The 143,362-nt window shown below is 45.2% G+C and overlaps 1 protein-coding gene across 2 annotated transcripts; it reads left to right on the top strand.

Annotated features, from left to right (window-relative positions):
- Window positions 1-44,715: 44,715 nt before the first annotated feature.
- TMEM260 (transmembrane protein 260) lies at window positions 44,716-79,852 on the top strand. 2 transcript variants are annotated; one of them, XR_012628999.1, is made up of 16 exons: window positions 44,716-44,919; window positions 50,542-50,573; window positions 51,304-51,455; window positions 64,657-64,834; window positions 67,186-67,299; window positions 69,632-69,811; window positions 72,272-72,312; window positions 72,685-72,768; window positions 73,135-73,252; window positions 73,420-73,592; window positions 74,744-74,915; window positions 75,902-76,039; window positions 76,969-77,122; window positions 77,684-77,737; window positions 78,161-78,251; window positions 79,328-79,375. XR_012628999.1 is itself a non-coding variant. In XM_074869119.1 (16 exons), the coding sequence occupies exons 1-16, from the start codon at window positions 44,808-44,810 to the stop codon at window positions 79,598-79,600; spliced, it is 2,100 nt and encodes a 699-aa protein (XP_074725220.1). In that variant the 5' UTR covers window positions 44,716-44,807; the 3' UTR covers window positions 79,601-79,852. The 2 variants fall into 2 exon arrangements, 1 of the variants encoding a protein (XP_074725220.1); XM_074869119.1 differs by having other exon boundaries at window positions 75,902-76,050; window positions 76,946-77,122; window positions 79,328-79,852.
- Window positions 79,853-143,362: the final 63,510 nt, after the last annotated feature.

The following is a 143,362-nucleotide window of genomic DNA, read 5'->3' as shown; positions in this document are numbered from 1 at the left end:
CCTTTCCCCTTCTCCCCCTTCTCCCCCTTCTCCCCCTTCTCCCCCTTCTCCCCCTTCTCCCCCTTCTCCCCCTTCTCCCCCTTCTCCCCCTTCTCCCCCTTCTCCCCTTCTCCTTTTCCTTTTTTCCCTTTCACTTCTCATTTTTCTTTTGTCCTTTCCTTTTTTACTTTTTCCTTTTCACTTTTCCTTTTCTCCTTTTCATTTTTCCTTTTCCTTTTTCCCCTTTCTTTTTTCCTTTTCCTTTTTCCCCTTTCTTTTTTCCTTTTCCTTTTTCCCCTTTCTTTTTTCCTTTTCCTTTTTCCCCTTTCTTTTTTCCTTTTCCTTTTTCCCCTTTCTTTTTTCCTTTTCCTTTTTCCCCTTTCTTTTTTCCTTTTTTTTCTTTCTCTTTTTTCCCCTTCATCCCTTTCCCTTGCTTTGCTGGGGCTCCACTTGAGCAGCTCCCAGCTCCACTGTAAACACCCTGCCCTGCCACACCAGGCAAGCAGAGAGGTCTTTTGGACTCAAAGGATGAACATTTTTTTGAAAGCACTGCCAAATTCCTCCTTTTAGGTCAAAATTTTCATTTTTAAAAACTTCCCAACATGAAAGTGCATGTTTAAAAAATTCAGAAGTGCAGTCACATCACCCTGGGATCGGCGTCTGTAATGACCTTTAAAAAGATTTACTTTTTATATTTTACTTTTTCTCCTCCAAAAACATAAGTGTGAGCCCGGCTGCCAGGGCTGTTGTCCTGGGGTCTGTGTAAGCTGTACCCGCTTCGATTTGAGCAGAGGATGCACCGAGGATGTTTCAGGGGTTCCCCCTAAGGGGACCCAGCGGTGGGGAGGGGGCACAGGGGTCAACTGGGGCTTTCCCCCCTCAAACCCCTTTGCACAGCCCCGATGTCTCGCACCTACGTGGGGCTTCACCTCGGAGGCTTGTGATGTGCAAACCCCGTTTGGCTCCAGGTACAACCCTCTTGGTTGTTCACAGCCAAGGTTTGGGTTTGACATATAAACCCTGTGATGCTCCCACAGCTCTTCCAGGCTTGTCTGAAATCACTTTGAGCTTTCCTTTTCAGAAGGAGGAGGGATTTTGTGCCATGGCGATGGCAGAGCGTGTCTCCCTGCCCGTCAGGTCCGGGGGTTTCATGGCAGAGCTGTGGAAGGGAAAGGGAAAACTAGTGAACCACATAATTAGTTTTTGCTTCAGTGATTAATATCACTTGCAAACAGGTAATCGCAGCCCGAGCAGGCTCCTTCGCGACGTTTTTCCTAATGAATGAATGTAGCTGACTGATCCTTTGCCTTTTAATATGAATGCAAACGGAGGCAGCTGCCACCAGAATAAATAGAGCATCTTGCAACGAGAGCAGACCTCTTCATCCAGGATCAGAAGCTCCCTGATATTCCCCAGCAGCTCTTCGCTGCCGCCTGATTTTAAACCATCCCCTTGCAAAGCCCCAGCCCAGCATCTTCCCGTCACCATCCGACAGCGATATTGGCCCTTCCAGCCTTCCCTGCAAATTGATAATTCCAGTTTGCTTTCAACATGCAACAATCAGCCTGGAGAATCGTATTTGCTGGTAGGAGCAGGGGTAGCAATTGAGCGCGGGAGTGAGCGGGCTGGCTCGCTCGGCATGCGGGAGAGGCATTTGTACTTAAGTAATTGGATAGCGACGGTGTATAAAATCATAATGGCTCTGTAATCTTGTCGGACAATAATCCTGCACGTGGCTGCGGAGAGCGGCTCCCCCCGACCCCCGAGCAGAGCGCTGCCCTCGTTTAAATGTGATTTAACGAGTCTGGAAGAGCCAGCTCTGATTGCTCTGGTTTTTGCAGGCAGGTGGTGCGGCTGCTGCTGCGGAATCGCAATCATTTAGGGGAACGTTGCTCCGGGACTGAGCAGAGGAGCTTGGTGTCAGGATGAGCCCCAGGGTCAGCCCCGGTGTGTCCCCAGATGGGATGGAGGGTGATGCAGCTTGGTGGTTCTCTTTTTCTCTCCCCCCCCCTTTTTTTTTTTTTTTACAGCCTCGGCAGTTGTCCAGGCCAGTTGTCCTCAGGGACTGAAGAACTACCTCTTCCCATTGATATTTTGGGTGCTAAATTTCCAGGTATAGGCTGTTCCTCTCTTTACGAACCCCGGTCAATAGTAACACGAGTCACAACTCAGTGAAGCCGGGGACACAGATGACCGTATTGCTATAATATCCAGGCACTTCTTGTGTATTTAAAAATAGAAACACCAATAACGATCTGTCCCTCTATCAAGCCTGGAGGGGAAGTAGCTTGATTAGCTTATAGATCTCCTCGTTTATGTGCAAGAGGCAGCGGTGTCCGGGGAAGGGGATGGAGGAGGTGGGGATTCAGGGAGAGATTGGGCAGCATCCGGGAGGGGACACCCCCTGGCCACATCCGTGGGCCGTGCTGTGGGTGTCGGGGTGGTGCTGGCATCTCCATGTTTGTGTCCCCAAAACGCCCTCAGAGGCTGGTTTTCGGCAGGATGGCTGGCACGGAGCTGATAGATGAGCGGGAGCCTTTGGGGCACCGCACCGTGCTGTGTCACTGTGATCGATAGTGGGGAGACAGGGAAATATGAATAGGGAGGAGGATGAAAAATGCAGGAGTTTGTGAGTTGTAGCTGTTTAGTGTCAGCCTGTGATGTGCAATATGTGGCGTGGGTCCACCAGCAATGCTTTCACCCTCGTGTCCCTGCACCCAAGGTCCCCAGGAAAACCCTGTGGGGTAAGGCCAGGGCTGCTCCCATCTCTCTGCTTTTTTATGTGACCAGGGAAAAGTTGCTTTATCTCCCTTCCCAAAATCCAAGCTGATAACATAAAGCAGATTTTTTTTTTTTTGCAGCCTCTGGTCGCTGCCCTCTTCAATGCAAATAAAACCCCAAATCAGTGCAAGTGGGAAAAGAAGAGGGGAAGGTGCTTTGTGCCATCCAGTTGGTGAGCGGGTTGGTGTGGAGGTCGCAGGCATTTGCTAGTGTGGACTGAACATATGGGTTAGCTGGGGCTTGGTGTGTTCAGCTGGTGGGAGTCAGCCCTATAGAAAGTGGGAGCAGAATGGGGCAGCGGCGTTGTCCGCTGCACCAGCCGGCAGCTGCTGGGAAACGCGTGGGATACAGCAAACATGTCTCCCGATGGTCGGGGAGGGACCGGCTACATTTTAAAAAAGTGATTTATGCTCTAATCGGTCTTGAAGCTTCATTATTCCGAGCATTAGTGTGTCTGAGCCAGTGGCCTTATTTGTTAATGCACTGAAAGCGGCAGCAGATGTGCTATTTTTCATCTGTGACCCGATCAGCTCGCTGATTCATCTACTTCCATTTTCATTTCCCTGTCATTGATTTATTAATGATGTCTTACTTATCTGGGACTCTTTCGGAGGGCTCCTATGGCCCAGCCCCCAGAGAGTTGCTGGAGGAGCCCTCTCCCCTCCCCAAATATCCCGTTTCTCAAACCATATTCATCCTCATCGCTTCAGAGATTAGATGCTTTAATCATTTAGTAACTGAAACAACCTCTGCGGCTTGTACAATTTGTAGATAATCTCTCTGCTGAGAGTGCAACCTCCCTTGTTTTCACTGCTGATAGGGTACCCCATCCTTCAGGGATGTATTTGGGCATGGGGGGACATGGCGGGGGGGGTCCATCCAGGAGCTCCATAGGATGCAGAGTGGGGAAGTCCAAGCTGAAAAAATTGACTGCTTTTCTTGCTTTTCTATCCTCTCTGGGTTGGTCCAGCCTGGAGTAATCCCAAGGGCAGAATTTGTGCAAGAAGGTCAATTTCCCTCTTACTTTGAAAAGCTGGTGAGGAGTTTGATCAAACTGTGGGGAGCTTATGTGGATTTTCTTGAACAAGCAAGTCCTTTCTGCACTGCCTATTTGACCTGGGCCATACTAGAGTCACAAGAAATTATTTATTTTCTGCATGCTATTTCAAAAAAATGTCTTTATTCCCACGTATCTCCTAATAGTGAGCCTGGAGCAGGTTATTGGTTTGCCTTTGCCGTGTAAGAGGATTTTCCTCCTGCCTCTGTCCCACTGATGAATCTCATCTGGACAAGCCACCAAGCAGAGGGAGCTGCAGGGACCTGGGGAAAAGCTCTGGCCAGCCCTGTCCTGTGCTGTCCCCAGGGATGTCTGTCTGTGGCCACTGCCAGGCTTTTGGCATCCAGCATCTCTCGACTTTTTTTCCTCCTGAAACCTTTTTTCACTTGACATCATGCCAAGCCACTCAGAATAAACCCGTGCCCAAAAAGCACTTTTTACTTAAAAGTATCTTTTTGCTGAGCAACTCTGACCTAACGCCTTCGGGGCTTTTCAGAAACCAACTTCTGCCATTAAACACACACATAAAACCGCTGGATTTGAGGAAGGTCCTTCCAAGTTTATTCACAGATCCTACATGCTTTTATTCAGCCAGCCTGAAAGCATCACCCCTTGCCCCTATAAATTGCTCCTTGCTCCCACCTTTCCTGCTGGGAACGCCTGGGAAATATTATCTGTTTCCAGCTGCTCGGCTGAGTCCCTGGGGGAACTGGTTTTTGCTTCTGGGGATATTTGAGGGATTTACGGTGTTGTTCAAGTAACTGATCCCTGAGCCTCAGATGTGCCAGTGATCTCGCTGCTCCATCTGATAGTTGCTTTGATTTCTAGCTTAGTTAACTCCTCGGCTCTTTGCAGAATAGTTGGCTCATTATACAGTATCTTGGCCTTTACTGGAAACACGGCTTAGCCTCATGGGTTTTTTTCAGGAAAAATAAGATTTCCTGGTTTTTTTTCCCTTTGTGTCCTTCTCACATGATGAATTTTATATGTTGATAAGGGACTTGAAGGATTAGAGCTAGCAGGTCTGTGTTACATTATTGGCACTATAGACAAGCCCTTGCTGCTTTTATAAATGTAAGTACCTTTCCAAATCAATAAATCATCATTAACATTGCTTTAAATTGGTACAACATGTCGAGGGAATTTGCTGGGTAATTCTTTGTCTTCCTGATTAATTTACTTTGTCCGTGTAAAATTCAGACACTTCAGGGGCAGACCCTCATCTCGATGTCCTGGATTTTCACCAACGCCATCTCCAAACGCTCGCTTGGACGTAGCCCAGCTTCAGCTGGGCACTGCGAGAGGAAAAAGTAATCTTGTGGTTTTGTTCTCTTTCAGAAAGGAAAATATCCAATGCCACAAACGGGGATAAAACCCTTCCCCAAACCCTCTGGGAGCAATAGCTTGGGAGGTGCTATTCTCTTCCCCTGAGCCACACATGCCTGCTTTCTAAGACTGCCCAAATCTGTATTGAAAGGGAAGAAAGGAGCTCAGTGTTTCTGTCGGGGCTGGGAATAATGCACATTTTGAATCGCCTGGGGAGTGCGATGCACCCCACCTGCTTCCCCCTCACAATTAGGGCCGCTGAGCTAAAGCTACTTGCTTGGAAAAGGCCCGAAGACCATGTTTGCACATTGACACAGTCCATTACCCTATCTCCGCCGGTTTTATTGTCACTATTTATTAAAGGCTTTGGAAATGTGCAAAGCTGCCACTCTCTGCAAGGAAAGGGCCTGTTATGGGCTCGGGGGGTGACCAAAAGCCCAGCCACCCGCATGAAAAATCACTGTCCCCGCTCTGAGGGGCGAGGTAGCCGAGAGCTGCTCCCATGGGCACGTGAACCCGATTTATGCCCCGGGTAGGAAACTTTCCCAGCTTCTTTTTTTCCTAAAAATATGTTGAAAACAAAGCATCCGAGCCCCTCAACCCCTGGGCCTTTGGCTCATCTTCCCTCTCACTGGGTGAAACGCAGCTGTTGCATTGGGGTACCTCGCTTCAGCCCATGCCCCGCCTCGTGGTCCCTTATTAGTGAGGTATGGATTAACCTCACATCTTTTAAAATTTTCAGTTTGCAACCTTATGGATTCAGCAGCTCCATCCCTCCAAAGTTGGGGGCTGTTTCTGGCTTCCCCCTGTATTTTCCCTCTCAGCATTTTTGCATCTGACATTTAGACTGGAAATGTCTTTTATTTTTTTCCTCCTTGGTTTTTTTTTTTTTTTAATTTTTCTCTTTCTTCTGCTTGCTCACAGCATCTTAACAGCTTGGCATACAGTTTTGGGAAAAGCCAGGCGGTGATGTGGTGGCTTGGGCTGCCCTCTCTTGGTATTGCTGCATGTTGCACAGAGCAAAATCCCCAGCCAGAAAAAAAATCCGCGTTTCAAGACAGCATCTTCCCCACTAAAGCTGCCTCCCTTGCAATGCTTGATGAGAAGGGCTGGTTTAAAGCTCTTCCATCCTCTGCTTTCATTACATGGTGTTCAGGTTCCCTGTTTTAAGGTCAGGGACCATATTGCAACTCCGTGATTCGGGCACATCTGTCTGCCAACTTCCTTAATGAACCTTTTCAATCTCGCTTTTGGCCCTACAGTAGCTCCGAAACAGCCCTTGGGGGAGTAATTAAGGATTTTTTCACAACATTTGTGAATGTGACCTCCTGCTTCCCCCCCCCCGACGGTGGAAATCACTGCAGTGCACATGTGATAAGGCACGAAATCCCCCTGAGTCATGAGGGCACGCTGCTCGATAGCGCTTGGCAAGTCCTGCGACTCCTTCTTGGCAGGCAGGCTGCTGAATCTCATCAGCGAGACCGAGAAAGGTTACAGCCGAAGGTTACAGGCAATCTCTTTCTTTTTTTCCTTTTTTTTTTTTAAATATAAATTTTGATAATATTGATCTGTTTAACTTACTTATCTGCAGCTTGCTGGTTTTTCACTCTGCAAGGTACAGCACTGGGTGGGGGCACACGATGCTAAACCCTGACCTGGCCCAGGAAAGGGCTATTTCCCAGGTTTGGCAACTGTGTTCAGCTCATCTGCAGTTTCCTCTGTAGTATCTGCAGTCTGTTGTGGGTTTTGTGCTATGAGGGCTTTGCATTTGCAGAGATTTGGGGGGATGCTGCTCACAGGGGGCATCTGGGCCGCTCCATGTGCTGCCGTGCCAATAATATGGTATGCAGTGAGGATCAGCATCTTTCCTTGGGCTCTGGAGCAAAACCAACAGAGGCTTCAGCCAAAAAAAAAGCCTTTTTTTTTCTGAAGCAAAGACTTTCTAGAGTCACTCCATGGTCAAGCACCCTCTGGTTACCAGGGCTTGAACCTGCTGCCTCCCGCAGGGTGTGGGTGAGGGTGTGCCGGGCGTTTGCAGAAGTGGTACCAGGAAAAAAAAAAAAAGCCACCCCAAAGTCACGTCATCTTTCTGACCTGGTTTGTAAACAGCCCTTTGGTTTCCAGGCACCCCTATCTCCAAGGGGCCAAAGGACACACTGCTCTCTGTCCCCATGTTTGTCACACAGACCTGATAAAATAGCTCTTGATTGCTAACTTCTCTGCTGGGTTTTTCTCTGGGGCTCTTATCGGGATGGTAGATAAGACAAGGTGAGACTGAGCAAGTGGATACGTCAGATAAAAAAATAAATACTGTGCCTTACAAGCCCCCTCGTGTGTCCACGGGTTTGCTGCAGCAACACTTCCCTTCTCCAATTTTTTTACAAAGTAATGGTCTATTCCTGATGAGAACAAAACCAGAAATCGGGGGCTGAAAACAGGGTTGTTTATGAAGATACCCATTAAAAGGCTGCTCTCCGACTCCCTCTCAGCAGGGCCGGGCGCGGGGCTGAAGGCGCTGCTTGGCAGAGAACTGCATTGCAGTTTATAGCTGGCTCCCAGCAGTGGGGCCACGCTCCAGCGCTTCGGACGGAGCAGCGGCTGCACATCGCCCCAGTGACACCCCGGGCTGGTGGCCGTGTCCCCTCTGCCACAGGCTGCGCACCCAGCCCTGGGGAAAAGGACCCCCAGCATCTCCTGAACACCATCCGTGAAGCTGAAAAGCTGTGGGGGGTTTCTTAACTCACGCCTGAGACTCCGCAGAGCATCCCTCTTTGGCCGGTTGGTTTAAGGGAATTACCCAGTTTGCTGCCATCGTGTCTCTGGGGATGAGGGTACTTGTGGTGTGTTGGTGCCGGTGACACCAGAACACTGTGGGATCCAGACCAGTTAGTCCAGAATCATGTCTGGAGGTGGAGCATCGCTTTTCCTCCTGCAAATTGCTTCCAAAAATCAGGCTTACAGTGGGGTATTACAATGCCCCCACATCATGCCCCACCACCCCAAAGTGGTTGTTGGTCCTAATCCGTATTATAAAAAGCAACATTTTTCTTGTGTTTTTTTTGCAGCAGATGACTTCTCTGGGTGGAGCAAGGAGGTGACCTTGCATCTTTTTTGGAGCAACAACCTGCGGGAGCTGTGCCCAGCTCTCTGCCCCCACCACCAGCACGCTCAGCACCATCCGGTGCTCCTGGGGAGCCCCTTCTCTTCCAGCCTCAGCCTGGGACGGGAGTAGAGCTGCTTTGGGATCAATCCCAAAGATGCTCTGGAGGCCACAGTCAGCAACGCGTCCGGGATAACGCTGACAACCCAAAGCTGCTTTCCGAAATCCCTTCGTATTCTCTGCCAATGTCAGATATTCGCTGCCGCCCTGTAATGCACAACACGAGCAAAACCCTCTGGTCTGCAGAAATGCCCTAAAGCCGGTCATTAGGCCCTTGGCTGGTGCAGGGAAAGGGGCGGGGGGGCTGCGGCTGCCCGGGCCCCTCCATCCCTGAGCGTTGCTGCCATCTAATGCTCACGCCCGGATGGCGCAGAAAGGTTCGGGCACGGTATAGCCAGACCCTGCCGCCCAGGAGAGACAGCACCACCCGGGAAAAAAACGTATGACACCTTTTGGGTCCTAAGTGAGAAAAAAAAAATAACCCCCTTTCTTTAAGGGACATTGTTTCTGTAGGTAAATCGTGCTCCTTTCCCAAGCGCCTTACTACTGCGAGTAGTGTGAGCATCCGAGCAGGGCTGCAGGGTAGCCCGGGGTGGGTTTTAGTTACAGGTTGGTCCCTTTGGCTGAGCAGACCCAAAACCTGCAGGAAAACCACCTTCCAGCTCACCACGGCCAGAACTTTGGTCCTGCCAAAACTGCTCCCGCTCAGCCTTTCTCTGCCAGGGAGGTAAGAGTTGGCTTCCCGGGATGATGGGCTGGCCAGGAGGTCTGTAGAAGGACGGGGGACTTCCTTCAACTCAAATATTACGGGTTCGTTAATCTCTGTGTTGAAGTTGGTCTGTAATGACCTTTTATTTATTTAGTAGTCTTCAAAGTACTCAGCAGCAGGTTTCTTAGTCTGTATCACTCTGCAGAGGGTTATTTTTTCCATATGGCTTTATATTCACAGTTATCGCTCACCCAAATGTGTGTGAGTACATGTGAAATGGATTAAAAACTGGCTTTTGTCCTGCCCAAAGAGTAACTCCAGTTCTGAGAACAGGAGGAATGGCGAGATCCTCGAAGCGGTGTCTATTTAATCTCCTGAGGATCTTCCAAGGGATTTTGATGATTTCACCAGCGGTGACTTTATGTTTCCTTCCTGTTGTTGGCAAGGGATGCGGGGAGCAGGAGGTCTACATGGCTGAACACAAGTAAACACAGCGTTTGGAGGTCACAACATTTGGGGTTACCTCTTTCTTTTGGAAAGGTGCTGCTCAGCACCAGGGTGGGGATCCTGGGGTGTAGGGAGGGCAGAGATGACGGGTGCCGGTGTGTCCGAGGCTGATGGCCCATGTATTCATGGGACCCAACCAAGGAGCTTCATAATGACTATGCTAAAAATCAAGGCTTGATTTTACTTAGTTACCACAAAGAAGTTTACCTCTGTGCAGGTCGCAATGATGCCCATGGGAGCTCCTGGGCCTCCTGCCAGTCAGAGTGACCCCATTTTGATGGCAAAGCTCATGGAATGGGGCATGGAACCGGTGTGTGGCCTCCAGGCTTTGTGTCAGGTAGGAGAAAAGCTTTTTTCCTTTATTTTTCCTTTACTACTAGAAAGCCCCCATCTGCACACACACGTTTCGGTGGTCACAGGGCACCCATCCAGTGTCCCTGGCACTTCTTTTGTTGCAGTTACCTCCTGCCAGGAAACCATGTCTTGCTGATTTTTAGCTTTGGCCTTTGTTTTGGATCAGCCCAACATTAAAGGTTTTCTCCAAAGTTTGAAGAGCAGGTGCTGGATGCTTATGATTTGGGGATGAAGTCTCATTGCAAAGGCATGGTCAGCTGGAGACCTCAGTCCTCTGCAAGGACACGGTCACACCGTGGTCTCCAGCAAAGGGGACCTTTGAGAGGGGGCAGCTGTGTTTGCAAAGACCAGTAGGGATCAAATTGGGAAACTTTATGCCTTGGTGCTCAAACTGGTCTGGCCAAGGCCCTCTGGTACCTTGTCCTCTCCCACCGTGCCAGCAGGCACCTGGCCAAAGCCATTGCTGTGTGCAAAGAGATTAGGTAATACCAGCTCTGTGTTTGGGGTCTGAGTGCTTCTTTCAATTTAGCTTAACTTGGTGAGGAATTGACTTAAACTAGATTGATATAAGCCACTCTTAAAAGATTTAAGCTCCATCGTAAGAGGATGTGCTCATGGTTTTACACTGTATTAACCCAGGCATTTGAATAACAGCTCCAGGCTAGGTCTATACTTGGGTTTTATATCAAATTATTGTAGTTCAGGCCTGCCTGTTTTTTTAATGTTTATTCACTTACACTGATGGGAAATTATCTCACAGGGGGGTTAACTTTGGGAGTCATCTAGCTTTCCCAAGAGTGGGGACAAGGAGGGTTGCATGCTCAAAGGGAAGAAGGTTTGTAAACTCAGGTAGCATGTAATGTATTTTAATCAGTGGGGAGAAGACAGGAACCAAAATTTCAATTAAAAAAAAAAGAAATTAAACCCCTTCACTTTTTCCTGTGGCCAGCAGGCTCCAAAAAGGAGGCAGGGCAGAGATGGCCCTGGTCGTGGGGCAGAACCAGGACACGTGGCTGGGCTGGAGCAGCAAATCCTGGGCTGGTGGTTTCCCTGTGGTTTCCCACTCTAAACCCAGTGATTTTGGCTAACACTTTAGTGTTTAACAACGTGCCCATCACTATGCCAGCACCTTGCCCTGCTCACAGCTCCAACTGACGGGAGATGTTGGTCCCGCATAGGGCTGGACACCCGTGAAAGCAGCGCTCAGCTGCAAAGCAGCAAGTTTTGGCTAATCCCTCTCCTAGCACAGTATATCCCTTGCACGTATACGCCACTGCTCTCTAATAGTATTAATAATTCTCCCTTTATTTCTCACTCAAACACTCTTGGAAAAATCATCCAATTTAAATCACAGCTTCTCTAGTTAGCGTGTGTCACCACGAGAGGGCAATAAATCATCTAATTACAATGATGGAGCTGGTGTCCTTTCACAAAGCCACCCATGATGAACTTAAATGGATTTTAAACATTAATATAATAGGCATTTAGTAAAGAATGGGAAGGAAAAAGAACATTTTAAACAAGCCAGCAGGTTCCCCTGAATGTATTTGGGATGCGGGGCTTGGATTGGCCACCAAAACCATCCTGATGTGCAGCAAGACGCTGGAATTAAAACCGGGGAAGGGAGTCCTGCCTCTTTGAGATGCTAATTCAGGTAAAAGCTCATTTTGAGGAGTGCAGGCGTACTGACCCTAATGATTCAGAGCTATTTGGAGAGCTAATGGAGGGTTACTAATTTCAAAGCATATCAATCTCATAAAAAGTGAAAGAAGATGGTTCCTTACTCGACTGTCCTGAGGGATGTCTGGGGGCTACCCGGCCCCTTCCGGAGCTGGCCGCTGGCTTCACATGCTGAAATGCTCTGCCACCTCCATCGCTGAGGCTTGGCCCTACAAAAGCCAAGGAAAAGCCACTTTATCCCCCAGGCTGATGCTGTCAGGAATGGGGATGGAAAGTCTTGTGCTCTAACCCATGACCACTCTAACCCAGGGGGATATTTTTGCTGCAAAATGGTTCTACTCTTTGTTTTTCCCCCAGGGTGATGCGGCAGGGTCCTAGTGGGTGTTTTGTGACTCCTGTTGGCAAGCCTCCAAATGGGACCACCAGTGGCATAAGCAGATGGTTCCCACCTCTTGTAGGATGGGTGCTTGGGGTTACCTTGGCTGGTTACTGGTGGTGAGCTGCTGGAGGAGTGAACGTGGAAGATGTCCCCGAGTCACCCAACTTGGGCAAAATCTTGTCTTGGCATTCATTGGTCTCTGACGGAAGTCCCAGATCCTCAATGTCCTCATGTTCCCAGTCTTCCCAGCTCCTAAAAAGGGTCTGCTTAGTGACACAGAGTCTGGTTGCAACTCACTACCTAGCGGGGATCCCAGGAGGTAGACAAGTCTCCCTTTTAGCCCCACTCATGCAGAAGTCCCAGATTCTGTCTTGGCCTCGTCTCAGCCATAACCTGGGGCAATAGGGCATCTGCCCATGGGGCAGGATTGTCTGTTCAAGAGGTTTGGGGGTTTTTAAGGGCTGCAATACAAGATGTCCCTGGCACATTCAGGTCATTGCTCTTCCAATGGCCTTCTTGTGCTTGGTTGGATGAGAGATTGAGCTGGTATGCCTACCTCCTGTGGAGCTTAGAGATGGAGAGAGATCAAAGCTTTTGTACAGGAATTCAAAATGACCCTGAAGAACCAAGGTCAGAAATGAGCAGATATAAGTCCTCGAGGCACAGGGCTTCTGGGTACAGTTAGGAGAGAAAAATTAGACACACAAGTGTAAAATGGAGGCGAGACAGGGAAAGCAGTGGCATTGGGGACTGGGTTGTGAAAGCAGAGCAAATCGCAGCCTAAGGCCAATGTGGCACGAAAAAAAAAATTAATTTGGGGATTTATTATGAAGAGAGTCACATGTGAGCCCTGGCAGGGAGCTGTCCTTCTTTGTGTGCTCCTACCAGGCATGAGGGGAAGCACCGTGTCCAGACTGGGGCTTCAAAACATTGTAAGCAACTTGGAGAGAGTCCAGAGGGGAGGAACAGAAGTGATCCTGGGCCATGGTTGGTGGGGGGAGGTGGGCTATGAGACTCCTGGAGCAGGATTTGGCCTTCTGTTCCTTGGGGAAAGGTCAAAGCAGCAGCCACTGCACTTGAGGCAAAACTGGCTTGAGTTGCAAGAGCAATGACATGATGAAGGGACCATGTGGAGCCTCCATCTTGGAGCTTTCCAGCACAGGCTGCTCCTGGGGAGGGACTGGGTTATTCAGACCTTCCCCAGCACCGACTTTCTGGCCACCAGAAGCAAGGCAAGGCTGACGGGAGCATTATTATTGCCATCGTGGTGCTGGAGCTGGGGAGGACTGGGAAATGCTTCTTGCCATCACCTTTGGAGGTCCCCTGGAGCCCTGCACCTGCCTGAGGCCCGTTGCCTTGTATCCCTTCAAGAACAAGGCTGGCAATTAGACTTAAACCACAAGAAAAAGCAAGGAAGCCAATGTTAATCTGCCAACGAGACCTACAGCACAGCTGATGCTTCAATGCTATCAAGAAGACAGATGCTGCAAGCAGAAGAAGGCTTCAGGACAGGACATACCTGCTATAAGTAGTTATTAGAGAGCAAAGGAAGCCCATGCTACAGGTTCTTTTGCAAAATAAGGGCCTGGCAAGAGTTGAGGTCACCTCTTTTTACTGCAAGTCCTAAAATAAGTTTTAATGAGATGTTATGGGTTCATTAGAGTTATCCTATGTGCAGCATCGTGCATGTCTGGGTCATCAAGGAGGGCACCTGGGTCCTCCTGGTAGCAGTTTTCAGCGTCTTCCACTTGCATGAGCAATGGAATGGAGGAGGACAGCGCAGTGATGTGGGTGCTGGACACCCTGACAATTTGTTTGCAGCAGTCCTGGACTGATATTTCCCAGGCTTTCCCCTAGATCGGCATTGGAAAGGCTGTGAGGGTGAGCGAGTTCAGTCCTGAATGGAGCATGAAACGGAGGAGGAAGACATGGGGACACAGAGCCCAGACAAGTTCTGCACTGATTTTCATAACTAATAAAGATCCAGTATGAATATGAGCTTGAAAGACCTCAAAGCTGATTAAATCTGTTTGATATTTGAGGTTTCCCTCCCCCTCCCTCCCCTTTGTTAAAGGACAGTCTCCTCCTTCAAAGTGAGTGATGGTCTAAAGTTGTAATGCTGATTATTGCTGAGATTCTCACACCAATGCGGCGGGGAGGAGGGGGGGAAATAAAAATCCCTGTAGGGTAGTTTAAAGTCGGCGTGAGTAGTGTGTAATCTACCCAACAGGATTGATCCAGGTCAGGCATTAAAGGCTAAAATGGATTAAACAAAAGACATTCCCCTTGTAACAAGAAGGAAAAACTTCAAAGGTGGGATTTGTTCTTGTTATGACAAAGGAAGTGGATTTACCAAGTGCCTGGGGGCACACCCCTCCGCGGCTTTCAATTTGCTCGAGTTGCTATGAAGAAACAGGACAAAATGCGTGGGGGTTTTTGCCATGCGCTTCGGCGCTGCCGGAGCCCTCCCCGGGGTAAGAGCGTTGGGTTAAGAGGATCGGCTTGGCACTGCTTTTTCTTGTTTTGTTTTGTTCGCTCTTTAAGGGGAAAAAAAGAAGAAAAAAGAAAGGGGGGGGAAAAAAGCGACAAAAGGCGGGGAGAAAGGGAGGGTTGGTGGCACGTCAGAGGGAAACATGATGGTTGAGGGTGGTAGGAACAGGTAGGACAAGTGCAGGCAGACGTGAGATGGGATGGGGAATGGGCCCTTCAAAGCAAAGAAAGACCAGATTGTCCCAGCCTGGGGTGAATGCTGGTGTGAGGGCCGAAACGGGGCTGATCCTGCCTTACATTTTACCAGCCACGGTCTGCATGGAGATGCCTTTTCCTCCTGCGCCTCACCAGTCACGCCATGGCCAACATTAGCACAGATCGTCCCTGGCCAGTGGAAATGCAGCTGTGGGGTGGCACGTCCCCCGTTCTGCGCCTACAGGGAGGAAAGCGGACCTTCAGGAAAAAACTCTTGCCAGGTCTCCAGGTGAGTGTTACATACTCTCACTTTTATGAGAATTGCACCCTGCTGTGGAGGGATTATTGGTTTCTTCTTGTTCTTGAACCCACTCCAGAGCAAAGCTAATTCTCCTCCCTGGCTGAGAAAAAGGCACAGTGGCAGTAGGGTATGGTGGCAACAAGTCATGGCAGCAGTGAGCCTTGCTGCCTACAACACTGCTCCTTCCATCTTCTCCAGGTCCTGCTACCACCACAGAGGACCTGCTATGAATCTGGCACCAAACACCCATGTGACTCGCCAAGGAAGCCCATAACATCCCAAACTTTTCCCAGCACTGTGCCTCCACGAAATCTAAAATGCACCTTTGAGGCTGGTTTATCCAAATCTGGAGCACCTCGAGCTGGGCTGGACTGAGCTCTTGGTCAATCCTGCAAAGGTGCTGCAAGGTGGGAGCATGGTGGCTCCATGGTCTCTGATACCTCTACTTGCTGGGATACAAACTACAGCACAAAAGAGGCTTTCTGGAACCAAATTTGTATCATTTTGAACTATTTCTTTAAAGGAAGAAGGCCCTGGGTCTAATCTGATTACAGCTGGGTTAAGTTGTACATCTCTGTTTGCCCGTGTGTGTGTGTACAAGTTTTCCACATTAAAGCCAGGCTCATTGTTAGGTGAATCCTCACTGCCGTGCAGCACAGGGCTACTATATTTCTATCTAATTACCCAGGTAATGCAATTAGGCAATCAGGTGTAAGCTGACATCAAGAGAGGTCCCCAGGTTTGCACAGCGACAGGCCTGTGGCAATTAAATGTGACACACTCAATTATTGAAATGTGAAAGCGTCTTTGGGAAACTCCATCTCCATCCACGCACGTTCTCTGTATTAACCTACAGATCTGAGCCACAACTCATTTATCTGTGGACAGAGAAGAAGGACTTCTTATCTGTCAATTCCTGATGCCCATAATTAGGCTTGTTATCATACACAGGCCTTGGAAGCACATTGCAAAAAGTCTGTCTCTGAACATGAGCTTCTTTCCACCACGTCCCAAGCTGAGGAGCTGGGAGCGAGCTGACTTGTCTCTGCAGGGCCTTCTGCTGGGGCTCAGCATCCTCCTTCCTGGGCAGAGAGCAGGATGAACCATCTCACCTCTAGCTAGGAAGGACACTGGAGGACTGATTAGGACTAATAAAAGGCAAATAAGGATGCTCACAGTTACCACAGAGCATCTTTCCCTTTTTTGTGGTGCAGTTATTTTCACAGAGCATGCCCAAATCTCTTTAATCACAGGCATAAATGGTTTCTGTTGAGATCCCATCCCAGCGAGAGCCCCATCAGAAAACCGTCAGTAGAAGAGGGGAGGTGGCAGAAGTCTGCAGAGCCTTGAGCAGTGGGGATGGCAGAGGAGGGTACAGTGTTTCATTTTGTCTCATAAAGCCAAGACTAGCAGGGTCCTCAGGCAGGCTAGCGCATAATTTCCAGGCAGCCAAAGGAAGGCCGTCCTCGCAGGACACATGATGGAGCTGTGGACATATTCTCCACAGGAACCTCGTGCAGGTCCGTAGGACAACTCCTGGCTGGAAGCAGTTGCATGGCAGTCCCATGGAGGTGAGGCAAAGATGTGGAGATACCACTCCACGCTGAACTTCTTCTGACTGAGGCAGCAGCGACTGCCAGCGCTGCAGAGGGGCTGCGGGGTGAGGTGGGCTTTGGGGCAGCACAGTGTGGCCGGTCCTGTCCTCCTCTGACACCACTGCCCGGACAGTTTTGGCTTATTGCACTTGTAGTTAATAACAGAAACATCTAGGTTGGAAAAGACCTTGAAGATCATCTAGTTCAACGTCTGTGCAAAGCTTTAAAGGCAGTCCTATTTAATGGTAAATAATTTATTTCTATTCTAATGAGTTGTTGAGTGATTCCTGCTGTGGTTCATCGAGTTCTGTCCCACTCCTCCCTTTTTATCGCTTCCTGCGAGCACTTCAACACGTGCTTACACACCCGAGCAGTCAGGAGGCTTTGCTGGGGGTGTCAGCTTGGGCATCCTTCAGTGGTTGGCTGAGGTGAGAGGGACATGGAGTGGGTCTCCCCACCAGGGGTGTGACTACAAGATCCCTGACACAATGACCCAGGCTGACATCCAGAGATAGGCTGTTCCAGGCTGCTCCATGCCTCAGCTTCCCCTCTCTAAAGCGGGGATGCTGCTGCACAGTCCTTCTCCCTGTCTCCTCTGAGCACAGGGGCAAGGACTGACACTCTATGGCCCATTAACATCCTCCCATACCTTCTCTCTGCAACACTTTATATTTTTGGAGTCTTTTTAGGGGGACTTAATTTTATGCTAAGGTCCTGGAAGTGGTTTGGATCTCATGGCAGGGCAGTGGGTGTGTGGACAACCACATCAGCCCCATACATGTTCCACGTGGTTCCTCCTCATTTCCAGCCTGCTTGGTGCATTGAAAATGTCCTCCACCTAAACCACACATTGCACAAACTCTTTCTTTGCTTTATCTCAACACCCATTGACACAGCAGGGCCACAGCATGGCATCCTAGAGGATGTCCCCAAGGGCTGGCAACTCCTCCATTCTCTGTGACTTTCCCACCTCCTGCTCCCTCTTGGGCTTTGAAATCCTGCTGGGTTTTGTTTGGGTTTTAGCAAGTACCTTCTCACCTTGATTTGTTTCTTTTTCGCCTTCCTATTTTCTGCTCCCTTAAATGGGCTTTTGTGCCCTGCGAACTTGGCACACTTTGAAAAAGCAAGCGTGAGTTTGCCGGCTCTGCAGGTGAGCTTTCTGCACCGGGTTCAGCAAGGAGCCCTTGCATGCAGGGAAAACATTCGCCTGATTATGCTCTACCACCACCGAAGCTCTTGTTTGCACCAGGTATTCAGAGCAGTCAACTTTAAAAAGGGGGAAAAAAATATAAAAATCGAGCAAAGCGAAGGAGGCATGGAGTTCATACGGTATGGGGCAATGGGGGAAGCACGGTGGTGGTGGTAAAGGAGGAGTAGAACAGGAATGCTGGGCACCATGGCGCAAAGGGTGGGGAGATAATTCCCCGTGGCAGGAATACACCATCTGTAGAAACCCATTTGGACTGCTTTTATAGGAACCGAGGTGGTATAACTACATTCGCTAGCAAATAATTTAAATATTGCCAGTCACGTCACATTGTGGTTGTTTGGAAATAATTATATCCATATCACAGACAGTAAATAATAGATGTGCTTTCACTAACATTTTATTCATGTTCTGTTTTAATATGGCAAACTTAGAAGTAATTTAATCTCCCAGTAAATTGAACTGGTAGGGGGTTCTTCACACAGAAGATTGCAAGTTATTAATTCCAGGCAGTCTTCATCTTGTACAATTAGTCACTGTTTGCAGCTGGAAATGTTTTATTAATTTTCCATAGCAGTTGATTTTCCACAGTTTTCTCAGTTTAAATTAAGCAGTAAGAGCCGCTGTTTCTTCTTAAATAAATTTCCTTTCCACAAAAATACATGCCTCTGGCTATGTCAATTTTCCCGTTTGATTAAAGTGCCAGCAGGCAATTAATAACTTAATGCATTTTAAAGTACTTTTGGAAAAGTAATTTGAATAGCCAAACTTGTATATTTGAATTGATTGTTGCAGAAGATTTAACACACGTTCTTAAATCACAGAACCTTGTAAAGGACAAATGAAGAGTTGCAGAAGTAGGCACCGTCCGACGCCATCTCCTAAATACAGAGAGATACTCTAAGGCTCGTCCTCTGCTGGGACTGTCACCCTGGTCCTGGGAGAGGGGTTCAGCCTCGGTTCGTCTGGAGTCCAGGCGCAGGGTTGCAAGAGGAGAAGAGATTTGCTGCGTTGGCTGAACTCTCTGGAGATGAGGTCCCTGGGAAGCCCTGAGGAAGGGAGTTGTTCTGGTGAATAGTTGTCACTTCATCACTGCATGGGCTGGGCCATTCCCAGCCCCAGCATGGGCTCCCACCACCACCAGGCACCTGCTATCAGGTGGGCCTCAGAGGGCACTTATGGTGATTCAGACCTAATTTCATGGCTCGTGTCCATGTTCATCCCCATGCCTATGTCCCTCCCCATGCCCATTCCATGCTCATATCCACACCCAGTCACATGTCTATCCATGGTCAGTGCAGCATAGAGGTAAGGCTCAGAAGGACCAGCTCAGGATGGCCACCTCCTCTGAATCCAACTCTTCCCTTGCACAGAAACCAAAACTAAGGCTAGCAGGGATCGCAAAAGGCCACCTAATGTGCCTGGCCCTCAGGTGGGATCAGCAATCTCTAAACCAGACAGATATTAGTCTAACTGGCTCATAAAGACCTCCTATGAGACCCCACCACCTCCCCTGGCCATCTATTGAGGCTTTGTTGTCCTTAACCATCACAGCCATACCTTCTGTTGGGTGCATCTCCCCGTGAAGCTTGTGAGCAGCTCACACCAGCGTGGTCGTGCGTGCCAAGGTCATTGCAGGCCGGCAAACAGGATGTTTTTCTTCTCACACCTGACACCGTGCTCCAGCAAAGCACTTAAGCACCCTCATAAATATAACCAGATAAACAACCCCTTTGAGTCCATGGCATTATTCCTCTGCTTGCCTTAAAGCATGTGCTTAAGGACTTTGTTGGATTGGATTTGAAATGCTTTAGCCCTCATCTTTATCTGCCTTAAAATCAGTCTTGGAATAGGACGGTCTTTTATTAATTTGTTATTTCTTTTAAGACATCAGCAATTCTATCACATTTCTTCTTTTTGCAGAACTTAACGAACGTCCGGTTTTGTGGAGCCATGCGCACCACAAAAGATCACCACAAATTTCATCTGATAGATCCACGGTCTGGAAAGAGATTATTTTTCTTGATGCTGAGCTGACTTTTCTGACCATCTCAAACTAGACTTGGAGTCAACTGTGGGGTCCCAGGAGGGAAAAGGAGGGGTGAGTCATGTTGTGGCTATCAGCATTTCACACATTGGAGAGCATGGCGTGCCCCAGCTGAGAACTTCAATTCACTTAGTGCAAGATGAAATGGCAGCTGCGTAGGATTGATAAAAAAATAATAATCGTGATGAAATAATAGGATTAATGCCAGCTATTGCTGTTTAACCAAAAGGTCATTTTGACAGATGTAACTTTCATCAGAAGTATCAAAATACCAGATTTGTTTTTGATTTTTTGAGGAGAGGGCACTAAGAAGACAAAGTGGAGACGTTGAACACACCAGGACTTTTCTGGGCTCTGGCATTTGGCTAAAAGCAGCTCTCAGTCTGCAAACGGCAGGTCCTCGGCTCCGGGGACATCATGGCCACAGCTCCCCTGTGACCAGCACCAGGCTCTGCTTCCCCAGCTGAGAAACTCACCCACAAACCACATCCTTTCGGCTGAGCTCTTACGGTTTTTATTTTTCTCTCGCCTCCTGAAACTGTGGGCAGGTTTCTGATTTCTGCACCAGAGAACACCTTCCTGCTTTGTCTTGAAAACCTGATGCAGCATTGTTTCAGTTCCCACCTGCCCTCAGCAGCCTGTCTGGTCCCTGCGTGCAGCCTCAGCTCTCCTGGGACCGCACAAGTTATGCCAACACTGCCTGCTCTGCCTTTTCTCCCTGGACTGGCTTAGTGCCCAACCTAAGGATGATGGGGCTCAACTATATATACTTAAAAAAAAGTTGTATCACTCTGCTTCTTGCCCAGGGATGTGTCAGAAGGAGAAAAGTTGATTGGGAAGACTGAGTCTTTAATTGTGTGTCTTCCTTCTGCCGGTGGCTTTGCTGGATCTCCACCTCTCTGTCTTCCCACCAGAGCCTGTCCTTGCCCTCCACTGCAACCCTGGATTTGCCCAGCAGGTCTCACATCCCTCCCAGAGGAGGGACCCTGCTTCACACGGCTGCTGGGCTCTCCATCCTTCCTCACTGCCCCGTGGGCTGTGCTTTCTCCCTCCTCTGAAGGTGAGAGTGGTGTCCTTGACCCTGCTGTGCACGTGTATCCTCACCACCATGGGTGCTGTGTCCAGGGATGTCACTGCTGGCTTCCCCACATCATGACAGCTTGCACCCAGACACGCTCATCAGCCTCAGGCTCCACATTTTGGAAGCTCTCGTGGTCTCCTGGCATCCCAGGGCCAGAATTGGGGGGGTCCCCCCTCCTGTCCACTCAAGCTCATACCTCTCTGCAGCTGCGGGTAGTTTCTAGCTTGCTGGGTGTACATCTGCAAGCAGGGCCCAGTTAAAACCAGTGCATCCCAGTTCAGCAAGGGAAGCAGCGGAATTGCTTTATTTTTTGTTTTGCAAGCAAGAGGCGCTTTCTAGCAAAAGCCAAAAGCGGATCTTCTCTTGGCTTTGGCGGCTGAAGTACAGGACTGCGCTATTTGCAGCCGAGAAGCTGCTCTCTCACCGCTCCCAGATCAAATGCAAACAGGAGCTGTGGGAGGCCAGCCCATCTCTAACCGTGCGAATCAATCTGAAGGAAAGAGACAAAATCCCCAAATCTCAAAATAATGAAAACAAAGATATCCAAGTAATAAAATCTGCAAGAAGCACAAAGACAACATAACTCAGATCTCAGCTGGCTCAAAGAAAGTGTCCATTAACAAGGGATTAGCGGGAGGGAAGTACACAACCAGTCAATAGGAAGTGAAAACACACCGCACAGCCGCCTAATATCACAGCCCAACGCAGGGTTAGGATGAAGGCTGTGTTGGCCAAATTAGAATAAGAGCTACTCCAGAAATCTATCAAATAAAAAACCAAGCGCTGCAAAGCCTGCCTTTGCTGTGACACCTGGTTTTTAAGAAACCTTGAAGACCTGTAGCTTTCAGTTGAAGAAAAAGCATCTTGCTCTTTCGCTGTGCGCACTCATGCACATCCCTTGTGTGCTGCACTTCACCGTTACATCTCAGAAACAGAGCTTTTTTTTTTCTTGTCTTGGGGGTTGTGTATCTCCTCGCACAGCTGAGTCTGGTCTGGACCTTTCGGATGCCCTTGTAACACAAATAGGAATAAAAAATTAGTGAGATTGATTATGTTCTCCCCACTGCTGTTTTCCAGCTAGTCTGAATGGGTCCAAAACTGTTATTTCCCTAAATTTCATTGAAATCAGTTATTCTTTGAAAGGCACTGATGGATTGTGGAGTATTTCTTAAAAAGCAGGGCAGGAGAAAGCGCTGTGTAATTAAATATGCAGAGAGTGTAGCATGTGTGGGTGATACATTCATTTGGAGTAATACACACACTTGCACTTCCATCGTTATTTAGAGATTAAACCAGCGCAGTTCCTTAGTGCTCACGTCTGCCCAAAGCCCCCGTGGACTGCAGAAGGCTTTGGGGTCCCTCTTGAAGCCATGAAGCATTAAACCCCATCCCAAAAGCCACGTGTGCCTCTAGTCTTAAATGACTTTTCACAAGCCAAGCCTTATTTTAGTAACTCAGTGTTTTAACTGGCCTGTGTTAAGAGGATGGGGGGAGAGGCTGGGTGGTACCCAACACCCAACCACAGTGATTCACAGCCCTTTGGTGGGGGGGGTTAGCCCAGCTGTATCGGAAACAGGGCCAGGTTCTAAATAGGGGCTTAATCTGGGTTAAAATTAAATGGGCTTAATCTGGGCTTAATCAGAAATAATACCTCCGGTGTTTTGGATGTATGGTTGCTGCCTTGAAGGGTCGGCAGTACCAGTGGCCGTCCTTCACAAGCCCTGGGTAGTGCTGCCGGGTGAGCCGGTGGTGCAAGCAGCATCCTGCTGACTCTTGCAAACATCTCTGGGTCTCTGTGGCCACCAGCAGTAGTGGGTGATCTTGCTCTCAACCTGGCCATGATCTGTAGACCGGTGACCTCTGAGTGAAATATACAGGAATTTGTGAATTTGCAAGTTCGTGAATGCCCTCCCAGGCCTGCCCACAACTCTGTTACTTCCAAGTGGAGTCTGTGAAAGTCCTAGACCAGTGCAGACGGTTGTAGGCAGCACACGGCTGTGGGTTCAGTACCTGGAGGTGTGCTGGACATGGCACATTGCTGACTGACAGGGTCCCCCTCCGGGCAGTGGTCCCTGTTGCTGTCACAGGCAAATGCAGCCCTGGTGCAAAGGCTGTGGTCTAGTAGCCCATCCTGCTGGATGTGAGTAGAAACTCTCTGCCTGAGGCTGCAATGTGATGGGTATAACAAAGACAAGAGAAGTGTACAGGGAAGGGATCTTACTCCTGTACTTGGCACTGGTGAGGCCCCACCTCAATTACTGGGTTCAGTTTTGGGCCCCTCACTCCAAAAACGCCATTGAATGACTCGAGCGTGTCCAGAGAAGGGCAACGGAGCTGGTGCAGGGTCTGGAGCACAGGTCTGATGGGGAGCGGCTGAGGGAACTGGGGGGGTTTAGTCTGGAGAAGAGGAGGCTGAGGGGAGACCTCATGGCCCTCTACAACTCCCTGAAAGGAGGGTGCAGAGAGGGGGGATGAGTCTCTTGAGCCAAGGAACCAGCGCCAGGACAAGAGGGAATGGCCTCAAGCTGTGCCAGGGCAGGGTCAGACTGGCTCTTAGGAAGTATTTCTTTGCAGAAGGGGTTGTTGGGCGTTGGAATGGGCTGCCCAGGGCAGGGGGGGAGTCCCCATCCCTGGAGGGGTTGAAGAGTCGGGTTGACCCAGCGCTGAGGGATCTGGTGGAGTTGAGAATGGTCAGTGTGAGGTTCATGGTTGGACTGGATGATCTTCAAAGGCTTTTCCAACCAAGATGATTCTGTGATTCTGTGAAAGCTGTGTGACAAACCTCAGTGACAGGTTCACACTGGTGACCCAAGTTAAATAGGACCCTGGTGATGCTCAGCCCGGCACTGGGATCAGATACACACACTTGAAATATGAGGAGTGAAAGTAGCAAAAGGATGTTTCAAGAGCAGGTGAGGGGCTCTCCCATCACCAAAGTCCATGTTAAGCCCTTCCCTTGTCAGCACTTCCCTTGACAAGCACAAAGGGACATCTCCACCAAGGAGTAAGCAAAGGAGGGAGAAAGGGAGAGGCAGGACACAGCAGCTGGCTGGGGAGCACACTCATTCCTCCATGCCTCTGGGGACGGGATGAGACAGAGCACACGACATGGAAACTGAGCAGATAGATGCAAATCCTGGTGCTAGCTCTGACCTTGAGTACAGGAGCTGAACTCTCAGATTTCCATTTGCTTTGAGATGGAGGAGTTGTGCTAACCTTATTTAATATTTCTCACCCAGCACCACCTAAGCCTGCTCTTAGCGTGTGCCACTTTGCAATCCACTGCCAGGCCGATGGCCCAAACCCACTGAAATCAAAAGGAAAGCTTTTAGCTGACTTAAAGATGCCTTTGGATGCAGCCCCCGGGAGAAAGCAATGTATAGTTGAGCCCTTATTCACCCTAACACCATCTCAGCACCCATCAGAGGCATCAGCAGGTTCTGCTAAGGACCTTTTCCAGCTCTCCAAATATCCACCAGCGAGGGTAGGGGGTGTACCCAAAGTTGTGTACCCATTGTGACAAGATCAGGGCACCTCCAGCTCTGAGTTATGCTTTGTTTCTGCTAGCTGGGTTTGCAATTTTAAAATAAACGTGGTTCCCAGGACATGTGCCCTAAATCCTACTCTGGCCTGACAGATTTAGGTAAGCATTGGTCTGAGTGGCATCATGCTTCTCTGACAACAACTCCTGTGGTGGGAGAGAAGTTATATGGCTTTGCTTTCCTTTTTGCCTGGCAATTGGTGTACAGACACCCACTCCCTGGAAAATAATGTATATTGTCTTGAGGATTTATGTATTGCCAGCTGCAATTTGTGAGATTCTGCAAGCTCTGCTGGTAGCTTTGTATACTGGAGGTTTCATTTTAGTGTCATCAGCCACAGATTATGACTGCAAGGGGTGCCTGTCTTTAATCTCATTTTTGAAGGAATTAATGTTATTAGTTTTGATGAATTAATGGTATTTAGGTGTGCAAGGTTAGCATGAATTAAGGTCCACCTAGTTCTGTTGTGTGGCTGACTATTGTAAAAGGACTCTGGTAAGCAATCTTTACACAGTCTCTTTTTTCTTCCTCTTCATTCTTTTGTAATGTTCTTTTAGGAGCTTAAAAATAATGTTTGGGATTTTTTTCTTTCTTTTTAAGTAAAAAGAAATATTGAAGATTTTCCCCTGGGTAGAGCTGACATTAACTTAGCCACTGCTGAGTCACAGAAGGCTAACAAGCGTTTGGGAGCCCAACCAAAAGGCTCTGCTTTATGGATGCTGCAGGTGTAGGAATAATTTGTGGCACAGCTCAGCTTTCTGAGGAGGTCTCGCATTGCTGAGAATTGCAGCTCTAATGGCTGATGGACAAACATCAAGCAAGAGAGGAACTGCAGGGCCCTTACCACCTCTAAAGTGTGTTGCAGGGCTGTGGGGCCATGTGGGACCTGCTGCCACATGAAGCCAGGGACCGTAACCCCCTTTATTAGCTACTCACATTCTGTGTAAACCACCTGGTTTTCCTCCCACTGCTCTGACCAGAATCAGCCAGCCCTGACAATTATAAAACTTCATTTCTCCAGGCTGTTCCTGATCAGTTGAACCTGGTGTGTTTGGGGTCCACGCTGTCCACCAGATCAAGGACGTTTATCTGGGTTTAGATGCAATCGTAGACCCTTGATGCTTTTTTTCCGGGTCTAAGTCCAGCTCCCTTCATCTCTTCTCACAGGTAAGATCTCCAAACCTGATGTTGCTCCCTCTGCCTTGTGCTCTTGGAGTGGGTTATGCACGCACTTGAGGTCCCCCGCAAGGGAAAGTGTGCTCCGGGAAGATGCGCGCAGGCTACGAAGGAAAAATGTACATCTCATAGTGCCCCACCACCGTTCACCTCAACACCCATCTCTGCACCCAGGGAAGGGCACCCATGAGAGGTGTGTATGAGAAAACCCAGGATGTTGTTTGCTGTAGGCTGAGGCTGAGCATGGACAGCTGGTCCTTCTGAAGCGTGGGGAGGATTCATCTTGGTCAGCTTAAGCTGGCCTGGCTTCCCCATGATGCCGGTGAGGAAAGACAGGCTCTTCAAGAAGATGATACATCCCAGCCACCTTAAGCCCCACTCAGCATGGCAGGAGATGCTCTCCAGAGGTGGTTCTCTCTTTCCAGGAGAGAAAATCCATCCTTTTAACAAAAACTGGACACGTCATTCTCATATAGCTCAAATTAAGTGACATTTATCCTGTATGTCTGCCTGAATGGAATCAGTAGAAAGCCTGGCAAAGGCTGATACCAGCAATAGATTTTATATTCATGAATGGCTCCCTGGATAGCTAGTGTGTTTCTTCCACTTGTTTGAGGTGATTCTCCAGATTAGCACCACTTTTGTGGCTGGGGAAAACAATTCAGCACAAATATTGCATACTTCATGTCCAAATGGTTGTGACGGGTCATGTTTTGAATTTCTGTGCGTGGGCTGAGAAGGCTTAACTTTGAAATGGGTGAACAATCTGTTGAAGGTCTTCTTTGCCACTCCAGCCCCAGCATCCTTCAAAAGTAAGGACAGATGGATATGTCTGCCTCTTTCTCTGCCCATCCTGCAGAGAGCTTGGCATGGGCATTTTACAAGGTTGCTGGGAAAAGATTAGACTGGTCTAGTAAGTCTGACCTCTTAGAAGGTGGCTCAGCACAGAGGTTTCTGGTACCAGCTCTGTACTTGTGAGTACAAACACCCTTTTCTGAAAACAAGCAGCAATATTCACTTCTAATTCTTGAGGAATAATTCTACCAGCAAAATCGCCTTCTAGAATAAAATAAGCACAGAATTGAGTTCTGAATAGGTGTGCCCTGAACACCAAGACCAGATATTTAACATTATTTTAAACATGACACTGGTATTTACAAAAATACTCCTGAGTGCTCTAGCCTTGCATTTCTTCTAATTTCAGTGTCTTACACAAGGTAAAGCAGGAGTCTGCTGTAGCTCCCACTGAAAATATGTTGAGTAACTGATTTAGCTCTTGCGGCCACCAGCAATGTTCCTGCAACAGGACCCAGGGCAGCCGGTGAAGCACCCCAATAGCCTGTGCTTGTAGGTGCTGTAAGTACTGACACCCCATGGGAGGTGAAGATGCTGCACAGAGCGAAGCGGGAAGCAGGTGGGCTGAGAGATGGTAACAGCAGTAGGTCAGGTTTCATGGAGATGCTCTTGGTGAGCTCTAAGGCCATCATGTTTTATTTGTAGTGTCTCCAACCCTCCAAGTTAAAATAAATTCTTGAGTCAGATTCCACCACTCTCCAAACACAAGATCAGCTTCAGAGTCACCTGGTGGTTTTTTTAACTTCTCTTCACTTGTCTCAGTTTTTGGAGTATGCTTCCATCAAGCTTTCAAGCTATTGCCAACAATCTTGACGACTAAAACCACTGATCATTAAAAACCCTGAGACTCCTCTGCCTTCCCTTGTCCCATCACCAGGGACTTGCTCTGTCATGAGATACTTGATAAGAACTAAGAGCTGGCAGCATTATCTGGGTGGAAGGAGCTTTTCATTGAGGATTTTATTTCTTTCCTAGTGAGGAATCTTCAAGAAGAGGTAGGGAACAACTGTACTGCTGGAGAGATCCAGGTTTTATTGTGCTTGCCTGTATGAAATGACATGTTGTCTGGTGACAACTACAGAGCCTTACCCAAAATTGGGTTTGGTACAGTGTTCTGGCTGAAAAAAAAAAAAAAAAAAAGAACACAAAATATCTGAAATGCTTTACTTGCACCTGTATTATGTGATAGACTTCTTTCTCCCATATAGGTATATTTAGGAATAACTAAAAGTCTGTGTAAAACTGCCTTGAGCTGTTCTTTAAGTTAATTATCACTTCTTTTGGTACTATGAATGGCTGTTCAATGACACTGTCAGCAAGTGGAATGAACCAAATTACTTTAATTATAGAGTAATTGCACAGAGTGATGGTAATTAAATCTTGATCAGTTTAAGTGAGTGAATTAATTGCTCCAACTTGGAATGCACACCGCAGCAAGAGGAGTTGTTTTGTAGTTTAATTAACACCAACCACTAAATTCTTATCATATCTAAAATGCAGACAATTAATGAGTTTGATTCTGCTCTCACCTTAATAGGAACTAGGACAGAATGCATGCTGAGAAAGGTAGCTGTGGTAGCAAAATGACAGAGAACTTAATATTCCTGTCAGTTGTGGAGATATATTAGTTATACTCTCCGCTTTGCCTTCCAGTGAAATGAGCAAATAGAAATATTTCCATGTAATTAGCTTCTGGCCCCATTTTGTTTCAATACTCACTGATCTCCTAAACAGGAGACACTGCCAAATTTGTTAATGTTTTAAACTTCAGATGCCTGTGTTTTCAGGTGATTTTTAGCCTCTTCTCCTCATATTGTCCAGCATCCTTCTCCCATGCTTGATAAATGAGCTGCCTCCTTCCCTAGGCCATGTGCAAATGAGTTGCCATAATTTAGATGTGTAATGGTCACAAAGACCACTCCTTAATGCAACGTCCACTTTCTGCCCCACCTGACAGCCTTCCAAAATTGCCTCCTCTCATGGGTAGTGTCTTTGCTTCTCTTCTTTTCACTCCTACCATGGTAGGGGCAGATGGGGAAGACCTTCCAAGCAGGAAAGATGTTAGGGAGTTGGGTCATGAAAGCTGGTAGGATCTAGTTGTCTGCTGGAGGAGGCCATGGTCATGGAAGGGGAGAGACATGGTGAGGACACTTCTGAAGGACCACAAGCAAAGGGTGAATTGGCCCTGGGGACAATGCAGAGGCTGGGGCCACTGCCACACTCCTGGGAGGTACAGTGGAGACACAGGGCTGCCTCTGGGGTAGGTCCCAGTGGTGCCACCTCAGAGACCTCCAGGCTGGTGAATGTACTGTCCAGAGAGCCCAATGCAAGTCTTGCCTCCTAAATACCAGACTCAAGCTTAGCGGGATGGCAGCAATATAGCCAGCCTCCCTGCTTACAGGACCTGGTCCTGACACGCTACTGATCCACAGGACAGGGTGTTAACATGTCTGCTCCTGCACAAGGACACGCAGACCCTGCTGGGTCAGTAGAAGGCTTGCACAGTTCCTGACTCTCCTTTCATATGGAGGTCACAACAAAGATGAATTATCTTCCACCCACCTCCTTGCACAGGGCATGGGCTCACCCTGCCCTCTGCAGAGGGATCTCCCTTCTTCCCCATCCCTTTCGGCCATTTGTGGGGCAGTTTGTCCTGTGCCACTACCTTGGCCTCCTGTAGGCCATCCATCAGTCACAGTTTCCATCAGGCTACTCTGATAAATACTTCTGCCAAATTTTTACAGGATTATACACATTAATCAATGCAACAGCCAGGAAGCCAAACCGAACCAGGGGTAAGCAAAAAAAGGCTAAACACAAACTAAATGAGGAATTCAAGAGCTGGTCCTTGAATAAGAGTGCAATATTTCAATGCACTTACCTACAGTGCAATGAAAACATATTTTAATCAGTTCCTCTCTATGGCCTGTAAATTAAAATGGTGAGGATTAAAGGGGTCAAACATGGCCAAGCTTTTGCTGGTCTTCCCAGGAGGGCCAAGTGCTGAGTTTTCACTTCTGCACACCCACTCCTGTGCCCTTGGCTGCCCAGGAGCCAGGCATGGTTTTAGCCATCATTATTTAACCCCTTACTTTCCCTTCAAATGGGCAATATGTTCCCACAGGGCATCTCACCACCAGCCTAGCCCCGCTCTGCCTGCCTAGGGATGGGATGCTCTATGGTGAGGATGACAAGTCCCCCCATGGCCCCACTTCATGCCTTTGCTGTGAAGCTCTTGCTGAAATAAATATGAGACATAAAGCCGTTGTCTGCCCTTATCCTGCTCTCCTAAGGGAAATCCTCACTCCCTTTGGGCTGTGTGGGAATAGGGGAAACCTTGCCAAAGGATCAGGGGGACAGAGGTTGTGACGTTGTCTCTGTTGACGGGAATCCAAAAAGAGAGGCAAGGTGAAAATGAAACCCACAGTTGCTTGCCACACTGGTGATGCTGCTTAAGAGACACTTAAATGTAAAGAAGAAGGGTGTTTCCAGCAGATGATGCAACTACAGGTTCAGAGCAGTAAATTTTAGCCTATGTCATGGAGGAGATAAGAGGACAGGGGAAGGTCCCTGGAATGATACCAAATGAGCACTTAAAGGTGCTTTTAAGTGGTAAAATATCTGTCATGAACACCTGCCTGACCCACATACACAGGCAGAGCTACATCTTTCACTAACAGCGTGAGGAGGTGCTAATTTACTCCACAGAGGAGCAGGTGGAGGTGTGACCCTGAGCTGGAGCTGCCATCTGTGAGTTCATACCCACCACCATCTCACCAGAGCACTGCTGACACCAACCGACGTCGCGGAGGGCAGCAGCCACAGCGGGAATGCCATCGCTTCAGTGGCACCAAGGTACAAGGGTTTCAAGTATTTAACTGGAAATTGCACCCATGAAGTCTCTGAATTTGGCCAAATGTGACAAATTTTCAAATACAGAAAAGCACACACTGGTGTGACCAGTGACACTGCCCAGCTGGCAGTGTCAGACCGGCCACTGCTCCTTCGTGGGCTCCGATTTCTGTTTTCTCTTTAATTGGTGCTAAGAGCCAGCACCATCACTGATCTATTGCCGAAATGTTGCTCTACCCGAGGCAAGCTCTTGCTCAAATTTTCCACATCTCATTCTGACCTTGGTCACGTTCCCCCATTCCTTCCACATCCCCACTCGGCTGCATGTCTTGGACACAGGCACAGCTACAAGAGCTAATTCCTTGCTGAGTGATATCTCCTCTGATTTGAATTGCCATCAGCTCATGGCACGACACCATCTTTTGGAAACAAAAGAAAGAGTCTGCTGAATTAGAGGTATTTCTCCATCCATTTGTAAGATTTCATGGAGTTAATTCAAATTCATGGCTCCTGTGGCTGCCATGACAAAATCATAGCCTTATAACGGCCAAGGAATTCCCATTTGTAGGGATTTTGATGCCCCGAAGTGTGCTCAGCTTCTGCTAAGGACACAAGCCACATAAGGGCTTTAGATAGCAGCTTCCTCCTGCTCTGTGCCACCACCAGACTCACAAACCAATTTTCATTTGCTTCAAAGTGCTGTCTTACTGTTTTACCAAATGACATGGCCACACGATGGCTGGGGCTCACTATCCAGCATCCCAGCTTTTTCTTTTACTTTTTTTTCTTCCTTCTTTAGTGACTTTGCTCATGAACTGGTGCATGATGTTTGACAGGGTTAACAGTCATGTCCTGAGGATATCTGAAGGTAAAAGGGTTTTTTCTGGAAACTGAACCCCTTGAGTCAAAGGTCCTGCTGTTTGATTTTGGTGGTACCAGACTAGTTGGCCAAAGGACTTGTAGCAGCCCAAGGTTTCTGGGTTGAAAGCATCATCAGCAACTTATTTCCATACTGGCAAGTGTTGCCTAAATTGTATGACAGGGTGGGAAATGCCAAATCACTTTGTTCCACATTTCCTTGGAACTGAACAAAACCCAAACTTTTGACAAATATTCTTATCTATCTGTCCCTCCCTCCAATACTCTGCTATTTCTTCTCTAGGCTTTACGGAGCATATTTAAGCCCTGAATGAAGCAGGCTTCATTCTGGGTGGACCTTCATCCCCTTTGCTCCAACTATGCACCTTCTGGCCCCATCCACATGCATGGAAAGCCACCTCCCCATGCTTTTGCATGATGGGACAGTGGGATCCTAAGAGCAAGCAAGCCAGGGAGACACCTTGAATCCCCTGAGTACCAGCACAGCTTGCAGCCACACGAGCAACCACTCTGCTTTTCCTCACAAGGCAACACCTTTATTTTGGCAATGGAGAAGGGGACACATGGCCATGCATGTAGCACCACATAGCCCCCATGCTGCCAGTATCCCTGTGCTGCAGTCAGGGACCTGGACCAGGTACCAGCTACCTTTGGGCACCTGCCTGAAAGACTGGTCACAAGATGTGTCGCTGGAAAGACAGAGAAGGAAGGGAAGTGCTTGTCTCCATTATAGGGAGGATCTGGACCCACTTGGACCTGAATTCCCTTCAGGTCCCCATCCCTATTGCTTTCCTGGGGCTGGCCCCAGACATGCAATGCCCTCCCTACGCCTCCTGCCTGGCTCTCGGAGGGCATCAGCCCTCTCCAATGCCATCAGGATAAGTATGACCTTAAGTGATTTGTAGTGATGGTGCAAAGATTTGAATGCACGCGTCTCAGCGGTGCAACCCTCTTCCAGGACCCTTGCTATAAGGAACAGCACATAAATTCTGCTAATCCCATGCAGCTGTAGAGAGCTTTTCTTTCATGTGCTGAATGTATGAAATCCATATGTCATGAATCTCTTTCTGGTGGCTGGAGCCTGTTTATGAAGCTTAAATCTCTGGCATGTGGCTGGGAGCACAGGGGCCAAGTCCCGGTGCCTGCCAGCACAAGCTTCCACCTCCTGCTTCTCCCACTGCCCTCTTGTCTCCCTCCCCTGGCGGCTGGCACCCACTGCAGCGACTCTTAGTTCCATTTTAGGGGAACCAAATAGTTCCTGTTTTAAACAGGGTGGTGCTGGAGCCACCCAGATGTGCTGTTGGAGCAAGAAGGAGGCAGAGCTGGGCAGCTGGCTACGTGCCTTCCACCCGGGAGGACCATCACCCTGGCTTTGTGCTCCAAAGTCTGCTTTCTGAATCGCCTGCCAGCCCCAAAAAACCTCCCAGATAAACCATTAAATGAGCTGCAGCAGGGTCAGCTGCCTGGCCTCCACCAACATCGGAGATCTGAGGCTGCTTAAAAATCATGGTTTCACCAAATTTGTGGGTCCTGTGCAAAAATCAGCCCTTTTTGGATATTGTCTTTGCTTCAGTGCCCAGTTTGGACTTTCTAAATTGCTCTCTAGAGGTTGGGCAAATGAAATGGGCAAAGGGGGCTAGTTTGGGAAACAACCCAGCCTGCCACAGTGGGAATGTGTGGCTGAGGAGGTCCTGCACTTGGCAAGGAGGAGGCTGGCAGAGGCTGAGCACGATGGAGAGGTGACAGACCTGCTGGTTGGGACCAGGGTGCCAAGAATGTTGCCCCACCACTGCCAAACTGTCCCCGAGCCCCGGCACTGGCTGGTCATGAAGCAGGTGTGTGTGGGAGCCTGGGGAATGCCACCACGGAGAGGTACGCAAGAAGGGGGAACGGGAATGAAGTCCAGTGGTCGGGATGAGGGGAGAATTCACACAGGGTCAGAGCCCTTTCTCCCTTTATCTTTGAGAGATTTGGGTAGCTTACTTTATTTTAGTCCCTTACGGCACATTTACATAAAGCTGCTTTGGGCTGAGTGCTTCTTAGCGCTCGTCTCTGTTCTATTTAAACATAAATGTTTTAAAGTGCACAAATAGGTTTTTAACAGGAAAAAAATTGCATGTGAATTACATTTATTTCTTGTTTACCCACACAGCTCCAGCCGACACTTATCGACAGATTAACTTTCACTAAACTTTCTATGTAATATGTTTTAAAAACCCACTTGAAGTACAGATTCTATTAGTTCCTGACCTTATGTTTTAAGAGGAAAAAAGTGGCTTTACACTCCATGAAATGTGTTAATGCATGGATAGAAGCCCTCTTATCCTCCTGCTTACATTAGGTCCAATCAGGAGAATGGATTATGTTTTTAATAATCTGACATTAGTATTAAAAGTAATATTTAAGGCATTAGTCTCCGTAACTAGCGCAGCGCGTTCAGAGCTTTCTCTTTGTATGTGTGTGCGCACGGCTGCGTTAAAACATATGTTTATGAAACAATGCATTAGTCCAAACTGCCCAAATATATGGGGATAAATTGGGGCAGCAGATTACTGCTGACATCACTTTTTCGATTGGAGGCAGAGGGAAGATTTGATGGCCATTTTAAAAGTGATTATGGAGGGCAGGGATTAGCGGCTGTTAAAAACAGGAGGTCTTATTCTCCTCCCAGCCTTGGCCTCCTGGAGCTCCATGGACTTCAGGAGTGGATGCTGCTTTATGGGGTGGAATAAGGCTAGTGTTCACAGAATTGTCTAGGTTGGAAAAGACTTTGAAGATCATCCAGTCCAACCATCAACCCAACATTAACAGTTCCCAAATACACCAGATTCCTCAGCGCTAAGTCGACCCTACTCTTCAACCCCTCCAGGGATGGGGACTCCACCACCTCCCTGGGCAGCCCATTCCAACGCCCAACAACCCCTTCTGGAAAGAAATACTTCCTAATATCTAGTCTAAACCTTCCCTGGCGCAACTCGAGGCCATTCCCTCTTGTTCTATCACTTATTACTTGGTTAAAGAGACTCATTCCCAGTTCTCTGCACCCTCCTTTCAGGGAGTTGTTGAGGGCCATGAGGTCTCCCCTCAGCCTCCTCTTCTCCAGACTAAACCCCCCCAGTTCCCTCAGCCGCTCCCCATCAGACCTGTGCTCCAGACCCTGCACCAGCTCCGTTGCCCTTCTCTGGACACGCTCGAGTCATTCAATGGCCTTTTTGGAGTGAGGGGCCCAAAACTGAACCCAGGAATCGAGGTGCAGCCTCACCAGTGCCAAGTACAGGGGTAAGATCCCTTCCCTGTCCCTCCTGGCCATGCTATTGCTGATACAAGCCAGGATGCCATTGGCCTTCTCGGCCACCTGGGCACACTGCTGGCTCATGTTCAGCCAGCTGTCAATCAACCCCCCCAGGTCCCTCTCTGACTGGCAGCTCTTCAGCCACTCCTCCCCAAGCCTGTAGCGCTGCTGGGGGTTGTTGTGGCCCAAGTGCAGCACCCGCCATTTGGCCTTATTGAAGCTCATACAGTTGGCCTTAGCCCATCGCTCCAGCCTGTCCAGATCCCTCTGCAGAGCCTCCCTACCCTCGAGCCGATCAATACTCCCACCCAACCAGTGTTGCTGGTGGCATTGGTCATATGGATGGATCACCTGTTATATACAGGGCTGGACCGCTCTCCCTGTCTTAGTCCCTTGGAAACATTGCATGGGACAGGGGAAGAAATCTGGAGTCTCCATCCCTGAAGCAAATGCTTTAGTGGAAAGCCAAGTCTTCCCAGATGGTCTGGGAATTGGGGTATCCTGATGGGTAGACTCTGAACCCCACTGGCCTGGACCTTCTGTTGGGCTCTTTGTTATTGTCTCTGTCTCCACACGTGGTTTGAGGGACATTTAAGTCACCTCAAGCCCTAATGTCCCCTGCATCCCCTGGAAAAGACAAAAGGGAGCTAGAAAAGAAACATCAAGAGGAGAAAGTGTGTGGCCATCACCACACAGAGGAGTGAATTAGGATCTGCCATCCCAGGCAAATATCTCCAGCATTTAATTCCCTTCACTCAGGACCACTCACCTTACTTCTAGGTGTAGTTTATCTAACTGCAGCTTTTAGCACTTCAGGCTCACTTCATCTTTGTCCGCTCAATTAATCAGCCTTCCAGTGTCAGAAATCTTCTCCTCATGGGGTACTTATAGACCACGGTCAAGTTACCGCCTACCCTCCTCTCCGCTAAGATGTAGATTGCTAAATGGAACTGTGAAGGGGTTTTTTGCACCCCTACTGATGCTTACAGCCATTTTTAGACCTCTCCTATGTTTTAACAAGTCTCCTTGGGAAGCCTAACCTGAGCCTAACACTGCAGAAATCCTCCCGTCGGTGCTGGACACAGATGTAGCTCTGCACCTGCTATCTCCAGTGCAGATGCACTCCCTGTTTGCAAGAAGCTGAAGACACAATGTCTTTTATTCCTCAGCTGCTGAGAGAGCATCCCCCCTTATTTTCACATGCACCTTTCACGTTCACATCTCTTTGACAGCAAGATTCCCAAATTGCCGCAAGCCTCTGGCTTTTCCTCTACCGATGGCAAACAATGCTTATCTTTGCAACATATGTGCAGTAACTGTTGTTTCGAGGCAGAAGGGAAAACCACAAGCTATCCAGCCACTGCACCTGCCTGCTTGGACCGAATTCCCCTACTTGTGTTTGCTCACTGGAGTTAAGTAGGTCCTGGGCTGGGACACCAGCTGGGAAATCCAGTTATTACAGGCACAAACAAATGAGCGAGGGGCGGAGATGGGCAGCCGTTCCTATTTGACCACAACTGAGGGAATTTGGCAGCGCGGTCCTGACTCTTTATTTTAATTCCAGCCGGCCCATGACAGGAGAAATTCAAGCAAGCCAAAGGAGGTGGGAGACAGGATATCCCCCACCCTCCAGTCTGGACTTCTGACACATCTTGTCTGGAGTGCAGGACTAAAGCGGCAGTTCAAGGTGGCCACCCTGGAGTCCGCAGACTGTCCTGCCTTCCTCCTGCTCTGCTACAGCCTTTTTAAAACCGAGGGGCTGTCTGAACAGTGCCTCTTTGTCTCCAGCCTCTAGGCAGAATGGCTGTTTCAGGGGGCCCTACTGGCAGCCTCTCAGAGGTGTGATTTTGGCCAGGGCAGGGGAAGGAAGTGCCAGGTGATGGGATGGGTTATGCAAGGCTTACGGCATTTAGCAGACAGCTTCCTTCCCCAGAACTGCTGCGGAGCTGGGTTCTTTCTGGGAAGATGAAAGATGAGACCCCACGGATGTCTCCATCCTGCCCTTGGTGTCTTCCAGAAAATAACAGGAGCAACTCCCTGAACCTGATGGGTTTTAATCCATGTATACAAAAATTAAATTAATTTTAAAGGTTTTTCTTGCAGTTTTCCTGGTGTTCTTTCCAGTCAGTCCGCTGCAGGGGACAAAAAAACCCAGCCTAGATAAGCCGATAGTTATATTCATGAACAACCAGTGGATATTACACTGCTTTCTGCAAAAGCTTTGCTTGGGAAGGTCAAGTTGTACGGCATTATCTCATATTTATGAGTGAAAAAATCCACAAGGTTCCTAAAAATCAGAAAAAAGGGTGTAATTATCTCATATATTGCAGAAGAATAATCTGTGCTGATTAAGCTGTCGCTCATTAGCTCATCATGCTTATCAAGTCACCAACCAGCAATGCCTTTGACCCCAGCAGTAATGATAGCGCACAACATTTGGACCACCTTGGGTCACAATGCACCCATTTTGTCTTTTTTCCTGCTAATATCATGTGTAAATATATGCACAGCTGACCCTGCTAGAGAGTCCCCCGTTCCCTGCAAGAGGCTTCAGTTCCTCTGTGTTTCCTTTCACAGTGTAAGTTCAGACAGATTTGTGGAAAGCAGGAGATTTTGTTTGCGCCCAAATCTTTTTGTAGGATTTTCTTTAAAGGCCTTAATGCCATCGAAAAACAGCAAGAGGCAAATTCTGCTTTCGGTTACACCAAATGGGGAGTAAATCAGCTGAAGGCAGTGAGGGATGCTGAATTTATCCCAATGAAGGCAGAAGCACAGCTCAGTCCCTAGCACTTAGCTATTTTCTGCACCAGCAGTTCTGGCCTTTGAAAAATGAGATGCATTTTTCTCATTCTGACTTGTGAGGAGCCTGAAAATACCAGGCCACAGAAAGCAGAGGAGGAGAAGTCTGAGGCTTCTAAATTATAAGCAGTGGCAACATCAGGTGCATTAACATAAAAGCAGACTTTGTAGAGACTACTGACCATGTAATGCTGTAGCCACCTGTCCTGGGCTCTTAGATGTAAGAAAGGGGAGGAGGAGGAGGCTGTAGAAGCTGCTTGCCTTCAGTTAATGTAACATGAAGGTTTTGAAGGTGTCAAGAACTGCCCTACGTACATATTGTTTTGTTTTATCCACCCTTGAAATAACAATTCTAGGTAACATCATTACACTGCAAAGACCTTGGCCTCTTGCTTTATATTAAATGATGTCTTTGTGTGATTGTCAACACCTATTTGGTGTTAAAAAGATGGTCAGGGCAAGATCACTCTACCTCAAACTCAAGATTAAGCAGTGCCAGGTTGGAAGTTTTCTGTCTTAATGGGACCAGTCCAACTCTCCCACTTCCCTCCCTGGAAAGCCTTATTCACATGACAATTTACTGGGACTCTCTGGCCTCCCTTTCATTTGTACAGTCTGCAGTGCCTTGTCTCAGCTATCTTAGAGCCTCCAGCATCTTCATGAGCTCTTTTTGATTACGAAAACGTTCCCTGATTTATTTCCAAATCACCGTCCACCCTAGGCATCAAGTGAGGCATGACCTGTGGAAAAAAAAAAAAACACCCAACGAAAATCCAGCCATAGGCATTTGGGTAAAGGCAGCTGTAACACTCATGGCCTAGAAAGGCATACTGAAGTTTTGTGCTCTCAGGAGTTTGACGTACAGAAACTGGTGCGTCCCTCTGCTTCAGCCTCAGCAGGAAAAGCTCTGACATCACCTGTGATCTAGCTTGTATTTGAACCTGGGCCTATACCCCCAGATCACCTTAAGGCCATCTAAGGTTACCAGTTGATGTTCAGATGCAAGCATGAAGCAAACTTTGGGGCACGCCAGGAGAGACCCGGGTTTGGGCTGTGTTTTAACATATGCTCAGTTGGACCCTTGCTTGTGATGTAGACATCTTGGGCAGAGTGTGCTTCCCTCACCTGGTCTTTTGCTGCTGGCCCTGTCTCCTTGTGGTGACATCCCACAGCTGCAGTCCAGCAGAGAAATTGAATTTGGGGTCCTTCCTACAACATCTTCCATGAGGCAGCTAGCTTGAACATGAGCTGCTCATGCAATGCTCTGGCCTCATGGGCACTGAGCAACTGGTGATGTGAATGGGCAAGTGAGGTCTGGGTATATGCCAGGATTTAATCTGGATTTAATGTAATCCATTTAATCTGTTTCCTAGTTTGGCCTTCTACAGGAAATGGAGATGGAGCCAAAATACGTTGATTCTGTTTTCATGCTTCCTGACCTCTAAGGAGAAGAGCTGCAGAACCTGTACAGACCTTGAAACAAGTGGATGGACCATGTTCAGGAGCTTTGCTTGGAAGACCACGTGCAGAGGGTAGAGGTCCATCTGAGCTCTGGGGATGCTGCTGCCACCCACAGATATGTATCTGCTGAGCTCAGACATACTCCTCTCAGCCACCAGCATGCTGAAGGAAACTTGGGTGAGGTTTGGCAAAGGCTTGGTTTTTGAAGGTATGGAGAATCTCATTGTCTCAGCCTGAATTTTATGGCAGACATGCTGAAATGGTTCAGCCATTACTGAAAATGTAAGAGAAAAATTATTGTGTTTTGGTCCTGTGTAATAAAAATACCATCTCTAGGACTGCCACACACTGGAGCAAGGACTAAGAAGGCTGAGCCAGAGATCTGCCCCTAGTTGGCCTAGGAAAAGCAAATCAGTCCACTCATCTTAACAAACTCAAAATCCTGCCCATGGGCTAACCCTCCAGCCCTCTCTTCTCCAAAATTTGGATTTATTACATTAAAGCTCTCCAGGTAACACAAACTATCCCAGAAATGGCATGTTCTGCATCCTGACACACCTCTAACAGACCTCGGATCAGCAGGGCTGATTGTATATGGGGAAAATGGGAGTCCCTTGCGAGTCCCTTGCAAGTCTTTTCTCCTGAGTTTAGCAGCATTGTTTCCCCAGGGTTCAATGTTGCAGCAGCTCTAACTTGCAACTGCAGGAGCAGGCAGGCTATGTGCCTCCAGAGACTGGTTATAAACTCAGTCCTAGCTCTGCTTATATATAAGGCTTCTCACTGCCTTCCTCCTAGGAGGCACATTCCTGGTGATGGGACACAAGCCTCCTCTTTGTGGAGCAGTTTATTGATGAAAAGAAGGGAGTCCTTGGCTGAAGTGCATCTTACATCACCTTCTCTCCTGCTGGTCTACACCACCTGCTGTTGTTCAGCATCTTCACAGGTTAATTTTGGCCGTATATCAACACATCACAGTCCTGGACAGTAATCTCATCTCTGCAGAATAGCTTGGAGGAGAAAAGGTTCCTACTATAACCTCACCATAATGAGACTAATACAATGACTTTTTGGGAGAACACAGATTTTTGAATCGACTCTGGAGCTCCGTCAGTTTCCAACTAGATTAAAAGCCAACCTGTGGTAGCTTAACCACCAGTAGCAGCACTGGGGATTTTTGTTCAACACAAGAACACAACGAAGATATGGTAAAGCCAGGTAGGACGACACCAGTAAACCCAGGTAAGGAGAGTGATTATGGAGGGTGCAATTCTTGTCCTCCTTGACACTCATCTGACTTTGCTCAAATTCCCTGAGCACGACCCTCAGCTGATACAACGTGATCACAGCTTAATAAATAGGAATGAACATGAAAAATTCTTACCTAAATGAGTTAACCGATGATTTTTACTGGAACTCCGAACACAGGTGAAGAAAGGAGAGTTTGAACCACTGAAGACCCCTGAAGCACCGTCTGCTGTTGCAGGTCTTCAGCTACATGCTGTGTTTGGGCATTTCTTGGGCCAGGCTGTGAGTCTGTCCACCAAGGCCCAAGATGGCAATTGACGTCCTACACATGTAAATAAAAGAAGGATGAAAGCATTTAATTGTGTTTTGAGGTGCTAAAAGGTGTTCCCTTCTTGCAAATAGTAATCACAGAGTAATTCAGCGGTCAGGGATGAAGGGAATGGGGCCCTCATGTGGTGCATCAGCCACACTCATGAGAAGATGGTCTCTAACGTGCTTGTGGAGTCACTGTGCAGATCAGACACCAGACCTGAGTCTGCCAGCAAGGCATGCGGATAAATAAATAATATTAGTTTAAGGAAATCAGGTGTGAAAACATAGAGCTGATTGTCAGAGTTCTGAGAAAACCAGCTGAGACAAATGGGATCTGTGACCACTCAGTGCATCAGAAAATCAGCTGGAAGGCCACTAAGACTAGTGGAGGCAAGCACTGGTGTTCTGCAAGACAATAAAGCCTGTCTTACAAAGTTGAAAAACCGTGAGAAACAAGATCTGCACAGGGAAATTAGTTCAGTCTTTTTATTTGGGGAAGAAAATGAAACTGACTTTTGAAGTAAGCAACGAGCTGTCCTGTGAGTGGTGGAACCAAGTCTGTTTTCCCATGGATCTGAGCCCCCACAATCTCCCAGCCCTCCAACCACAACCAGCCCTGGGTCCCCTTCCCCACCGCAGACGACAGTGGATTGCCTGGCCAGCAGCCCCAGTTACAGCCACGTTCCTCCTTCCTTCCACCCCACACACCAGTTTGGGTTTGTCACCTCTGCCCAGCTTTGCATGAAATGGCCGTGACCATAATAACATCTGGGAGACCTTTACCTTTTTTCTGAATTTTGATGGTTCACAAGGCACTGAGGGTATCACAGCTGAGGTACAGTGCCATCGCATGAAGCTCGGTCCCTGAGGTGGCCAGGGCGAGTACAAGAAGCCACCTCTGTGGCGCATCCTGCTTCGGGTGACCAGTCACATCCAAACCTGTCCTTGGTGGCCCATCCCATCCCGGGCCAAGCCCACAGCCCGGCTGGGTGCAGCCAGAGGCCACAGTGAACACATACACTTGCAGGATGGGGCAGTGAGAGTCCCATGATCAGGGCCAGAGGGGTGCTCACTGGACCAAGTGTGCTTTTATTCCACTTTATTCCACTTGGAAGTTCCCTCTGCACCATGTTTAGCTACTGCAGTCGTGTTGCTGTAAATGTGAGATACGAGCCTGGCTTTCCCCCCCACAAAAAAAGCCAAGGAGTCATAAAACGCAGCACATTCAAGCCACTTAAGAATAAATAAAAGTAGCATAATCTTCCTTTTCGTGCTTTGCAGGCAGGCATATCTCATCAGTGGTAACACTGCCAAACTTCTTGTTTAAATATAGAAGCCTTGCTTATTTGTATTGTTAATGGTCCCCATGAGGACCTGCTTTCCTTACACAGGGATATTGTTTACGATGAAGACCGGGCTGGCTACTTTACCATTAAAATTCTGCACCAGCCCAGTGCTGACAATATTGAAGCTTTGCTAAATGTGTATACACATAAGTTCATTAAATGGATGCTGACTGTTGTTACACAAGTACAGCAGTTGAGTGCTTTCTGTATTAACCTTATCACCTGATGGGCAAAAGAAAAGGTTTAACTAAAGCTTAGGACTAATTGAACGGTATTTCAGTATTTTCTTATGTAAAACTGGTTCTGGTCTATTGTTTTTATTTATTTGCAATAACTGTGCTCATTCAAGTTTGTAATGACACTGCCATGGGTGAACAGAATTTGCTTTAAGTATTATTCTCCTTTTTCCTATCTCCTGCCTCCTCTAAACTGTGTCTCCCAGGAGAAAATCTGCAATAGAGCCTGGTAGAAAGACAACTCTCTAAGTACACAGTCGTTTTGGGGAGATATGTTCTCAAGTTGTGTTTTTAAAATTACTTTAGAAGTTCCTGTTTATTTTCTTTGCCTGCCTTGGGTATTTCCTGTCGGGCTGAGTGCAGAGCATGGAGCTGGAGGAGATAGGAGAGAATAAGCTTCCCGTTGAAAGGTGGGAGGCATCTCACCATCAAGACACTGCACAAACCATGAGCACTTTCTTTGCTCAGTTGCCACTAGAGTATGCTCTCGTGCTACAAGTTCCAGAGATTTTTTTTTTAAATAAATCAATATGTGTGGCACAAGGCCATCTTTCAAATGCTCTCCACTTGCCCTAGTGTGGGTTTTTTTCTAAGCAATACTTTTTTTTTTATTGCTGTTGAGCTCATCCTCAAGGCTTTGAGAAAGCCCGGAGGGTCACTGTGCGTTGCTCTGCGGCGAGGTGAATCTAACTTGGGTTTGGACAGTTGTCCAAACTCTCAACTTCCAGAGCATGAATGAAAACAGTCAAAAAATATCTGCCTGGCTCTGTCAAAACCAAAAAAACAAGGTCCGCATGTCCTTCTTGTCTTGGTCAGACCCCTGGGTCATGCCTGGAGAAGAAGGGGGAGTCAAATCTCCTGAATTAATAGATTTCTGCTTGCAGAAGAAAAATGTAAATGCACTCTCCAGAGCGTTTGTGCCGACATAAAGTGTGTCTGTAATCCTGGCCTTTGAAACGGGGGTAGTTATTCAATAAGATAAAGGCTGTTGTGAGCCTGCCCTACCATATTACAGCAAAGTACTTTGTCACTGGCACCCTAAAAGTTCCAGTTTCTGCATGACAAAGATATAAAACAACTTGCAGGACAATTAAAGAATAGTTTGTCCTTACCATATTATTACCAGCCATTCTTTCACATTTTGATATTCGCCTTTAAATTGCTACCTCCCCCATCAATATAATTGTAATCAGTCATGGTTAACATTTGTCTTTGGATGCCTTTTCCAAGTTAAATACAAAGAAAGAAAAATACCGCAAAGAAAAAAGCCACGCTTTGGATAAAGAGCCTCGCCACCAGCCTGCTTTCACACACAGACTGCGCACTTTGCTGCTAAAATTACATTTTAGCAGCCCCAATGGGTGCAGGAACAATGACCCCTCTCATTACCATAGTGACAATGGCTGGCGGAGGATTGCAACATATCTTTTTCCTCTCCCCAATGAACCTCAGCCAATAACGGCAGAAACCTGCCAACAAGTTGAGTATATTGAAGCTCACTTGGTCACCACAGAGCCAAGCGGTTGCCTCTGGATGGAAGGCAGCCACGTGGGCCCAGCCGTTATTCAGCCGGCGTTTATACCCTCAAATACCAGTTCCTTCAAGCAACCCAATTAACTTCTGAGCGGGTCGCAACTTCAGCTTCTTTTCCCGTTTTTGTACATACCGGCTCAAGTGTGTAAAAAGACCTTCCCTAAATTCCCTTCTTAGTTTTGGCTTGTGCTCTTTCGGGGTTTTTGTGCCGGCTGTTTCGAAAGGGTCCTTCGGCACCAGCTTCTCCAGTCCCCAGAACATGACGTGCGGTTTTTCAGTCGTCTCAACACTTAATCCTGGTCTTTTTTTTTTTTTTTTAATAAATGCAAACCTAATTTTCTAACATCTCCACTTAGATCTAATCCATAAGGCTGTTTATTATCCTAGTTACCCTCTTCTATACCTTTTTCATTTGTATTCAAAAGCCTCTCTTTAATCTGTCTCAATTCTCCAGGTATGGCCTCGCCGTTCTTCTGTGCAATCCCATAATGATTTCCATGGATGTGTTTTAGTCTTCTATCGATAGGTCTCAGGATGCTATTTGCCTTCCTTAACTACTCCCGCAGCGGGAATCGCTGCATTTAATATTCTATACGCTGACACCTTCAATCTTTTTCTTCACCAGCCTCTCGCGTAACCCTGTTCAGGGCATCAATCTTTATTTCTGCGTCCTGCCACGCTTGTACCGTGGGCCTCGCACCCCACGCAGGCACCAGCTCCAGCGGCAGAAGAGGAGCCGCTCGCCTGGGCCTGTGGTGGCTGAGGGCGGGCAGGAGGTGCTGAGCCAGGCTGGGAGCGGGGTGCTTAAAATACATTTAAAAGTTGGTGTTTCAGGAGGCCTCGGGCCCGGCCCAGGCCCAGCCCGCGGCCCGTGGGCACCGGGGCACCCTCACCTGCCTCACGGCAAACTCCGCCGTGGCCCCTCCTCAGCGCGGCCGGCCCGGGACAGAGCCGCGGTCCCTCTCGGCCACGGGACACCCCGCGCCCCGGGAGGCCGCGGGGGCTGGGCCCGCTGAGGGGACGCCCCCGGGGCAGGCCGCGGCCCGGGCCCCGTCCCCCCCCGCCCGGCCGCGCCGCGGTGGTTCCGCCGCGCCCCCAGTCCCGCGCGGTGGTCCCGCCCTGGCTCCCGCAGGGGCGCGCTCCTCCGCCCCGCCCTCTCCGGCTGTACCAACTCCTCTCGCCGCGGGGGGGAGGGGGGGGGTGGAGGAAATGAGGAGTGTGGAAGAGGGCGGGAGGCCGCGCTGAATCGCCCCACCGGGCCAGCGGCCCTATGGCTTCCTTATCCGAGTGCCGTTGCTGACGAGCGCTCCCGGGAAGCGGCCCCGGGGTGGGGGGGAGCGGGGAGGCGGGCGAGGCGGGGCCGTTCCCCCCGCGGGCCGGTGGAGTGGCACGGCCCGGCCGAACCCGGAAGGCGCGGGCGCGGCGGCCCACATGGGCGCGGGGGCCGGGGCCGGGGCTGGCACCGGGGCCGGGGCGCTGGGCGCTGCTGTGGCGGCTCTCTACATGGCCACGCTGCCGCCAGCCCTGCCCGGCGGGGATGCGGGTAACGTACCCAGCGCCGCCAGCCCGCCCGCCAGCGGGGGAAGGGCGGCGGGACACACCGTGGGGCCGGGGCGTGGGGTCAGCCCACCGGGGAGGTGGCACCACAGGGACCCTCGGCCCGTAGGGGCTGGTGCATCGCGGTCACCCTTCGCGGGGCGGGGCTGAGCCCTTAGGGGCTGGTACATCGCAGTCACCCCATGGGGATGCTCATCCTATAGGGGCCGGTGCATCACTGTCACCCCATAGGGTTTCTTCCCCATAGGGGCTGGTGCCTTGCTGTCACCCCATAGGGTTGCTCTCACCCCATAGGGTTTCTCCCCCATAGGGGCTAATGCGTCGCTGTCACCCCATAGGGTTTCTGGCTCCATAGGGGCTGGTGCCTTGCTCTCACCCCACAGGGTTGCTCTCACCCCACAGGGTTGCTCTCACCCCATAGGGTTGCTGTCACCCCATAAGGTTTCTCCCCCATAGGATCTAGTGTGTCCCTGTCACCCCATAGGGTTGCTGTCACCCCATAGGGTTTCTCCCCTGTAGGATCTAGTGTGTCCTTGTCACCCCCTAGGGTTGCTGACTCCATAGGGGCTGGTACATTGCTGTCACCTATAGGGTTGCTCACCCCATAAGTTTGCACCCCCCCCCACAGGCACCAGTGCATTGCAGTCACTCTGGGGTTCTCACCCCATTGGGGCTGGTGCATTTGAACCTCCCCATAGGGGCATTTCCTCTCCAGGCTGGTCCATCACAGACTCCCTATAGTGGAGTTCACGCCCCTCAGGGTTGGGACATCACCACCCCCCCATGGGGTGCTCACCCCACTGAGCCTGGTGTCTCATGGTCGTGCCTCGGGGGGCTCATCCCCGTGGGGTCAGCACAGCAGGGTCACCCCTTGGGATGGAGCCCTCTGGCCACCCTAGTTGACCTGATCCTCCCCCCCCCCACACCCCGCCCCTTTTTGCTTTGCAGCAAATAGTTTTCCTCTATCTGAGCCTTTCGGGAGAGGATTTAGTCAGAGGCCCTGGGGATGGCTGGTGGCGTCAGAAGGCAGATGTGCTGTCCTGCCAGATGTGGGATCATCATAAAGGTCTTTTCCAACCTAAATGATTCTGTGATTGGGCTGTCGCTTCCTCTGGCCTGTGCAGCCGCAGCCAGTGCAGCAGTGAAATCTCTCTGCATCTACCTGTCTGAAAGTGCAACTTGCCGACAGTGACAAACGATCTGATGTTTTGGTTTTTTGTGCTGCTGATCCCACCAGATGGGACAAAATTCTCCTGTTTGGTCCTTCTGCGGTTTTGCAGGTTTAATCTGGTCTTGTTTAAAAACCCGCCTTCCTTCTGTAGCATGTGTGCAGCTGTGATTTGGGGATAGGAGGGCTTGTATTTTCTAGGGGATGCTTTGATTTCTTTTTGATGGAGTAGGTACCCAACATACTTTCTTTTGTATCCCAGAAGAGCGTTGAGTGTGTCTGTTTAACTGTGTGCCTCTTGGCCATTGCTGGTTTCGGATCCAAGCTGTGCATAAAATTCCTTATAAATAAATGGGCTTTTAACAGATGCATATATTTTACAGCTTCAGTATGTGTGGAGAGAGATACATGTCTTAACTACAACTCTTTAAAATTTGCTGTTAGTTTTTGTTTGGAGTTACATGCAAAACAGTGCTATTCAGTAAAAGTGGGATGGTTTTGTCTAGCTGGGTTTAAGGCAGCATGTGGCCAGCGTAGCTCTTCACACACAAATGTAAAGTTGAGCAGTGATTCAAGTGAGGGTTATTTGATTTAAAGATAACAGGACAGAGCTGTGTTTTCATTACACCAAGCTCCTCCTGGTTAGTTGGCTCTCAGAGGTGCAACCTTGTGTTGTCCCATTTTCCCTGTTTCTGTGGTTGGATCAGAGGGACCCTGTTGTCAGAGCTGTATTAAAAGAATTTGATTTTAAATCCCTTCTCCATAGAGCTCACATCCCACACTCCGGACAGGCCTGCAAGTGCATCCTTGCTAGGCTGGCCAGTGTGCGCCCTGATGGCTTTTGCTTCTGCTCCCAAGTTTGTAAAAGGGTTGGATTTGCTCCTTCTGGCTCTATCAGTTAATATGGGATGATCGATATATTTAGTTATCACCATTTTGTCTTTTAAAATACTCCCTGATAGGAAATGCGGGTCCGTGAACACACAGGGTGCCTGTGCTCTGAGCTGTTAGTGCTGTGCAAAGCCTTGAGAACCTGGTTTTTAACTGTACTTGAGCTTGGGTTTTGCCCCCAGGATGCAGATAACCATTAGCACCCTTTACAAAGTGGGAAGCGGGGTTCTCCTGAAGAGGTGATGCTGGGATTTGTTCCTTTCTTGGTATGAATTATCCCAATAGATCCAGCGAGTGGCCAAGCAGCACAGGCATGGGTTCGCCCCACTTTTTGTGGCTTATTGTTATTTTATCCCATTTTGGAGGCAGGAGGGGGATTGCTCTTTCCCTAATTTCTGAAGGCATGCTGGTTCTTCCTAGCACAGCTGCTGTGTGTGTAGAAATGCACGTATATATGTGTAGTGTGCATCACTCCTCTGCTAATAACTTTTGTCAGAGGTACCAAGGACACTAACTAGGTGTGTGCTGCAAACAGGGCTGCAGCAGAGAGATGCCCCAGGAGTGGCCAGACTTGGGGCTGGATGCTTTAACAGGCTTCCAGCAACCTACGTTAGAGGGAATAATATTAGAGGAAGCCTCTTGGCATGGTGTCCCTCAGCTAGCCCATGACCTCGCTCCCTGTGTCCCCTTTTTTTTTTTTTTTTTTTTTTTTTTTTTTTGCATTTTCTTCTAAATCTGCTGCCCGAGTTGCATGAGTTTACTGGAGCTGAGCAGAGATGGGCTCGTTCCTGCTGTCCTCTCGTGCCTGTCCCAGCCAGCAGCCACCCCAGCATGTTGTGTTAAGGCTTTTTGGGTTATTCCCCTGGTTTCTCATGGCCTGAGCAGCCCGTGGGATGCTTCAGTGGTGCTGCCTGGCCCGAGTCCCCAGGAAGGTCTCTGCATGGCCCCGCTCAAGGTGATTAACTTGCCCGTGCCTGAGCACGGAGCTCAAACTTGTGCCATGAAAAGCACTGAGGCTACTTGTGTGAGTAAAGAGCTGCTTAAGGATTTGCTGTATCTGCTTTCAGGCAGGGAGCCTATTATTTTATTTTATTTTTGTTAAGCTATCTGTATATTTTTAATTGTTCCTGAAGTTTTCAGTAATCCAAAAATGTAAAAGGCAATAGATATTTTCATTGGCAGCTTTCTCATGTTACTTAGCGTTATAATAAAGAAATGAGAGAATGAATTCTAATTCGGAAACATCCACAGATGTTAAAATAGCTTAAAAAGGGATCAAATAAACTCAAGCTAAGAAAAAAAAATCCCAAACCTTTTCTCTGATGTTTCAGACATCAGCTCCCAACCTTGCTGGGGATAAATCAATTTTCAGGCAGCGTTGGGCCCATTGCCTGAACACCTTTATTGGGGAATCAAGCAGATGGTCAGAAACATACTTACACCAAGATTATGCAGGAATAAACTCTTCAATTTGAGCCAGCATCTGAAGATGCTGCAGGTCTTTTTCTGTCACGAGAAATATATTTAAATCGAGTTTGTGGATGCTGTAGTCTTCCTCTGTGCGTTTTGCTATTTAATAATAGTGCTCTGCACTTACATAGCCCATATCTTCACTTATATAGCCCGTAGAGGCTGTAAGTGATGCCCAGGTACATGGGTCAGAGATGGAGAATTAACCTTACCTGAAGTGTTAGGTGTTACGCATGCCTTTTGGTTTTCCCAGTGGAATTCAACAGGCCTGCAGCCTGGGAGCTTATTTTTGCAGTTTTTCTTTTTTTTTCCCCTTAATTCTTATGAGGCAAAGTTGTGCTGTTGGCTTTCAAAGCTTGGCAACGACATCCACCAGTATTTTTATTTTTATTCTTTTTTGCAGGTTTCTGGTCGGTTTGTGTCTGTATTGCTTTGGGGTTATTCTTGCCTACAATATCACAGCAACATGCATGAACTTAAGATTAACCTTTAGCCATTTTAGATGCACATATTGGTGTATCCCAGAAGGACTTTAATGAAGGTGAAGCCATGCTTGGCTCAGGAGCATCATCCCTGCGATGCGATGGGCATCCACCGTTAGCCGCTGAGCAGAGCAGCACATGCCAGCATGCTGGGGTACCCCTGTGACGCTGAATTTAGGGTTTTCTTTATTAGCATCGTCTTTTGCTCTGCGCAGGGGGATCGACTGCTTCCCGGCCTCACCATACCCTGGAAACATCAGAGCTGCTGAACACTAAAGGGCTCAGCTTGGGATGGACGGTTTTCCCATAGCATCCGCTTTTTCGGGGCCGTCTCGCAATAGGTTGAAACTTTCCTAAAATAGAGTAGCAATAAAAATAGCCGGCGTTTGCAAGCGTAGTAAAATCCACATCTGAGAGGCTTTTGTGCAGAAAGCTGCAGGGCTGTCCCCTGGGCATCGCGCAGGGTGATAGCTGTAATTTTATGACAGTTGCCAACAGCTATAGTGAGTTGACTTGAATCTTCCTTTTAAAATATATTGTTTACTGTAATGTCAAGATTCAGAGGTGCTATTTGTACAATCCTCCTACTTTGCGTTGGAGGGTAAGGATGTAATAATGTGCAGAAATTTAAAATATTGTTAATTTAGCATTTAAAGCCAACAGCACTGTTCATTTTGTGTCTTTACCATCTAATGACGGGACAAAGCTACCACCACCTTGGCACTTGCAAAAAACTAGCAGGACCAGTAAGACCAAGCTCTGCAAAATCAGATCACAAAATTTGAGGGAAAGAAGGAAAACCAGCCGTAATTTTTAATTTTGTCACCCCTTGGTTCGTCCCTGAATGTGCCTAATGAATACATTTAATATATGCCATTCAGGAGCGTTGCAGAATGCTTCAGTGTCAAGTGCTCTAAAAATGCCAAGTATTTTTAACTATTATGCTAACGTGGATTTTTTTTTGTGGCAGCTATTTGTCCTGGCGTAAAATACAAATTAAATGCAAAATCTAAGTGGTGTTTCTAATGGGAATGGCTGCTGGATGCAGCATCCGCTGACAGGTAAAAGAGTTACTTGTGAAGCAGATGCTGCAAGAATTGCATCAAGGGAGAGAGCAGCATTCCCAAATACATGGATGCAGATTTGCACGATCAGTGATTATATTTTCCCGCTTTAAAACTATAAAGCTGTGGGAGTTTTTTAATGAGAAACAGCCAGGTTGTTTAAGAGACAATGCAGCTTAAGTGTTGCAAACTAGTGCTTGAAAGTTATTGAGTCAATTGGTTTTAAATTAAAAATACATCCGCACAAATGTCTGCATCTTGAATATCTTGGACCATTCTTTACCCGAGCCTACCTATACTTTCACTTATCTGTTCATAAAAGTCTCACGAAAACATACAAAAGATATTTTGTGCAATGACATCAGAGGGAGAAAATATTCTTAGAAAATTTCATGCTGTTAAATCTCTACAGATTTACAGTTTTATCCAGTCAAATTAATGCAAAACCCCAATGCAAGCATTTGGATTTTGAAAACTTTGGAGGAGTGTCATTTCCTAATAGTAATTATTGGTTTTACATTATTTTTTCACAGGGGAGCTGATCACAGCCGCATATGAGCTTGGAGTAAGTATTAGTTTTATTGTTTAATCAATGCTCTCATTAACAGTTTTAGGAATTAAGGAAGTTTAATTAAGCATGGAGTAAAGTAGATTAATTTATTTTCAAACCACAGTTTTTACTAACTTATAAGTACAGCACGCGACAATTTACTTCAAGTTTTAAATCCAATTAAACTAAATTATAAAGCAAAGGCTTTACTGTATATACAGTAGCTGGCTTATTATCAACCCAAATTTTGTATAAGCTGGGGAGAATAAAATAAATCGGGTTAACAATTTTAATAAGTTTTATTATTTAATAAAGTTTATTATGGTGCATGATCCCTTTAGGCAAGACCTTAGGACTGTCAGCGCGGTGGTAATCCGATAGCAGTGTGGTCTTTCAACTTGCTAACCAATAAAATAGTTGAGAAGCTGCTTTTTTAAAAAAAAAAAAAAACAACAGCCTTTTGAATGACCCTAATATACTGTGAACCCAAACAAGGAGCCCTTTAAGGCACGCTAATGAAACGTGGCACCTCCTTTTCTCGCCGCCTCATTATTATGGGCGAGGCGTGGAGCCAAATCCACTACGGAAAAATATTTGCGGAGTTAAAATTGGTATGAAAGGATGGGTCGGGGAGAGGCACCACTTGGAGATCCCCCGGCTCCTGCTGCCGGACCCCGGCGTGCCGTTCTCCTTTTGATTTCATAGAATTTCACCCTTTTTCAACACCGTATCGATCTGTCCGTAGGTTGCCCACCCTCCTGGCTACCCCCTGTTCACGCTGCTGGCCAAACTGGCGACGGGGCTGCTGCCCGTCGGCTCCCCCGCCTACCGAGTCAATCTCCTCTGTGGCTTGTTGGGAGCAGCTGCCGCCTCTTTGCTTTTTTACACAGTTTTCAGGTAAAGTCATTTTTCTCATTGGCGTGATGCTGGCAGGGTGCTTCCCCGTCGGCTCGGGATGTTTCCAGAGGCTCCCTCTGTTCCCCTCTGGCCTTCGGACTAGCGTTTCCCCCCCTCCCTTTCCAGCTGTAATTAGTTCTGATTAACCTAACAGCAGTTTAATCTGAATTTGACCTTCTTTCCTGCACAAAAGGTCCCTCTTTTTTTTTTTTTTTTTCTTTCTGTTAAATAATAATAATAGTAATAATAAAAAGTGCGCCCTTTCCCTTACACAGACGTGACAGGTTGTTCAGGCTCATTATCACAAATCACCGCTCGGTTTAACTAACCAGAACTAATGAAGTTTGTCGTTCTCGAAAGATGCAGATGGTCTGTTTAAATTAACAGGATGAGCTTCACCTATTGGGAAACCGTGAACTTGGTTTAATTGCAGCTCCCGGCGGAGGCGGATGGGCAGTTGCCTGCCGGTGGTACCCAAGGACCAGGGCGAGCATCGGTGCCTTCCGCAGGCATAGGTGCTGCTGTCTGCGGCAGGGGGGACCCGCCAGAGCCTGTCCGTTTTCTCCAGACCTCTAACCTTGGGAGAAAAGGGAACAATCGGGATGAGCACGTGGTTGGGGGTTTTGTTAACCCCGCTCGTCTTTGATGTGCAAGTTCTGGCTGCTCTTAACCTCAGCCTGACCCATATTTGAGAGGATTATCGCAACCCGTACAAACAATTTCTGATGTTCTTTTGCAGGGAAAATAGGGCACGTTTTGAGGCTGCAAACAGTGAAATCTGAAATGATATTGGGGCGCTTTGGGATGAGACAGGGCGCTTCCTTACCGAGATTATTTTGACAAAAGCTCTTTTCTCCCACCCGTTTCCAGAGTCGCCTTGCCCCTCTGGGAAACCTTCCCAGAGAGCGAGAGCAACGAGAAATAAAAGCAGGAATAAATGGGGGGGGGTGGGGGGGTGGGGAGCAGATCCTGCACAGCCTGAGAGCCCCGAGCTCACTTAAACTTCGGTCCGCGGGGTCCGTCTGTCCGGGTGCATCTTCCTCTGCTAAAGAGGAGCTGCTTTTTGCTCACCCCCTTTCACGTAGCAGTGCATCAGCTCCAAAGCACACATACTGGAATTGCTAAAGTAATTCCTAAATGTTTCTATAAGTATTTGAAGTGATCGCTTTTACTGTTGGGTAATACATGTAATTAAGTCAGCGTTATTTAATTTAATATCCCGTATTTTACAGCGTATTTGGGGAGCTGGAAGTGGCACCGCCCTCCCATGCACAGTGCCAGGCGCAGTGTCAGAGCACAACTCATTTTGATTATATTAAAAACTCCTGCAAGGAGTTGCTAAAGGTTTTGAATATTGGGTTCTGATTTTTTTTTAATTATGGTTATTCCTGTTATTATAGTTACTGTGAAGATCTGCCCTGCTTGTTAGGTTTATTTCCAACGTGACAGTGCCTTATGTGCCCATTTTCTGCATATGAAATGATGTGATTGTCGCTTTAGAGAAATAAGAATAAAAGAGACAAATTACAAGCTAAATTTAGGAATTATTTTTACACTTCTAGAGGTTTAATTTTTATTGTTGTCGTTGTTTAATTGGATTTGGAAGATGTTGCTTCTGTCAAATTCAAAACTTGCGCAAAGGAACAAAAAACCTGGAACTGAGAGGTGATAGAAACTATTAGGATTTACAGAAAATTATTTCATAGGTACAAGGCACTGACAGGATCAATTATTCAGCCTAGCAGCAATCTGTTTTTTTTTTTTTTTAAATTAATTGTAACGTATTGTGGGTCAGTTTTATTTCCAAATTACAATGTTATATCTTTCCTTTTAAGCACCTTAAAATTGATTTATTTTTTACGGCATTCATTTAGGGGAAAAAAGTTTTTCTTTCTATTGCCATCTACTTTTAAAAAAAAAGAAAAAGAAAGTGTTTACTGTCACCGTCTGCGTGAAAGCCATAACTATCTGAAGGGGACGTGTTTTGGTTTTAACCGGGCTTGTCCATACTCACAAAGGATCTAAACGGGTCTATCAAATCCGCTCGCATTTTTGTGTTTTAATTACAATTTAGCTGATGGGGTGACCCCCGCGAGGTACCAGAGGAAAAATAAGCACCTGCTCCTCTTGCTGCATGAAATGTGGATGTTAATATGAAAATATGTAGATGTTAGGAATACAAATAATTGATGAAGTACACATCCTTCGGGAGCAACACGGTTCAAGTGGCAAATCTCTCTCCTCAAACAATAGCCACCCTTCAGCGGGGAGGAAGCCATCTCTATGGTAATGGGGCTGATGCTGCCCTATTGATCGAGTGGAAGAAGACATTACACAATGTCAGTTGGGTTGTTACAATTTCATTTGTCGTCTGACCTGAACTTAACCTCTAAAACCTTTCTTTTCTCCCCACCAGCCAGGCAGGGCTGCTGTTTACCCTCGCGGGGTTTTTCTGTGCCTCCCAGCATCCCCGTACAGTAAATCTCTCCCTTTTTTTCCCATTGACTCTTTTTTGTTTAAGAGGCGTTTCCCGAGTTTATTCCTTGGCAGGTCAGGACAATTTCTTTTACTGCTTAAGGAAAGAGTCGCGGTTCCCTCCGTGGCTGGCTGGTGTTTGGGATGTTCCGGCGTGTGCGGGATTAGGATGGAATTTATTCCTTAAACAGATTTCTCCTCTGCCAGGTGATGGCTGGCGGGATGCTCCGCGCAGATACTGCCAGGGTCGATAGGAAGCAACCCCGACATCTTGTTTGTTTATAGATTGCATTATATTATATCATTCATTTCATTCTATTATTATTTTTTTTTAAGCCTGGATTCTGCTTCTTAAAACAAAGTTATGTTGAACCGCATTGATGCAAATAGCCCTTTTGTCAGTAATCCAGACTATCACTGAACGAGTGGTTTACTCCTTTGAATTAGTTCTCAAATACGTTTTTTTTTTCCCCCTCTGCACAATCTTAATAAATTGCTTGTAATTATCGTAAAATGGCATTTACAGAGAGTTTTCTCAGACTGCTTGTAACTGAGGCAAATAATTCATCTTTGCTTTGAGAGAAGGGGGAGCTGCTTTATGTTTTTAGGACGCAGCAAGTGCGGCTATAGGATTGTTTCTTTAAACAACTATTTATTTGTTTTACTGTGGGAGGCAAAGCATAGCAAGTTTACAAAGTAAACCAATTATCTTCTTATAATATGATTGCCAAAGTGTCATTTTCTGCACAGATGATGCATTCTTTGCATTCTCTGTTGCGAAGAGAAATGGGATGCTTTCCCCTGCTTTAAGTGCATTTTTTTTTTCAGTATATACCTTTCATAGTTTGGCTGTTTTGCTGTATCTAATTGTAAAAAGCTAATTTATTGCAGCGGCAGTAGCAGAGTAGAAGGTGTCATTGCCCAAGTACTTCTAGTAAGTTTTTGCCAGCTTTATTCTGGCTGAGTTGCACACGAGTTTTTGAAAAGGGGGAAAATGTGGCATTAAATTAAGCAGTTCGTGTCTCTTCGGTTTCCTGTTCTGGGTATAATGTTAAGTTCTGGACTAATATATATGTATTTTTTTATATATATATATTCCTTGCCCCTCAGACCTTCCAAGCAACACAACCTCCAACTGTCAACAAAAAGGAGTGTTAGGCATGTTTTATTATGGAATCATCAAAATTATTTGATCATTCTGAAATCATAAAAATGTTTTGGAAATGGCACTTGACGATCCTGATGGCTTGGAGGTTTCCTGCTCCAGTGATAGGTGTCCTGGAGCTCTTGTGGGAAGGTCTGTGAGATGGACGAGGCGTGTTGGAGCACCAGGAGGATGGGTCACCTTCGTGGTCCTCACCAGAGGGACCTCATGGCTGATGCTCTCTTAAAACTAACTGGTGCTGGGAAAAGTTGTCTGCTGCCTGCGATGAGTGGGGAAATACTCTGTGCCCCTCAGGTAGGTGGGTCTGTTGAAGCAGGAGTCATCTCCATACAGTTTGACTCCTTTTTTTGGGTGCATGGTTTGGGGAAGATGGAGGGATGAGAGAGGAGCACTTCCGCCTGGCGTGCTGGTGCCTCCTCAACCATCATGGGAAATCAAAATACTGGGCTTCAGGGAAGGTGGAATCTCCTCACAGGCCGTATTTGGATTTTTCCAGATTACAGATTATCGTAGATTATCACTGTAGCACAGCACCAAGATCTTGGCTGTTTCAGAAGCAGCTATGCTTAGTAACAAGTAGCTACGAAGTTTAGGAGGGAGAGAAGAAAGGAAGGTACTCAAGCATTAATTTGCTTTTAGAAGAATATCTACCATGACCTCTGGCTAATTGATCATATATATTTTTTTTTTTTTCCCACTTGTCCCCATAATAAACCAGCACTGAGTTCAGTCTGTTTGAAGACATTACCAAATCTGTTCATTTGCATTTTGCTCTAAAGTAGGCACATTAGGCTGCAATAGCTCTGCTTCGTTTTGAAGAGGGGGGAAAAAAAGCAGGGCAAAAAACTCTCTTCGGTTTTTTTTTTTTCTAAAAGACTGAAGAGTCTTTTCTGACAGCTAGTCAGAGTTAGAATTAGTTCAAGGAAATGTTAATAATGCACTGCCTGGCTTAATCCCTTTGATATCACCAGGTATCCTCCTGTTCATGGGTTAATTGCTTTAAAAGCGGAGGCAATATTCTGAGCGGTGGGCCGCTTCACCTTTTCACAGCTGTTACCATTGAGTGACAACTAAATCCCATGTGTAAGATGAGGAAGAGCTCAATCTCCAATTGGGAGAAAATTTATGTAAACCGCAATCCCTTCAGAATGTGCGGAAGTCACAGACTTTCTTGATTTACTCTGCTTTTCCCAGAAAGCTCCATTGTTCCCTTCCCTAAGTCCCATCAACCCTTTGTAGCAGAATATCACAGCGGCGGCAGATAGCTTGAAATATATAAATGCTATCATAGCTCTGATTAATAGCGGCGCTTATGAGTCAAGTCTGATAACGGAGCAGCTCTCCACTCAATTTCAGATACCGCTAATGGAATCTGTCTCCTGCAATTGTAATGTGAGAAGGGCTAATTTGCCATGGAGCTTGGAGCTGTCACCAGCCGGGGATTGGGGGGTCAGATGGGAGCTGCCAGGTTTTTGCCCTGCAGCTTGTATCTCTCGCTTTGAATAGCGCAGCCCCCTGCCTGCCAGGGAGCTGATAGGCCGCCGGGGGGTTTATGCCACTCCGTACAATAGCGAAGGGCTGCATGGGCTGACTTGGTAATTGTGAAGCCAGCTCATTTTTATTTTATTTTATATTTTATTCTCTTTTTTTTTTCCCCCCCTTTTTTTTTTTTTCTGCGGCTGCATAATTTCTAATAAGGGGTTTTAACAAATGTCAGATTAGGAAAAGTTTCTGCAATTACAAAAAAAAAAAAAAAAAACTTATAAAACATTTAAATAGCTAAAGTCGGTTCCTACCAAGGGTTGGGGTTTTTTGGCTGCTGGAAGTAGGCACCAGTTATTACAGGCGCTCAAGATAAAGGCGTACCTGTTTTATAAGGATTGTGAATCAAATAATAGGTCTAACTAATATACCCTTTCTGCTTGCAAAGACACTGTGAGAGAAGTTTTCTTTTTTTTTTAATGGCTGGAAGCACAGTTCTTACAACTCACTCCTGAGAAAGGTGTGAGTGTGGGGTGATATTATTAAAGCAGCGCTGCTGTATATGCATTTTATCAATCTGTTGTGAGTTGTTCCACTCGTTGAACTGCCCTGGAATAGCTTGGCATGGAGGCATTGAATTTAATTACCAAACTTTCTTGGGAAAGGGCTGCTGCAGGCAGGTTCTGCTCCAGCATGGTGGAGAGCATCCAGGAGCGTGCAAGGTTTGAGGTCGGGAAGTCCCATTCCTCACTCCCATGCCGAGCCCTTGTGGGGGGCTCTTCCCATCCCCAGTGTCCAGACCCACCAAGGTCCCCGCCACCATCCCGGAGCACCTTGCCGCAGGACAGCTTGATCCTCCCAGAAAGAGGAGCCAAAGTGACATGGCCCCAGGACACAAGGGGTGGCATGCAAGACACCTCGTGCATGTGCTGGTAACATTCACTGGCCCATATCTACCAAGGGGTCAGGCAGAGACTTAATATTATTCTATAGATGTGATGTCCTTACTGGACACATCCAGCCCAGGAGGATGTATGCATCAGGGTGCAAGGACCAGCTCCCCTTAGCCAAAATCCTCACTAGTTCAGTGTCCAAGCTGGGGCATCCCCTTTTCAACTTGTGGTGTTTCAAAAAAAGGAGTTTAAAAAAGGGTCAAGTGGTCGCAGTCCCTAGCTGGCTGTGAGGGTGCATCGAGCAGAAGTTCAATGCATGTGGTGGGTGGTGAGGATGCTGCCTGCTCACCCCCACCCCAAGACATCATGGGTCCGCAGGAACGCTGAGGTCGTGTGATGCTGAAAGCCATTTGATACAAAGGACAGCAGTCAGTTATAACCAAAGTGCCCCTTTTGTTGGGTTTTTTTATGGTGGTCCTGCCCATTTGCTTGGGTTCTATTCTCTCCGTCTGGCCATGAAGACTCAACCAGGACAGGCGAGCTAAGCTGTGCTCTCCTACCTCCTCCTCCAGTGCCGGGAGCGGAGGCTGCGGGCAAGGCTTAAGTGGCTATTCAGCTCCAGGTCCTTGAGGAAGAATAAAATCTGGTTTGCTATTCCCTGTAGTACCTGCGCTGGCTCTTCAGCATTGAGAGCAAGAGAAACCGCCTTTTGTCCATTGAGTGTTTGTGACTAAGAGGCAGACAAACCCAGAGGGATTGGGGGTTTTGGGGATAATTATTATTACTTAGGTCCTAAACTCATGTTTGGATTTTTATTTGTGTTTTATTTTTAAATAGTTTTTCAGCATCAATGCACAAACACACTTGAAATTTATTTGTGGAAAGCTTGGTTGTTGTGTTGTCTAAGTCCCATTCTTTTTAGCCTACATCAAAAAAAATTGCTTTTTCTATAAATCAAACAATCAAAACCTCTTAAGTTAAATTTAAAATATTAAATCTTTAATGCACTAGTCTGTTATACCATGAAATAAAAATACATGAAGGGATATATCTTTGCTACAGCAAAGTGAAGTCACAGCATTGCAGAGGCAGAAGTTGCTGGTGATGTACCTGGAGCCTGTGCAAGTGTACAGGGAACCACCGACATCAGGGTCATCATCTGCAGAGACTGAAATTAAAAAAAAAATCTGTTAAGTAGTTTATTAGTGGAGATTTTAAAAGTGGGAGAGTTTTTTCTCATTCTACTGACTAAAAAGTAAAAGATGCACGGCTCAGATCTGCTACCTGTAAAGTTTTGGAGGGAACAGAAGGCAGAAATAATCAGCTTATTTCACTATGTACAGATAGGTGTTTCCACTGTTTAATACATCAGCTTCAAATATAAAACGTTCCGATTATCTTACTTCTTTATGAATCCAGTGCACTGAAGATTGCATTTAACAAAAACATTTTAATTAAATACCAATTCCTATCCATATATAGCTTTATACCAATCATTTAATAAGTTCTTGCAAATTATTAAATATAAATGTCTGCCGTTATTTTCTAAATAAAAAGTAAAAATGCTGATCGAGTTCTTTGTTAAATGCATATAGATGTAACCTGTGGTCTTGACTGACTGAAAGTATTACCAAACTTAGAGGAGAGGCTAAATTTTAAATCAAAACTAACATGTTTTAGTGATTGCCAGAAATGAGAAGCTAAAAGCTATGATTGCAAAAGCAGATTAAAATGCCTAATTTCAGTTTTCCCAATTGTTCCTGCAAACTCTTAATAAAAACCTGCAGCTAAAAAATTCCTGATTAAAGCAAGTCTCTACTGCCCATGTCCTTGGAACTGAGGCCCAGCCACACATTCTTTCACTTGGGTGCCTGAAAAAGGAAACAAAATAATAATTTTTTTTTTTAGTCTTCTCCTTTTGCATTTAGGGATGCCATGGGAAAATATTTCTCACAAAGGACTGTGTGACCTCTCCTTTGCTGACTGTTTCTGTCCCTTCTGAGTGCATTTTCAGATGATGGGAATTTCTGCCCATGTTCAGAAGATTGTAGTTGGTTGACTGATAGGAAAGGACCTTCTTCCCACTTGTTTTGTCTTGATAAAGGGCTCCATTTGGTTTGAGCAGGTCTTGTCCCAAACTAGTTATTCTGCAAAACCAAAAATGCAAGCTGTTCCCTTGACTTTTCCTCCATGTAAGATAAAGAAGCCTGGAAGGCAGCTTTTGTTCAAGCTCGGTGCTTCAATCCTTCTCGAAGTGGGCCTGGCGGTGATAGCTATAATACCCCTGGGAGAAGTTATGAAGACTTTCCCACTGTTGCGTTGGCTGCAAATCTTTTCTTCTTTCATGAGCTGATTTCTGTGTGCTGAGACTGTTCCAACAGCAGGGTGTGACTACTCTGAATGCTTTCTTCTAGGTGACCCAGCTGCCTTCTCCAAGAGATAGTCCCTACCCAGCCCAAGCCTAGAATCCCTCCTCCACTAGACAGAGCCTTATAGCAGGGTTATGCCCACCTTTTGCTCTTTGTAAAGCCTCTCTTCTTGAGGGAGTCACTGCAAGGTAACTTTATGCCTACGCTGCGTTGACAGATGAACACCGGATGGTTATTACCATTGCCATGGCTTCATTGTTGACAACCTCTTGATCCAGTTGTTCCAGTCATCTGTTCTTTCTCATACCGGTTTCAAAGGCTGGGGGAAACATGCTGGCTTTGGGGGAGCCGGAAGCTGCCCTTCCTGCTCCCCAGAAGTAATGGAATAAAGCCCACCTAGATGTTGCTTTTACATGAGGCCAGTCGAGAATTCAGCTGTCATGGGTCTTTGTCATGGTTTTTGTAGCATCTCAACTATATTTCAAAAACGTATTCAAAGACAGAAGCATGAGTAGAAGTCAAGTGCGGATAAATCTCGCGGCTCTCTGCTCTGGAGCCCTGATGTGCTGTCAAAAGGAGGGACAGTGTTAAGCAACTAAAAGGTGTGTTCAGAAAAAAACCCAACTGTTTCCTTCTCCTGACCACGGCCTACCTGCAAGCCTCCAGCCAATGCAGATGGAAGTGGACTCCAGGCTGGGTGGCAGAGACAGAAGGCTGTGTGCTTGCTTCTTGTCCAGCAAGTCTTTACTGCAGGAATTATTTGCGATGTCTGTCAGACCAGATGTTTGATTTTGGTGAGGCATGTGTCTACATACGATAAGAAAACCCCTTCTTACCTTCAATGGAACAAATGGCTTCTTGGCCTTGTTCCCTCTTTGTCTCGACACTGGCAACTGGATTGTTGAGCTTTTGCTGCAGTTAGGGGAAGTCTCCTTCCTTTACCTCTTGTGTTAACTTTCTTCCACAGCATACTCTGTCTTAACCACAAAAATGCTGTCTATGTCTGTAATTAAAAGAGCCATTATCTTTTGGCTTCCTAATGCCCTACTTCATTATGCAATGTGTCATCAGCAGCATCTTCAGTTGTAGATTGCACTGTCCTCCTTTGCAAATCTTTTCATCCTCTCTTGGCTTCAGGCTTCTTGACCTCAGGTCCAGAGCTCTGCTCCATCCCTTTGCTCTTTCAGTTCTTCCTGTCTGTTTTACTGTCATCTTTGTGCCTTTTCCATTCTTTCATCTCTTTGTGTTTTACCTGATTAAACACCCACCCGTGTCTTTCCCACCTTGAAATTGTTCTTTGGTCTAAAGTGTTGTAAGTGCCTGACCTGTGCTGCCCGTGTCTGAGTTTCTTTGTCACCTCCTCGGACAGTGTGTGGGTTTGGGGGGGCCCTCTTGGTGCTAAGGCAAGAGAGACACGGCACAGTGTCGCTCTGTGCTGGAGAAGTCCAAGAGGCTGCCAGAGGGCAGAATGCAGGGGTGCATGGAGATCCTGACGTCGATCAAAATGAGCAGTATAACCATGATAGCCCAGCTGCAAGGCAGGGTTGATATAATTTGGCCCCGACGTCATGCTGGCATAGTTGCATGGGATTCATTGCTGCTTGTCGTACTGGTGCTAATTTGCACTGTGACCTGTTGCATTGGGTGGACCTGCTGGGTTATGGTTTTTCTTCTGCCAGATGGTCTTCATCCTCATGTGGAAATACCTGCTCTGGTCACTTCCACTTCCAAGAGTGTTTCTTTCTGAATCAGCAAACTTGTAAATCCATCATTTCCATTGCTGGTAACAGAATCTGCAAAAAAAACTCTTGGTCTCCAGCTTGCGTTTCCCAAAGCTGCTGTCTTGATGTTCTTTGAGAATGCGACGTGTTTCTGTTTGTTTTTTTAGAGTCTAGCATGCTTGTAGGAACTTATTGCTCCATGCATACAACATGCTTTCACAAAGTAAATTTAGCAGCCTGGCTTTCTCATGAGTTTCACAGGAAACTAAAGGCAATGTTTGCTCTGTTGACAAACAGATCTGTGGACTGTGCTTAGTGCTGGATCCTGACCCTTCACTGCTCGGTGAGCAGAGGTGTCCTCTGCCCCACATAGCTGGGATAAGTCTTCAAGCTTTGGGTTGAGTAGCTTTTGCTTAAGCCTTATTTCATAAAACTTGAATTGCAGGTTTGAGAGTTTTTATCAAGAGAACGGGATTTCTTTCATCTCACTTGAACTCTAATGATACACTCGAGTCTTTTCTGGGAAAGACAAGGAGAACTGGTAAATGATTGGGACGTTTGCCTAAAATGCTGCTTTTCATCCGAAGGTTTTTGGGAAGGTTGTTTTACCTTTTTTTACTTTATTTTCCTGCAAGAATTTTGAAGGGATTTACAAAGTTATTTGTTGTAACTAGAAGTTTGTGCTATTTAAAGGGTTTAGTCAAAACTTAGGGATGTTGTGTAGCGGCATTTGTGTATCAGGGGATCTCTCATTTTTTTACTACACATGGCCCTGCTGCCTTTTCCTGGTATTTTTCTTCAGGAACAGTAACCACTCCTAACTTGATTCCTTCAAGCTTCATCACATCTCTTCTTTTTCTATTCAGGTGCCACATCTTTCTAGTCACAGGGAGGAGGAGAGCACAGCCAGAGCCCTTGAGGCTGAGAACCTTGCCAGACAGATTGTGTGTGTCCCACCTCTCCCTTGGAGGAGATAGGCTCAGGGCTGCTGGGCTGGCTTGGTAGCAAAACCGACGGGGCAGCATCCATGCCTGTGAATGCCTTTTCTATGTGCAATTGTGTGATTTTGAAACATTATATTAATGCAGAGAGTGACAGGTATTGCCTTGGAGAATTTTATGCCAATAACCTGGCCCTGTGTTGAACCACAGTGAAGTTCAGACGTTGGAAAAGTCCGCCATGGTGGCATGCATTAGTGAGCACAACAGTAGATACTAGTAGTTTGCCTGATTTCCTACAGAAGAGGTTCTATGTCACCTTTCTTCAAAAGCTTATAGGGTACTTTGCAGATAAAGATTTGGTCAAACAGTCCCACCTGCTGTCAGTTGGGAATTTTCAGACTTCCATTGATTTTTCAAGACCCTTTCCTACAATCTTGATGCTGAAGCTCTGTGTCATCCTGAGCTTGTCTTGCTCCGGCCTCAGACACCTGAGAGTTGGTTTCTTTGTCCCCAGTGTTAACTGAACTGCCTTCTTGCCCTCCGGCTACCTCCTGCAGCTGCAGATCTCAAAATGCTTTACAAAGGAGATAAAAATCATTAGTCCTATTTTGCAGATACCTGGGGCAACAGGAGCAGAGTGGCTTGTCCCAGGCCACCCAGGATGTCCAGTGTCAGTGGCAGGAGGAGAAATAGAGACCTGGTCTTCCCGAGCCCTCATCCCAGTCTTCTCCTCCCCAGGAACTCTGCTTCTTATTTTTAATGGATTACAAATTCTGACTGCACAAGTCCTTCTTTGACATTTACAGAAATAGATTGGCTGTACTGAGGTCATTTCAGGAAAGTGGAAAGAAAGGATAACCAAGGAGAGGAGCCCTTGCTAGAGAGTATTCTGCCAGCAGCTCCCTCATCTCTGTTCATAGGGGCTGTAGGTTTTGATTCCTTGGTCTCCATTTATCTCAGAGTTACGTGAGGAACCCCATAAGCAAGTTCTACATGGACATCCACTCTCCAATCCCTGATGGGCCGAACAAGCCACCTGGGGATTTTGGCTGTGCTAGAGCATATGGCCAGTATTTAGGAGCAAATTACGCAAGTAGATTAATGAAGAAGTTGGCTAGGTTATCATTGTTTTGCTTTAAACCTTCTGGAAACATTGGGACTGAATGGAAGTGTGCGTACCTGGGGTGGAACTAGAAAAATACCCAATTTGTGGTAGAGCCTGGCTTAGTCTCACAGTGGGATGGTGAATTTCTGGAGAGGAGCTTTGATCATGGCCGCAGCTATTTCTGTCTTCGGATAAGGCTTAATTGAGTTGGTTGTGGTGCCCTACGTGGCATCTTTTCAGGGCGACTTCCCAAAGGGGAGACCTTCCAGACAGGCAGAGCCAGAGCTGCCCCTGACGTGACTGAGTGGGAAGAGCTGCTATTGCAGAATGGGTAGAATAGGTTTCCTGGGCTAAATCCCACCTCATGGGCTCCCCATGCTGGCTGCAGCATTCAGCCGAGTTGGGCAAGTGGCTCTGTGGGGAGCTTGTGCCATAATCCCATCCGGGAGTCGCAGACCTGCCCAGCTTTTGGGCTCGCAGCCATCCCAACGGTGGGTGCATCCTCCGCTCCCTCCCATTGCTGGCTGGAGCTGACACCCATTTTCCCCACTCCTGACCCCTGTGGGCACCTCTCCCTGCTGGGACCACAATCCTCACCCTCCCAGGAAAGCTCTGCTAATGCTGTCCATCATGAATAGCTCTAATCTGCTCTTTATTGAGCGCCTTGATGAATTTAAGGCTGCACTGGAGAGCATCCCAGTAGAGGCATGACTCCCTGGCTCGGTGTACCACGACCCGCTGGCCCATCACTCAGCGGGGTTTCTGAACCAAATTCCATACTGGAAGTTTTCATGGTGCTTGCAAGAAGAAGCGGACTCTTTGGTGTTGGGTGGCTTGCAGATAGACGGGCTGGCTAACGCCTGCTCTTCCTAATTGCAATTCTTAGCAAAGAAATTATTAGGAAGATATTAACCATATAATGTTTTGGCAGGGTGCTGGGTGGCAGTCATCATTTCTGCTGCTACAGTATGTTTATAAAAAAAAAAAATAAGGACAATAAAGTAGGCTTTTTTGTTGGAAAAGAAGATTTCATGTTATCTGTGTTTGCAGGCTTTCTGGCTCATATGCTGGAGGAATCCTTGCTGCGGGGGTGTTTTCATTTTCTCGTCTAACATGGCAGTGGTCCATCGCGGCGGAGGTTTTTAGCTTAAACAATCTGTTTGTGGGGCTGCTGATGGCTCTCACCGCGCATTTTGAGGAGGCATCCACTGCAAAAGAGAGATCAAAGGTAAAACATCTCAAGGAAAGTGAATAGTTCTTTAATTTTTTTCAATTAGTTATCACGCGTCTGTTTAATTTCCTATTCATTTAGTGCTGATTTCGTTTTGTTTAAATAAAGAAGGCCAAATTTTGGGACGTCTTCAGCATGTGTGCTGGGTGGTGTCCATCCCTGACCTACCTGGATGTTCAAAAGTGCCAAACATTGAAAAACCTGTCCACTTTGCTTAAGGGTTGAGTTGGGACCTGTTGGATGGGTTTGGGGTTGGTTTGTTTAATACACACAGGGTGGAAACAGGAAAAGCAAAATCATTTTCATCTAAATGTTTTAGTGCAAAGTTTGGTTTCCTGCATCAAAGACTTAAACTAGGCTGTGGGTGTTCAAGTTCTTGTTTTCAGAACTGATATTTTTCTTTGGGGTAAATAAATATATTTTACAGAAAACTTCATCTAGTCAGAAACCCAGGTTTCTACTGAAAACCAGAAACAACCAAATTTTCAATCAGTTCTTCTTTTGAAATTAAATGTACCCCTAAAATAATGGCATTGCGAAATGCAGAGACTTTAAATTTCATGCTATATTCTCTACTTTATAAACAGACTAAGCAGCCAAATGATATTTTTACTCAGCAGCCTTCTACTTCTGTTTGCCTGAACATCTGATCTCTTCTCCTCTCACAGACTTGCCTGCTGTGACTCCTGTAAATTGTGTGAATAAAAGGATTTTTGTCGGGCTAGGCTAGAATTTCAGGAGTCTGCAGTGGTAGTTTACTCAGCTTCGTGAGTTCTCAAATAACATGTTTTATCAGTGGTTATAGAGACCTTTTTTCACCATTGGATTTTTTTTTTTTTTCTTTTCTGATGAGTACTGTCCCAAGATCCCTACAGCCTGAACTCCACAAAGATGGGGTTGGGCATTTTCCAACCTGCTTCCACATTTCACGCGCCCAATTTCCAATGGGATTTTCAGATGAGGTTTTCAGAAGCAGCTAAGGAGCTTCTTTCAATGTTTTTTGGGTGTCTGGCATCCCATGCCTTGAAGAAGCCAGGCTGCCAATAGCAAGCTCACAGTCCTTTTCATAAATCAGACAGTCATGCAAACATCTTCAGGGTGTCCTTGGAGTTCATCAATATACTTGAAAAATTACTGAGGTTGGTCTGAGTCCTGCAGGGCAGCTCTGAAGCCCACAGATGTTTTTCAGAAGTTATGGCAGGTGTTTCCATGGCAAGGCAGCATTCAACAGTGAACGCTGGGCAGCGAATTAAAAATTGCCGGGTGATGCCATCACCACGCCAAGGCAAGTGTTTGCATCTCACACACCATCCTCACCGGTGACTGAAATAAGGAGGGCGAAGCTCTGATGAGAAATGAAAGTGCTGGGCAGGTGAGGATGGGTTGTCAGCTCCTGTCCAACAATGTCTGTGGGATTCTGGTGCTTTTTGCCCACCGAGGAGCTGCCCTGGGGCATGGCTTCAGGTTGTAACGTGGACCATGTGGGCAGTGATGGTGAAGGAGGAGGCAAATTCAGAGGAGGAGCAGTGGCCAGTGGTGCACGTGGCACTGACACAGGGTTTCTGTGTGGAGTTGCTCTTGTAGCCTTGTCCTCCCCCACTGAACGAATTGAACTCAGCACTGGTCTGATGGTGTTGGGGCAGAGCAGAGCGTATGGCAGCGTGAGGCAAAGAGAGGCTTTCCTTAGCATCAGCCAGGGATGGCCATGGCGCCAATAACAAACCCGTGAATAAACCTCAGTGAGTACCACAAATACGCTGCACCGTGCTGCATACGTTACCTGTTTTATCAGAAAACTCTTTTAAAGATGCTTGAAGATGAACTTTTAGACTAATGAGTGATACCACATTTAATTCTCTTTGCTTAGGAAGTTTGTGTAGCCGTGACTTTAGCCCTCTGTGCCTGAAGAAGAGGAAAAAATCATTGCTGTTATATAAAATGAGATCTCTGTACATAATGGCATTATTTTAGGGTATGGCTTCTGAAAACTTTGCATCATTTGGAGTTAACTGCCAGGCAGTCTCCCCTGTGCAGCAGGGGTTCAAGAATTGGACCCCGCTGCATCGTTATAACATGATGATGTTACAGATGGTCTTTGTATACATGGAGACATAGCTCTTGTGCTGGACGCTTCTTAAATAATGTTTTCCATTAAACAAATGAAATCTCCCTGTAAATAATCAAAAATAGCCTGTGTTATCCATGTTACATTTGACCGGTGCTCACCGATGTATTTGCCTTTCTCCTGTAAGCGTGCTGTGGGCTACACTGAAGCTCTTTTGGTCTCTGGCTGATTTGCAAACTGTAAAGAGTAATTGTGAATATGTTTGGATTTTTTCCCCTTTCAGATCTCTAAACTTGGTGCCTTTTGCTGTGGCCTCAGTTTGTGCAATCAGCACACCATAGTGCTTTATGTCGCATGTATTGTGCCTTGGGTTCTCTGTCGGCTTTTCAGAAAGACGGTACGTATTTTCCTGACCTGTGCCTCTGTTTTTGTAAGGCAGTGAGTAATTCTTTTCAAGCACTTGTGACATTTTCATGTTGATGTACAAACAGGGACAGTCAGTGGTTTGTCTGAACTAGTCAGTCATAACCCACTGAAGTCACAGTCCATCAGTCTGACCCCAGAGCCACCGATCACAATTTAGGGGCTTTACTCACATCAGCAATCTGTGACCTGCCCCTGTCTCCTGGCACAGGAGCGCTCTGCCCCAGCTGCTTGCAAATACCCTGTGAGCAGCCACGAGACCGATACTGAGAGCTAAAAACTGCTCGGTGTGTAGGAAATAAGAGCATGTTCAAGACCTACCAAGCAGGAAAGCAGATGAATATCTGTTGGTGAGAAGTCACAGGCATAAGCAGTCTTTGTGCACTGGTTCTCCTGGCTCGTGGCACTGGCTTTCTCATGCTGTCAGCAAATCTGGAGATGAGTTTCTGTGTGTTGATTCCCTGGTGGTAGCAAACAAAAGCTGTGTCTGCTCATTGCAGAGCATCTTGCAACTTCTGACTGATAGCTGAAGGCACAGCAACAATAAGCAGCACAGAAATAAGGGTGCAGCTGCTTGTCTCTAGGGGAAAGTCCTCTTCAGCATCTCCTTGAGACGTGCCTCCAGGTCTGACGCAGCAAGGACTTGTGAGTCCTACAAGAGATCAGCTCTCAGGTGGAAAAGACCAAAGGAAGGCTGACCTTCAGGGAAACAGCAAGGCCCTGATCTGGTCAAATATGTGCCTTTCATCTCCTGCCAGAGATCCCATTCTCAAGATGTCCCTCTTCTGTTAAGCTTGCTAGTTGTGGAGGAAGGTGAAAACACCTTTTAGCATGCCTGGCTTATGAAGGTGGTGTGCATCCGTCTGGACAAGGCTCCCGGGTGACGTTCAGGGGCCCTGAAATGCTCTTGTCTCCTGTAGGTGATCTTCTGTGAGTCAGTGCATCAGGCTGGATGTAGTCGCGTTGTAGAAATTCTCCTTTGCCCTGAAAACAGCTGCACATCACAATGATGCAGGTGCTCTGATCGCTTTGCAAGTGGCCTTGAGAAGCCTCCACCTACTCGCCCCCTTTCTCTCTCTTGCCCCCCTGAAGCTGACAGTGGGCAGGTTTCTGCTGGGCTGGTCCTGCCTGTGTTTTTTCACGCTCAGCCTCATAAATCAGGTGTGGTTCTGAGTTATGGCACAGGGTAGAACTAAGTCTGGAGCGAAGCATGTGAGCTGCAAGAGATAAGATGTAACTCAGACAAGCTTGATCCAAAATCTGTTCAGCATCTCCAGCAAACCTCTTTCTGACTATGTATTTCCTTTTAACACAATGCAGTCTCACTTCTACAATATATTTGTGTTCTTTAAACAGACGTGTTGGATTTTTTTTAACTGGGGAGGTCCAGAGAGACCTCTGTGATTTCCAGCAAGGACAATCTTGTTCCAATATAATATTCCTGGGAAATACTTTAGACAACCCAGCTGTGCCTGCTGCAGAAAACGACCTAATAAGAAGCATATTTGATGGAAATCAGTGCCTTTTTAAGTAAAAAAGAGCCAGCATTCTTCTGAAGGAACTCTGGCCACCACCATTATCAAGCTACTTTTTCTGCTCTGTAGATCCTCACTCTGAGTGGTGCCTCTTCCCCATAACCCCAACTGCTGAAGAAGTGCTTTGATTGACAGGGCAGTGGCTAACGATAAAGCAAGCGTGCAGTATTCTAGGGTGGGATTTTCCAAAGCACTTAAAGGAGTTAGGCACAGAAGTCCCTTTGAAAGTCTTGTCTTCCTGACCCCTTAGGCAGTCTTGAAAATCCCACCCCAAAAGTTGGCCTATCCAATTTAGCCAGTGTAATCACGATAAAGTAAATGGCAAAACTGACTCCTGATGATGGTGATGATGTGTGTAGTTGTACTACAGCAGCATATTTTTATTTTTTTTTTGCCAGATGGAATACCAGCCAACTCTTAATCGCTGCAAAGTGGGTTATCTCAGCCTTGCAGTGCTTCAGCCATCTATGCATGTCATGCCATGATTTAAATGTGAAAGATGCAATGAGTATGATACTCATGAGTCCTAGCTAATATTATTTGCTTCACTTAAATTTCACCCTGCCATGCAAAGGAGATCAGTTTGATGCAGTTTCCTAGTAATCCACAAAATCGTAAGGTTTAACATAGCATTTTGTAGGGACTTACTATAAATTGAGAGATCAGCTCTGTGTAAATATATTTGATGTTTTTTCTTTATCTGTTCTTGAAGTTCCAGCGTGATTAAACTAAAATAAACATTGTTATGCAATATGACATATTTTGGTGCAGGAATTGTCCCTAGGCCATTTGCTGAAGTTGGGTTTATGCTTCTTGGCTGGTTTGCTGCCTTATCTCTATCTGCCGGTGTCATCCTACCTCAATCGAGCCCGTTGGACATGGGGAGACCAGACGACTTTGCAAGGATTTTTGACCCATTTTCTCAGGGAAGAATATGGGACATTCAATCTGGTAAATAAGGGTCATTTTCTAAATTACTTTCTTTTAACTTATGAAATAGCAGAACTTTTCTGTTTGTGCTCATTAATGGCTTGCAGGGGAAGAAATAATGTTTTCTTTTTTTAAAAAGTATTTCTGATTTTGACCTTCTGATCTGTCAGGTTTTCTGGGAATAGATTACATCGCTGGGAAAGCAAAGAAATATTTCTTTGCCTTTATGGGGTGAGCCGTATTATTTACTGGGAGCTGCACAGGTGTCTTGTATTTGTAAGAGCCCAAAGAGCAACCTGGAGGGAGATGGTGACATCAGTTTTGTGTTTTCCTTGCTTTAAGACAGATAGTTGACTTATTTTTTTTTTTGACTTATTATTTTATTTGACAACAAAAAGTTGACTTATTTTTTATTTTAAATTCAGCTATTTGAAGAGGTTGCAAGCCGTTTTCATTGCTGTACCTTTAAAAAAGATTCCTCTTAACTTACTTCTTACTAATATTGAATTTAAATGAATGGGAGGTTTGAGGGATCGCAGAAACCTCTGCCTGGAGTTGTGCTCTTGCCCAAGGGAGGGAGGTATTTTGCAGTTGCTTGCTGAGCGTAGGGTTTGCATCTGCCTCCTCCAGCCCTGACTTAGATGTTTAGCTCTGGCCACCCAAGGAAAGCAAGCACCCAGAACCCCTTCTGTCCTTCCTGCTTCTGAGGTTTCAGTGCAGAGGGCTGGGAAATCGCACCACTGGGGGGAAAAAAGAGAAGAAGGTATGGTTTACATATTTTGTTGCTCCTTGGGGTCCTAAAGCCTCACATCCTCAGAAATTAAGCCCCTGTATCCAGCCAATGTGACACAGTGAGCACCGTTGCCGTTCCATTACAGCCTTCTCAGAGAGCCGGGTGGCTGTACGCTGTGAGGCAAAAGACTTGATAATTCCTACTGCTGCCTCTTAATCTTTCCAAAACTCCTACAGAGATAAGATCCACCCTCTGAAGGACTTCTGAGATTTCCCCTGTTGTCCTATTCCCAGCCATCTCCTGAGAATGAGACTCCATTGGGCAGAGCAATACCAAGGCATGCAAATCCCTTAACTCCTTTCTCCATCAAATGTGATGAATTCAAGTTGATGTTCAGGAGGCTTAGGGATGGACTGCGTGTAATCCTACACCACAAATCACATTTGCGATGACTTTGTCTGAAGAAGGAACAATATATGCAGCAAAATCCAAGCATTTGGTCCTGCCATCAGTTGGGCTAATGCCAGAGCCCTGCCTGGATGGACAGACAAGCCTTGTGTCCCACAGCTCCATTTTAAGGGCAGGCAGGGTCAAATAAAAACAGAGAAAAGACTCAGGAGAGGGTTTCACGTGTAAACCTAGGATCAGAGATGTCATCTCCTGCGAGGGATGTGTCTGAGGCCAGAAACCATCAGCTGCCAGCAAGGTGGGGCTTTGCAAGAAACAGAGAGGTAGCAGTGGTGCTTCAGGAGCTGTGGGCTGGCTCTCCATCCTCTAACACTTTTATTTTTTTATTAAAACTTGAATGCAAATAACTCTTCCATTTTCATTGCGATTAAATATCCCTTCCAGACCTCCTGGATCCATTTACCTTATCTTTTATCTGGTAGCCCCCACTTTTCCAACAAGCACCTAAGAAGGTAACTCCTCACCTCCACCGAGCCTGTCTTCTTTCCCAGACTTGTGCCATGGATTGCAAATATCTGCAGTACAAATTCTTGTGAATCTCATATAAATCTCACACAGCTCCTCCTTTGTCAGGGCAGAGGGGACAGGGGCAAGTCTGGTAAGCAAGCAGGTTGTCTTAGGCTGTGGGGAGATGTCCTAGAAAATAATTGCATCGTGCAAATATAGGACGAGAGGAAAAGGCCTCAAGTTGTGCCAGGGAAGGTTTAGATTGGATATTGGGAAAAATTTCTTCACTGAAGGGGTTGTCAAGCACTGGAACAGGCTGCCCAGGAGACTGGTGGAGTCACCATCCCTGGAGGTATTTAAAGGATGTCTAGACGTGGCACTGAGGGACGTGGTTTAGTGGTGACCTTGGCAGTGTTAGGTTAATTCTTGGACCTGATCTTAAAGGTCTTTTCCAACCTAAATGATTCTGTGATTGTGTCATATAGCGGACATCACAGCCAAACCATATGATGTGCTCGAGTCACACAGTAATGGGTTGGTAGCACCTTAAAAAAATGCTTATCCAGGTGGTAAATCCTGCACAGTGGCATAATGTAGAGCAAGAACATGGGAGAAAATCTTGCAATGAAGGTTTGAGTAGAATTTTGCTGTCTTTTTGTTGTTTAAGCAATTCCTGTTCCCGGTGCCCACCTTGGGGTACCACCTGAAGGGGTTTTGAGGAGCCCTGTGTGCTCAGGGCTCTGCAAACAGAAAACAGAAAGTCTTTTCCTTACGCCAGTGATACAGCAATCAGTGTGTGGGTTTCTCACGGATTTTCTTTCTTTTAAATCTAGGCCAAGTCCGAGACAGGATCCAGTATGAGAGAAATGCTCGTGTAAGTAAAATCTTGACTGTGCCTTTTAGTGGAGAGAAACCTCTTGCTGCTGCTGTCATTTGGGCCAAAGTAGCTCCTGTCCTGCCTTTCCTTGGCTTGGTCCAGAGCTGGGGTGGTGTGTGTCCAGCGCAGGGACAGCACACATGTCTGTCTGTCTTCCTCATTGAAGGAAAAATACTGGATCCCCTTCCCCAGTGATTTTTCATTCAAAATCCTGACGTGTAAACCGAGCTTGTTCCCATTTCTGGTTGACTTAATCACAGCAGAGCGGGAATGCGTTATGTTGTGCTTATTCCCTGCTTCTCTTGACAGTTTAATTGAGTGCAAGGGGCAATCTGGGGATGACGCATCCATGCACTAATTTCTTTGCAGTTTTCAGCTGGCGCAGATGAAGTCAGAGCTCTCCCTTCCCGTCCTCGTCCTGGCGCTCATGGCCTGTGTGAGCACAGCACTGCCGTAAGTTGGAAGAGAATATTTGCTCTGACATGCACTTTCTTACTGGCTGCATGGGCAGCTGTCTTTGCCTTCTGCTTGCTGGGGAGAAAATTTCAGCAACTGGCTGGGGCCATCTATTAATTAAGGGCAAAATATCCCTATTCCTGGTAACCCTGTGGCTTTGTAGATGGCAAGCTTAAAAATCTTGAAATCCTGATGGTTTTGTGCTTTGAAAACAGAAGTTTCATAAATTGCAAAGGTAAAGGCTCATCAGCTCCTTGTATTAAATGCGTTTAGGTATGCAGAGAGATGGTGGTTCTCAAGCACATATAACTTTCGTCCCCTTTTTTGTCATGCCACTAGAGTGCTACGTTATTTTTTTTATAGGACAAAGCAACAGAAATCACCCGTGATCTGGCTCTTCACTGGAATGCTCTGTCTTTATTCCCTTTTCTTTGCTTGGAGAGCAAATTTGGATATTACAAAACCTCTGTTTCTGGGCGTGGTAAGTTGCACTCCAAAAATTGCTCTGGCATGGTAAATTTTAGGAAGAAGCCTTAAAGGAGGAGGTGGTGGTTTTGAAGCTATGTAACGTGCAAAAATACAGCGACTTATTCTGTTTCCTTATAGCTGGGGAAATGGAAATAGGGTCTGTGGGATTTTGTTTCCTAGGTGGAGCGATTCTGGCTGCAGAGCAGTGCCGTGGTGGCTGTGCTGGCGGGGCTGGGGCTGGCCGCGCTCGCCTCGGTCGGAAGCGCCGTGCTGGAGGGCAGCCGGGCGCTGCCATGGCTGGAGTGGCTTTCTGCTCTTGCTCTTGTTGCTTCTCAAATATGGGCAAATTACAGGTAACAAATCCCCCAGGCACATGTCGTGGCACAGCCTTGCAGGGTTGCGGGGTGGCATGCAGTTGGGGTGCTGCTGTAAATCCCCCCCCCCTGCTGCTGGGGTTTCTGTCCTTGACTTGGAGTGGGAAAGGCACTTTTCACATCCCACCTAAGCTTGTGTGGTCACAGCCTGCGGGATTCCCTTGTTTGATTTCCCTCAGAATCACCAAGCATCAGTGCCAGGCTGTAAATGGGGGTATTATGTAGGTTGAAAGAGGAACACTGTGTAGATACATAAACTTCTTATGAAAGAAACTCTTAAATCTGTGTTTTATTTCCTAAGAAAGTCTACAGAATTCATTTAACCTGAATAGTTGCCTCCTTCCCTTGCTTTGCTTCACAAAACCTTGTGCCCTGAGGTTTTTCTTAGTTTTTTCCTTTTTGAAGGGTTAAATCTGTAGTGTAGGGCTTCCTTATCCCATAACTGTGCTGAAGGCTCTTCAGTGGCTTGGGTAGGAATCAGTGTAGTAGTAGGGATGCTCAGGTAGAGGTTGACCAATGAAGCATAGACTTTATACTCAGGAATCCTGCCTTTGCACACAGCTTTTTCCAAAGACTGGTCCACAGGTGAGCCAGTCATAGCTTATGTCCTGAGCCAGTCATGGAGTGTCCTCTTCTTGAGTTCATACCTGGAGTGAGTGCACACACAACTGTCTAACGAAAAGGGTCTAATCTCAGGTCATGTAAATCTATTTCTGCCTGATGCTACAAAAACTTGGCTTTTTAATGCTTAATTAAAAGCATCAAAAAGATGAGGAGGGTTTCAGATGCTTTACAGAACCATCATTATACTGGCTCTTCCAGAACCAACTAGTAAGTCTTGAGGTTTAGCCCAAGAAAAAATCAGAATTAAGGTGAAGGCATGCAATAAGTGTGAATTTTGGCAAAACTGTAGTGGCTCATGTCTCTGGTGCTGGTTTCTGGGGGACTGTAGTCTAAAGGCTTCGTTTCTGCATCTCTGTTTCCCTGCAAATGGAGATGATGTTTTCCAGCAAGATCTGACCAGGGTGGACTTCCCCTGTGGATGCCTATTGCATAAATTTGTTCTGAAGATATGCAAAGCCATGCTAATACCTGTTTTTAAGATACTGATTTTTATCTGTTCTCTTAAGCATTTGTGATCAGAGCAACAACTATGTTGTTGATAAGTTCGCAAGGAATTTGCTGTCTTCTATGCCGACGGGTGCAGTGATCTTGCTAAGAGGAGACTTACCCGGGAATGCTCTTCGTTACGTTCATTATTGCGAAGGGATGAGGCCAGATATCACCTTAGTGGACCAGGAGGTAGGTTCAGAAATTAATATTAAAAGAGGCAACAGGCAGATTTAAGAACAGGAGGCAAAAGTTCAGTTGTTCCTTTCTCTCCTCAATGGGGACTTTTTGTTCAAATAAAACTCATGATGCAGAAATAAATAAAATTGATTTGTGGGTAGGTCTGGGATGCAGCATGGTTTGTAAGTCCCATTCAAGCCCAAAAAGCCAACAGGGAGGCAATAGCAGATAGAGAGAAGGGGAAGCAGAAGTCCTTCATCACGGCACATATCCAGATGTGGCCCAGGGCTGATGTTTGCCTTGCTGAGGAAGCTTCGTCCCTGTTCTTTTCTGCAGTTGCCCTGAAATACCGATGTTGGGGCAGCAGAAGACTTCTGGGAGCAGCCTGGAGGGCAGCAGGTCAGCAGTTGCCCCATGGACAATGCGGCTTTGGGGTTTCTCTCAAGGGCTTTACCATGCTGAGGCTTATTCCTTGCATCCCCTCTGTTATCTTGGTTCCCCCAAAGTTGGTTTTGCAGACTTCTGCCTCTATTTTTTACATTAAAACAGAGGTGCTGTGTGTCCCTGGGTGGTGTTTGAATTCTTTCCATTTTTTCCTGAGAAATAGAAGGAAAAAAGCCCCTACAGAAAGGGACACCTACACTTCCACTGCCACATCAGTCCTTGCACTTGCCTTTGCAACAAGAATTTGTGACTTGTTGGAAAGCCCAAAACCCACCCCTCACATTTAACCAAACCAAAGCCCTGTTGTGTCTCTTACCAGTAGCTGTTTTGTGTTTCCTTAGAGTTTTTCCTGCTCAGCAGTGAGAACCACATGCCTCTGATCAGAAACCACTGGTGATCTGGTCTGGTGGTGGGGTCCCGGGTCATTGCTGAAATGGGAGGTGACTTTACTGAACAAATAGAGTCATTACTCCTGCAGAAACCATGTCTTCTGGATGTAAAATGGATGAAAACTTTGCTTCTTGTTTTAATTATGATAATATTTTTGGTGATAGATGATGACTTACGAATGGTATTTACCCAAGCTGGCAAAACATTTACCTGGCGTTTATTTTCCTGGGAACCGGTGGAATCCTGTGGAAGGAGTATTACCCGATGGGACACTTGCTTTTAATCTCCATCGTTTCCTCAAAGTAAATAAACAGTAAGCATTTCTTTCATATGTAACAGCTTTCCTAAAATCTTCGACCTTTTTTTTCTTGAAATTGTTTATGGAACAGCTTGGTACTGCATCCAAAAGACCAATTTTCTCCACTGACTTGCTCCCCAGTGGCAAGATTATTTTTGCAATTAAAGCAAATATCTATGCAGAAGTAACTCCATCCGGATATAATGTTGCTTGTTGTTTTGGGGTTGGTTTGGTTTTTAGGAAGGAAAAATAAGAAGGTGATCGGCAGAGAGTATTTGCTGATTATGTTTTTTGTTGTTGTTGATACAATTCATCAGAAAAAAAGGAACATTCCCGTCTACTCAAAATGATGATGGTTGGAGAGCAAATTGCTGCTGCTTCTCCTTCGTGAACATTGTGGCCAACTGATTAGCATAGAATGAATGTATTCCAGGAATAATCATCATATAAAAATAGCTTAGTAAGAGTGGAGAAAGGATTAGATACTCACATGAATAAGAATAGCATCTGCATTTAGACCAGCCAGGGTGAGCCTTGCGAGTGTGGGTAGGCAGAAGAGCCTTGCCAGGTGCTGTCGGGAAGAAATGGGCTTCTCCTACGGCGTTTGGCATGTTTGTGAGGTCCAACATAGGGGAAAGGATGTCTCTCCTGTGCTGGCTGCAGAAGACGTGCGATGCCAAATGGGGTATTCGCTTGTGGCGGGTGAGCTCTTTCACATACTGACCCAAAGATGTGCCCTTTCTGATGTGAAATGCTCTGGATGGATGGGGATCCGTGCTGCAGAAAATGTTGTGCTGCTTAAGACCTGTCTGCTGCACTGGTGTGGTGTGTGTGGTTTGCTCAAGCATGTGGTGTGGCCCACGGTCTCTGGCATGGCTTCAAGATTGCTCTCTCTGTTTTTTGTTGGCAGTAAGGAAGTGTTTGTCTGCATAGGTCTTCATGAAGGTGACTCGACCTGGAGAAGGAGCTATTCGCTCTGGCCGTGGGGTACCTGTGAAAAGTTGGTTCCTTCCGATGTTGTTTTTGACCCAGGAGAGTGGATTCATCTTACAAGAAATCTCTATAACTGGACTGAAGACTATGGCAGGTATGAGGCAGAGGTGACTGCTCCTTCCTGCTCATCATTCGTCTGCCAGCATCATAACCACGTCCACTGCAGTGTTAGAGAAATTAAACATGAGCTGTAATCGTAATGTTTTGTGTTCTGGAACATATAATAAATCCACATGTGATATTTGTATTAGTGTTAAAAATAGAGAGGACGTTTCTAGTCAAATATCAGGTCCAATTCTAATCTTAAAACTTGATCAGGAGCCAAAAAACATTGAGGACTTGGGACATACAAAGCTTTAAATGTCATAGACCGAACTGAGGTGGGGGGTAAAAAGCATCTTTCACTTTGAGGATAGGTAGGATGCTGTGAAACACCTGATATACCAGAGGCTCCTTCTATGGAAGGAGAGGAATAAAGTTCTATGAATGACTGAGGATCATCTGAATTCCCTGCTGTCAGAGCCATAGGCTTCAGCACAGGTTTTCATCTGCCTGGGAGGTCTGTAGCTGCCTGGGTTAGAAGGGTTGATTGTGCAGGGACTGAAACACAGTGGCATGGATCTGATGGCTGAATTTTATTCTCATTCCTGTTTAGTTTCAAGCCCTCTTCCTGGGAAGCTGTCGCCAATGAGGAGATGTGGCAAGCCAGGTGATGCTCCTTTGCTCCCTTCCAACAACCAGTGGGTGATGCCAGCTCACTGGTGTGGAAATACACACCAAAGCGGGCAGCTTGATGGTGCATGGCCTTATTGGATCTAAATGTGCCAAGCTTTGGAAGGAAAAGGTTGGCAGAATGAGATGAAGCATGCATGGCCTCCAGCAAATCCTTCAGGGAAGCGATCATTTTGTTCACCAAAAGGTTCTGCTCAAAGTGTCTTGAAGGAGCAGAGGGTAGTTGGGACATAGGGTGAGAAAATAAATCATGAATTAAAATTTGTGTCACTGATGACTTAGATGGAGCTGCTGGTGTACTGTCCCATACACGGACATGTTGAAGATGTGTATATAACCATGTGATGTGATCTGGTTATATTAAGCAGCTATTATATGGAACTTTTTCTTGTTTTTCTAGGATGAAAACAGCTTTCTTTATATTTGACCTTGCAGAAACTGCCAGCGTGACTGCAGAAATGAAATCACAACTTTACACATTTGCGTACACTGTAAGTCATATATTTGGGTTATGAATGATCCCTCTAGTCTCCATCCTTTTTTTTTTTTTTTTAATTTCTTGATTCCACAGAAATATAGTCTTCCCATGTAGGTCGGCAGTCCTGTAGCCTGCATTCTCCTTTGTTCATCCGAACTGGGAGCATAGCAGATTCAAAGAGATTTGTTCAGGGATTTTATCCATTCCTACTTGCCCCCTCGGTCACGGAGGATGCCAGAACCTAACCAGTCGACACCCTGCTTTTGCTCTAATTATGTTGTCTGTGCTGGTGCTCCAAACCCATGCCAAGAGATTGCTTGTCCTGAAGTCCCCTCTATGCACTTGTCCCCTCTGTCATTACACAGTCATGCATCTGAGCCAGCAAGTGTAAAATCCGACAGTCTTCTCGCTGCAAATTAATTCTGCTGCATTTCATACCAAAGAATAACACCCATAAGCTGGTGTGGGTATCTCTGGAAATACTGGACTGCCGGAGATGTGAACAAATGCATAAAGCAATCGGTGTGTGTCAGCAGAGAGGAGTGTTTCATATCCCAGCAAAGAGTCAACAAATACTTTCCTTTCAACTCTTGCCCATTTTGCTGTGACTTTTGCTGATCTGCAAAGTTCTGGGGCACGTGCCTACAGTTGAGCTTATGAATATTCCCACTCGAGTCAACAGACTGATTAAGTCCTGTGGAAGACGTCCTGATCTCCTAAAATATTGAGTAAATGTCTTTTCAGGCGTGGCAGTTAAATCTCTTTTTCCCCAGCCTGGTGTAACACCGCTCTCGGGGAAACGCATAATATGTGGTGGGGTTTTCACAATAATCTGTAATGTTTCTAAACAAAAAGCTGCTGTAGGAAGGGGAACATTTCAGGCCCCCTTGGATTTCTAATTCATGCTGTTGTACATCGCATGGCAAACATGGAGTGAGTTACAGAAATGCTCCAACTCTGGACTTGGACATCTAAATAAATAGCATCTGTTCCTTTACAGGCAGTTTTGAAGCACTGTTAAGAGTTGTTGGTCCCCTTCATTCAATTAATTTGTCCCCATATTTTTTTTTTTTTTTGTCCCTTTAACAGTCATACAAAGAAATTGTCAACTCTCATCCAAATCACCCAGTGAACTGGCACAAGAACTACGCCATCGCCTGTGAGAGGATGTTGCGTCTCCATCGGGTGGATGTGGATCCCGAAGCGTTGCTCTCCGAAACTGTGAAACATTTCCTTCTGTACACTGAGAAGGCGGAAGATGATCCCCAGCGGCAGGATATTCTGCAGGCTGTGAAGCACCTGAAGAAAGAGCTGCAGGGGCTGAGGAAAATGAAAGAAGACCTGAGGCAGCGAGCTGGGTAGTGCCCGGTCCTCAACCTGCATGCTGAAAGTTTGAAGTCAGGACTTAAAATCTGAATTAGTCTTTGACAACGTGAGAATGGTTTTAAAAGGCAATAGAAATGGCAGCGGAGAGGAAATCAAGTGTGATTGCCTCTGCAGGAATGTACTGTTGTTTGGTCTTTGATTGCTGTTGCCAAATGAATTGTTTGTGTTGTTTTGTGTGCGGGGGGAAAAAAGATCATCACTAAATAAAATACTGGGTTTTGAAAAGGAGAGTTTTCTTTTAAAAGAAACCTGTGAATCTGTTTTACTGTGAAGATCTTTTAATGAGTGCAGCATCCTTTATAGGTGCAAAAAATGTATTTAGCCTTTAAAAGTTTCTTCTCTTACTGAGCCAAGAGGTTTTCTACAGCCGTTTTGCTTTAGCTATGCTGTGTCTGTGATTTTGTGGTGAGGGGGCAGCACGGTTGGGTAGGTTTCCATCAGGACAAGGATGTGGGACGATGCCCTTCACGGGAGCCTGATCATTCGCTGTTTGGGGTGTGCTCTGTGCCCAGGGGTGCTGCAGACACGATGTTCTCCCAGCACAGGATGGTGGGTAGAGACCAACCCATCTCTTTCTGCCTCCCTTGCTTTGCAGGGGTGGTTATTTCCATTACACTGGGATTTTATGTTGGGATAGACTTTATTGCTCTAGTTTTCCAGTAATGAGCAACTTGTGTATTTTCCCTTGCAGAGCACCGTGACTGTAGGCAGCAGCGTGGCATCTCCTGCCTGGGGCAGAGGGACCGTGGTGCTGAGACCCTGCGCGGAGACACGAGAGAGCTCCCGTGGGACACTGCTCTCCCCGGGCCTCATGGCATCTGTGCTGTGGCATCTTCCTGTGCAAGTCTGTAACACTCGTCTACTCTGCCGTGTCCTCGCAGGTACTGGGGATGCCAGAACTGAAGATTTAGAGATGGCAGGGGCTTTAAGCAAAAGAGTAGAGTATGAATCCATTTTCAATCTACCCCAAAAGTCAAGCAACTTGGTTAACGAGCTCAGCTACTTGTTTTTAAAAAAAAAGGTGGACACAAAATAGCATGTTTTTCAAAATGTTGTCGATTAAGATGTACTCAAATGCTTAAAACAGACCCAAAACTCTGCTGTTGTTACTGGAAAGTTGTGTTCATCTAAATTTTTAAACTTGGTTCTGTGAGATCTCAGCCCAGTGTTTTATAGGAGACAAATTGCTGCTAGGCCAGGATTTCATTTGGACTAGTAAATTTTTCAGAGAAGAAAGAAGTACTTCTGTAAAGGCCATGTTATGGAGTGGCACCTCTGGAAGCTTCCCAGGAGGCTTGGCAGAGCAGATCAGGATGTGTGCAGGAGCGAGGGGTGATGCACATGGATGTTCTGTTGGTCTGTAGTTTGAGGTGCGTGTAGGTGCAGATTTAGGCTCGGGTGGCTACTAAGGTCCTTTTAAAAAACTATTTTTGTGGTTCTCTCCAAGTGCCGATCTTCCCAGATTGTCTTTCCTTGAACGCTGCCTGTATAAAAATCAAGCTGACGTCTAAGAATCTCTTAACTCCAGTTGCAAAATAACATCCTTCAGTTTTTTCCCTCTCGTTCTTATTTATTTTCATAGTATGATTTCCATAGCAATTCCCCCTGTTACTTCTATAAACGATTCCTGTACAAACAGCAGATGAGAAATGAGCAATAAAAAGAAAGAAAACTACAGCTTCTGGGTTGCAAAGCCACAAAGCAGAGTGAAGAGAAGGAAGAGGAGCGGTTCAGGGGTGTCATTTTAACTCTTTGTGTTGTAATTGACTACATTTCAGGTCAACCGTGCCTCACTTAAATCTCTTCCTTTTTCTCAATCCCTGCAGAAGTGTTTGTACAGAGCAGGGGAATATCATACATTCCTCTGTGCAGCTTTCTCAGGGCTGGCTTTCTTCTCCCTTCTCAAAATCAGTCCTTCAGCCTAGCAGAAAAGCATTAGGAATCCAATTTTTGAATGCTTTTGTTACCTGCATTATTGAAAATCCATTCAAACAAATATACTGAGCCGAGGGTTTTCTTTATCTTGATTAGATGCCCCTCCTTAGCTGCATAGTCTTGAAATAATTGGAAGCTTTTGTGGATTCCACTATCTACTCGGAAGAAAAGAGGGGCTGGACAAAGGTATCCCAGCCTGCAGCCCGCGTCGAGTAACGTCGTGTATTGTAATAAGCAGTGATGCAACTACAAGGAGAACTTTCCCACCGGCAAAAGCCTTCCCAGGTGTGAAGAGCAGTGGAAAAGTGATGCTTTTTTAGGGAGCAAAGCAGAACTGGTTGCAACCCTGCCGTTCACGTGCGCCGTGTCCGTACGAATCGCGTGCACGTGTGATACAGGTGTCCGTGCTGAGCATTCAGCTCGAAGATATCCCTCTTTGCGCTGGCCGATCGCAAAGGGGAAAATATTTAACAGCGATAGAAGTTAAAAAATTCCGCCCCCTGAATCTGTTCAGATGAGATTTGCTGGTGCTTGTAGACGAAGCAGTTGCGTGGATGTTTCTGAGCCTGTTCGCTAAAAGGGGGTGCTGAGGGATGCTGGCAGAAGTTTAATTTTTATCAGCTCCTCTTAGGTGACACCCTTAAGTTTATCAAACAAGCAAAGCTGATTTGCTCTTCGTTCGTCTCAGTTGCATGAATCGGTTGCCAAGTAAACAGGATTTTGCATTTTCCTAATTACTTTCATATTTGTGTTTTACCTCTATTTGTTCTCTTGCAAAACTGGTCCTAATAATTAGGCAGGCTCCTGCTGCCTAGACCTGAAAAAAAAAAATAAAGGGGGGGGGGGGGGGGGAAGACTTCTGAGGGTTTTTTCTCCCTTATAAATTCATTTTTGTTACAAGCATCTTTTATACATATTACTAAAGGGAGCGCACTAAGAAATGCAAATAATAGTTCTTTATTTTATTATGACAGTTAATTAATAGCAACCTGTTTTAATGAATAAAGTCACTCAGAGTCCTTCAGCACTTCCTAAGTAGAGGCCAGAATCTGTAGGGATTCTTTTTTCCCCCCCATTGTATAGCTCCGAGACTCCGCGCACTATATAGGGCCTGTATAGAAATGCTCGCTAATGAAGAGGGAGGGCGAGGAACTTGTCTGCATTCAAAGATCACTGGTGAGTCATTCAGCGAGAAAAGGCCCCTTGCTAGGAATAGTCACAGTTCCGCGGCATTGTGCTAGCAAAAGGGTTTGATCAAAGGTCTCCTGCCGAGCTTGCATGGTTTCCTTTCATACGACGACCATAATTAAAACCACTAATTCTCTTTTAAAATGCTGCAGGATGCCATGTAGGCATCTGTCTGGAGTGTCCTTTGTGCTGTCGGGAGCTGTTAAGGACCAGCGCCGAGGGCTTTTCAGCGACATGCCAGTCAGGAAGGTGATTCGACATAAGGGTGCCTCTGAAGGCTTGACAGGGCCTTGACTACACAATTCCAGCTGAATTTGCCCCTTGTCAGCTGCCAGTAAATAAATCTTAAAGAAGGGGGGGGAAAAGCTGAAGTTTCATTACCTGATCCCCGGGGCTTTGTTGGTTTTGGCATCGCCCAGGGGGAAGCCCTCGCCCCTCGGGGCCAGGGAGCTGGAGATGGCCATTGGAGACCCCGGCGCCCGGGCCGTTTGAAGACCGTCAATACTTGTAACAGTTCAGCTGTTAGGAAGACAAATAAATGGAAGAGCCCATTAATCCCCTTTGGGTACTCGGTGCCTTTTGCCCTTTTATCGCAGCCTTATTAGGTTCCTACTCATCTTGAACCGGGAGGGATGAATTGAAGTTGTTGAGCGCTAATTGGCAAAGACTTTTCATCGCAGGCCAAGAACTTTCACTGACTTGAAAGTAACTTCACCACGGGGAGGATCAGCAAATTCTTGCCTCGCCATTAAAACAAAACCCCCAAATCCCGTTGGGATTCAGTGCGGTGTTTAAAAAAAATTAGGGAGGAAAAAAAAAAAAGGCAACTGCTAAATTGTTGGGCTTGTCCTTCGTGAGGATGTTGGCAACTTATATTTGCCCTTTAAAAGACAGTCACGGAGCCAGATGGGGCACAGGGTGATCCATCCTGAAACATAGTTGAAAAGGACGTGTCTTACATGTGTACACCTGCGTTACCAAAACCTGCTCACGGGCCAGGCTTCCCAAAACCAGCCTGGGAGATGATCTGTAAGGTGGCACCATCATTCTTGACAGTTTGCTGAGGTTCTGTATGCCCAGGGACAATTCCAGCTGCCTTCGAGTCATCCCTGGGCTTGGTGATGGAATTGATAGATGGGAAATATTTCAGTGTGGAGGCACTTGGATGTTCTCACGTGAATTATTTTTTAATGTTGATTTTGTAAATGCTACGTTAATTTGAACGTACTTAGAACCCTCTCTCCCCATGTCCCCCATTGCATATTTTAAATAAAGAACAAAACTTTTGCCAGGTCTTGAAAGCATCTTATACATGATAAGTGACAATGTCATGGGCCTCCTCAGCCTGGAAGACATCGAGCTGGGGATTTTAGAGCACGAAATCCTATTGTTGTGTTCCCCAGCCTCTGCATTTGGGGAATTCATGAAACAAGGTGCCCACATTAAGGCATGTGTGTACCCCAGGAAGCCCACCCATGCCAGAGCCCTCTCCGACTTTCAGGGGACTTCCAGGACTGGGAGCTTGGCACGGTGCTACGTGAGCAAACGGGCGAATAAAGCTCCCGCACCGGTCGCCGTAGGGAATGAAGACATTGTTGTCAGTACCCTCCAAAAGGCTGTTTGGTTTGGATCTGCCCGACGAAGCCGGAGCGAGTGCTCGTGGAATTGCCCCTGCCAGGTGGCTGCGAGATGCTGCTGGCTCCATGGCCACGAAGGGCCACGCAGTGAGGATGGAGGACACTGGTGGCACCGCGTCCTCTGCGTGTTGTCCCTTCCATGGGGGTGTTTGAGTGCTCTTGGGTATTTTGGAGGTGTAACACATCGCTGCTGGTCAGATACAGCAGCAGCTTGCTGAACTTTGGCGAAAAAAACACGTAAGAGGAGCATAGTTTTGGATGGTTTGGGGGGCCTTTTTTGTCATGTCCTTTGATTTAGCAGTAAAGACACTTTAAAAAATGGTGTCTGAAAAACTCCGCTGCTCATAAAGCTTCCCCAGGGACAGTCTGCTGCCTGTTTCAGGCCAGAAGAACTTGCGCACCCAAATTGTTCCCATTTTTATTCCTAAAATTTATTATTTCTCCTTTACTGCCTCTTGACACTCCTGTTATATTCAAACTTTACATTTCAATAAAGGCTTTTTCAAAACAGAGTGAAAACAAAGAATGAGTATAAATTGGAATAACTTTATTCAGATGTGTGGAACTGAGGGAATTTGTGCCGGTGAATGGCTGGTTGGAGATGGTGCACTGTGATTGACAGCCTCCATCCAGCCAGCGATCCTTCACGGCCTGCTTCTAACAAATCTGAGATTTTGCCTTTTGTTGGGTTGAACAAACCCAGTGCAAACATACTGGTTATCAGTGAATTTTATCAGTAAATCCTTGTTGGTCAAACAGGAAAAGTGGGTTTTGCTGGTGAGTGAGGAAGAGACACAATGGCCTCGAGGAATATGAAGGTCAGCCTGGGTATTTGGTGTACGCGAGCGTTATCGTTGCTGGTTAAAAAACGAGGGGAGTGAGGTACTTCTCAAGAGAAGTTCTCTGTAAGTGATTATTTCCTGCCAACATTTGGGAAAGAAAAAGTAAGAATTTGCTACTTGATTGCAAGCTGTGGTTTGGCATTGAGAAAACTGGATTTTTTTAAAAATCCACAATCATTATTTTGATCCTTAAACTTAATTGAACTAATTCAATTAGACCATGCCAGTCTTGCATTTGATTGAAGACTGCAGTTTGGTTTTGCTAGAAGGTAAGAGTGAACCATGAATAATTCTGACTAGGTATGAAAGAGGATTTTTCTCTCTTGCGGGGGCCTAGGAGGGAGGTCAGAGCCTCCTTTGGCACAGTGTATCACACTGTCCCGAAGTGCTATTTTTTGCACAACTTATGCTGATATTTGGCCAATACACCCTGCTCATCCATCTCAACTCTCCTCCAAATCTACTGAGTCCTATTTTCCGTCATTGAAAAATTGGAGTCGACGACATGACATGAGGAGGAACCAGCTTCTTCAGTTGCTGTTTTATTTAGGACCCTTTGGGTAACTGTCACCTGCAAATAAACTTAATTACAGAAAACATAAGAAATGTGGGCAATATGGGTCAGGTGTTTTGTCCTGTTTTTTGGAAGGCAGTGTCGTATCGAGATCCCCAGCACATGAGTGACCTCAAATATCATTGAAAATATTGGGGTTTATTGTGTTTTTAAATTCAGTGACATCATTTACAACATTTTAATTCTTCTTGTTGTCCCTGGTGTTAAAAGCGACTAGTTTTAAGAAACCCCGGGGACCCCTAAATACCCTTTTTTTCTCCCAACCGGGATCTAGCTTTTTACCATTTCCTTAATGTTTGCAGCTAGAAATGCAGCTTAAGTGGCATTATGCTAAGTAATTATTCTTACAGGATGTGAAATGAAACAAATTTTGCACAGCATGAAATTATTCCTGCCACGTATGGCGTTTGGTGGCAGATTTTTTCGTTTGGACCGTAAACAAGGCTCGGTGGCAACGAAACAACACGGAGCGGAGGAGGGGGGAGCGGGGAGGAAAACACTACCAAAGGTAAGTCCTTGTAGCAAAAATATTTTTGGCTGGATCAAATATTAAACCTGCTACTACAAATTTCACGCTTTGCATTCCTAAAGCAGATGCCAAGTGATGATGCCAAAAATTAATTGGAAATAATATTGCTTGCCTTGTGTGCTCTATCCAGCAGAGGGCACAAGGATAAATGATGTGTGCGTTGTCGAATTCGCCACCGCTGATAAGGCTGTTTGTAATTATTTCAGTAAAAATATGTAGCAACATGCTTGTGTGCTTATTTACATTTGGGGATGTGGTCTGGAATGGAGGGTTTAGATTTATAACTATTCCTCCCCCCCATCAATACATAGGAGACTTTCATGTTTTGCCCGCTTTACGTTTTGTTAAATTGCTGGGTTTGCTCGTTAAAGTACAGTGAACTGGTTCAGTGTTTGGATGATATCTTGAATTAGAAATTCAAACCTTGACTGCTAACAGGGAGACAATGCATCTCGTGGTATTGTGTTCTTCCAGCAGTATTTTTACCTGAGTTTTTGTGGGTAAATCAAAATGTCATTACAGAGTGAAAAAAAAAAAAAAAAAAGGTTGAATGTAATTATAAGGAGGGGATTATTGAATTATTTATGGAAAAATGTGAGTTTCTTGTTTGTATATAACAAAATAGTAATTGGGAAGAGAAAGTTTCCAATTAGTTTCACATACTATAGCATAAAGAATCTATGATTGTGTTAGGCAGGAGATAGATGGGGGAAAAGATGTAAGACAAGTCTAAAACAACAGTTTAAAAAAATTGCTATTATTTGCATTCAATGAATTATGCAATTAGCAAAACGGACTAGGACGTTGGGGCACAGCATTGCTTTCTCTAGTGCAAAATGGGTAGATATTTTTAAGTACAGTCCTTTGTATTCAGCAAACACATCACTGAGGAAGAAGCATAACCCTTAAATCATCTGTCTGATTAGGGAAGAATTTTTTTCATAAATGATACAGGTCAGAAAAAAATGTTAACATGTGCTTCCCACCCAAACCTCGTTCAGAAAGCCCGATACTTCAAATTATTCCCACTGCTTCCAGTCCCCTTTGCTCAAGTACAGCTGAAGTGAGCAGGAAGGGAAGGAGAGGGAAACGTGTGCTAGAACAAATGCAACAGCGCAGTCTTTCTCAAACGACTGAAAAACATATTTCACGCTGCTTCCTTCCAGCTTCACAACATATAAATAGATGCTGCCTTGGAACAAGTCAACATTTGATGCAAGCAACCTCAGAGCTCAATCTATGCAATAAAAACAAATGTCTGTTTTCATGTTCTAGTCTCTCCCTATCTTGTTTCAGGGTTATTGTTTAAATCAACACTTTCCAACTGTGTAGATTTTAGCTGGAGGTTTCTTTGCTTGTTTGTTTTGGAGAGGAGGGGGTTGTAATTTCCCAACGTATGGGAGATAAATGAGATGTTTAAAGCGCCTCAGTGGAGTGGCATAAAAGCTGGGAAATCAGAGAGATTGTAAATCTATGTTTGTTTTAGAAATAAAATAAAATAAATCAAGCAAGAGCAGGTTAGAGCTGCTAATACTGAGCTGATTAAGAGCAGCAGTTACATAAAAGCAACTAGAGTCCATATTGTAAGTAAGTATTATTGCAGCCATGCAAAGTGCAGCTCCAAAGCTTTTAAGGGCTGGTATGGTGCTTTTTTTTTTTTTTTTTTTTTTTTTTGTGAATTAAGTGCTGATGAAAGGTATGGGATTGACAGCTTTGCAAACTCAGTGCTGCTGTTTAATCACATAACCCATGGTAGTGCCTACAAGACCTGCAGGAGCAAGTTGTCCCAGACCTTTGTTAACTCTGTTTTTAGGGACAGAGATCACCAAGTCCCCCAGTCCAGGCTGGGAGGGTCCGAGATCTACTTGTAGATATCTACAAGGAGAAAGCAGCCAAGAACTCTTGCAATCCCAAGCCATTCCGCAATCGTTGTTAGGTTGGCAAGGTTGTCCCCCAGACCCCAAATGCCTCCCACACCTTCTACCAAGCTTGAGACTGTTGAGAAGTGGAAACCCACAGCTCTAACGAGGCAGGAAAGCAGTGGGTGCTGCTATTCTGTTGTGACCGACCCAAGACCCCCAAAATTGGAGGTACAGGGTCTGAGCAGGAGGGAAAACTGCTCTTGCTCTTCCATTTGGTGGAGTTTCATCCAGTATGTTGGAAATTTGCAGCACTGCCTTCCCTGTAAGCCCACTGGCAGGTAGTTCCTTTACCCTTAGAGCGAGTAAAAGCTGTGGAGATTGACTGAACCCATTACAAGGAGTTTTTGTGTCCGCTTCCCTTGGTGAGAAGAGGCTGTTTGCCCTCTACAAGCTCAGGGCACCGTGGCCCTTGCTCTGGCAAAGCACTATCATTAGCTTGTCCACGTCCTTCATCCGAGACCTTCTGTCTGCAGCTCTTCCTCCAGCATTAGCCAAGGTGAGTGTCCCACTGCCTGGGGCTGTCTCTCTCCCACCGAGGTATCCAGGTCAGGTTGATGGTAGTGGGCATTTCTACCACTCACATGCCAATGGCAAGGAGGAATTCCCACTGGGAATTCTGGAAATTACTGGGTTTGGAGGGCAGTCAGTTTTGATTAGACTAGGTCATTTTTTCTGTTGTTGAAACATTTCCTTGAGATACTCCATTCAGCCAGCAGTGGAATGGTTTGCCTCATTTGGAGAAGTATTTGAGCCTTTTGATTTCACAGCCTTCTTCCTTATAGGTCTAGTTTAAAATGGAAACTGCCCATGTTCAAAATGAGAAGTCGTATATTTTCTTTAAAAAAAACCCACTCCTGCATTTTCAGACCTAAATTCTGAAAATATAAAATTGTAATAATTATGTTTGCTTGCTCTTTTTTTTTTTTTTTTTTTTTGGTACATTTCTAATGCATTTCTTGTGACTGAAATGTCCTGGAATCAATCTGAATACAGCAATGGTTTTGGTGTCTCAGGACTATTTTTGATTTAGCTAGTGGCTATTTAAAATGTCTTATGTACCTTTACCTACCACAGCAAACAAGATTTCAGGTCTGTGTGGGGGCAGGTAGATATATTTACCAGTCCTTTATTACTAGAGCAGAGAAATACAAAAATGCAGGAAGAATAAAAATTAGTTTCTTTGCCTCGTGGTCTTCTCCAGGGTCACGAACATCACGCTGGGAGATAGTGGAGAGGATGAGGATTTTGCTAACGCAGCTTGTCCCCGAGCTGTCATTGCTGGCCCACACTCCCCCAAACTGCCTTATTGCTCCTGTCTGCTGGGAACACCCCCATGTCACTGCTCTCCCCCCACTCCTGCCCTGACCCTGAGGTATAGGATGGAAACCCTTCCATGATTTCCAGTCATGCCCAGCTCGGGTTGGAAGGTGACTCTGGAGGGCCGGAACATCCCTGCAATAATAACTCCACATCTCTCCAGGTTTCCCTTGAATTTCCTGCAGTTGCCTCTGTTTGCTCAGCTTTAATGATGTCTTGTGGAAAATGGGACATATCCTGACCTGCCTCCTGGCTGGGTCTCCAGATTGAGAGCAACAGGGCATGAAAGCACCTCTCCAAAGCCCCCCCTCGCAGGATCCGCTTTGCAGCTCAGCCTTCTTTCTTCCCAACAGCCCAGGGAAGCCTCTCCTGGAGGGGACCAGGCTGCCTCCCAGCCGGCACAGCGCGGGGTGATTCATCCCATCCCAGAGCTGCGATCCCGGGGAGATTGGGGGGATCGTGTGGTCGGGGGTCCCCTTCTCTCGGTCGGTGCTGCAGAGAGCCCAGGTTGCCAGCTCAGGCTCGGGCATCTGCAGTGTAGGAAATCCCACACAAGGTGGCAAACCCTTCTGCAGCTGCAATTTGCATTTTCTGACCACAAGCAAATAACACTGTTTAGCTCTCTGGCATACAAGGTTGTGAAAAACCAGGTTTTATGTGTATAAAACAGACGTGTATAAGCTAAATATTGAAATATGGCAGAAGCAACATTTTAGAGCTCAGGCTTGCTGGTATATTCCACTCAAAGCAAACGTGCAGCATCAATTGGCAGCTGCCTAGAAGAAAAGATATGAATAGAGACAGCAGGAATAAGTTGCAATGGACCAACTGAGCTGTTTTAAGAGGAGAAAATAAGTGCAATTGCTGATTTCTTCGGCCTCACTGCTCTGTGCCATGGCAAAACCTTGTACTAACTTTGCATGGGCTTAGCTGTTCTGCAAGGCAAAAAAAAATCTTCCTCTCTGTTATTTTGTTTTAGTGGCACCAAGAAACTACCTTCTCCTGTGCAAGATGGTGCCCAGGACTAGAAGAAAGAGGAGGGTGCCTGCCCTGAGCTCTGCGATGAGCAGCCCCGGCAGAGACTGAGCAGGAGGGAGCGATGCACAGAGAGTCCGGGGAGGGAAAGTCTTAGCTAATGCCTGAGAAAAGTGGGTGATTTGTGGTCAGTCACGAGGCAAAGACAATTTCTGTGATTCTCTCTTGTCCCACATGACTCCCTCCTGGTCCCTCTGGGGAGGGCTTGGTGTGCTGAGAGCTGCCCAGGGGTATGGTGAAGGTGTTTGCTGAGCAGGCAGCTGCACAACCCAGCTCAGAATACGTGGGAGAAATGAGTGGCATGTTCTGACTCATTCTGGTGGCCAAGAAACAGAGGAGAAACTCAGGAGTGGGTGCATAAATGCTCCTCTGGTCTCCTCTGGAGCTCAGCAGGCTCATGATGAGAGTCTCCCTGGCCTCTTCGGTGTTTGGACATCCCCACAGTTGACATCCCCACAGAGATCAGAAATTACATGGAGCCAAAACATAGAAAACATAGAGGTGGCGGTCTTAAATGCAAAAGCCTGGCTCAAGGCATCTCCAAAGCACTAGTTGCTGGAAACTGAGGGGTGTGGCTGGGAAAGATTGCTCTGTGCTTCTCTCACCTCATTTCCAAAGTATGGCTGCTGTTGGAGGTGGGACAACACATTAGCTGGACCCAAGACCTGACTCAGTACAGACCTGACGCTGTTCTTACAGCCGGTGTTACCTTTTTGTGGTCTAGACTTCAGGGTCAGCGATTCCCTGCGGGTCTGCCTGTCCTTTGTCGTTTGACCTGGGGCAGGGGAGAAATCCCCACCCTTCCTCCCAGCAGATGAGGGGACAGTGAAGTTGTATCCCCCACAAGGGCCAACCACTGCATCCCTTTTCCCTTCAATTTCAGAGGAACTGGACCAGATTGGAAGAGCAGTAAGCACATCCATGTCTCTCAAACCTTTCTGGCCAAGTCCAAGCCAACTTGGCCACATGCACTGGACACCCTGGAGCAAGGGGATTCTCATTATCCTTACTTTGACATCACCAGTGCTCTGCGGGATGAGAGGAGGGCTGGAAATGGGCAGAAAGCATGCACCATCACTGCACACTCTTCTTCCGCTCCTAGCTTTAAGTCCCTGACATATAATCTTGGTCCCGATTTGGTCTCCACCTCATCTGGCTTGTGTAAGCTGCTTCCCGTGACCTTTCCTCGGCAAATGGAAGAAGGGGGAGGGATGGGGGGCATGTTAATAGAGCCAGACCCTCCTGCCAGCGGGCAGAGGGTGCTCTTGCCTAGCATATCCCGCTCCCTCCGGATAGCCGAGGCTGTTCCCCTATAAACCAGCCCTTCCCACATGCTCGGGCCCAGGGATGCCCGAGCATCCCCGCTGGCCCAGCGTGCCAGCCACGGATCTGCTTCATTAATATTCCTGCTCTGGTGGGTGGGTGGAGGGAGCGTCGCGTCTAACCTACTTTATTCAAATAGAAAATGTGTGTGATGGAGTGAGAGGGAGATACAGGCTCTGCCATAATTCCAGATTTAATTGGAAATTTAGTAAATCTGCTAAAATATTTAGTGGTTTCAATTTTTTCCCCTCTTCTGTAAGAAACAAAGGATCCTGGTTTATCATGTGTCTTTCAACAACTTTAATTTCATTTGTAGATTAAGGATGGAAGTAGCATTTCCACTCGATTGCATACTGGGCATTAAGAAGACAAAAACGCTCATTGTTTGCCCGAAGTCGGAGGGTTTTTTTGCAGACATTAAGCTGTAGGTGGCATTCTTTATACCTGACATCAGGATGCTTTTGTCAGACATTCAGTTGACAGGATTTTCTGCTGACCCGTCCGAGGTGTGTGAAGCAGTGAAAACAACCAAACCGTTTCTACCAGGTGATTGGGACCCAGGGAGAAGTGGGACAGTCTCATCCCAACCCACCAGGCAGCAGCTGCTCGCAAAATCAGTAATTCACAGGTTTTTTTAAGAGAGCATCTGAGGGAATTATAGAGCAAATATTTAGTGGCCTTTCCCATAACACAGTCAAAAGCAACTCTTACCAAGAAGTGGTCAATGGGACATTTTTTTCACCAAATCCATGAATATCCCATGAGTTTTTGGATGCAAAAGGGCTTCATGCTCACTTCTGCCTCCTTTGTTGGTGATGTTGGGGCCAGAGGTGAGGTTGGAGAATGGGATTCTGGGCTCAGACCCAGGGTCGGACAGTCCTAGAGAGCCATCGGGTTGTGGTTAAAACCAGAATCAGGCCCATTTCAGCGTGATGTTTTGTATCCATGTGTCTATGCAGAAAACGGGTGTTGCATTTCCGTGTATGATTATACAAGTAAACTCTGTTTTGGCCTTAAATGTCCACCTTGGCCTTAAACGTCCACCATGCATGGAAGTAGTCTCCTACCCTACATCCCAGAGAAGTTTTTTGGGCTTTCTTGCAAGTTTTGCTGTTTTTTTACCAGCACTGGCCAAATTGCTCCCATGAAAGTTAGTGGGAGTTTGGCCCTTGGCTCAGATTGGAGCAGGTCTGGACAGGGTGCCCGTGAGAATCCCATCTCCTTGGTTTTATTATTATTTTTTAAAATAATCCTTTGTTTATATTTTCTCTCGAAAACTCATCCCAGCCTCTTCTGAAGCCATCTTTCTGTAATTCTCTTACCTACTGTAATGCAAACTCACCACAAAAGCTGAAAGAAATCAAGGCTTTTGTGAACACCAGGTGAAAGGAAGAAAATTGTCGCCTAACCTTTCAGCCATCCTCATTTTCAGGGGAGCAAAGGACAATCTCTGGAGACACAGGGTTTTTTATCTGTGGCAGTTAAATCAGATTTATTAACATGCCACATTATGAAGGTGGGAAGTAACATTTGTTTTCCTGGGTCTTTAGGGAATTTATCCTGCCATCATTAAACTGGATTTTAAACCACCATTTAATGTTTTGTTATTTTTCTAGGGTGTTTTTTTAGCATCCAGTGTTAATCCTGCAATTGGAAACCACAGTGGATAAAAGTACTGTGTAACTTGCTTCCAGAACAAATAAGGTACAGCAGCTAATTTTAGTTTTAGGTTTCAAGGAGGGGGAGAGGAAGGGGGAAAGGCAGCACCTTCCCTTTATACTGTGAGACAGCCTTCAAGTGCGAAAGCAAAAATTCCCAAGCTGAGATCTAGTGAATGTAGAAAAGGTTCATTTTCAAAATTGCAACAGCCTGTACTTAGGTGATATTAGAAGACACCATGACAGTAAAGTAGTTTTATGCATAGCGGCTTAGCTAACATTTTGAGAACTAGTTTAGTGAAGCTATCAGGTTTAAAAATACCAAGCCACAAAGTTTTAATGAAACTATGCTTGGATCAAAGTACCATAAAGAGCATCCAAGAACTGCTTAAAAGATCCTTGAGTGGAAATTAGAATGGATCTTCAGGATTTATTCTGTAAAGCCTGTCTATTTTGACCTTTTTTCAGTCTCATATTAAGGCTGCTGAAAGTGTGTTTTGTTTGGCTAATGCTTGGGACTTGGTGTAGCTATTAGGTCTGTTAAACTGAGGCTGCCATTAAAGTTTTAGTATGCATTAATTGACTGATAAGGACTTGGGAATCAAATGGCTGAAGGAAAGGGCTATCATAGATTTTTTTTTTCCTTTGCTTTATTTCTTTTTGCACTTCATTTACATCCTGAGCCCTATTGGTGATCCAGATTTGAATAAAGCCACAGCTTAAGCAGCGATTAGATCTCAATAGCTTGGATTTTCAATGAAATTGTGGCATCGTTTTTTACCATGTGTATTCAGTGAGAGGTGTGAAAATTGACACCTGGTGCAACTTTATCTTTTAAAACACTGCTTTATTTTATGCATATACGTACGGGCGTGCACAAAACATTTGCAGACGTGCATAGATATATGTATATATAAAATCCTCCTGAAGTTAGGGTATTAGTTGATAGGCCTTTGACTCCGTCAATGTCAGGGGTTAGTGGGAAACAAAGACGAGGCTAAGCAAAGCTTTGCAAGAATAGAAAGAGATAAGAAGACCTCCCCCTTCTTCAGGTTAATTTTTTAAGCATGTCATCCAAACGCTCAAAGCAATGATCCTGTAAACGCTATTAGAAGAAGAAAGCCATCAAGAATATATAATGCAGTAAGGGGTTTTTTTCATTCTGATGTTATTATCATTACTGTTATTATTATTATTATTTGGAAGCAATATGTTTAAAGTTCACCTGCTAATCCTTAAGCTGTTGATATGACAATGTCAAAAATGATGGGATTTGGTGATTCTCATTATTGTTATGTATTGTTCTTCACTAGTGTTCCATATTAATATTTATAAATGCCAGGAAGAGTAGTCTTTTTATAGACATGAGAGCTCCAGAACTCCATTTTTATTTTCTTTTTAACAAATAAACGTCATATCCAATATAGATGATTGCACTTTGGAACAAAAATTATTTCCTAAGCAGTCCACTCACTCCTGATTGCAGTTTTTTTTAAACTTATTTTTCTGTGAGCAAGATGACAACCTGTAGACGTGATCTTTCCTTACCATCATTCACAACAATCTTTGTTCAAATTCAAATAAATACTGATTGCAATGAGTGTGATCAAACTGGCATGAATACTGAAATGGGTTTGAAATTCCACCAAAAGGTACTTCAAGCAGCAGTGGAATAAAGTCAGTGGCTAGGAAGGAATTTGGTGATTCTTGGTCACCCTCTTAATTTGAAGCCCCATATTCCTAGGAGTCCTATTTTCCTCCTGTGTGAATTGTCCCAAGGATGAAGCCCTGAGGACAAGCCCCCTCCTGGTGGGTAGTTTGGCTAATTGACCATTGGCACATCTGTCACAGAGGAGGAAGGTGCTTAGGGTAGTCTTCTAGGTCTTGGAAAGCCCATCTTGACTTCTACACTCTATCCCAAATTCCTCTCCAAAGTTGGGAACTCATCTGGGGCACTCAGGGTGTTCACCAGAGTTAGCATCTACCTAAGGAGACTAATTATCCTAAGGCTGCTGTTATACAAAGGACAGTGAGAAATGGGATTGTTTGGGGGGAGAGACATGGGTCCTGATGGCAGGTTCCCAGCTTGAGTCCCGTAGTGCCAGGGGTGCCTCGCTCCTAAGCCACCGAGGGGTGCACAGCACTGCTCTGCCAGCCTGTGTGCAACGGTGCCGGCAGTCTGACCCCAAAGTGCACGCAGCCTTGGGGAGCACTTTTAGATAGAGCATGCTAGAGGCTTGCCTGGAAGTGCTGAGCGAGGGACATTCACTTCTCAAAGTGTGTTTACATAGTTATTTTTAACCAGTGCCTCCAATACAACAACAAAAGAGGAGAAAAAAAACAAAACCAAAACAAATTCCTGCTGACCTGCACAGCTGGCTTATTTGGGGCTTTGTACCAAGTGGAAAAAAAATATGTGCCCCAATTACCACATGAGCAACCCAGATCCAGAGAGCTCGTGAAACTCATTTCCAAAACATTTGCAATGAGAGCAGCAATCACTGGGACCAGCTTAAGAGAGTTTCCCAAAATTATCAGCACTGTGTGAAGCAGAAACATTCTGCAAAGGATGAACATCTTCAAGGTTGCATTCGGTTGGTATAACCATCCCAACATCTGGAGGTTTTGTGGGTATCTGTCCACCCCAACTTCATCTCCTTTTTGCAGCGCGCTCTGCTTTTTGATAAAGATCTTTGCATGAGCTCCTTTGGTGCACTGTCCGGGTTTGAGACTGGGGACATCAGATGGGAACAGAAACAGGGGTTTGTTTTGAACTTAGGGCAGGAATGAAGAGAGGAGATGGGCAGAGCCAGGATGATTTATCCTGACTTGATGCATGCTGAAGGGGCTGTCGCTGCTGGTTGTGCGTAGACTGATTGCGAGAGGGTGAGCTTTAATGGACTGTGCTGCTGCAAATACAGAGAGACGTGAACTGATGAAGAATATATTCAGGCTGGATATCAGAAGAGAGTTTGAGACTCTCAGACAACAGAGATTTGGGAATGGCCTTGGGGCAAATGCTCCAGCTCATTTGAAGCTGATGCTTGTTCAGCCTGTGAAATGGGATTGTATGACTTGGTTGCCGGGGAATGTGACAGGAAGGACTTGGTGATTAAAGGGGACCCTTCTTGTCTTCAGATGGGTTTTAGGATGTTTTAGTTTCCTGTTTGGTGCTTCCAAGAAAGTCCTGGAGCTGCTGTCATGTTTTGATGACCATGGCAATTTGCACCATTTTTCAGGCTTTTGGCATATTTTGGCAAACACGGATGAAGTGTCTGTGCCCTGGTTGAAGTGCATGCCCTGAAGTGTTGTCATACTCTCCTTGTGAGATGAAAGGCTGTGGTTTTAGTATAATCAAATGTTCTGTCTTGACCTCTTGGTAGTCTGCACTGCTTTCTTATCCTTGACAGACACAAAACTGGCAACCATTCATTTGAGCCCCTTCCTTGAACAGTGGTCTCTAATGTAACATCACATACATTGTAAAAGGCCATTTTTAGGACTTCCAGCATTTCAATTTTTGTCTTTGAATAGCCAGTCCAATGGCTGCCTGTTCTACTTTCTGTAATACAAACTGGCATCTTGGCATTTGGTTTGAGTAAGGGACCATATGACGTGACTGCAAACAGGATTTTGGATTTGATAACTCAAAAGTTTGCCCCCCTGCCTGATGCTCATTTTCTGCTGCAGGCTTGTGGGAAGATACTAGTTCTTTTTTCCTATGCCTGTCACCTTCTCAGCTCCTCCTAAGCCACTCACCTGTGGGATCTTGCAGATCTTTTGCTTCCAAAAGGCTCTGGGTGTTCCCAGAGGCTTATATCCTACAGTGTACTATATACAGACACATACATACCCTGAGTCTGAAAGATTTCTTTCTGAACTGATTTCCCCATTCTTTAGATATCTGTAAAATCAGTGCGTTGTGCACACAGCCATCAGTGGAAGAAATAATGCATCAATCAATGCTGGGCTCTGAAATCACACATTATACTACTACTACCTGGCCCAGTGAGCACTGTGTAAGCATTCAGTTTCCAGACGCTGCTTGGTTGCTAGTAGCTTTGTCAAAGAGGAGGACTCAAGAGGAACTCCTCTGTACCCATGGGTTTGGTTTGAGCAGTTCTCAGCATACCTGTAAAACCAGCAGATGCTCAAGTAGATGCAGTTGCAGCACACTGAAGACTTGAACAAAGTGGAACTGACCTTTGAAATGGCGCTGCTGTCTGTGTACAATGAAAACTTGAGGTTGAACGCATCTCTGAAATGGTGTAACCCTCTCTGAGAACCCGTAGAAAGGTATTTTTCCCTAGCATATTAACAAATAAGTATGCTCTTGGGAACAAAAAGGATGCTCCACACCCCAAGCACACAGTTCAGCCAAGGGACGCATTGTTGGCAGCTACTGCAGGATGAAACAGCCTCTGCCCCACTTTGCATCCAGCATCAGCTTTGCTCTGTGCCAGGGACCCCTCTGCACCCCAAAGCAAAGAGTGTCCTTAGGACCAATCTTCCATGTGTTACTGACGGCAAATGCAGCCAGCCGTCAGGGAAAACCAGCGGCAGCACCAAGTGATTCACTTCCCTAAGTGAGGACAGCAAACCCATTTCATTGCAGGGGATCCATTTTTCCACCTCATTTCCAGCAAAGGAAGTCTTTCACTCCCTTCAGCCTGCAACTGGAACTTGTTCTCCAGCACAGCCAGCAGCTTTGTGGCAGATACTGCCCTCCTTTTCTTCCCTGCTCTGCTGTTTTGAAAGGGTGGTTTGTAGCACAGGAAAGACATCACGACTCACAAGCATTTCTCAGAAAAGAATCTGAGGAGCTCCTGCTGGTGCTTTCCTTCCAAGGAACACTTCTGTCACTGCTCTGCTAACAGAGGAGTTCTGGAAGCCAGCCTGACCACCTTGTCATTGCTCATGGCCTGACAGAGCCTGCACATGTTGCCAGGCTGCAAGGGAGCACATATGTGTAATGGAAGGGGGAAAGAAAGTTGAGTGGAGAGTGGAGGGACAGAAGCTGATATCCAGGTTGCTCAGCAGAAGGCTCACTCCCATCTGAGCAGGGCAGAGGGGAAGGAAAGGGTTTGGAAAGCCTTTCCCTGAGGGAAACTGATGCCCCGTTTGGACAGTTTTTCGTCTTGCTTTCTGTGCTTATCATTTGTTCCGCCTATTCACAGGAGAGACTCAAGCAAAACAGAGGGCTTTGTGTTCCTCTTGGCTTGCCTTAATGAGGGGGGAGTTTCAGAGCTGGCAGTGGGGAGTGTGTGCTCACACACCATGGAGAGGAGACACGCACCACCAGGCTGCAGCATCAGGGCCCAGCTACCCACCGGGGTGGGGAAGAGAATGGCTGGGAAACCGAGGGCAAAAATGAAAAGGGAATTTTGTGGCTAACCTGCGTCTTCTAAAATGGGAGTTTCTTAAAGATGATATTGGGAAAAACTTTCTGCTTGTGAAGGTGTTGAAACCCTGAGCCATCCCCAAAGGCTCATGGATTCCCCTTTCATCAGAGGTTTTCTGCAGCATCTCCCAGGGATGCTCTAGACACATTTGTGCCTCACAGGGGGTCAGTTCCCTTCAATCCTACTGGTTTATGGCCAGTATGTCCATAAATCCCAAAGGCACAGATTGCTAGCTGCTAGAGTTTTATTCTCAGGAAGCATAATCACACATTTATTCTCTTCTTGTTCTAAACATTGGTCAAAGTTGTTGATCTGACTGTCAGTTGTCTGACCAAGAATGGTCGCTATTAAATTAAGGCCAACAATCCTGGCAAATAAAAATGTGTTTGAAATCAGAATCATTCTGGGTGTAGGTAGACCTGACAGTTCAGTCTATAGCAGGGCATCTTTGATGTGTCCTACTAGAAGACCAATTTTTTTTTTCTGCCAGTGGTTTAGTCTTGTGTGGGTTGGATGGTTGTTACACTCATTTTGCTCCTGCTGCTGACAATGGATGTTTCAAAGAAAACAATGACTATTTCTTGGAATAAAATTTGCTTCGAAAAAGAAGAAAATCTCAGAGCCATTTGCTGAGCTTTTATCATCACACTTGGGAGTAGAAAGGAAATTGGCCGTATGCTGCCTGTGAACAAAGTGCTTTTCACGCCCTTCTTGAAATCCACCCATGTTTGGCCAAGTTATCAGGAGTGTGCATGTTCTTTAGAGGTTTGTTGAAATTTGGCTGCTTCATTTCTCTGAAGACATGGTCTGCACAGCGCCTGCTCTGGTCCAAGGCTGTTGAATGGGAAAGGGACTTTTCTTCCCCCAGAACATGCCCTACTTAACTCCCTCGCATTGACTGAGCACATCTAAGGTTAGCCAGTGAGTGAGCCACCAAAGGGCTGAACCACTTTGTTCCATATGAACAAACTAATCTTTAGTTTTCCCTCCCAAGTTTCTTTTTTTTTGGTAATAGACAGCAAAAAAACAGCATCTTGGATAAAATCTGTCTGATTACAAATCTAGGTGACGAACAAACTTAAAACGAGTATTAAAGTTGCAATATTGAGCACTCAGTAGCTGAGGAGTTCTCAGAACTCATGCTGCCTTAGCAGGCTTAATTTGCCTTCCTTACTGCCTATGGCTTATGATAATTTTTAATTACCCAATCAGGGGATATCTTTTCCCACAGGATCCTTGTTCCTTTGCCACTCAGGATGGACAAAGGTCTCTTAACACGTACCCACTTACTTTTTCTTTTCATTCTTAGCCATCACATTATCCAAAGTTAGAAGTAAATATGGATCTACTAATTAAAAAATAGATTTTAAATGGTGAAAGAATTTAACTTTGGTTTATACCGTATTGTAAGTAGGGCCCACCGTGGGAGCAGGGAGAAGGCAGCCATAAAATCTGACTTTGACCAGAGTCTTAGCAAGCATTTGTGCTGTAGATGGCCTCGACACTGTTTGCCTTTAATCATTTAACTTTTTATAAAACTGGATTGACAATATACCACTATCTGTCTGGAAAAAGTCAGCCTCTTTATTGCTTGAGAAGTGTTGCAATACAACGGTGATGGGGGTCCTGTATAAACCAAGATAGGCAGCAAAACTCTGTATTTAATACATGCCCAGCAGACAAATAAAATGTGAAAAGTGTTTCATTTTGGTCTTTAAGTAACAGAGGGAGTCAAGGAGGAGGTAGCAGGAAGCTTAGAATTGGAAAGTGATAGCTTTGGCAATGCAGTGCAATGATTGAAAATGACATCTTCCATACACCCAATTAAAATTCATACCTTTTAACCTTCGCAGTCATCTGAGATCTGTATCATTAAGACTGATTCAACAAGATGCCTTGATATTCTAAATTATTTGTATGCCTGGTATTCCAAATAAACATTTGTGAAATTCATTTCAAAAGATGTTAACACTCGTGAAACCCATGTGCCCCAGAGGGATTATATAAATTTCCATGTCAAATATTTGAAGCAAAGCACTTGTACAGAAACAGTGTTTTTTGTGTTTTGATGCCTTTCATTTCCATAAACTAGATTACTTTCTGAAATTACTTTCACACAGAGAACAGTTTCTATTGAATTCCAGTCAGTGAGCTCCTTGGAGTGTGATGTGAATAAAATATTACTGGGTTATGTAGCTTCCAGGATGCATATGCATCTGTGCTGTATAAGCAGGGCAAAGCAAGTTTGGATTTTATCTTGAAGTGGGTTCACACACAGAGATTTACTGTCTTAGAGTAATTGCTGAACAACTATTTCATTTATAGCCTAACAAGGAAGCTCTCTAGATTTCTGTCTCCAGCCCTTCTACCTGGCTAACAATGACATGATCTCCCTTGGTAAGTAGAGATTTGCTGGCAGGCAGCAATTCCTGGCTGTCAGTGGTTCTTGAACAGAAAAGTTTTATCTGCTTCTTGCAAACACTGATTCTGCCAAAAATTCACACGCACACATACACACAAAAATAGATCTGAGCAAACATTGCCTCCATTGTGCTTGTTTTGCCAACCCTGTGAAATGATCAAATACCAGGTATTTAAATCGGAGATGGAAGGAAAATTTTGCTGAGGGTTGTAGGGGAGGGAAGCAGCTGTGAGATTAAATGTTTTTACATAAACTACACACACAATCTCCATTGTTATATAATATCCCCCGTGCGGGTGTCTTAGGTCAGCTTCTGGACGTGCTTCTAGAAAAGAGGGTGAAATGCAAACTTTGGTGAAAACTTCAGGGTTCAGCCTTGGATCCTGTAGCACGCCCTCTGAGTACTCCTTGGTAGGAGCATAGCTAAAGTTGGGTGGGCTCTCTGAGCACCCAGGAGAGACCCCTTACTGCTCCGATTTGTACTGTGTTTTGCAGTTGTTCAGCATATGAGGCTCCCTCATTTACATCAGTAGAAATTTCACATGTGGAAATTCAGGAGCCAGGTCGCTGCAGCCAAGACTGAATGCTGGGTCTGAGCTGTTCCCTCCCGCTGTGGCAGCTGTCCCTCTGCCCAAAAAGCAGATGCACGCCCTGGTTTGAGGTATGTAAAGATTCATTTGCAGGCCAGTTAGCATTTGGTTTGCTTGCCTCGTGGTAATCCTGGGGTCGTATCCTCTAACCAGCAGCAAGCAACAGATTCCCTTAGTTTAGCCTGGAAGTGCAGAATTGTTGTGGGTGGCTCTTACGGGTGCAGCAGAGGAGTTAGCTTGTGCATGCAGGGCTGGGTTTTGCAAATGCCACGGCTGAAATAAGCCTGCTGCTTTGAGCTTGGATGGATGTGTGCTCGCGAGAAAGGAAATTTGCTTTCAGCTGGTGAGAGAGGTGTAGGGTTTTTCATGTTTTTCTGTAGAGCTCAAACCAGTACAGTCCAGAGTGGTGAGTGAAGGAGGAGTGAGTTACAGGACAGGCAGAGACATGATGATACGAGCCACTGATCGAACTAATCTGAAAGAATGAAACAAGTATGAAAAGCCTGACTGTTGGGTTTTTTCCTCTTTTCACTTTATAACGAAACAGAAACCTCCTGGTGTCCTTGACAAAGCCAAATTAGGGGCAGAAGGTCTTTTTCTGTCCTTTAACGATTTAGCCTTCTTTCTATTGCCTCACTGTTCAGGGACAGGGAGTCCAGACCAGCACTAGCTCAGGACAGCAGCATCTTGTTTCCCGACTTGTCACCTATTTTCTGTTCCTCTGTTGGTTGTGTTCAGACAGATCTTTGGTAATAAGAATGGAGGTTAAGTGCTGGTACATCTCACAGCTGAGGTCAACAGAATACAATATTTCTGTTTTAAGGATGTTTTACACATTTTGTTAAATCTGGCTTCTGTGTAGTAAAAAACCCGTAAGTCTTGGAGGAAAAGGAAAGGAAAAGGCTGAAACCAGTGTCACTTAAAAGCAGAGCCTCATAGAAATGTCCCAAAAGACTTTGGGCTTGATTGCCCTCTGAAGTGGTTGTACATAGGTTCAAAGCAGCTCTGAGAATGCCCAAGGCCTGCTCCAGGCACAAGCCAAGTGGGTGGTTGCACCCACAGAGGGGAACAAGATGTCCATGGCTCTGCTGTCTGTTTGGCTTGGGCAGGGGCTGCCGAGGAAGGGTGAGAACAGAGAACAGGAGCTGGAAATCCAGCTCTCAGGTGTCTCCTGGCTCTGCTCCTCCTTCTGCTCCTCCCCGTGGCTGCAGTCCTTTGGCTCTGGTAGCAAAACCTGTTTTGCCTGAGTGCGATGAAGCCCATATTGCTCAGAAGAAACATCTGCCAGAATGTCGCTGCCGGCTCCCATGCATATAAGTGGGTGAGAGCAGGTGGAGGGATGCACCACTGCACCACATTTCCCTTGAGGACACCAGGAGAAGGACCCCGTTTCACATGTAGCCCCCAGGGCATTCTGCAGCCACCTGGCTTCCATCCTTTTCAGGCTGTAAGAGTTTCTTACCTCATCATCCTTTTCTAGCAAGGACATCTGACTTGATCAGGACAAGATGCAGCTCTGCTCTCCCTCAGACATCAGTCCACAAACTCCCCACTAATCATTCCTCATTACACAAGGCTGACAGTGCAGGGACCAGAGCATAGGAACAAGGGGAACAGAGTTTTGATGGAGGAATACATTAAATACAGCCTCCCCACTGTTACAGAGATCCACCGGTTCCCACTGACGCAGCTCACCTGAAGGAGCTGCAGAGAGAATTTTATTCGCTGGTTAGTGAAAGACAAAAAAGCTGATTTCCAGCAATTGCCAAATAACATCAAGCTAAGAACTAAACAGGGTAAAAAGAAATGGGCTGCAATATATGCTCAGTCTTTGGGGCATTTCTTTAATGCCAGTCTTTAGGGGCAGACTTTGCAAAAATCCCCAATTATTTTAGCTGGTTAATCTGGTCCAAAGTAGGCTGTTGGCCAGCCTATATGCTCTACGTATGATCTGGCTTAGCTAATCTGATAAATTCCAGTTTATTCTCTGGGTAGGTCCTGCAAATCCAGGACTATTTTAATTAGAGAAGCTGGGCAGTGACAGTTTATTGGGCAGTGGAGGTAAATTCGCAAGTCCTTGGGTCAGCGCTTGCCAGAGATGCAGGTCATTTGGGTTAACGAGTTGCCACTGCCCTAAATGATGGCTTTTCCTTCATCTCACTGCTGTTAGGCTGTTTTTAGCCTGTTTTTACAGATGAGCAGGCCTGAGAATATTACAGACTTCAGTCCTGATCTGTGGTTGTAGCACTTTTTGCTCAGCCTTTCTATTTTCCAGCCTTGGTTATGCTGGCTTCTGCACCTCTTTGAACCTAAATACAAAATGAGCATTGATTTCTAAGAGAGAGGATTTGGATCTTTAGTTTTCCTCATGTTATTTCTTTTGCAGTGGAGTCTGCTGAGATAAAGCTTCCAGCCTGTAGCAACTGTATCCCCCTTGCAGATGAGAGCTTAGGGCATGATGATCTGTGGTCAGGGGAGACAGGACAGAGAGAAGAAACCTACGGACCATGGCTGCTTGGGGAGAAAGGCGGCTGTAGAGCCACTGAGTGCCTGGCATGAGGCAGTAGAGCTGGGATGCTCTGCCTTCAGCCACCCTCTTTTCCTCATCACAGAGCAGGCAGCTTCTGTTGCACATGATATAGCTCCATTTTTATTGGCGAGGGCCAACCGTACACAATAAGGTCTCTTCAACCCTATTTGTCATTCTTTCTATGTGATGAACTTCATATCATTAAAATTGAGGACGAGGTGCACAGAACTTGCCAGTTTCCAATGTAGATCATTTGTCAGAAAGCAAAAGCTTCTGTTCTTTTTTCTTCAGAAGGATAAGTGAAATGTGCCTGTATTGGGACAAGAGACTATAAATGAAGCTGAAATAATGGAAGATCACTCAAAAATTCTCCACACTTTGGAAATATTTCCACTTGCATTTGTAACGCTAAAGAAAGTAGAGCTTTATGTAAAGAAATGGGCTGCAGAATAAGGACATCTATGCACTAGTCCTATCTCTGCTCTAAACTTCCTGCAAAAAACCCCCTTCCTGGCCGGTGTCTATTTTCTCTCCTGTGAAATGAAATTCCTTGTCCTCTTTTCCAGCAGAGCCACTTGTGAAAGGTTTTGATCTGTGTGTGCAGGCGTAAAAGAGCAGGCAGGGAATTGCTGGAACAGTCTTCCCAAAGAAAGCGAAACAAAATGCAGCCCAGGGCTCTGGAAGTTGTGATTCCCTGGGCACAGAGACGATGTCCTTGTCTGAAGGATGGGGGGGGGGGGGGGGGGGGCACATTAGGCCCATTGCCACCCCCAAAGTCGGAGCACAGAACCAGGCCTGCTCCTCGGCACATGTCTCAAACTGCATTTTAAGGACAGTTGAGAGGGAGCCCCACTGAGGTTTGTTTTTCTCTCCTGACTTTGTCCCAGTGCTGGGGTATTTTGCTGATGTGGTGGAGGACGCTAACACCTTGATGGGCCCCATCTGTTCCAGCGAGGAGAGTACAGCTGAATGCTTCAAGGGTGCCCGAGTGCAGCTTGGGAACGCTCCTTGCTTTATCCATGGTGAAGCAGTTGGCATCAGCCTAGCTCCCTGGCACCCAGAGGGGGGAAATCCTGAGGTAAATTCGAGTAGACGTGATGTTAGAAAAGAACTAACCGTTAGGGCAAGTCGGGGTCGCCAGGTCTCCCAGCAGGGACAGGTGCCTGCCACTCTGCGCTTGGCCGTCAGCCAAGGACTTAGCGGTGGGACTCATGCCAGTCACGCATGAAGAGCAGACACAAGACTGGATCCGCTGTGACTCCGCCGCAGACAATAAGTAGTTTCCTTCGCTCTCCCTGCCTCTCCCGTGCGTGCATGTTTGTGTGCGAACACGGGGTGGCTGGTGCCCAGGTTGCTATGTGGCATCTCCAGGGTGAGCAATGCCGGCGCTGAGGATGCTGGAAGATGCTGTGAAGTCGGCGGTGACCCTTCGCGATGCTGCTGCAGCATGGAAAATATTCTGCATGTCCCCGTCTGGTGAAGGGGGTGGGGGCAGCAGGAGGAGAGTGAGAACGGGCCTCCAAAGTCAGAACTGATTTCTGGGCTGCGTGCAGCTATCTGCACGTACAAACTGGTATTTGCATATGCAAGTATCCAGCTGTGCATTCGGTCACTGGCTATGCCGAAGCAAAGGCAGGCGTGTGCATGTTTAATGGATCCTGCTCAGAGCTCGCTCACTGAAATCATGGTTGCTGCATCTACCTAACTCTGAGTCCAATCATCATGGGATGTATCTGAAAATCTAGCTGGCACATCATATGATAATTGGAAGCTTTTTCTCTAGCCCTGTATTTTTGAGGCTGTTTGTTTTCCATCCCCAGATCTTTACAATGTACTTTTTAGTACATTCTTTTTAGAAGAAAACACTGAATATTTTTTTGCCATATAACACAGAACATATCTATGAGGTCTCTGAAAGTTCTGCCCTATGTATTTCACAATGGTATAGGCAAAAAAAAACACTGAATATTTTTTTGCCATATAACACAGAGCATGTCTGTGAGCTCTCTGAAACTTATGCCCTATGTATTTCAGAATGGTATAAGCACAAAAAAAGGCGGGTCAGTTCAATTCACAAAGAAAAAATTTTTTTTTACTCTTCATACCACCTTTTTTCCCCTTTCTCTGCCTTCCCTTCTCTCATCTGCTAAATGAGATGTTTCCACAGTTTCATTCAACACAGGATGGCAGTGGTAGAGCTTGGCAGTTATGGGAGCAAATGACTTACAACCAAAGGACAGCTTGAAAGGCAAACACGCGATTCACTGAATGTCTGGCAATCCAGAGTGTCTCAGTGGCCCTCTCCAACTTGCAGCTAAGGAGCATTGGACAGTCCCTTAAATAAAATGCATTTTGCTTTAGCGTAGCAGCTGACCATGCTGACTTCGGTCATCTCTTACATCTATTCTTATTTTATTTTGCATTTTCCATGTGTGTTGTTCTGCTGATCCCAGTTCTGAGGGGAAGCGTAGCAATACAGCTGCTGTGCATTTCTTTGTTATTTCCTTTCCTGCCTTGGCACCTGTAGCCACTGTAACTAAGCACTTTACAGTAATCTTAAAAGCCTTCCAAAAATACTGTGACTCATTAAAACTGACTCAATAATAAAATCGATGGCAGCCTTCTATCCCTTCTGGAAAACTCATCTGCCCTGCAGTTTCAGACAAAAATAAACTAGTTTTAGGTTTGGCTTTTTTTCCCAAAGCTTGACTGAAGAAACAAGTAAAGTCTTATGTGATGTCAGGACCATCAGGCTTTGAATATATAGGTGTTATCCCTGTGCACACATATACTGTTTCTGTGCTTCCTCTCTATTGTCAGTCCTAAATTCAAGATTGTGGAGTTTGAGAAAAGCACATAACCAGTGTTGTAGCAAATATTTAATAAAAGGGAGTGATAGGGAACAGCTTTGTCACAGCAGCATTTACTAGACAAAGAGCTGCAGTCTCTGCAGGTGGAATGTGCACAACCACATGTGTCATCCGTAAGTGTGTTTGCTCCAGGCAAAGACACAAGCCTGGAAAGCATCGGGACAACCGGATGGTGCCTTTAGCTCTACTTATGCTCCACCCTATGACCTGTGGGGTGAGCATAAGCCAGTTGTTAGTAATATGTCTACACAGCATGGTGAGGAATGAGAGTAATAGTTATATTTTGTGACCCATGCATGCCTCTTGTCCATGTTGCCAAGCAGTCGGTGAGGCACAAAGCATCCACAGTGTGCTGAGAAAGAGCTGGTCTTACCGTGTCTGCTGATGGACTTAGACATGTCAAGCTTAGCTCTGCTGGGGCCCAGCTGGTCTGCCCGCACAGATGCACAGGCTGGAGGTGGTGTGTTCTCCATCTGCAAGAAGGGGTGAGCACAACCTGGATCTGCCTCCGAGCAGAAAAAGCAGCTCCCACCTCTGTTTACGTGGTAGTGTGGCCACAACTCAGATCTGCACACCTGTGTGCATCAGCAAAACAGGATCACACTACTGACCTCCTTAGCAAGATCTTTGAGATCAACAATGTTCTGTCTAAGAGCTGGAGATTATCTGGTTTAGAGTGTCTCTTTCTGCAGTCCAGAGGGGATGGAGTTATTTTAAATCTTTTTTGTGCAAAGAAGAGACCAGAAGATTATTTTCTTTCTTCAGTGTCCTAAAACTCCTCAGGGCTGCTTATCTCCAATTGTGCTTGTCAAATACACCCTTCTGCTATGCACTCTTCAGGGGAATGCATTTAAGAGCTTAGAAGATCCAGCTAGGAGAGGGGACTGCTGCCCATATGACTTATGTGACAATACACCCACGGTGAAACGATACCTACAATGGCAGGCTGAGGAAGACCTGTGCTACTCATAAAACCAAAGAATAAGGCTCAAAAGCCTTTCGGAAGCTATTTAGCCCATCTCTCAGTTCCAGTACCCAACAAAACCGAAACCTCTCCTGATAGCTAGTTCCCTAACCTGTTCTTAAAGATCTCCAGTTTACAAGAAAGTGTACTACCACCAGCCTAGTTCACCACTTCACAATTCTCACTCTCCAGAGATTTTCCTACTGCCTTTGCATCTTAATCCTGTTGCTTCTTGTCCTATCCACCTTGGAAATGCACAGCAGATGGGTCCCTTCTACAAGCTGCACAGAAATGCCTTGCATGGGACTGAGGTAACATCAGCCACAGACCGGAATTCCAAAAGGTTTGTAAATTCTCACTTTAATACTGACATGTTTTTCTAAAAAAAAAAAAAAGAAAAAAGAAAAAGAGCTCAATTCCTTCTCTCTAAATTTTTAGCAGCTATTAGATTTGGGCTCTAACTTCCTACACACCTCCCAAACTACTAGTTGATTTGACATACCAGCCAGCAGGCAGGTTTAAGTCCCCCGTCCTTAACTTCAGTGCATCTGACCCAGACAAAGTGCTGGCTGAGACTTCTGGAGCTGTAAAATCCTCCTGAAAAGTTGAGCAGGGGGTAATGCCTTGATCCAACAGTAAACTCAGGTGCTGTGGCTGCCAATGGTTTCTATTACTGCTGCAGGCTGTAAGCAATTAGAAAACGCCTACCATCAAAATGAGCGTTTTTAGTAGTAAACTTTGTGACATGAAGACAAATGTGGAAATCACAAGACCTAATTACATCTAATTGCCAATCCATGGGAAACACTCCAGTGAACTGGCACTCTGCAAAGGGAGGAGACAAGCAGCATTGTTTTAAAACACAAATTTACCAAACATATAATTAGCTAAATACCCACACACTCTTCTAGCTACTTCTTTTATTCTGAATCAGAGCTCCTCTGAGTGCTGCACATGGGGCAGACATCCTCAAATGGCAACTGCTTCTTTGTTAAAAGGGTTTTAAAGGACCACGTTAGCAGGTAGAGATCAAATCTAAATATACTTTGTGATTTCCTCAACAGTTGCCTTGAGTCACTGGTTTGTTGCGGGCATTCCCAGGCTCCATCGATATGTTGTCGTCTGCAGGAAAGCTCAGCAAGAACTGTAATGGCAATTTTCAGGGGGCAGCTTGTTTCTAAGTGATGGAGCATCTCCTTCCTGTTGGTGGAGCGTTCAGGGACACATGAGCACATTATTTACCTTGACTCTCTACATGGTTTACAAGCTTTCAAACATTTGTTGATTCAAATGCCATTTGCCCAACGTGGAATTTACCTGCACAGTGCTGACACTGCTTCCCCATGAATTGTCTTAAATCCCCTGTGCAGAAGGGTTTGACCCCACAGATTGCTCCGGCCCTGGGACAGCCAGCACATGGCTCAGCAACACCGGTGTTAAGGGGTGATACCAACTGGTCATACATGGGGTGAAAACACTAGAAATCATCCCCACATTTCTGCAAATGCTGTCATCCCAGCAGCCTCCAGGCAGCTCAAACAAACCCAGATCTTATTTTAACCTCCTCTTACTTACAGTCCCCTTCCTCAGTGGAAATATCTGGCCCAAAAGATTAAAACAGCCTTTTACCCAACAAGACCATGGGGAGGTCGAGACAGTACAAGGCATCTGATTTCCTTTAAGGAAACTACCTGAAAGGAGGTTGCAGAGAACTGGGGATGAGTCTCTTTAACCAAGTAATAAGTGATAGAACAAGAGGTAATGGCCTCAAGTTGCGCCAGGGAAGGTTTAGACTAGATATTAGGAAGCTTTTCTTTACAGAACGGGTTGTTGGGCGTTGGAATGGGCTGCCCAGGGAGGTGGTGGAGTCCCCATCCCTGGAGATGTTTAAGAGTCACGTTGACATAGTGCAGAGGGATCTGGTGTATTTGGGAACTGTTAATGTTGGGTTGATGGTTGGACTGGATGATCTTCAAAGTCTTTTCCAACCTAGACAATTCTGTGATTCTGTGAACAGCTGGGTAGAGCTGTTCCTCTGAAGCATTCACCCACTATGGCCTGTGCTCTGCCAACACCACTCTGTGCTGAGCAGGAGGATGATATATAATCTCCCTGCAGCATATGTGCTAATCTAAATGCTAGAATAATTTATTAGAGGTATAACAATATAGGCTATTATATTATAGGATATAATATATACTGTTACTAAGTAATAATACTGCTGCCCTCCAGGTGCTGTCCCCTCAGGGCCCGCCATGACAGGAAGCCGCAGCAGACACAAAATGGCTGCCGCTGCCCCCTGTCCCTGAGGGGAGGCCTCACCACAGCTGCATGGTGGAGGACGGGCTGTCAGCTGGGGCCTTTCTTCACCAGGGACAAACCCTGCCGTGTGAGAAGCCATGCTGACCGTGGGGCAGACAGGGAGGTGAGAGCTGGCCTGCAGCTGGGAGGATGGGCTGCAATGGCGGGGGCTTGTGTCCCCCACCCACATGGGTGTATCTCCAGTGTCCTCCATGGTAAGAAGAGCCGCGGTACCTCAGTTTCCCCACCTGTGAGGGAAATGATGTTATTTGCCATATATTTAGAGGTCTGCTGGTGACAAATATAGCCCTAAAAAATCCACAGTGAGCAACATATGGATTGTCTCTACATGTCTCTTCATCTTTGTCCCCTCTGTTTTCAGTTCAGCCACATGAAACCCACAGTGACACTCCTCTGTATGAGCTACCACCAAGTACAGGTGAGAGGACTGAAATTGGGGCTGAATGCCCTTTTTTTTAAAAAAAATCTTAGCAGCCCCATTCTCTGAATGGCAGTTACATCTGGCTGGTTTTGCTCATTTTCAGTTTAATGTAAATACCAGCCCTGGAAGTCATTTGGGAAGCTTGCATATGCTAATAATTTGTAGCTGAATTATTATTTTTTTTTACATTAAACAATAATATTGATATTTTCAAACTTTGCATGCCAAACACTGAAATTGAATTAAGTATTGTTTAAAATAACAATAATATAAATTTGTTTTAAATGAATTTAGTGTCATTTCATTGTTTGAAATGTAATGTGAGAAAATATTACTGCTGGGGCAAGAGTAAATATCTAAGTCTATTAATTTTATTGAAGTAGTGGATAGATCCACATGAACTATTTCTGTGTGTGTTTGGTTAATATTTTATTGAAAATTGGTGTTAGCTCTAACTAATGAAAATCCAAACTCTCTTCACATATGAAGGTGTAAGATGCATCCAACAACTTAATAACCCATTAACTTCAATGGAATTTTTTTATGTTAAAATGAAAAAAAATAAAAAAAGTGTTTCTAGGAGATGTATAAAAAGTGGAAATCAGCCAATACAGCCAGTCCTTATTCTGAATTAACAGGCAAGGATAAGGAGGATGTGCAACCGAGATCTATCATTGTCCAGCAGTTGCCAGCATCAGTTGTTTGAAAGGATGGTGCAAGAAATCCCCGAGTATGATTGTATGAATGTGTACTTCTTAAATATAACACTTTTCATGCATCAGTGTTGGAGCATTTTGCAAAGAGCAGTGCAGTTAGCTCCATTTTACAGGTGGTGAAACTGAAGCACAGAGTGGGGATGTTATTTGCCTGGGCTCACCCTGTCAACGGCCAGGAGTAGAGCCAGGAACAAATCCCTGTCTCTTGACAGCTAATCCAGTGCCTAAGCCAAGATGGTCTCCTGCTTCACGAAAATGCTTCCTTTGTAGGTAGCACTTGAGCACATGTTAAAGTCAAGGGGACTTAAACGTCTGCTCGAAGTTAAGCCTATACTTAAGTACTTTCCAAACAGAGGGTAAACTTAAACCCATGTTAAAGCGCTTTCCTGAATCCGGGCAAAATCTGTCCAAAGCGCTTGATTCTTTTAACTGCCATAATTAATGGTGTGAAGAAGTTGAATTCTGGAGATTTCTATCTCTTTCTCTCTCTTGCTTTGTTGTTATTTCTCCAGGTTTTTCAGAGAGAAGAGGAGGTAAGGAGGCTGTTTTAAGTTTTTAGCAGTCTTCCTAATTCTAGCTCTACATGTCCTTCTTATCTTGATGAAATTTCAGTGTCTGTTATTACTGCTTTATTGTGGATCCTGCTGCGCCTGAGACTTGCATGATTTTACGTAATTATCAAATCTCAAATCTGTGTAACATGAATAAATGTGTGTATTAGGAGAGGACCAAACAGCCTTAACAACACAGTGAAAAATAACAGGAAGCCTAAAACAGTATCATGTTGGGCTTGTTGACTTTAGCAAAAAACACGTCCTCGCTGCTGTGTGGCTGTGTATTTCTGAAGTTATGAAATTGCAGTCATGGCAGATCAGAGCACGTATCTTGTTTGACAGAAGTGAGGGTGAATATCAAAGTGGTATTCTTCCTTCCAGCAAATTAAAACTGCAGGGTTGATGCAGTGCTCCACTCAAGAATCCCATCAGAAGGGAACTTATTTCTGTGTAACACCGATAACAGCTCAGTCGTGCCAGTGCAGACTTGGAGACATGTGTAGCCTCAATAATACTGGCAGACAATTTGATCTATGGGGTGATTATGGTGCAGAAGGGTTGTTACCTGTTAACCTGGGTTCAGAACTGGTGCTTGGGGTGTTTGTTGTCTAGGCTTCAACCAGGGACTATAAAAAGCAGCAGGCTCTGTATCAGAGCCCAGACAGACGTTCCCTGTTACTGCAAGGCTGACTAGAGCTGGGAAGACAGTTTGCGTGTATAACCATTCAGGATCCATCTTGCCCTTAACTGAGTAGCTAGGTAACAAATGTTAACACTATTAATGGTTTCAGCCCTCCTGTAAGAAAGACAAAGAGAGGGTCCCAAAACTACATTTTCACAGCCAGCAGTAACTCATGTTGGTGTCTAAACCAGGTGAAATTAGTAGGGCAGGACAGCTCGAGAGTTTGGACATGTAAAATGCTGGGGATTTCTTTAAAAGAAGTGTAGAAGTTATCTGGAATTTGCATTGCTCACCAGTGAGAAAAACCTGTCAGGAAGGTGTTCAGACCTGAGCAGATAAATAATAGCCTTGAAAAGGGTATATGGAGGGAAATGGAATGTGCTAGCAATGGAAGAAGGGATAGATCAGGTAAAGAAGCCATGTCTTGAAGGTGAGGAGATGAAGGTCTAAAGAAACAATAAAAGGCTCACTAGACATATAAATAAAAAGAAAAACAATGAATGAGTCTACCATGCAATAAACATGGGTTAGGGCTTAGTATGTGTCTTCCAGACATTGAAGGGACACTACCTCGGCTTTCCCTGGGGATGAAGATGGCTAATGGGAATGAGTGAATACAACTGGAGAGGGTCATGTGCAATATGCAGATCTCCAAGTGCTTTGTGTGTTCAAGTTTTTAAGGATCAGATCAGCCCTGGGAGAGAGAAGGAACTGACACATGAAATCACTCTCCCTGTAGCAAAGATTCTCAATAAACTGTTCAAAGCCTGAGTACTCTGCCCTGAGCAGTTGACTGGAAAGTAGCAAACACGGTACCTGTAATAAAGGATGGAGCAGCTGTTGAAAAATGATTAGGGAAACTCCTGGCTGTACCTCAGTACTATGCAATGCTTTAGAGCAGCATTTTAAATAACTGAACACGTGAAGGCATATGAAAAATGGGATAAATACAAGATGGGTTTGTGAGAGATTGTGCTGGGCTCCTTGGAGAGCTTTCACTGTGCAGGAGGCAAGAACAGTGCGATGCCCCAGTCTAGCTTGGTCCTTCTGAAGAATTGAATATATTGTGCTGTACAGGGAATTTGTGATGACGATGAAGAAGGTGAGGATTAAAACCAGTGTTCTGTCGTGGGGCAAAGAGTGGTCAAAGGGGCGAAGATGGAAGGTGACTTGGGAAGAAGAAATGAGGAACTGGAAAGTGCTTATGGAGTTGCTTGAGCTAATGAAACGCAGTGCTGATATAGAAAATTTGGGAGTGTTGTTGATTCGTATCAACTTACAGAATTTGGGTATTGTGAAGTACAAAGTCAATGCACATTGGGACCAATAACAGAAGTTGCTGCCTTAAACCATGGACTCTTCAGCCTGAAAGACAGACATAGCGAGAGACTGTGTTAAATGTTTAGGGAATGAAGATGGGCCACTATGCAACCTGGCTGTGAACAGAACAACCACAATCCTAGAATATATCCATTTTATTGCAGAACTGCAGTAGTGTTAATATAATGAGAAGACACGAAGGAAAACCTGAGTGGGACAGTTGTGGTTACCCATGTTTAAGATGCAGACTGGCAGGGTTACTGGGGTGACTGGGGAAATGGAGAACCTATTTTATGAAAGAAGGCTGAAAGAGCAGGGCTTGTTCAGCCTCAGAACATGAAGGCTGGGAAAGAGATAGGCCTGCTCTCCAGGAATGCATTGGGGGCTAAACACTAGGGAGGGATAAGAGCTATATAAGCTGAAATGCTGGCACAAGAACAAATAGGCAGGAACTGGCTCTGAATAAATCAAGGCTGAAAGTTAGAGGGAAGCTTTTTACTGACAGAGGAAAGGGGTTCTGCAACAGACTCCACCAGTGTGAACAGGACAAAAAAATTCAATATTTTTTAAGATGGTGTTTGATAAACCGATGAAACCTACGCAGTTTTGTTCCCTGTGGTGTAAAGAACCAGAGTTGATGACACAGAACAGCCTTTCAAATTCTGCGGTGAATTTAACATCCTAAGATGCATATGACAGCTAATGCATGTTAGAGCAATTATTTCAGGCTCTCTGCAGCCTCTGGTAAGCTCTAATTACTGGCAGCAACAGCACAGTAGGAAGGTGTAGCAGGGCAGGAATAGGTTCCTGTTCACTGCTACATACAGCTACAAGCAGTGTAACTACATACTTAATCACTGAGAGCAGCGGTGTTTGTGCTGTGCTAGACCCTGGTATTTTTTATGTTCACCAGCAGAAGATTCCTGCATCATCCATGGTGCCCATCCTCAGAACTGTGACTCTTTCCATGACTGGATAGTAGGAACTGAATCCCACCAGTCACCATCTGGAGATTGTCACCTGAAATACTCTGTTCTGCAACACTTTCTTGGCTCTGGTGAGTACAGAAGATAATTGAGGCAGGTTAGAAATGGATGTTATCATGAAAGGCTGCAGCTAACCCCTGTGACACATTTAACTCCAAGTTTCCCTATACCCTACAAATGTTCCCAAGTGCCCTACAGATGTTTTTACCCACTCAGTGTTTCTCAAAGGAAACCCTCCTGAGACTTCATGAGTTCTGCAATCTGCTGTATTCTAAAATGATCAATTAAAAGTCTAAGTTTGCATAAGGTAAAGATAATCTGATGCAAACCACCTGAAGGTCACAGAGCCTGAATATAAGGTCACCAAGGGATCTCCAGGTTCATGTCATCAGGTGGAAGAATAACGATGGATGTGTTTTGACAATGTTTATGTTTAATTTAACAATTAACACTGGCCTCACCTATTGATCTTTAAGCAAACATTCGTTACCGTGCACAATGACATTGTAGTTAGCAACTTCGGATTGTATTAGTGGCAGTTTCAGCTGAGCTGCATTAAGAAATGCTAATTGCAACAGTCTTGAGGAAGGAAAACTGAAACAAAAGGATAGCCACATGTCTTTGATGAATGTCCCTGCTCTGGGCAGAGGTGCTATTAACAGAGGCCTTGGAGGGGAAATGATGTTTTTCTTTTCTTTTTTCTACTTGAGTGATACATAGTTAAGTCTTATCTCATTGCCAGCTCTGAGTGAGATTGATCATTTTTTAATTTACTAAATGTGATTTAACCTGCTTTCACATTGATGTGAATATTACCAGTCTTCAGCTTTCATTATTCCCATGTGGGAGAGTGAAAGTTTGCTGGCAGAGAGCACTGAGGACCCTGAACAGGCAAGCACTGTAAGAAACTCAGAACATAGTGTCGGGAAGCCTATGAATGGAGTAGAACTATGTGCAAGGCCCTGCTCTCTTATTGTCAGTATGATCTGTACTCCAGGAGAGCTCAGAGGTGGAGTCTGAAGCCACTTGCTGCTTCCATCTCCAAATATGCATGTCCACCTCCTCAACCCAGGAAATAATTAAAATTTGATCATAGCAACCAGTATGAAAGAAGAAGGGGAAAAGTGCAGCCCTGTCCTTTACTGGCAGCTGTGCTATTGTAGGTTGGTCTTGAAACCATAACTGGGAGGCTGTGCTGTGTGTGCTCCACACCGCCAAGGCCAGAGGAGGTCCCTGGGAAAATATCAGGTGAGGTAGCTAGGAGGGTTGGCAAACGGCAGAAGGAGTTAAACTACAGAATTGAGGTGATGTGTCTGGTCACACGTGAAGTCTGTGGTGCAGGCAGGAGAACCAGAGCCCACTGTTTAGCAGTCTCAGCTCGGTGACTATCCTAAAGTCTTAACTATTTTAAAAAGTGATGCACATTGGTTGTATCTGCTCTGGACCCATGATGGCAAGTGATTGAGTTAACATTTCTTAGCAGGTCACCCCTCACCAGCTGAACCATAGTGATGGCTTCTGTGAAAGAAAAGGAGCTTGATAGGATTGCATGGAGGGCTGGGAGGTAGTGTACTGGTGGGAGAGCAAGATGATATGTGTGGCAAATCAAGGAAAGGAGCTGGTATTTTGGACAGGCTGGAGGAGAAGGAGAGGAACTAGAAAAAAAGGGAAGTCAGGTGACAGGAGAGGTGATCAGAACAGAAATAGATAATTTAGCAAGGGAGTGAATGAGAAAAGGTCTGACTTGAAAGCCCTCTCTGGAAGTTTCCTAATCTATTACTTTTGTAACCTTTCCCTGACCCTTTTTTACTTGTGTCCTCAATTATTTGGGGTAAGCATTGTCCCTATCTTTGTTAGCTCATCTATATGTGCATGCAACCTAATGACATGGGTGAGCTACTTAATCCTAGTCTGTCAGTGTCATCCTGGATTAATTTACTCCCTGTTCAGCACTGACTGTCACTTGGATGAGTGTCTCCTGCACCTTTTCTTTCCTTCTGCTCTTTTCTTCTTCCCCTTTGGTCATGCCTTTGGCAAAGGGCCCCGTAGCTGAAATGCCCCCTGTGACATTCCACCAGATTCCCCCCTCCACACTAAATACTGCAGACATGCCTGCTTTGTCTGCTACCTCCATCTTAAGTCTTTATCTGCTTACATGGTTAGTGTCTCCCCCCCTGCCCATTACTGACCTTGTGGATTAATGTATAGTACGGGACTGTAAGCTTTCTTGAAGGCTGGGTGAATTGTGTCCTCAGCTCCCCATCTGTCGACATCGTCTCTTATTGCCTTCTGCACAGTGACACAGACACAGCTGAGACTTCATAGGAAGTAGATGAAAGAACTGGGTTTTTTTCTTTTTTCTTTTATAATTTTTGACAGGGAGTTTCCAGTTTGGCAAGTGGTCTCTAGTAGTGTCTTCCTTGTGGGTGTCTTGTTTAATCAAGGGATTGCAAAGCCTAAATATTAATCAGAGCTATTTAAAGAAGTTGGAGACAGGAGATGTGTCATTTCTGTGGTAATGTGGAAGCCTAGGTTTAGTCAAGAGTGTCTAGTTTGTGTGTAGATGAAGTGTGAAAGCTAAATATTTTGGAACAGATGAGAGAACAGAAATGAAACTATAGGATGACTAACCGGGAAAGAGCTTCACATTCTGGGGATTTTAGGGTCTCTTCCAAAGCTAGATTGGGGAAGGCCTTTCCACAGGTATTTGGGAAGCAAAGCCCTCCCTTGGCCAGATGTAACCCCTGGTAACAAGGCACAGAAAACAAGGGAACTACCAAGAAAGAGCAGGTGTCCCCATACAGGTATCTGTTTTGTGAGGGATGGTTTGCATGATGGAGAAAAGCAGTTGATGTTCGGACTCACGATCAGGGTCTCAAGAGAAGGCAGCCACACGTAGTGGTGGTTATTCACATGCGCTGGGTGGGGCACTTTCTGGTGGTTTGTGGTTTGACATTGTTTTTCTTCATGTCACTGTTCCTCCATAGAGCACTGGCTGGAAATGGCAGAGAGCTGGCTTCCCTCTTTTGTCTCCAGCTCTTACTTTGCATTAAAAGATGATGAAAAGCTACTTGAAAATACATTTAGCATTTTCCTTGCAGTCAGCTTTGTAGCATGACTACCGTGTGCTTTGGTGCAAAGAATTACATATTGCTCTTCCTGAATGTTTACTTTTCCATTTCTCTCTGCTTGTATGCTGGGATCTGCTGCCCCCCCTGCCAAACACACACAATCTACAGCTCCACATGCTATTGTCCATTTATGAATTCCCTAACTGGGTTGTTCTCCTCAGGAACACTTGTTGTGTCACTGGGTATTTTGCTATTTGAAAAAGGCAGGTAGATGATTTGCAATCATAACTTCATCTGTTTGAATGGGAACGGTAGCGGAATTGTCCAGGAGTCAGCCAAATTCATCCAGACCAGGTAAAAATCAGCCTGAGTCCATTCTGAAACCCGCGAGCCAGGAGGGTTGTCACTCTCTGCTGAGAGCTAGAAAATGCCATTGAAACCATCAAGCAGACTGTGCTGCTAAGGAAAGGAAGTGCAAGGAGCAAGTTCAGACATCAGACCCCTTGTCACCTCTGCCACTCATTGATTGAATATGCAGAGCTGTATACAGTTTGGGCCTCCTTGATACAAGATGCTGACCAATGGCAGAGGTCACCAAGCTGATCAGGAGCTTGCAGTACTGGGTGTGCACAGAGAGACTGGGAGTTCTGGGTTTCTTCAGCCAGAAGGAGTAGCTGAGAGAAGATCTACAAGCTGGCTTCAATGAATTAGTAGTCATAGAGGAGGCAGAGCCGGGCTATTCTTGGAGGCACATTACAAAAGGACAAAAACCAGCCACAAATTGCATCATGGAAAATTACAGTTAGGTATTAAAAAAAAAAATTCTCCACATGAGGATAGACTGGAATGGGGGATCAGGAAGTTGTGGGATCTCCATGTGCACCGCGGAAGCCCGTTGGTCATCTAACAAGTTGTTTGAGAGAAGTGTTTGGTCCCTGACTGTCTTTTATTCAAGTTTAGACACAGATGTAGAAAACAGTGGCTTTGTAATAGAGAAATGACCTCTCAGTAGAGATGGCTCCTAGTGTTTGTTGAAAAATAGAATTTCTGTCCCATGGGAAATTCTGGTATTTTCATATTTGTGTTCTTGTCAAATTGGAACACATACCTCCTAAAAAGAATTGATTTACAAATGTCATTTTGGGCTAAAATGAAATGTTTTTGCCTGAATCAGGTCATCATTTGCTTCTGCCTGAACAGCCTCTTGCTTACAGGAGCTGTAGCTCTGTGTTTCCTGTGATCCCAGGAAAGCCCACCACTGGCTAAGCTGTAGCTGCCACAATGTGCCCTTTTTTCTTTCAGCAGTTGAATTACTCAGGGGAATTACTCAGGGGAATCACAAGTCTTCCAGCATTCAGTGTGCTGGCTCAAGCAGATGTAGAACAAAACAAGAACCATCGGTTTTCTGACTGGAACATTTTTGGGAAAAATTTTTTCCACGTGTACAGAATCTTAGTTTGTGCAAAATCTCATTTTCTGAAGGGAAAGTAGTTGGTTTCCCCTTTTTTCTAAGGGAAAATGGTCAATCAATCCAACAGGCAACAAATACGTACACATATATATATGTGTGAAGGTGCTTCTTTTCTACTTTAATAAATGCTGCAGCCACATTCTATTTTCATTTCCCACACATGAGCTCAGACTTTCCCCCGTTAGTTTCAGTGGAGCTAATCCAGTCATGGTGACATAGCTAGGACTAAATTTGGCCCAAAGAAGAGATTTATTGTCTTTAATAATAACACAGAGATGGAGCCACAGCTGGTACGAACCAAGGAAATCAGTGGAATTTGGATGACTTATACCTGCCAAGGATCAGCCCCAGAAATATTAATAGCTAACTACCTGTAGTGCTTACAAATGTATTTACAGTCCATTTCCAGTGCTGCTTTGGGCAGAAGACAGCACATTTGCAGGCTTGCTTGCTCAGTCTGGCAGGAAGGGTTTTTCACACTTTCTGCTCTGTTAGCAGCATCCACCGTAGATCTCCTCTCCCATTCCTTTTCTCCCAGCCAAGGCTGTTTGTCTAAAGCCTCTGCAATATCTACCTGCAGATCTTCTGTTGTTTCTGTGCTCTAAACCGTGTGTTCTGCAAAGTCAGTGTGAGCTAAACGCAGGCATCTGAGGACATAATTTGGGCTTAAAATTTGTAGCACATTAGGAGCATGCTAATTGCCTAGGGTGACATCCAGCTGACAGCTGATTTGATGGTAACTCTGTTCTCATTCCTGTTTAAAATTCTATCTCCTAAATAAATGAGTGATGGGATCGATACCCTCGATCTGTTAACAGGGGGGCTCTGGTGCACCACTGTGATTTTGACTTCCCTGTTTTCTTTGCCAACTAATTATGACAAAAATGACATACCAGGTGATCTTCACTTGTTCCTGAGACACTTCTAACACCATCTCTTAGGCACTTTTCCCAGAACTGATGCCTTTTGTCATTTGCTTCTCTGATTTCCTGTTCATTACGTTTGTTGACAAGTGCTCAGATGAATTAATCTCAGTTGCATCCTTGCTGTTTCCTTGCCTGGCTGGGACATTTCCTTCTGCATGCCAGGGTGGGCATTTAAAAATATAGCTCACTTGATTGCTTGCACAAATGTTTGCTGATGAAGGTATCTACACAGTCAGAAGATGTCAATCAACTTAATTGCATGTGCAAATTCCACTCTGCATGTGTAAATACGGGATCTGTGTGCACTTTTTAAGTATCTGTACTGGGAAATTGGGCTTTGCTACCTTTTAAATACTTGTGTTAGGAATTCCCTTTAAGTCCTGCAAGGTGTCTGAAATAGATGTTTAGCCTTGTGATATTCAGGCCCCACAGAGATTTGAAACCCGTTAAAGGGGATCTGGTGGACTCTGGTGTGACTCGAGGTGCTTGCACACATGCTCACTCCGATGGAGATGGCAGAAGGAAACATGCTGTCACCCTGAGTGCCTTTGAATCTCAGTCCAGCATCTTAGAAATATAAATTCAGCAATACCTTAAATCCCAAGCCTGCCCAGCCTTGCCCTGGCAAGTAGGGGTGCATGTTTCTCTCTGTCAACGTTGCGATGGATGAAGTAACTGCCAGTAAAAATGTTAAGGTGAATTAAGGCAGCAGTGATGTCTTCCATCCCTGCAGCAAGGACAGGCTGGGCTGGGTGTCAGATTCTTCACACAGCCTTGGGCTGTGAGCACACAGATGGACAGTTAGGAAGGGTTAACGTCACATTTACATGACTGAGAAGAAACAACCACGGGAAATGCCCAGTTTACTCAGTAAAAAGTAAAAAGATGTGGATTGGGAAGGTCAGGGGAACAAAAGACTCACAGATAACTCGAAGCTGTACATCCAGAAGAGAGAACATCTATTTTAGTGGCTGCTAAACGTCAGAGACCTTATATCTGTACGGTTAAATCTCTGCATAGTCGGTTAACCTGGTCATCATAAAAGAAGTTCAGTGAATTTCTCTCTCTACAGTCTTGGGATGAGATTTTCTTACTTTGCCCAAGGACTTTCCATGGGAACTTCTATATTAAATCAAAGCAGATATCCCTCTAGCCCTCTATCTGATAGTAGCCAGCACCACTTGCCTCAGACTAAGTTGAAGTAAATCCTGCAATGGGAAGCTAAGGAATAATTTGCTGCAGATAAAGTTACTTTGCTCACAGGTTATCTTCAGCCACAAAGCAGAAAGCTTGCTATATGATCCCAAGCAGCATGAATCTTTACTTGCCACTCTGCAGGAAAGTAAGATCTCCCCATTGTTCCTGCTCATGGTTTCCCAAATCCATCTTTTTTGCAGGATGGATGTGCCTTGTCCCTAGATGGAGCTGTATTTCTCCGGTGTGGCTGGGTATAGGACCAGCAATGCCAGACCCTGTGTTTCACAGCTTGTTGTCGGGAATATTGCTATTTTCTGCCTGTTGTTTTCCCTGTGCTCAGTTCTGCCTCTGTTTTTGCTTTTTTTAAGGATGTTTGTGCTTAAAAAAAAAAAAATAGAGAAGAAAAATAAAATGATTGTGTAACCCCCAGCACAGGAATCTGATTAGGAACAGGCACAGCATTTCAAAGAGCCCTGGGAGAGGTAGGGGCAAATTGTCTGGACGAGTTACTTTGAAAATTGTCATGCATTATATTGCCATAAAATAATAATCAGGAGCTGGAAGAACAAGGATTATTCCCACGAAAAGCCACTTCTCCCAAGTGAGCTTGGGACCACTGCATGCACTGCATTAAACCGGTTGTGTACATAATATTTCATTAGAAATAATATTGTTACTAGCAGATGTCCATTTTCAGCAGAGCAAATGTAGATGGGATTTTATTGTTTCTCACTTCCACATAAATGGATCTTGAATGGTGGTAACCCTGATTATGAAAAGCTGCAATTAAATGTTAAAGTAACAAAGCTCAGGTTAGCCATCTTCTCCAGAAACTTGTGTTTCTTCCAAAGAGCAGGCAAATATAAATGCCGGGTTTTGAAGAGCTAACCCGCTGCAGTTTTGGGGTTGTTTTCTAGGTTGTGTCTGTCTCCTTTTCAGGTCCATGCAAACAAACCTGCAGATTAGCGTGTGTGTTTGTGTGTGTGTGTGATGTGTGTGTGTGTGTGCACGAGTAACCCAATTTCTGCCTTTCATACTTGGCCCAGATTAGAGGCCAAGCCCTGCAATGTGGTGGTGAAACACTCAAGCTGGAGTGGGGGTTTAGTGTTTTCTGTATTTGATGTAACAGGTAGATAGAAACGTTCCCTCACGGGAACAGGTTCATTTGGTGAAGGTCTATCATTTTATTTATTTACTGATAGTCACAGTCTTATTTTGATGCAAAACTCTGCCTGCCTCCCCCATCCCCCTTCCTCTCCCGCCTTCCCTGGAAGTGACATGATCAAAAGCTATTTCTTCTTCAGAGTGATTTCCAGTAACCTCCGGAGCAGTTTTTTTAATTAAATAAACCTCATCTTGTCTAGCTTTCTGGTCAGCATTTTGAACCCCCTGCAGATGGGTCTGAAGGATTAACAGCAAATCCTCCTCGACCCAGCTCAAGCAGATGGGCGGCATGTGTCTGATAAATACTAGGACAAGGTCTGCTTCCTCGTGTTTCCAACAGATAGACGGTATACCCTGTAAATTAAATTTAAAATGGTGGCCCTTTCAACCCTTAGAATAGCAGAGGAAAAGGAATACAAATGATATGAATTCCCTATTTCTAGCACATTGTCACCTCATGACCACTGAGTCAAACATCACCTGTTGGGCCAGTGGTACCTCCAGGGAAGGCTGGGTCAGTAAAATGCTGAACTTACTGAGAGCACAATGTGTGTGAGCCCCCATGGGTGTCTGCTGCATCTCCTCGCTGATGGCTTTTATTTGCATATCAGTTTGTAGAGTATCCTCTTTCCAAATGAATGTCTCTCTGACATTGACACCCATACAGCTGCTGCAATAGGAGGCAGACGCCAAGTTCCTGGGTGTGCAGAGAAGTAAAAAACTCTCCATGTGGAATGGAGTTGTGCTCAGTTACCCGGGCAGAGAACAGACCGTTTTCCCCAGCTATTCACTTGCAAGGGTTAGGAGTGGTGAACCTTCCTTCTGGGGGACAAGGGCAAGCTGTGGAAATGGAGGGAGGTCTCCATCCTCGTCTCACTTGCTCTGATAGAGGGTCTTCCAGGCCCATGGATTTGCCTGTTCCCTAGCAGAGAGACTTCGGAGAAATGAAACAAACCCTTTCTCCTTCTTTTGTGCCTTTTTTTTTTTTTTTTTTTTTTCCTTTAAGGAGGAAAAGTATAGCCATTTTAAAGTGTGGTGCTTTACCTGTCATTCTTCTTGCCATTTCTTGCCCCTTAGGATGGTGGTCACTCGGGAACTGCTCATGGACAGGAAGATTTGTCTCCAATTGCAATGTGCGTGGCCACTGCCTGACAGCATTAGTGGAAACTGCCGTTCCCCAGTGACCTTGCTGCTAAGCTGGAGACTGCCAGTGACTGTCACCTCCAATGACACTGCTCAGAGGGTCCTTGTCAGAACAATTACCACTGGTATGTCACTGTATCGTCTTCCGGAGCCTTTGGCTCCTGAGTCCGGATACCTGTGATATTTGGGGTTAAAAGTATTGTGTTTAATGGGCAGATTTCAGGGATGTGGCATGCTTTGTGAAGTCAGTGACTCTGAATCTCTGCAAACCAGGGGAGGAGGTGGTGGGAGCAATGCAGAAGCAGCAAATAAGGATGTGATTTGAAGACTCATTTAAAACTGAAGATGGAGAGACAAGGTCTGAGGATATCTCCTGTTAGAGACATCAATACGTAATGGAGAGTGGGTTTTTCTTTTCTAAAACTTTGGGTTTCGTTCTTAGATAATTTAGGCTATGATTCAAGGAAGAAAAAATAACTAAAACAGTTTGATAGTAGCAAGCAATAAGCCAGTCTTTCCTCCCAGGACATTCAAGTAGCCGCAGGGTCATACCTTCTGCAGAGCCCTTTGTAGATAAGGTGCTGTGGGATGGATGCTCTCTCGGAAGGGTGATAGCAGTAGAAAAATGGGAGAATTCAAAGGAGGAGTTTAAAGTGCCATAAAGCTGGTGGACTAAATGTTCGGCTGTTGCAAACCAGCTTACTCTTGACTGTGGGTGGACTTGCATCATGTTACACAGCTAAAAATCTGGTCCACAAAATCAGAAACAATATAACAGAAAGGGGACGTCCAGCCTATCTTCTTACCCCTAGGCAAATTTTGATTGTCTCTGGACTCTATTTCTGCTAGTTCTCATTTTTATTATCTAAATGACACTTTTCACATTGTTTCCTTCAGCAAGATCGTTGTGGGCATAAAAACCACATTTCCTCATACATTACTCATCCCTCAGGATTGTAAAGTGCCAAGGTAGAAGAAGCAATTTCTTTTATGATATATGCCCATGTCAGCTCACCTTTAATCCTTGTGATGGGAAACATTTAAACTTTTTAATGATGGCTTGGGAATTTGAGTGAGTGAATAAGCAAGAAACAAAACCGTTCACTGACTTATTTTTCTAAATAATCACAACAGTTTAGAAAATGACTCAGCACTTTTCTTGGCTTGCCCAAAATGTTTTAATTTTCATCACTTTAGCTGTCCTTTTTATCTTATCTGCTTACACAGCTATGATATTGAAATTAGATAACTCCCTGCCTTTTCATGGCCTAGCACAAGGAAGGTAAGATAAGTGGAAGTTAAAAGTTATGTTGTCAGATAATGTAGTGTCCCTGACAGCACACACCTGTCTACTCACTGAGTGTTTCTTCATTTGCCTATAGGACATAAGAATATACTCTGAGCCAGAGGTGGCATTTAACTGCACTGTCACAAGGCAAAGCAGGGCTCAACTGTCAGTTTTAAGAAGGCCAGGTCTGTTCTATTGGAGTACTGCTCAAAGAAAACTTCTCTTTTTTGTGCTAAGTGGAAAACTTCATGTTTAAAGTGTCCATGCAAAGGATTTTTTTTTTGTAGCTGGGAATGTAGCAGTTGAACAATTTGCACTGAAGTCGTGTATTTATTTTTTTTTTTCCCCATCAGGATTGCAGTTTTAAATTTTTTCAAGATGGATTTTACTGGGTTTTGTTAAAAATATTGAATAACAAAAATATAGAGTTTTTCAGCTTTCAAGGTTAAAACTTGTTTTCTTTTTCATGTAAAACATTTCTATCAACATATTTCTACTGTGTTTAAAGAAGGTTTAAAATTACTGGTGCAGGAAAAAGTAGAGAAAATTTCACCCAAACAATCTTTTTTCTTTAACAGTAGCAAACCTCAGCTATCTCTCTCGATTTCTCTTTTCCAGCAAGTTTCTGTGAGGGATGTTTAGAGCTGCTCCTCTTTACCTTTCACACAGGACTCCTCCAGTGCCTGCACAGATTTGGCTGCCAGTGTCAAGGGTGAAAAGACAACCAGACCTACTCCTCATTCAACCAAACCATTCTGAGAGAGGAAGAAGTGCCCCTCTTCGCTCCTGCCTGCTGGGGTCTGTGGTGGAGGGGCAGGGACACACCTCAGGTGAGCAGCTGGATGGGGTTCAGGAGGCTGCACCTCCAGCCTGGCCACACGCCTATCCCCACTGAAGGACCCCACAGAATGGGTAAGCCTTAGGAACAATTCTGAAGAATGGTGATTTATTCTCCACTTTCAAGTGATACTGTGAACCTTTTGAAGCAAAGTGAGGTGGTTATTATTGTGTTGTTTCTTTTTTTCCCAGGGATTCCCCAAGTGGATGGCTGTCAAAGATTTTAATATACTGCAGGCACAGCAGCTAATTCTCAAATCTCTTGCAGAAGGATCTTACAGAGGGAAGCCAGGATGCAAATCCTTTTGAAGGCTTTTTCCATTTTGAAACCTATAAATAGGAAAGTAGGGCAAAATGACTTTGACAAGTTTAGACCTCACCTTCTTTAATTACTCTCTTTGGATCAACAACCTGACTGCAAATGCTTATCTGCTCCAACATTACGCACAGGTTTGGAGTTTATTTTTTAAGAGCAGTGCATGACAATTCTGCATAATATTTTTAATACCCCTGGCCTACAGAGATTTTCATATTCCAGTCAATATTTAAATTTATAATTGATATAAATGGTGAACAGGGCTGATTGCCTGAATTGTCCTTTCAGTATAAAAAGTCTGTTCATTTATTCTTTAAGAATGGTAAATTTTCTTCCTAACGCTGTTTTTACATGTCTTCTCCCTTTTTTAATAAATGTGAAAATTTAAATTGGTTGTGTATTGCTACTGATTAGTAATAATAATAGCTAATATAAACCACTAATACAATAATTCATTAATAACTTAGTCATAAGAAAGTTGTTTTATAGATGTTTAAAACAAAGCATGTCTGGTTGCTCTTCTATAACATATAATGCTTGTTTAATACAGAAAATAAATATTGCACGTACACAGTGTGAAAAGGAAGGTAGTTTGTGTCACTTTACATGGAGCACACATGAAAAATAACACATGTTAATTACTGTGCTTGGTTATGATACAAGCATCTGCCAAAAGACCTGAGTCTTGGTAAGGTGCTCTATGCTTCTCTGCAGTATTAAAGGCTGTAAAGCATGTTAATTTAGTACGATACGACTTTATGCTTCATTTATCATACCAATATCCAGCCTTGATGGATACAGGAGAAACACTGAGTGCAGGGGGGAAGGTTTTGAGGAGGCGTGTGGAGGTTAGTCTGTGTGATCAGGCTGGGTGCATGAGCCACCACACAAACTTGCCGTGAAGAGTTCTCTCTGCAGAGGACCAGTCTGGTTCTCCAGTCATGGAGTTCTTCTGTTATCAGTACCTGGGGACAGTGGTCTGTGAGAGCTGCCACAGGGAAGAGTGCATAGTTGATAGGCAAGTAAAACAGGATCTAGACATTTGACACCTCAGCCCAGAGACATATGAATCATCTAAGCTTAGGTGATTAAGATAGACATCAGAAGAATCGGGTACTACAAGTGCCTGTCTCACTCCATTTATTAACAGGAGCTGCAGATGAATAGCTCAGAGAGATACATCTCCATTTTCAACATCTGTGTTTGCTTGTCAGGCTCACTGTGCTGTAACTCCATCCATCCATCCGTCCGTCCATCCATCCATCCATCCATCCATCCATCCATCCATCCATCCATCCATCCAAAACACTTCTCAAGAACTGCAGGGCTGGAGGATTGTTCCCTCTGTACTACGCAGGCAGGGAAAGCTTTGCAGTAGGTGCCTGGTGATAAGGGTTTGCTCTGGTTTTCAGTTACCTTTCAGCAGGTTGTGGTGCCATCTCTCACGCGTTGTGATTCCTTTGCTTTTGCAGATGATTCATTTTAAGGGCCTATCCCTTACACTTCCTACTGCATCTCTCCTTGTTCCTGTGAGATCAAGACATTATTATGGGCTGGGAACTTCTAGAAACAACTTTATCAGACTCAGCAAGTTTCCAGTTCACTCATTTACCCCATTCTGCAGTGAGTTACATCTAAACCTGGGTGAGTACTGGAGAAGGACAATGAGGTAAATGGTAAAGAAGCTTGCACCATAAATTGTGCATCGTCTTTGGCCACAGGCATTTTACTGTGAGTGCACAGAGACTTTACGCCTTGCCAGCAGATGTGGGAGGAGAGAACTCACAAGTCTAAGAGGAGCATGCACTGCCAGCTGTAATTCTACGTTGTCCCATGTGCATTATTGTATATAGTTAGAGAGTTTGACCACCAATGTTAAATTATTTTGAATTCTCTGAGTATTGCTCACACCTGGACTGATCACACTGAATTTCTTTACAGATATGTGGATGATATTACAATTTATCTTCAGTTCTTTAGAGGATTCTAGTGCCAGCTACCACAGTCAAGGTCTTAGACAAGGAGTACGAGCTCAGTCAGTATGTTTTACTGCTCATGTGTCTACTAAACGTTGGCTGCCAAACTTTTTTTTAAGCTTCTGACACTATCTCCAGTCACAAAGCATTAAGGCAGCTAGCTGGTTTTTAATCTAAATATTTTAAAGGAAATGCATAAATACAATTACTGCCAGATATTTTCATTGTTGTTCTGCTTTTATTTCTTCAAATGTATTCAAGTATTTTAGTTGATTACTTACAACAGGGCTCTATACAACAGGAGCAAGTTCTAGTGATCCATTATACACTGATTGAGGATCTGACTCAACTGCAGTAGCATCACATCATTGGTGCCTCCAGTCTGCTTGCCCCAAAACAGCCAGTCAAAACCAATCGGTTCAGATGAATTAGACTGATTTTGAACCAAGCTACAGTGTTTTGTGATTCTTCACCATTGCCTTTTTACGTTAGAGCCTAATATGTTCAATGTGTGACAGCCAGCAGTTCCTCTTTGCCTTGGGGACTCAGCTTTCTCCTGGAGGCAAGCACAGGTGAAGTGAAGCATGGGGACTGGGGGGTTATCTTGGAGCTTAATCCAGTGTGTCTCACTATTACTCTGTGCATATCTCCTCGATAATTTTGCTCCATGTCACAGCCTTACTGAACAAACCCAAAAAGTCAGCAAAGCTGAGCATCTGACCTGGTCCCATCAACACATCAAGACATTGTCTGAAACTCATTTGATTATTTAGCCAAGAAACCTCAGAAAGATGCAAGTAGAAAGAAGGGATTCATGGTAGTTAATATCTTTGGAAATAATCAGCTAGGTTTTGGTGTGTGGTTATAGGAAAATCTATCTGTGATGTCTGTAAAAGGAGAATCAAGATCAGGGTTCTCGGGATACACGGTACCTTTATATATGTTCCCATTGTACATTCCTGTGTAGAAACAGCTTCAGAGACTCTGCCTACAGCAAGCTGTTAGCTCTCACCGAGTGTCCCAGGAGGTGCGTCAAGCTAAATACTGAAATCAGCAGTAAACTTTGTAAGCCTGCCTTACTTGCTCTGTCTCCTGTTTAGTGACCATCAAGATGTTTCCTGTGTTCTGGAACAAAGCATTTGGGGAGAAAGTTAGCGAGTTGTTTCATCATACATATATTCTTATTCTTTTACTAAAACAGTGATGGGAGCCCTTAGTCCAGGGAGCTATGTGGCAGACACTTGATAAAGGCAGAAAAATACTGTTCCTGCCCTGAAGGTCCTGGTCTTAAACCAATGCTGTTATAACTAAACAATACTCACAGCAAAGCATGACAATATAAAGCTAAGATCTAAAACAATATTTGTGCAACAAAGCGGGACTTCTAATCTAAATTATCTTTGTGGATCTGTACCTCCTTGTGCATGAACAAGACAGACTTTTGGGGAACTCAGAAACCTCATAGAAAGGTCCTGAGTTCACAGATGACCCAAGTACCCAGGATGTCTGTCTAGATGTGCTGGTTGTCACTAGTGAGGATGCACATGTACCCATGAACTTCTGTGTCTATAGGGAAGGCAGAGGTGGATGGAAACTCTTGCAGAGGCTCTACCTTTCTGTCTTCCTCTTACCTGCTCTGTCAGTGAGTATGGATGGCCATGAATGTGTAGTGGAGGTGCAGAGCCCTAAACACTGACATTTAACCTCTGTCTTCCTTTTCTGGGCTTATTCTGTGAGTCCATTAGAATACATCCTTTGCAGACTGCAAGTTAAAGGTAAAAGCTCTCTGTGGGCCCCCCCACCCCTTCCTCATCGAGTTCTGTGAGTGGTGTGTTCAAGCAGTTACCTCTCTCTTCCCATTACTGCAACATGAGACGTCTTTGGTCTTTTTTGGGTAATCTGCAGCTGATGCAGATGTATAAAATGCATGGAACAAAGCCCTTCACAGTTCCTGCAATGAGACACTGAATTTCCACAGGGGAAGGCATTTATCTAGTAGTGGGATGATAACAGATTTAAATGGAAATTACATATAATATGGGAGAAAGCTGACCACTATACACAGCTATATTGAACAGCTGTAATAATTCAGTGGGGTTACCTTTGACAAGGCTGGCACAGAAAACACTTCATGGCATGGCCCGTTCTTCTCTCAGAAGTTTGGAAGTGTTGCTGAGAAGAACATAAGCTGCCCTCTCCTCTTCTGGATTGTGTTTGATGCAGATACTGGAAATACAGAATGACTGTTCCTGGTTAACTAAACCAAGGCAGAGTATCTTGCTATATTTTTTGAGGCAGAGGTATGCCTATGCTACATTAGCTCCCTTTTATTTTATATAGCCAGAAGCTGTGGCTACAATTTTGTTTTCCTAATTGTGCATCCTGCTTTCTCTGATTTTAGTAGCTCTTGATTATGGTGCCCCTGAGTAATCGTTCAAGGTAGATTGTTAGTGTAAGCTGCATTGCAAGGTCTGTGTCTATTCAATGTGTTGCTAGCTACAACAGAGGCCCCAGACTAAGGTCAAAATTATTATGTGGAGATTAAACTGTAGAATTTAATTATGTATTCTGTTGCTCCTAGTACATTTATTAATTTAGCAGTACAAACTGACTGGAGCTAAACAAGCAGGGCTGATTAATTTGCAAAGACATCTAGGTAACAGATTGTGATCAAAGTGGAGACCTGATCCTGTTAGATTGAAATGTGTTGTTTTGTGCTACATGAAGGACATAGAGCAGCATGGTTTATCTTTATCAATGCTTTCCTCTGAAGGAAAGGAACAAGCTTGCAGATATAATCAGCGCTGAGGCAATGCCACTCAATAATTACCCACTGTCTCATCATAATCCCGGAACTAAGCCCCTGCCCAATCCATCTGGGACACTTTTCCATCTATTGCACAGCTCAAGAATACGTGTGTAAGCTATTACCTCTGGTCGTGCTATCTGTCCCCTGAGTAAAAAGATTCATAGCAGTGACCAATTATGTTGCAGGGGGCTTCTCTTTCTTTCTCTCTTTTTTTCTCTTTGCTACTGAATCTTCCTGTATTTCTTAATTATAGTAATGGCACATTAGTGCACTGCTACTTTGGGGTTCAAAAACCTACACAACTACAAAAGTGACGTAGCTCGTCACTTGTAAAGCAAATGTTAAAGTAATGGGGATGTAAGAAAAGCCTGTGTTTTGGTGATCAGACATCCAAATGCAAATTGAATGCTACAGGTAGAAGTTACTGTTCTTGGGAGAATGAAAAGGACCCAGTTTGCATGGTGGCTAAGACTGTGGAAGATTGCAGCCTGAAACCCTTATTTGTAAAAAAAAGATGCAGGGGAACCAGTGGCTAAAGCATGGGTTTGACGTGGTGTTATCTCAGAAAACATGGAGAATGGGCCAGGTTCCCATTCTCACAGTCACGGGATACAAAACTGAGGTCAGCAGTGTGCCAGCAGCTACTCTGGTCTACACACCATGCCTCCATTGCCAAGAACAAAGACATATCTTCAGCCTAGGGCCAAGTGGTCCCAAAGTTCAAGTCAGTGTACAAAAAGGGGAGCAGAGGAGCTTCATGGAGCTCTTTGCCTTAGACTAGGCAGGATCAACAGGGACAGCTGCAGGGTCTTGAAAGTCAGACCACTCATTTACCACTGATTTAAGAGGGTCTCTTGTGGTGTTCTGTGGTGATAATCTGGTGATGGTCATGTGCTAGGCAAAGAAAAGTGGAAGAAGGAAAGAGATGTCAGTGGCTTGGAAAGGATGAAGTCCGAAAGTATTGCTTTATGTGATTGCTAGAGAAAATGTTTTGTAGACATGAATCAGATTTCCTCCCCAAGACTGACCATCATGGGAAGCTGCTGTGAAGTCTAGTTCATGCCTGTAAAGTATTTGAGTTCCAATGAAATGCTGTGAATCACAGCTCTGCCCAGCACTATTATTAGGAGGGCTGGATTCAAGAGATGACTCTGGATGTCTTCTCACCTGTTTTCTCATGCACAAGCATGGAAGGACATACACCTTTCCCTTTCTTTTCTGTCTCTCCCCTGAAGGAGCTAGCACACATATGCTAATGAGCTGTGCACTTACTGTTTATCTTAAGAATAGTGACTTTTGGCCTCAGAGGAGCCTGGCGCATAGACGTCCTCAAGGACTGTGTGGTCTCTACAGGCAAGACAAAGTATAGGGAATTAAATAGAAAGCCTGAGAGGTGAAGGGTCCTGGCTAACAGAGCAAGTCAGTGATAAAACCAGGGAGGCAATTCTAGCCTTCCAGTCTAGTCATGCTCTAAATTCTTGGAATTTAATAACAGGGGCATTTATACCCTAGGAATGCGTTGAGTTTAACAGAGGAATCATATTCATGTAAGTGGGACTCTTTCTAGATGTGCCAGTTTACAGATAGAGCAGAGTTAAGTGCAAAGACAACAATGAATTGATCTCTGAAGAGCATAAATGAGTGAGGTTTTTTTCCCAAAGGCCAAGAGATAAATCCATATTTTGGTGCTCTAACAGGTGGATTTTCTTTCAAGGAGAAAGCTGAATGAGGCTGCTGGATGCTACGAAATACTAAAAATCAGGTAATTTATTTTTGTGCGTTGCTTGAGGATTGACCCCCTAACTATAAATTCCTTCTGAATTATTTCCGCTTCATTCTGAAAATCTTGTCTATGGGTGAAAGCAAGTCTTTGATTTTTTTCTCAGCAGAGCTACTCACAATAAACATTCTTTTGTCTAGATACCTTTTTAGATACAACTATACACACCGCAGAACAAACATGCAGCATTTCCAGAGGACTTACCTTCTGGCGAATGAAATCTTTGGAGATCTACAGTTTTATTATTATTTCTAGAATGATTCACTGATAGAAATGTGTGTCGGGGAGGGGGTGGGTGGATAATTTTTCCTTTTCTGATTAATAACCCTGAAAATGACAGGCACGGTCATCACTGGCCAGGGTCATGGAGACTGGCTAGACCTGGTCCAGATGGTACCACGTTGGCTAACTTCCTCTCAATACTCTTAACAGCTTACAGATAGGTTTATGATGAATGTGCAATAACTCAGTCTAGACAAAAGAGTCTATCAGGTATCTAAACTAACAGAAGGAAGACAGAGGATATTCCTAATTTTCATGTGTCAGTTTGGCTGCCCACTTAAGACCTGGTATGAGCTGCTGTCTGTGAGACAGAAATTGCTTATTACTAGACTATGGTGAACTCTACCCTCTGGGTAGAGAACATGTTTCCCCCTACTTTCCAGCCAAAATTGCCGAGATTGATTCCTGCAGAAATGAAATTGCAACGCTCAAGTCTCTCTTCTCCATCAGTGTCCCCAATCCCAAATTTGTCCCCACTGAGGAAAGAAACTCCCCACATGGGCCAGGCTAAAAGTTGTCTTTGATCAGAAAACAACCTCCTTTGGGTTTTTAAATATTTTAATTGCTTTGAATTCTTACTTTTTGTATGATCCATGCTCGTGGGTTTCAAAGTAGGCAACAACTGGTTTCTATGTGTGGGGGGATCCCCCTTGTCTGTAGGAATGTGAAAAGCCCAGTAAGTCGCTGGGGATCCGAGGTTTGTTTCTAATCTGGCTTTTGTTTTTGATATTCACAATACACCTGAAGTGCAAACACCTCAGTGACTGCGGTTGTCCACCTCATGGCCAATGTAAAACAGTAGTCTGCTTGGAAAGAAGGCTAACGAAGATGCTATCCCCTGCTAGAGATTTTTTTTTTTGAAGTCTCTGTTTAGTAGACTTTTCAGCAGACTGAGGGGAGATCAGAGAGCACTGTGTTGTATTGGCTGCCTTAGGTGAAATATTCTGCATGAATCCCATAGTCATGGTGCTTTCAATATGCTGATGTCTTTGTCTAGGACTATTGAATCTTCTTCCCATTCTCATTCAATCAAACAGCTCTGGTTTTCCTGTTTTACTCACTTCTCATGAAAAACAGTGTAATAAAATATGCACTACTGCCACATATCTTCAGCTTTATTACTTTTAAATCTCCCAGTTCATGCCAGCCTCCATCATGATTGATATTCTTCTTCAGAGTGGAATCAAGAACTCCTCCTTTTATCATCAGTAGTAATGTATCTTCTATTGGGTCTGATGGAACCATCTGCAGCCTAGGATCAGTTTGGATAACAGTACAGGGCCCTTATTCCAGAGTATGCCTCTGTCTCTGCCATTTGATAGAGCTGGGCTGAGAGTTCCATTTTTAAATTTTATTTTATTATTAGCCTTCATGGTTGAGGGATATTCATAAATGGTTTATGATAATTTATCAGCCCACTTGGGTGAATATTGAATTTTGTATTTTATGTGGCATGCCAATTTCCCATCTGTTGTATTTGAATAATATACAGGATAGACACTATCACTCAAGTAATCCCTTTACTACCAAATCAATATACAGTACATATGGTGCTGGTTGGCCCACAGATATTTATTATAGGTCTCTCTGGATAATTATCTTCTAACTCCCCCTGTGTCCTGGTTCTGTAAGCCCTGATCCTGCAAATGCATATGTACATGACTAGCTTCACACATGTGAGCAGTTTGGTCATGTTTACCAAAGGTTTATTTGTAAAATCTTCAAAATCTTCTGTTCATGGCATGTTTCATTTTTCATAGAATACCTGTAATGTGATGGCAGGTTGTTGCAGATGATGCTGATCTTTTCTGTCCTTTGCCAGTATTTTCTGTTCACATGACATCTTCCACTGGAAAACAGTTTTAGGAACCTTACTTTAAGGAAGTCTGATGCTATTGTTTCAAAGAGAAAACAGTCAAATAACTTGACTGAAAAATACCCATCACCAAATTTTCTGCGGAGAGGTATTTTTGACCTTTTTTGGTGGGGGGGTTCTTTTTAAAAGGTTGGTTATTTGTGATCATTGTAAAAGAAACTTACACTTTTGCAAATGTATGTTGGGACTCAATTCTAACAAGACATTTCTAGAAAGTGCTCAGCTACAATATTGATATGGGAAGGTGCTTTTAGCTCGTGGTGACATTACAGGTCCTTCACTAGGTCAGTTTGGTACTTCAGAAAAATTGTTTCAGGGTTGCATTTCCCAAGAAGCAAATATGGAGTATTGATGGAGGATGTGATTGAAGGGCTGACAATATTTAGGAGATTTAAAATATTTTCTATTTCCTTTGGTGCAAGAAAGCTCTCTCTACATGGCTGCACCACATGGAACTGAGATTTAAAGAACAAACAACTCAACCTGGACTCCTTCCTGCCCAAGGGGATTCTGTGGGAGGTAAAAGTCACAAAGTCTTTCCCAGATTCACCAGTGCTTGAGGCTGCTCAGCAGTGTAAGGAAGATCGATTTTATTTGCCCTCTTCCTTAGGGCATCAATATGCAATTTTACAAGAATAGCATAACAGAATCTGGGTGGGAGCTTGGAAAGAGGGAGGTGAGACCTGGCAAGGCTTGAAGGGCCAGTGGGTAAGGGCTGGGAGTTGGAGATTTGGTTTGAAATTCATGGTTTCATTAAAAATAATTTAGTTTATCAGTCATAATAATGCTGGCTTAAGAGGTATTCTCCAGCCCTTTCTTGTTTGCATCCCAGCTGACTGTGTGCTGCTCTCTAAGGCAAAATCAGCAGGTTTCAAGAGCTATGGGAAGCTTTGTGGGAATGTGAGGAAGGATAAAAACACCAGAACTTTGGTGGTGTTTGGGCAGCACTGGGCAAGACTGTTATTTGCAAGGTCCTGGGCTGACGGATGCTTTGGGTAGTGAGTTTGGGATCCCATTCTTCCTCCTTTCCTCTCATGACAATCTTGCTGTGCTTGTCTCTGCATTTGGTATTTTGAGGTGAGACTATGAAGAGGCTCCACTATTAGCCTCTTCAGGCATGGAGGTATTTAGAAGAACTCCTGCACTAACCAGCACTTTACAGGCTGGCAGAGGCTTGGGGACAGATGGCTGAAGAGCTTGAGAACAGAATTAGACCTCCCTAGTGCTGGAGGTTCGAGAAAAATGTATTCCCCCATCCCATTGCTAGAGGTGGGCTCAGCAGAGACACCAAGTAGGATGGATGTAAGTGGGAATTGCTTCTTTCCCACAGAGTAGAGCTGTAAAAATCAACCTTATCCCACCTTCCATATCCCCCAACTGGGGCAAGCCTTGCTGACACATGGTACAAGGGTGGGATTGATATTTTGTAAGTGTGCTACAATGAGGGAAAGCTTTGGAGAAAAAGCACCACCTCTAGATCCTGGTAACAGCTGCAGCTGATTTGGTTTCTGCATTAGAAAAGTCTCCCAATCACTGTGCAGGAGCTGAGCCTACGCTGTCAACATCTAGGGAAAAAATTCCCTTTGACATCAGCAGCATTTCATTAAATGCCCCTAGTACATAGGCATGTTTTGAAAATAAGAAACAAATAAATACTAATGAATCAATCTGACAGCTCTCAGATGTGTAACAGGGCAAAGGTGCCCTAGCTCCAGGTAAGCAGAGATGAGTAATTAAAGGAAATAATTATTATGTGTTTGTTTAATTGAAAATTCCCTGAGGGAAAATGAGATAATTTTAAGTAAATGCTTTCACCAGTGCATTAAAAATACATTTGTGATCAAGTCTAGATTCTTGGAGGCAGATGGGCTGGCCTGCAGGGGAACAAAATGCTTCTGCAGCAACCCACTGCAACAGAGCATTGGTATGGGGTTTTGTCTTAAGGGGGAAAAGATAAAACTAAGGGAGTGATTTTTTTTTAAGCCTGAGCAGATGACTGCAGAGTTTCTTTGTGGTGGTTGCTAAAAATGGTTGGACCTTCTCATCTTTTGCACAGAGCAGGAGAATGTGTTTTGGACTTGCTGTGAGAATACTCCTTCAAAATCTATATACACTGAAGTGGGTGTGTCTATAAATGCAGAATATGCTCATTTGCTCTCCATAGCTATATCAAGTTACATCTACCTACAAATAGGATTTTCTCAATGTTTTCTTGACTCTGACAGATTCAAAACAAGGTTTACTAGAAGTCATTTTGCAAATCTCACCTAGCATTTTGAAATTTGCTGATTATCTTGAAAGTTAGGTCAGAAACAAGTCAGTTTTGGCTGATGGTTAATGAGAAATTGGTTTAAAATGTATCTAAACATTGCATTCAGTATTTTCTCACCCTAATCTGTTCTGTCAGGGTAATAGGGCATGAGAATCCCTAAAATATGTGTGTAACTCCGATCTGTGCCCTTAAACCTTGAAGTTCAAAGACTTAAAAATGTTATTGACTCACAACCACCGTTGACTACATGTTAAGGATGAGACATTATGTCTAAAATTGAAACCTGTCCTCTTCATTCTCCTGGGCCTACGGTGGAATACACACTAATATTTCTAGTATGTTACCAAGCAATTATTGTGATAAGTTCTGAGATAAAGCAGGCATGTTAGATGCTAAACAAGCATTTCATTCCTTAATGGGCCATTTCTTTATTACCCTGAAGTTATGCCATATGTGCCCAGGTCTGGAACTTTATATTTGTAAGTAGTTTCTTTGTCTTTAAAAAAGTGACTTGCAGGGTAACACTTCAATTCAGATATTACTGCAGGCATTTCTAAATGATTTTCTTCCCCCTGCACACACACACGTTCTTCAGTCTTCTGTATTGCATTCCCTTTGCTTGGTTGATAACATGAAAAACAGTGAGATTTTTACTATGCAGAAAGTGTCTCTTAGCAGCTCTGAATCTGTGGTTGAGCTGAATTATGTTTCTTTCTATGTTTTAATACTTTTTCATTCATTTAATTCACACCTGTGATATAATACTGTGTGTGATCCTAGGCAATTAAATCCAATCAAGCTGCAACTCTGCAAGTACCCTTGGACAAGACAGATTGCCAAGTGGCCAGCCTTCATCTCAACACTGCCCAGCAATGCTGTTATTTCAGCCACAAGAGCTGTGACTCTTTGGTGACAGGAGTGGTTTGGCAGAGCAAGAGTCAGGTAGGAGCTGCTATACAATTGCTGTATATAGGAGCAAGTGCATGGGGGGGCTACAGGAAGGGACACAAGAGGTTTATGGGCAGGATGTTCCTGAGACAGGAAATGGAAAAAAAGAGGGTAGCCCAAGCACCAAATCTTGCAGCAGTCCACTACCTAGCTCTGACAATCTCTTAGAGTAGCTCTTTTTTTCTAATATGTATATATGTATATCTCTATTTTCCACTTTCTTGCAAGGCTTTTCACGAAAGCCCATTTACATGTTGGAATTTTTAAGGGTTCTCTTTCCATTTGAAAATAACCTGCACCACTGGAGGAAAATGTGAATGACTAGAAAATGTCAGCCTGTGTAACGTGGGCTGATAGACCCTCTCCTCCCTCTGGTGGCCCTCACAACCCATGGCAAAATCTCATTCCAAAAAATTCTATTTTTTCCTTTTTATTAAAAGTTGAATTTTTGCTGTGAAACAATTTCAGTTACGTTTAGGCAGATGAAAAATGTGGAAAATACAGAAATTTTCAACCAGCTCCAATCCTTCTTTTTTTTTAACTACCAAAATCTCTTCACTAATTAATCACATTTCATGGGGATTTTTATTCTGGTGTCAGTGCATACGCAGACATCTGGAGCACAGCTCAAGGGGCCTCGACTCAACCCCTCCATTCTGTCAGAAGCTAGACCAGAACCTCATCCATTTCCAGCTTGTCCCATCCCACCAGACTTGCTCTTGCAATCTGTATTCCTCAAAAGATGTGTGAATTCCCTGAAAAGGGGTAGTGAAGCTCTCTGTGCCATAGACTCACCCGCTGCCCAGCTCTGTGCCCCAGTTACCCCTGCCTGACTGTGCCATTTCCCTCCTCTTCCAAAGTCTGGCTGAGACAGAGCTGTGGATTGAAGCCATTTGGCTGAAGGTCAATCCAGATAAGGCAGAAGCCATGCTGCTTGGCAGAGGGAGACAGTCTTGAAGAATTGGAAGACAGTCCCTGTCCATCTATTAAAAGACCACTGCCCTTTTCTCTCCAAGTCATTTGAGAACTCACGTATCTCCAGTCCTGAATACCCCAGTAGCAGCAATGTCTGGAAACACTCTCTTTCAGTTTGATCTACCCAAGAGACCACCTTTTTTCTCCAGGACCTTCATGGGGTTATCTTTGTCTCTGCCATTTCAAGACTAATCTAAAGGATGCAGGCCTTACCTTGGGCTACCCTGGAAGGCTGCTTGGAAGCATCGGCTAGCGCAGAGCACAGCTGCCCATCTTCTGAGCAAGGCAAACTGGCAGGAGCATATCACACCTGTGCTCCACACTCTGTACTGGCTGCCAACTCACTCCTGGGTAGTATCCAAGACTGGTTAAATATCGATAAAGCCGGAAATGAACTAAGCTCTGACTAGATCCAAGTCTGCTTTTTTGCCTTGCCTAGTCATAACACCTGAAATACCATCTGAGCCCAGACCCATATCCTCATGGCTGATGCCCTGTTGGTTAAGGATTTGCATTAACAGCCCATTGCTTTGTGGGGCCTGAACCCAAAGCCTTGGAAATCAAGGGGAGTTTTCCCATAAGCAAAGTGTGGAGCATTAGCTACAAGAACATTATGTTGAGAGAGGAGGAAGCAGGAGCAGGAGAGCAAAGAGAAGGATGAATGCTTATCTCTGAGCTAGGCTTCCTCATCAAAGGAAGGAGAAAGATTTGAGCGGCTATGAAAATGGAAGATGAGAAGGTGGCATCTCCTGTTATGCTGACATAGGACAGATTTTCTCTGCTTGTGCAGAAAGCACTTGCAATAGAGGACACCTGAGAGCTGTGTCCTAGTGTATTTGGTCTTAATGCTGATGTTCTCTGTGATCAAACCATGCACATTAAATAGTTCATCCTCCAAGTTCCCCCGATATCCCCATAAGTGTGTTTTAACAGTCAGCAAAGAGGCATGCCAGACGGCAAGCAGTGCGATTTCTTTGCAGTGACACAGAAAGGTGTTTGGGATTTGTTTGTCTTGAACTGTTTCGGCTTTTTTAAGATTTCCATCCAGGGAAATAATGGGAAGACATCCCCTAAGGGAAGGAACTCCCAGTCCACACATGACTACCTGCAAATCATTGTGCTGGCCCTTTCATTGCTGGGTGGAGACAAATCTTGGTGGTCTCCAGCCGCCTGCCTTAGAGAGATGCAGGGAGCCAAGAAATACCGTAAGTGCAGATCACTCCCTGGCCATATTTCAGAGGGCAAAGCACAATCTCCACAGTTCACTGACCTGATGAGCTTTGTCTTCTCACTCTCTGCTATGCACAGGCTGTGAAAAGCTCCTTCCAGTCTTCCTGAGTGCCTGTGACACCATCATGAACACACTCTAGTCCACTCGTTGAAGAAGCACCTTAAGACTGTACAACCTGCAGTCCTGGAGTGAACCAAAAACCAGTTTAAACCAGTGTCTTGTTACTGGTAATGGCTATAGACTATAAGAGTAGGGCAGACATACAGCGAACATTTCTCTGTATGTTGTTCAAATTTCCAGACATCTGCAGCTCAGAGACTTCCCAAGACAGAGACAGTGTCTTTATATTTGTTAGTTTGGGGTGGATTTTTCTTCCATTTATTTGTTTAGGAGCTTTTTAATTTAAACTTTTAGCATCCAAAACTTCATTTGGCAGTGAGTTCAGCAGCTTAACAGCTAAAAAGTTACTCCATTCATTTGTTTTGAATCTATCAAATAATCATTTTGTTTGATATTGTCATGAGACAATATCTTGTCTCCTGGTCACCTTCTCCACCCCTCTTTTGGTATTATAGACTCTTACTATATCCAACTTCAATCTTTGCTTCTTCTACCTGTGAAGTCTTTGTGAGTTTAGGATTCCTTCTATGGAAGCAATTCCTTCAGCAAACGTTATTACCCACCTCTTCATCCTTTTTAGATCTATATCTCTATCTGGCACAGTGAGATGAGAATTGCATGTGATGCTTAGGACATTAGACACACCTTCAACAGGAGTCTTTACATGCAAGATATTTCCCAGCTCCCTTGCCAAGGGCACCTGTGATGTATATGAGAAAATCTGCCCTACTGCAACAAGCCAACCTCACGAATGGGACATCTGAGAACTAGTGACTGTCCCTACAGCAACAGCCAGAACCAGAATGGGGAGGTAGGGATGTCAGTCTGAAGAAAGTTTGCAGTTATGAAAGAGTGAAGAAAAAAATGTTAATAACATAGAAGTACCTGGTATCAGCTATTCAGGTGCTCCCGAAGAATCTAGGTATTCACCGTAACTCAGAAGTAAATATAAAAGTAGCTCATTCCATCACACAGGCTGGAGAGAATTTCATGCATGCACTGGGAAAAAAAAAAAATCATGATTGCTAAACGCTCCATTTTCTTTTCAAGACACTGTGCTAGTTTGAAGTGGTGTATGTATACATTTCAGGCAAATGTGTACTTTGTCTTCAAATGAACAGCTTTCAAAATGATCTTTGGTTAAGCTCCCTTTTATTTTTATCTTTTATTCGCCTACAATGCCAGCTGAGGTTACCCATCTCCCGACAGCTACCAAATGGACTCGTAATTGTAAGGCTCGGTGATTTAATTAGACTCATTCTAAACACTCACATTTTTATCAATTAGTTAATGGGCTAAAGAGAGTCTTATTGTTGGAGCCAGGTCATTTGGAAGCTGGAGCCTTCGTGAGGGCAAGAAGCTGAAGAACAACAGCGTTAATATCTGTAATTAACCTCACGAGTCCTGGGCTGTTCAATTAGGACTGAACCCCCTCTCCATCCATATGCCTTTCGTCAGATGGGCTTTTAATTTGAAATAATTGTTACAGAAAAAAAATAACAAATAATAGCTTCCTTTTCTCTTTTTTTCCCCAAATACAGACACATATAAAAACAAAAAACCCAATCTTGACACACGTGCCTGTGAGCTATTTATTAAAGCCTAGTTAATTCACAGCTTCCGTATAAATAATCATTCTAGGTTTTTAAAGATTAACAAAGCTCTTGGTAACAGATATAGTGGGATCTTTTCAAATTGATCCTCATCTTGTAATATGTATCTGTGTCTTTTTTAGTGCTGTCTTCTCTACTAAAAAAAACCAGTTTGGGCTTTGATTGCTTTTTGCAGTTTGTTGCATGTGATTTCTGTGCTTTGGAGAATCTAATACATCTGGTAGGGTTTTTCCCGAGGACGAGTTGTCTGGTTTAAATACATCTGTTATAAATGGGTATAGAACAGTCTATGAGTATTATTACAGAACTACGGCAGGTTCAGCATACCTGTCTATGTGTACGTATTTAAATTCACACATATATCTATGATGGCTAATTGATCACTTTATACTGTAAATATTTGTATATGTTTCTAAACAAGTGTATGTATATATGCTCATAGATGTGAAGATCAAGCTTTGCTTATTGTGTAGCATGTGATCTTTCTACCCTTTAAAAATTCAATTATTCATTTTTATTTATAGAGATTTTTTATATATATGCCAGTGTGTATATACAAATATATGTATATAAACATAGAAGCCCACTCTCACGGCTTGCTGAGACAATAGGCACTCTGTGTGTCTTTAATCTTGTATATAATGTATACACAGTACACATGCCCTTAACACTTGCTCCTGCATTTTCTTTCTCTGTAACTTAAT

Source organism: Strix uralensis, chromosome 4, assembly GCF_047716275.1.
Source record: "Strix uralensis isolate ZFMK-TIS-50842 chromosome 4, bStrUra1, whole genome shotgun sequence".
In the NCBI taxonomy this organism is placed as follows: Eukaryota; Metazoa; Chordata; class Aves; order Strigiformes; family Strigidae; genus Strix; species Strix uralensis.
The sequence above is the reverse complement of the archived record's forward strand: the minus strand, read 5'-3'. Positions and strand labels throughout refer to the sequence as shown.

Coding starts and splice junctions, on each gene's coding strand:
- TMEM260 (XM_074869119.1), top strand. CDS start 44,808: ATGGGCGCGGGGGCCGGGGCCGGGGCTGGCACCGGGGCCGGGGCGCTG. Junction 72,313..72,684: donor AGTATGAGAGAAATGCTCGT/GTAAGTAAAATC, acceptor ATTTCTTTGCAG/TTTTCAGCTGGCGCAGATGA. Junction 77,123..77,683: donor TGGACTGAAGACTATGGCAG/GTATGAGGCAGA, acceptor ATTCCTGTTTAG/TTTCAAGCCCTCTTCCTGGG.